The following is a 144,179-nucleotide window of genomic DNA, read 5'->3' as shown; positions in this document are numbered from 1 at the left end:
GTGAGAGGAAAGTGATTGGTTGTGTAAACTGCTTCTGATGGGTCATAAAAGGTGGACTGAGAATTGGCCTTGCCTTCAACATCATGAAGACCACTGGTGGTCTTGATGAGCGTAGTTTCAGTGAGCCAGTGGGACTAAAGCCTGATTTAAGTGATTTTAAGAGAGAATGGGTACAGAAGATTTAGAGTGTGTGTAAACAATTATTTCGAAGAGTTTTGTTAAAACACACACACACACACACACACACACACACACACACACACACACACACACACAAAGAAAGGGGCAGTTACCACAGGAGAGATGGTGTGAGGAGAAGGTTGTTATTATTTTAAATGGGAAAAATAGCAGCAAGTTTACATTGAGAATGATCTAGTGGAAAGTGAAAATTTAACGACATGAGAAAAGCAAAGAAGAATTGCTGGCTCAGTGTCTCTGAGCAGGCAAGATAGGATGGAATCTAGCACATAAGAAAGAGGAGCATATTGAAGAAATTTCTACTATACTTTGACACTGTATGATGACACAGTCATTGTAAGTAGTTCAAAGAGTCTGAGATTTAGGGTGGAAAAGGAAAACATATGGATAGGTATCATTGTCATTTCTTTCAAGGCTATGAATTCTTAACAAGGGCCATGAGGGTGGGACCATATTTGCCTTATTTACCCTGTGTGCCTTGTGCCTGGGATGGGTCCTGGACATTAAACAAATAGGTACTTAATACATGTTTGCTAACTGACTGATTAGGTGAAGGAGATATACTATTTTCTTCCCTTTTATCTGTCATTCTTAAACTTAGCATAATAAACAGCTATTACTTTTTAAATTAAAAAATAATATTGTTAATCTTAAAGAGATAAATAGATCCAGGAAGCTACAGTTGGTGATTTCAAGTCAAGTGCAATATTTGAAAAATAATTTACCTCAGGTGATTTGCTAAATACTCTATAATTCAGAATCAAAAATAAAAATAGACATTGGATGCCTATTATTGGTTAGGGCTTTACATTTGTGTAGTACAATATGTATTATTAACCGCATTTTGTAGATGAGGAAACTGAGCCTCAGAGATGGTGAGTATCTTGCCTCAAATCACAACATGAAGTAGAAAACCCGGACTCTACCTGGGTCTCACTCCATGCTCTTTCATCTCAATAACTCAGTTCACAAAAATCTCTGTCTTCTATAATGCTGATACCACTGATACCCTACATACAAATGTACCCAAAAACTCAATGCAGTGTTTTCTTTGAATCAAATTCATCTAAACAATTTTTTCACCCCATAAATTCAGAACTGTTTTCTGGGGAGTTTATCTTGGCTTAAAGAGTGTTTTTAATTACTAGTTTTTAAAGAGTTGTAGAGCACATTTGAATGAGTTCAGAGAATTTTCCTCAAATGACATAATATGTAACTAGAATTTTTTTATGATAGGTACCTATCTTTATTACCTAGCAGAAATATGGAATTTACAGTATTAAAACCTGTCTACCTAACTCTGTAATCTGGGATCCTGAAAACATTACAAAGCAGAAAGCAAATGACTTACGCTTTTTTCCAAAGTTGGAAATCCAACTAACTTAGAGGCACAGAGTTTAAGTCAGTTTTGGCTATGTTCTGACTTTTTAAAATTTGAAGTATTTTAGTAAAAATGTAAAAATATTTTCCAATAATATGAAACATGGTAAGCAAAAAGGGAAAGTTTCCTCTATATCCCCCTCCAACGTACTCCCCCACTCATTGATCACCACAATGTTTGTTGTGACTCTCTCTAAGCCTTTTCTGTGTACAGTAAAAAAGGCTTTCTTAGTGTTCTTTTTGCTTTGGAACATACTAATGAACCTCATCCATTTTTTTCTTTTTTTAATCTGCAGACCATCCCATATTATGGATGTGTCATTACTCACTTAACTATTTCCACTTAGAAGGACACTTGAAATTCTTTTCAGATTTTCACTATTACAAATAGTGCTACAATAAGCACCTGTGTATTTCTGGAAAGTATGTTCCTAGACACGAAATTATTGGTCAAAAGGTTTGTGCATTGGACAACATTAACAGACAATGCCAAATTACTGAACAAAATAGCTGTCTCACCAGTGATGTAGAAAAAGGCCTGCTTCCCAGGCCCTTGCCCACACTGAATATTGTCAGTCTTAATATCTGCAAATCTGGTGTGTGTTTGTTTTATTGGTATCTCTGGGTTCCAATTTGTATTGCCTTGATTATTAGAGACAATGAGCAACTTTTCATATGTATATTGGCAGTTTGTATTTTTTCTATTAAGTATTATGTACCTAATAACTCAAAATAAGCCCAATTTTTCAATGATTTCTTCTTTTAGGTTTTACTGAAATATTCCAGAGGGTACCCTAATTCCACCCAGGAATTATAGTTTATTTGCAGTTTGTTATTTTCAAAATGGAAAGTATTTCTTTTCATGGATATTTTTTCTTAACTGTAAAAGTAAATCATGCTAATGATAAGAAAAAGAATTCAGATGTGCAGAAAATTATAAAGAAAACTGTTAAGAACACAATTAAGAAAAATTTAAAGACCACTTGCAATAATAACCCCAAGGTACACACTGTTAACATTTGGGTACTTGTACATCTATACTTTACATGATTCTTTAGTATACCATTTTACAAAATAATAAGATGATATGTATTGTTTTGAAACCTCAAATATTACGTTAAATTTTGATTTATTTTGCTTTTATTGTGAAAATAATGCATGCTCATGGTAAAGCATGTAAATACTAAATATGTGTGATATGAAATGCAGAAGTCTCTTCTCTACCCTACCTCTGTAGTAGCTAATTTGGGGTTTGCTAAATTACTTCCTCAAAAATGGTCTGCTATTTTGGCATTCAGAACCATTTAGAAGGACTATTCAAGAAATAGTGAGATGGAAATTCTCTCAAAATATGTGCTGGGAATAATTAATCTGAATTTTGCTTTTTCTAAAGTATCTTGCTAAAACACAGGATGGGGGGTCTTAACATGATTAGATTCTCATTTCTGCCACTTACTAAAGTCGGATCTTAACCATCATTTCACTCCTCAATCTCCTCAGGTGTAAATGGGATTAGTAACACATATCTCTCCAAGGTACTCTGAGGATTAAATGGCAATACTATTACCTGACACATGGGAAGTTGTCCAATAAATATGATTTGAATTTGAATTGTTCAAACCACCCCATAGAACTATATTTATTTTATAGCTAGATTAATATAGGAAATACTGTTGTAGTGATCTAATTTATTTCTATCCAGAAGTCTTTGTCTTATTACAAAGATGGCAAATAAGATTTCTTTTTAAGCTTTCTGACATAAAACAAGAACCTCACTACGTCATAACATTTATTATTTTTAAGCAAAGACAGTCTAAATTGTTTGGAAATTATGATGTCCTAAAAATTAAGAGAAACAACCATAAGTGAATAAGTACACAAAATCTATCAGGAATCAGTTTGCTCTTTTTTAAGTGACTTAAGAGTGGCATATTTAATCCTGGGTATCTCATTATTTCTGCTGTGAATCTGTTGTGGACAGAATAGTCTTAAAGTAGACGATTTAGCCAGAATTGTGTCAAAAATTAAAAGAATGCATGGCATTTTCAGAACTACTCCTTTAGGAATTTCTATTTCACTCTGCATAAAAAAGGAATTAGCAATTAAAAATATTTCCCACTGCTTACCTTCCTTTTAACTTTTTTTTTTAAGATTGTTTTTCTGAGGTAATATCTTCTTTTTTTTTTAAGTAGTAAAAGCTATCATGCCTTACTTGAGGGAAACTACTTTTGAATTCTTGAATGCCTTAAACCTGGCTACCTAATCTACTCTTAGCTATATTAAGATTGCCCTGAAAAGCCTTCAAGGAATAATTTTGAGCTGGTGATTCATATTATGAAGATGATTTTATTTATAATCTGTGCTAAAGGACACTGCATTGTTAGAAAGTCTGCACCTCAGAACACTATGAAATCCGGTAAGGACCAGAAATCATTGCATTTTTTCTGGTACAAAAATAATAGCTTTTGCAAAATTCACCACTAAAATCTAGTGATTTAATTGGGAGTGTTGAAAGTCAGGGTAATAAATGGAAATTTAAATTTGAGACCAATTTGAAAGTTTACACCTGTAGTCAATTAATACACGCTAATAGCAACTGTCTGCTTACAAAACCAGGCTGATAAAGAACTTGGCTTCTTCAGTATAAAAAGGCCAGGGGTTCAGTCAATTTTCTGGCTGGCTTAAGAAACATACCCCTAAATTACTTACCCAACCCTAACTTAAGTCTAAATGGGGTAGCTCTCAATTACATATGATATTATTGTTCTCAATGAGTTGTCATACATTTTTTAAAAATGTTATTCCATCTAAATCTTCACAAAATTGCTGAAAGACACATCTCTTCACTAGCACTCAAACTGGGAAGAATTGAAGGGGTGGGAAATATGACACAATCTAGCATGACAAGGAGATAAAGTCTATTTTTTTTTCTACCCATTAAAATCCCCTACAAGGCCACAGAGGCCCTAGAGTAAAATGAAGATTCATTGTAGTGCAGCCTAAAGGAGCTTTCAGTCTTGTTGTAGTCCATATGGTACAGACGAAGTGTCCTTTCACATTTGTATTGATGTCTAGAGATAATCATCAAAATAACCTTGAGAAGGTGGAGATGAAAAAAAAAATCAGCCCAGCCCACGGTTTTTCTATAGTCTGTCACACCTCACTGAAGAATCATAACATTTTAGAGTGGGAAGTATTTCAAAAACCTTTAGCAATTAAATTGCCATTATATGTGTAGGACCTTGAATATTCTAAGATCCGGCTAAATAACCCTAGCCTTAGCAAATGATTTAAGATGTAGTAAAAAGCTCAGCATTCTTTCCAGAACCATGCTGATCATTGTCAATGAGTTGAGGGCAAAAACGAGGACGTGAATAAAAACCCAACACATTTTAAAATGGCAATGGTAATGCATGAACAAAAAGATTAAAAAAAGAAAGAAAGAAATGGGTGCCAAATGAAAGGAGGCAAAACATTACTTTGAATAGGATATTATTATAAATAAGACCCTATTTTAGAGAGCAATTCAGTATATGAGTGAGCCTGGGGATAAATTATGATGTGGTCCTGGGGGAAAAAGAAAAATCAAGGGGAACGGAGTGGACAATTTATTTTGAATAGAGAATGGTATTAACAGCTCAATTAAGTGCCAACAGCTTAGAATTAGCTAAGAGTCATTGTCTTCCCAGGACAAATAAATTCTAGCTGTTCTAACTTGCTTTATGTTTCACATAAATGTGAACTAAAATGTGCTTATATTGTTCCTGTTGACAACAGAACAAACCAAAAAACGCTTCATTTTGTGGAGTAGAAATAAAGATTCATTAATCCTTGTTTTCTAGAACACTGTCAAGGCACACATATATTTTTAAGTTTTTATATTTAGACTAATGTACATATATTTTCACTGGATGAATTTGGCCCAATCCATCCTGAGTCGTGCCCATTCCTTGCTGTCCTGCTTTCTCCCTCTGTCTCTTGCACATGTTCACCGGCTAGTCCTTAGGAGGCCACCATCACTCCTCAGGCAAGGAATGCTTTCTGAAGCAGTTGCTTTGCACCAGCTTCGGGGCTTTAATGAGAACAACCATTTGGTAAGATGATATCAGAAGGTGAGCTTTTCTTCAAACGCAGTCTCCCTGAATTTTTAGCTTTGTCACATAACCTCCCTTTCTTCACCTCACTTCCTGAAGAAGACTTATTTTCTTGAACCTCTGAAGTCAAATCTCTAAGATCCACCTTCTCTTATCTTCTTCTATCATGCACTTCCAGAACTGGACAGCTTTTAAGGCCCCTTCCTATGCTATCAGTCTTTGAATCCAAATCTGCCTGAGCTTTCAATTTAATTCCAGGGTACATCACACATGGAGTGTTGAAGTTCCTATTTCACACCTGCTAAATCACATTAATACCCCCAGTCATTTCATCTCCACTCAGAGCCCTAGGCCAGGCATGCTCTTACATCTTCTCCTCACCCCAGTATGAATTTTATAAGAGAGTGTTGAAACAGACATTTCAAAATTTCCCACACCTTATTTCCATGGTGCCTTATCTATTTCCCCCCAAATCTTTTAGTCTCTCCTGAGACCCAAGAGAACAGTGGGAACTCCTGCTGTCCATCTCTCTGCCACTTAGCTTTCCCTGTCTCTGTTGTCCCTCAGCGCCAAATCACAAGTGGAGATGGAGAAATTTCAAAAAATGCTCACGTGTGTCCTACCTGTATCTAGTAATGGCAGAAGTCAGTTTCAAAAGCCCATGCATATCTTGTAATAACTATTCCTTTCTAATTCTAACTGTTCATTGCTAAAATAGAAAGCTAGGAGAAGAACAAAATCATATTCCCAGAGCAATTTAAACTGTGGCACTTCAGAACAAAGTAAAAATTATGTTCACTAAAGTGCTGATTTGCAAACTGTATGGCTATACTATGAAATGCTGGTTTACCACCCTGCTTCTGGTAGCAAATAGGAATCTGTAGATTATTCCGAGAAGAATATCTTAGAACTCCATACAAGTTTAAGCTGCGATGTCAACCTGTTCTCAAATAAACCAAACAAATAGAAGGAAATCTTCAGGGAGAATTTTAATAGTTGCTAAAGAAATGCAGAAATTCAGTAAATATGAAAAGTGTGAAAATCATTCACATTTTTTTGATGAAGAATCTAACTTAATAATTTTCATGACATGATGGTAGACCAACAAGAGGCCTACATCTTTGGTCTAAGAAGACTTTATGATGAATATTGTCTGCCAAAGCATGGAGAACTCACAATGCTGAGCAGGCTGGTGTTCTAACATAACATCCCTTTCCCCACATCTTTCATTTATAAACATGTTGGTCAGGGTGGCTCAAGTGGAAATTTAATTAAAAGAGAAGACAGCTATTAATTTTTCTGCAAACATTTAAATAATGATCTTATGGAATTCCTAATTACTATAAATGTGCTATACACTAAAATAGCCTCAACACAGGAATCCTACTTCCTGATGCTCTTAAGCTACCCACTTCTGACCTCTGCAACCATCTCAATTTAGTAATCTGGATAGAAAACCAACCATCCATTCCAGCACAAAGCCCGTCCTCAGTCAATCAGTATAAAGTGATATATACTTTGGCATTGGTAACAGAAGTTAGGTGATGTCAACTGTGGATACAGTAGGACAATAAAAGTTAAAATTTATTGAGTTACCCAATGGACTGGGTACTCTGATAAATCACTATCTCCTTAACCCTCACCAACCTAAAAGGTACAAACTATCATCTTCTTAAATAGTCATCTATAGACACCATATCACCCCTCCTTCCCTGAAGATTTTAGCTCCTGTCTCACTGTGTCTCCACCTAACACCACACTTTCATAATTCTTGGTAATATAAATGTCCGTGTAGATGATTCTCTCAGTGGTAGTTCTGTGAATACCTTTTTCAATGGTGTTATCTTTCCCTTTCTTCCTTTGTATGTACCATACAAATTTTCATGACTAGTAACTACAGCCCTTCCATGAACTCAGTGTCAAGCAGCCCATTATCTAACCTCCTATCTTTCTAGTTCTCTCCTCTAATAATCTGATTTCTGTAACTCAAACCCACTGAGACCTACCATGCATTGATCCCATTACCTTTCCATTCATGTCCATCCTTCCTTCCTAAAATAACCTAAATTCCATGGTACATCATTTTAATCACTTCCTTAAATGAACCCTCAATTCCCTTTGCCTCTCTTTCTCTCCCTCTCTCTCTCTCTCTGGCTCACTTTATAGTACATGCCTGGCATGACCCCAGCCCATGTTCTGCGAAACACTCTGATTATTCCATTACCTATTTCCACACAGCTAAACATGGTTGGAGGAAATGCACAACTGTGCTGATGTATTTACATTTAAATTCATAACCACTAATTTCAACTAAGCCTAGTGGTAGCCACTAATCCTATCTTATTTCTCACATCCACTTAGTTCCTCCCTCTCCAGATGATGTCTTTCTTTCCTTATCACAAAACTCCAGTACTGCCCATCCTCATGATCAGCTTATTATCTTGTTTCCTACTGCACTGAGAAAATAGAAGTAGGATAGGCTCTCCTCCCAAATCTCTACTTTCCTTTTGTCATTATGGATGTTCCTACCCAGAGCCAGCTGCTCAACTTGTGCAGTAGATCTGGTCTCTTGCTGCCTACTCAAAGATATCACTCCAGCAGATATCTTTCTCTCCTACATCATCTATATCTCCTTCTACTATATCATTTTAATCAGCAAATATAAGTATACTTTTTCTAAAATCTAAAAATGAAAAGTCTCTTTTCCCCCACATCACCTTCCATCAACTGCCCCACTTCTACTCACCAGCTTTGTGAAACTCCTTGAAAAGCTATTTAAATTCTCTGGTCAGGCATTGCCTCTACGACTTCATCAAAACAGATTGTCACAGTGCCCTTTATGTTTCTAAACCTAATGATAAATTTTCAGTCTTTCACTTACTTGACCCATCGGTGGCTTTAACTGTTGATCATTTCCTCATGCACGCTGCACAATGCACCCCCTCACCCACCCCTTTGAACTTTACTGCCAGGAAGCACACTCTCCTGGTCCTCCTCCTATCACATTTGCTGCTTCCTTTTGGTTTCCTGTGCTGGTTCTCCTCATTTCTCCAATCACTAAACAATGGAGTGCACAGGACTCAGCCCTCAGACTGCTTCACTTCTCCACCTAGGCTTTAAATATTATCTATTTACTGGAAAATTTTTATCTTTAGCTTTAACTCCTTCTGTGACTTTCAACTTATATAGAGAGAGATAGAGATAACTGCCTATTTGACATCTCCACTTGAATATATAACAGTCATCTCCAAGTTAATTTGAACTAAACTGAACTCCTTTTCTTACCCATCACTCAGAAAACCTTTGCAGACTTTCCCAGGATGAACTACTAACACCATTATTGTAATTGCACAGGTGAGAATACTTGGACCCAAGATTGTCTCCTCTTTTTTCCCTCACCTAACATTCAGGAAATCGTTCTGACTCTACTCCAAAATATATTCAAAATAAACCACCATTTTTTTTTTTTTACCACCAAGTGATCCAAGCTATCATAATCTATTATCTGGAAGACTGTAAAAGCCTCCTAACAAGGCTGTTGATTCCAGCTTGTTCTCCTATGGTGTATTTTCAACACAGTGGCCACAGTCATCTTAAACTTTATTACTCCTCTGCTCAAGACCCTCCAGTGTCTCTGTATGTCACTCAGAGTAAATGTCAGAGTTCTTATAAAGGGCTACAAGTTAGGGCACTGTCTGTTGCCATTCTCACTTCCTCTGCCACATCACCCACATCTCTGACCTCATTTCCTTACTACCCTCTTCTTCCACATTGTGGCATTCTTGTTATTTCTTGAACATCCTAGATCCTAGAAATAGAACATTTTCTATTTCTTCTTTCTGGAATTCTCTTCACCCCATATATTCTCATGAATCACTTCCTCACCTCCTTCAGGTCTTTGCTCAAATATCCTTTCTCATTAAGGCCTTCCTTAATCAGGAAAATTTGCCTACCACCTCCTGCAACCCAAGACTCTATTCCCTGTCCCTCGTACACTTACCACTGTATGATATATACTGTATATTTCATTTGTCCCCTCTTTCTTCTACTTCTACTGGAAGGAAAACTCCTTGAAGGTGAGATTTTTATGTGTGTGCCTAGAATAATTCCAGAAATATAGTGCTCGCTAGATTTTTTTTTTTTTTTCATTTACAAATGAAGAAACAGCCTAAAACCATAGAACAAGTAGGCTGTGCTACTGGGAATGGAATGTGGGCAGTCTGATGCCTGGAGGATTTTTCTCAGATCTTCTCTCCCAGAGTCCTCTCCATGGCTTGCCAACTACTCTTCCCTTAGGCCTGTTTGCCGGAGACTGGACTAGGAGCTGGAAAGTCAGTGACTAACCATACTTTGCCTACTCACTAATGGTGACGCCAAGATGGTTGCAGAAGAGGGAAGGAGTACTTTCAGTACAATTTGGTAAATAAAATGGAAGCAATGAGGAAAGGCCCTTAACCCAATTATATAAATTCATAAGCTGAATCTTAATAGATGAGTAGGCATTAGTCAGACGAAGTAGAGAGGAGACATTTTAGGTGAGCATGTGCAATGTCACAGTTGCATTTATGTTCAATTCCCTATTATTGGGAATTAAAAACAACATAGAATTTGATAAAAGATAAGACCAAGGCGAGAAGTAGAGTCCAGATGCAGGGCCTTGGTGCCATGTAAAGTACGTTGATAATGAGTCACTCAGGAATTCAGCAGGGGAGTTCCTTGGTTTGGATTTGTGTTTTAGATTGCCCATCTGGTAGCACTGTGAAGGAGGCCAGTGACTAGATCAGTGCCATGGCCCAGTTACGTGAAGAAGTCCTAGACTAACACAGAAGTAGTAGGGATGCCACTGAAAATGCAGAACTGGGAAGCATTTGGAAGAAAAGTCAGTGACTATTAATAACTAAATAAGTAGAATTAGGTGTAGGGCAGGAAAGCATTGAGGGTGATTCCAAGTTTCTTGAATTTAGAAAACCAGGTAGTGAGGCTGGACTAGGATGTGAGAGGAGAGAGATGTCTGATGGGGATGACTTCGGGTTTACCGTTTGACACACTAAATTTGAGATGCCCGTGGGAAATCTAAGTGGTGAAACAAGTCTGAAAGTCTAAAGAGATGTCAAGGCTAGAGATGTAGACATGGAGGTCATCTGTAAAAAAATGGAAGTCAGACCCCGAGAATGAATCATTCTGCCAAGGCACAAAGAACAGGGAGCAGGAAGCAGTGGGCTAAGAACTCTGGGGAAGCCCAAGCGGAAATGGTTTGCAGGAGGGAGTGTTGCATAAAGAGGGACCTGCCATGGCAACCAAGAATCAAAGGTCAGAGAGGTGAAGAAAAGTAGTGGGATCAGTCTGAGTGACAAAAATAGAGCATTTCTAAAGGTCTGAAAAAGTAAGAAAGTTTTTTCTGGCAAGGTCAGATTTAACAGAATGGTGAAAGTGCATTCATTGAAGAATGAATGAAAGATGAAAAATTAGAATAATTCTCAAAAATATTAGATATAAAACATAGAAATAGAGTAATATCAACACAAGAAGAGCTTTCTTTGTTTCGTCTTTCAGATGAGATGGGAGGATGTGATCTGGCCTGATAATTGGCCGAACACACAGAGATTAACCACAAAGTGTTTACAGCAGGTACCAGTTCTGATTGGCTAGCATATCTATTCTGATTGGTTAGAAACCAGAGTCATTGTTCAGTGTCCAGAGTCATTGCCAAATATTTTTAGTATTCTCCTGAGTGTGATTATAGACTAAGGCAGCAGTCCCCAAACTTTTTGGTGCCAGGGACTGTTTTCACAGAAGACAATTTTCCCACGGACTGGAGAAGGGACACGGTTTCAGGATGATCCAAGCACATTACATTTATTGTGTACTTTATTTCTATTATTATTATATTGTAATATATAATGAAATAATTATACAACTCACCATAGGTTGGGAACCCCTGGTAAGGGAAAGTAGGAAAGGAAGGATTGATGATATGGAAAAGTGGCAATTGTATACAGCAAGGGTCAGCAAACTATGGCCTGTGGGACAAACTTGGCCCACGATCTGTTTTCTAATGGCCCTCACACAGAGTATTTTTACATTTTTAAGTGATTGAGAAAAATAAAAGAAAAAGAACTTCTTATGACACATGATTTTGTTAAGTTCAAATTTCAATGTCTATATAACATTTTATTAGAACACAGACACATCCATTTATTTATATATAATACATTTGTGTATTTGTACATTTGTTTATCTACAGCTGCTTTCACATTGTAACAGAGTTGAGTAGCTGTGACAGCAACCCATATGTCTTGCAAAAGCCTTAAATATGTACTATCTGGCTTATTACAGAAAAAACTTGTTGACCCTTTATTTATAGGACAATTTCTGAGAAGAGAGAGGGAGAGGAAGTCAAAGAAGAAAAATGGAATCAAGGGCATACATGGGAAGATTGGTCTTGAACAGTAAAAAGACTACATCCTATAAAACTGGGGGAAAGGTGGCAGAATTGTGCAAACATAGACCAGTTTATAGGTGCTGGGAGAGAAAGGAGAGGGAGTTCCTCCCACCAGCATACACACTCCACACTCTAAGTTAAATGTACTGGTTGCCACTGATCATGACATTCTAAAGGACAAAAACTGTGTCGTATTCATCTCTGTTCTCCCACCCACAGCTTTCAGTACATTGCCTTCCTTTCAGCCACTCTCACTAAATATTTAATTGAATCCCAGGTGAAACTCTATTATAAGCACATTCCTAGAAACCTCTGGCCTTAGGGCTTTGCATTTAATTCTCTTACTATCTAGGCCCACATTTATTAAAGTTTGATGTTATGTTTAGAGGTGTGAAGAAAATGGAAGCCGGTTTCTTATTTAGTTAATTTTCAGTTCGCTAAATGGAGTCAATATGGTCAGAGAGAGTAAATATTGCTATTAAAATTGGCCATTTTTTCCTCTTTTTTCAGCCTAAATAGTTCTATAAATCACTAAGGGGTTTTGAAAATAAATACTGTACAAAGATAAGGTATTAATGTAGATTCTTAAAAAGCCACTAACATTGTAAAAAGAAAATAAGGACCACATGGAGAGTTGAAAAGTTAAGGGCAAAAAAACTATTGTAGAGTAGAAGATATGGAAAAGAGTTAGTTATTTTATCTGGCCAGCATGGTGGATTTTAAGAGTATGAATTTTAATGTCCTTGGGTACACTGCTCATTCACTGCTGTTGCCATAGTTTCTAGTGTCTTAATAAAACTGCCCATACAAATATATTGCCAACCTGGACCTTAAGAGTGTTTGAATTTGTAATTGATGATAAAGAAATTATCTGAAAGCACAGGAACAGTCCACATGACAAGCTTGAGGTTTACTTTTTATCATGGCATATATATTTTCAAAAAGACTTTATAGAAGTCACTGAGCAATTTCCTCTGCTTCTAGGAGTACTATATTTATACTATTTAAATTGGTATTCCCATTTAAAAAACATTTTTAGAAAAGAAGGCCACCATTCCACCATTTTACAATGGGGAATTTTCTAGGTTAAATAATAAAAGAGTTTGTGAGATACAAACACACATGTGTATTTACATGAATATACATTTATTCACACCAATTAGCCAAATCATCAGATCTCTCTTGTTTACTTAAACAAGTAAGCAGCATGTATGTGAAAGTGTCAATGATTTTACTTATTAATCTATTGTGAAAAGAAAAAGTAATTTTGGTAGCTCTCAGTTAGCTAATGTTCTTTAGTCCCCCCAATAAATCTTTGCCTCTCCAAAGGGAGCTATACATGTGACCTATAATGATATTCATCTTGGCATGATCATCCTCATCATTAATCTTCTAGTAGCCACAGATTGCCGAAAGGGATACTCTGAAATGACTGATGATAGTGATATGGCTCCCAATGACAGAGAACATATCTATGCATGCAACATATTAGTATACAGTTACATAATAGTAACTAGGCACATGTTCATACTCTCATTCCTTAGCTGCAAATCTACAAACTCATCTACGGTACAGAATAGATTTATAGTAAAGTGATGTGTCAGAGGCTGCTGAAAGAGAGAGAGAGAAATGTGCAGAGGCAAAAAGCAAACTATTTTGCCTGTTAATTCATATGGAAATTAGAATATGGGTGTTTTAATTTCTTCATTCCATTTTCAGTATATTTCAACATACACAAAATTTTGGTTCCTGGGTGCTTCGCCACTTTAGTCAATAAATCACTCTGGAACTAGAAAAAAACAGAGCTTGATCTGTGAAGGTGAGAGAAACAGCAATAAAAATACAATCTGTCAACTGTTGATCTCTACTGATGGAAGTGTACCTTTAAGATCACTTGTTCTAAATGGTATTACACTCATAGATAAAGGCTAGGAGAAATATGATCTGATCTTCAGTTGAACATGCTTTTCACTAAGTATCTTTTTTTTTTTTTGGCTTTTTAACTGGAAAACATTTAAATACATTAGACCAAGATAAATGTTGGGAAACTGACATTTTTTAAAAAATGAACAAAACATAATTTATTAGTAGATTTTATGGAAAAAGTCCCGTCATTTGTCTACGAGTAAAGAAAAGGTATGTGTGATAAAACTAATGGTTTTATTAATGAGGAAAATTGGGTTCTATTGTCACCATCTACCTTTGACACATAAGAATTTAAAGGAATATAAATAAAGAGATTTATAAGAATAAATATAAAAGATATTAAATGTGCATTTTAAGTCGTCTTTCTAGTCTCCTATTTGTCCCATATTATGGAGTTACTCTGTATATAATACTTTTTTTAAACTAACAGACCATTTTTTATTCATCCTAATCCAAGGATGAAAGATTACAATTAGGTCCTATTACTCTCTTTAGGGCACTCAAGATGCTTTCATTATTTTCCCTGGAAATTTCTCCCTTGTTAGATGGTGGAATGAGGGACTTCTTTCCTAAGAATGTTTTTTAAATGGGAATATCAATTTAAATGGTTTAGATACAGTCCTCCCTAGAGGCAGAGGAAATTGCTCAGTGACTTCTGTAAAGCCATTTGAAAATGACCCATGGCACTTGCCTGTGTAGTGAGAGAATTGTGTCATTACTACCTCTTGCTAGCACTCACCTCAACCACAACTTTTATAATCATTGGGAATAATCCTTAACTATCCATCTCTTTTCCTGCATCCTCTTTTAGCATGTTACTCTATAGCTAACCCGAGCTTTACACTATCTTTTCTCTCTGCCTTTAAGCCACCTGGTTCCCACAGAGTGAGTCTATCTGCCCCACAGCCTTTCCATCCCCTCTGATGGCATCCACCCAAACCACAGGAAGCATGATTACAGTTTTACAGCATTTGCTATCAAATTTGAGCTTGAGTTATTCAAATCATTCTGGTTTTTTTTTTTTTTTTTGGTTGAGGTAGGGTTTTGCTCTGTTGCCTGGGCTAAGTACAGAGGTGTGATCGTAGCTCACTGTAACCTCAAACTTCTGGGCTCAAGCCATTCTCCTGCCTCAGCCTCCCTAGTAGCTAGGACTACAGACATACACCACCACACCCAGCTAATTTTTTTATTTTTGTGGAGATGGTGTTTCTCACTTTTTTCCAGGCTGGTTTCCAACTCCTGACCTCAAGCGATCCTCCCACCTCAGCCTCCTAGAGTGCTAGGATTACAGGAATGAGCCACTGCCCCCGGCCCAAATTATTCTGTTTTTGATGGGAAGGAAAGTAACACAGTGATCAGGTGACAAAGTAGTATCTAAAAGCAAAGCTCAAAATATCTATGTATAATTTCGTTAACGACTCGATCAGATATGAAATGCAGGTCCGTATGGTAAACCAGACTTTTTCCGTTTATGTACTTGGCTTGCAGACCCACTCCTTTAGTGCTATGTCTTTAATCGCTTTAAACTGTTTGTTTCACTAGTCTTCATGATGTGATTTGGCTCACTGGAGCTTACATTTGGAAAGCAAAAAATGCTATTATTTTCATATTTAGTTATAGCTGTCCACTTTCACACAGTGCATTTAGGGCCAGAAAACATGCCTTTAAATACTACCTATTTGTCTCACATATAAAATGAAACACTTTAATTTGTCATATTAGTTAGGAAGGGCTAGCACTTATCAAATTCTGCCTTTGAATAAAATTTTAATTTTTGTGCAGTTAAATAATAAAAAGCCAGAATACTTGAGTGAAAAGAGCATTGGTCCAAACTAAGAAAGTGGCCACTTGAAATCTTTATGCCTTACTTTTCCCATCAGTAAAGCTGGATAAAGTTATAATACAAGGAGTGCTTCCACCTTGCATGACTACTTAAAGATGAAAGCAAATGTTTAAAACTTCTCAGGAGAAAATTCAAGTCCATCAAAAGGTGGAATAAATTCAAATTAGGAAACACAAACCTCCTAAAAGGCTGTATGAAATCGGGTCATAAAGGGAGAATGGTTGAGATATTTTTTTCTCTTCTCCAAGAGTGATTTCTTACTTTTACAATTCAGTGATGATTCTTCTGTTTGTTCTGTGTTCTTGATATCCTACAAAAAGTCATTTCAATTTTGGTAGTTTATTCACTGAGTTCAAAATGGACTGTTCATTTGGATTTTATTCTCTCTGCAAATATTACAAAATTACATTTACTCTCTCTTCTATGAATTTAATGCCAATGTTTATAAGATTGTTGCAATACAGGCCACATTATAATTTCTTTTGCCCTAGGAAATACTCGACAACATGAAATTTTAATATTTTCCATAGTACAGTATGCCCTTTGCCTTAAGAGGAAAGAATAGACAGTTGTAATAGACAAAAAGCCCGTAAGGAATTTTTACTTTATAAAACCTTTTCTTTCTGGTCCATCTGTTGTAGGTTTGATTGGGGTGGGGTGGAAGGGATTCTCATTATTAATCAATGTCTCAATAAGTATTTCTTATGTTAAAGACTATTAAAGTTCAGTGAAATTAATTCTGAGTGAATATATATAAAAAGCTCTTCTATATATAATATCAATTAACACATGAACATTTTAGTATAACTTAAGTAGGTTTAACACATGCCATGAATTGACAGAAAGTTCCTATTGACGGAAATAGGATTCCTAAAATGGCTGACATATTGGCACATGTGTTGATCCAAAATGTGAAACTGTTTGCAAAAGCCCATTAGCAAAGCCTGAATACCCCTTGATGTGCACGTGTCTTTGCTCTAAATCTACTTGTAACTCCACAGTCATGTTAGATAACTAAGTGTGTGCAAAATCACAGGGACTGCTCTTGAACGTGGGAGCACATTGAAGCACATCTCTGCATTTGAAAGAAAAGGGGGAAAAGGAGAAAAATTGTTGACAATAGGGATGGGAATGATGATTGGTGCTTGAGAAAAAGACCTAAGAAGTTTTATCAGTAGGAGAAATTTTTAACAAGGCTGAAAATGTGTTACCAGCTGTGGAACAGCTGCAAGTGGGGAAAAATGACAAGATACTTTGTCTGATCCAATTCTCATAACCTGTGGTTGGGGGAGGAAAGTCTATGCAATATCTCCTGCTTTTCACCTGTTTTATTCAGACAAGCTCATAAAACACAAACTGAAAGTCAATGTTAAATGATAATTCTGTCCTCTGAGCAACCTGAATTTTACCAGCACTATCAAGCATTCTAAAGATAGCTATCTCAAAGCTTGTGCACACTTTATTCAACGTTCTAAAAACACTTTCACAAAAACTTGTTCAATAGTGTGGAGGATCTCTCATGGGAAAGGCTTGTGGTGGGCTCCAAGAATATGAGTATGACTAAGGCAGGGCCTTTGTCCTTGAGATCCCAGTTTATTAGTATCTGTCTAGAAGTGCAAACACATTAGTAGAGAATAGTGTTATAAAACTTATAGCAGAGTAATAAACAAAAAGACATGGAAAAGAGAGAAGGGGTAAGTTTTTTCACCTCATGTAAAGGGATATGGAAATAGGCTCTAAAGAGAGGGCGCTTGTCTTGAAGAAGGAGCAGTTAATTTGATGAAGGAGAGAAGAAAGTGTGAGAAATCAGATCACTGTCTTACAGTTTCTACCGTGCTATGGACTGAAAATACGGGCTTCTATACCAGAGTCTCCTATTTATAGCCAAAGATTTATTGGACAATCCATATTGAAAGCTGCCCCTCAAAGTGTTGCCTGGGAAACACACTCCAATTATGTAATGATTGGTTCTTTTTTAGTATGCTGTTAAAAACCATAACAAAACTCACTGCTAGTATCCTGAGGTTCAGAAATCTTCAGCACCAGGTCTCTCTAGGATAGCAAGAGAGTAAGAGTTCAAGTGCCAGACTTTTGCCTTCCAGGTACCCTCCAAACATAAAGGAGACTCAGTATGAAGACACTAATATTTTCCCAACTACATGCTTTCACCACAGGCCTTCTCTGATTTTTCTGCAGTAAAATTTCATCTGGAACTGCATAATGCCCAGCTACAAATTTTCTGATTTCTCAAGATCTTCCTCCAATTTAAACAAGTACTACATCCCACTAGTGCCCTTGCCATTTTGAGTGAAATCTCTATCCCCCAGGCAAGTAAACTAATTTATCATCCTGTAGGGTTCGGCAGCTGGGTCAGTAGTGTCACTCACTGACACCTTAATGTGCCACCTCCAATCATTCCTTTTGGTCCATGGCCACCTAGGGAAGAAATGGGAGCAGATATATGAACCTCTTTGCAGTACCTGGGAAGCAAATTTAGAAATGCAGCGTAGTGTGTGTTTTCTTGAAGAAAATGTTAAAGAGGAATCTGTCCATCAATCAAAAGTAATCAGGTCTTTAGGGTTTGGAATCAAGCTTCAGATCCAGCCTAAAAGTAGAGTGTGGAAGCACAGATAAATTTCCTTGATATCTAAAAGCTTAAACTTGCAGCAGTTGAAATCGTTTAAACAACACTCTTATTTTTAAATGCTTTTCTTATTATTAACTTAATAGTAATATAATTAATATTATATTGTTATATTATTTAATATAATGTAATAGTAAAGCTAATGCCAATACAATAATTCTAATATTAAATTTTGCATTGTGTTAGTAACAGAAAACAGGAAATATAGAAAAAGCCAAAGTAGAAAATCAAAATTATCTATTACTTAATTCCAAAAGATAACAATTTTTATAAATTTGATTATATTTAAGTTCGATTATATTTTTTCCAATTATTTTATACTTACCTATATTTTAAACACTGAGATTGCAGTGTGTATATTGTTTTATACTCACACATAATCCCTTAATTCCTTTATATTCCTGCTTAGTCGTCTTCTATACATATTAGTTATAACCATGTTTATAGTTCTGGTAAATTTTTCACAAATCATTACTTTGTAAACATTTTTATTGTTTTTACATAATCATGATGATTCTGATTTTAATGGCTATCTGATATCCCACTACACTAATAAATATATATTAAGTGTATGTAGGGGATTTAAAGCTTCAATTATTACATATGTGGTTTTTAAAAATATCTTTATATTTAAAAGCTGCATTCTTGTTGCCACCTGGTTTCACAGTGGCCATAGAACATAGTAAATTGGAGTGATGTGGCCATAGGCTTCCTAGAGCAAAGAAATACTGTGCAAATATAACAAATATATATTATATATAGATAACTTTAAAGCATATCACTGTGAGTGGCTGGGAAACAGTAGCAGTATAGTGCCCAATTTTTTCTCAGCCATCATAATTGCACATCCATAGATAATCATCAGTAATTAAAGAGGCAAAGATCCAAATCATACTATGGCCTACAAAGAGTAGCAGTTGCTGTAGTATCCATGGTTGTCAGCTCAAGTTATCTGGGGTCATAATATTCCAAAAAAATATATTTGTACTTCTCTCTATTCTTAATCCCACATGGTTGGCTATTCACATAAGAGATATTTAGAATATCTAGGTAGAGTTTATTGAGACTGTGATGAAAATAACTTGTTTTTACTAGTTTGTTTACAAGGCTAATTGCTTTTCTTCAATGGCATGTTGATGTTCTAAACTAATACAGTTGTGAAAAGAATATCTGTCCTTTAGCAAGACCACTCGAATTAAATACCACCAACTGCTAATATGAAGGAACACATATGTACTATTATAACATGTGTATGTGTACATAATCATATGCCAGTATAATAAGGCTGTATAATTTCCTTCCTTCCATAAATAAAAACCAGAGCCAAATATGTTTGGATCATAGTTTCATGTAATAGTGCTCTTTGATAAAAATAGACATGAATAATGAATACTAAATAGGAAGCTGACTATATGAACAAGAAGGAAAATGCATGCCTCATATCAAAGAAGCCAGCCACTAGCATTAATAGCAAGCCACGAAATTAAGCTCATTAAAACATTTGCCTAAAGGAGAAATCTAATTTATTTCTTGTATTTATTCATGTTGTATGATTAATAGAAAGCATGGAGGTGGATTTCCTGATCAGGAGCATGATTTTAATCTGCATAGAACCCTTTTATATAGTTCTCTTACATGAGAATTATAATTAAGTTCCATTGATAATATTCGAGATTTGAAGTTTTTTTGTGAAAAAGGTAAACACTCTTTGCTTTTTCTTAACCTGTAATCAGGCCACTAAGAATACAGAAAAAAATTCTATATTCTTAAAAGTTAGCTGCCATGGACAGATTTGTCTATGTGAGTTCATAGATGAAATCTATGAATATCTCTTCTTCCAGGCCCTCTTTGCAATTCATTCTTCAAGAATCTCTAATTACTTAATAAAACAGAGTTGTAATCAAGCCACTTAAATATCCTGTATGACTCTAAGATGAGTGTCAAACATTCTAGCATTACAAATGCACAAGTCTACTAAGATCAAACAATCTTAGCACTTTCAGAGTGAATTTTTTAGTTTCTTTCACACATACATGAGTCATGCCTCAGAATCTGTATATATTCTAGCTTTTCTGCCTAGAATATTCTCCTTTTCCACAAAACAACTCCTGCTCGTTGCTTTAACAGCTATTTCCCACATCACCTCTTCTGCAAAGCCCACCATGACTATCTTAGATCACATGCTCACAGTAGAGCCACACTAGGTTAAAGCCACGCTGCCTGGGTTTGAATATTGACTCTGTTGCTTGTTGCCTCAATTGTCTCATCTATAAAATGAGGATGGTAAAGGTAGCTACCTCAAAGGCTTGTTGGGATGGTTACATGAGTTAATCAATGCATGCAAAGCACTTTGGACTTAGCGCTTACTAAGTGCTTGAAAACTATTAGCCAATTTTAGATAGTATTGTTCAGTCTGTCTTTATGTTCTAATATATTCTTCGATTATAGAACCCATTTCATTATGCCATAACTATCTCTTTATATCAGTCCCTGCCACTAGATGGAGAGCCATTTAGCTTGAGCACTATGACTGATTCATCTCGCTAACATGTCAGAACACTGAACCTGATTCCAAGCACACAGTACTTGGTGAACGTAAAATGAATAAGTGTGTGAATGAATGAATGAATGAACCCAGGTAAATAATCTGCCAAAGCTGTTTCTCTATGTTTCTGTGATACTAATTAAAGTATATTCATTTGGTTAGCCAAGTATTTGTGGATTTATGTTGGCAAAATAAAATATCAAAAACTTTTTTTATGCCTTGACCCCAAAAGCAGTGCTGTAGCCCTTTTAGTTATAATGCGTCCTTCCCATTGATGTGGAAGAGCCACCAGTCCTGTTAAATTATTCTTTTTGTTTTAATCTACTCAGTGCATGTTTGATTTTAGCATGTGCTATTTTATTCCGTATTTTATTGTGTCACAGGTTAGACATCTAATTCAGCATAAGAAGAAATCATTATAATCAACTTTTATGGTCATTAAGAAATAAAATGTATTCTTTGTATTCTCAGAGAGGAGGTTTGCTTCATTGACTCTTTTCTCTTGATAAATGCTGTTTTCTAATGCCTTTGCAGTGACAGAGACTGAACGGTAGGGAAAAAAATCTGGGTACTTTCTTCTCTGGGTCACTTTGCATAAAGTCTTCTTTACAGCCATGTTCGAATGATTTATGTACACATTGTAGATACAGTAGCAGCAATTATAGAGCTATTCCTAGCACTTAACCTGCTGCATTCTGAGTGGCCATTCACTGGCTGCTTAAGTTAACATCTGCTGCTCTGGTAGTCTAATACCCAAATAGAATGAAAAATCAAAAAGATAAAACTCCAGTAGGCTTTGATAAGTAATGGTGAGTGTGTGTATATGTGTGTGTGTGTATGCGTGGTTTAAGTCTTAGCTTGCATTATCCAAAATTATGTTTTTTATCTTTACATAACTAGGACATTTTTAACTTTTTTTCTACATTTCCCCCCTAACTTAGGAATCAGATACAAAAATATACAAACACTTTCTTCTGTGTATCTTATTTAAAGAACGTCCCACAGTTTTACTGTCAGTCTTGCAAACACAACATTAACAATATTTGATATTAACAATTTTTCACAATATTGGAAAGTTCACAAACTAAAGCCAATGAAAAATCAAAATACCTGTGAAATTAGTGAATCTGTCTAACAAAACTAGTTTAATCAATGCTTTCTACTTCTAGATCTAATTGGTAGCTGAACCATTGAACTATTGAATTTTTTTGTTGTTGCGTTGCTATCTCTAGGTAGATAGTAGAACCATTGACTGTTAAGGCTATAAATGAGAGCAGAGACCATTTTATTCAACTGATTTTAAATTTTCCATCTTTCTTTATGGATTCCTCTCTCCTCCTTCTTCAATTACTGCCTTTGGTTCACGCCCTGATCATCTCTTCCCGTCTCCTCTTTATCAGACCCCACTGCAGCCCCAGTGCTCCACCCGGCTAGTCCTCCTCAACTGCCAAAATTCTTTTCTTTGCTCATTACTCTACCCATACCTCTTATCTCATCTCTTAGTGATGTCACAACGTCCTGCATGTTACAAAAATCTCCTCACCTCCCCACTGGTGATCCAAGAGGGAGCACCAGTCTTCCTCATTCTCTTTCAATGTCCCAACACATGCCTAAATCTCCTGTCACCCAAGTCTCCTCAAAGTTCCTCTCATTATAATTAATAAAGCTCTTTTGCCTTTTTTTCTGAGCTTTTCCCAAGGTACCATTTTACAACTTGGAATTCCCTTTTCTCCCAGAGTGCCTGTATGTGGCTTCTCCAGCATGGCAGCATCAGGCAAGTCAGTCCTCTTCCATGGCAGCCCAGAGTTCCTGCAGAGTGTTTCAAGAGGCTCAAGTGCAAGCCACAAGGTTTCTTAGGGCCTAGCCTTGAAATTTCCAGAACATCACTTCTGTAGCTTCTATTGGTTAAGTAAATCATTAAGGCCAGCTACGAATAAAAGCAAAGGAAATTACACTCTACCTCTTGCAGGAAGAAAGCAAATAATTTCCAGTCATTATATATTTTTATATATATTATATATAAATATATAAAATATTTCCTTATGAGAAAAGTCTTGTCTCTTCTAGATTATAACATCCAAAAGAAACTTTTGATAATTTACAACTTGACATTTGATGAATAATTTTTAATTACAACAATGATTTTTCTGATTTTAGGAGACATTGACAATAAAGAAATTATATTAACTATATATAAAATGCATATTCAGTCAATAAAATATTATTAATAAATTTTTTTAAAAGTACCTATTTAACCACTTTCTTGTAACATGCTCAGCACTTTTCTTTCTTTTTTTTTTTTTCCCAAGCCAGAGAGACTATAATCTTCTTGGGAAAACTGTATATTTCATTTTTATATCCCTAGCAACTGTCTCAGAGCTTAGTATGTGGTAACTTCTCAATAAATGTTTGTTGAATTGAATTGAATTACTCCTGGATTTTGAGCTGATATAGCCAACTTATTGACTTCTCTGAATGTGTTGTGAAGGAGGATGAAATGTAGCAAGAAAATCTAGTCTGATTAAGGGACAACCCAACAGGAGTAAATACTATATATACCAATTAATATGGTTCTAGAAAACACAGATAATGGTGTCAGTAAATTTTCCTTCACGCAGTAGAATGTTCAAGGGATCATCTATTTAGTAAAAGTCTATGCTTAAATTCCTAAATTACTACAAGAGCTAGATAGCAAACATTTTGGATAACTTCTGATAAGCTCTGGTTATTTTGTAGGAATTTTGAATAAATAAAAATGATTCTATGAGGCCTTTTTGTCTTTAGAGAAAAACCAAGCTAATAAGAGTGAATAGTAAGACTTGACCCTTTTTTTTTTCAATTTACAGCTTTTAATATGGTAAAGTAAATTAAAACATCTTCTTAATCTTATATGGAATTTGCTTCTTAATTCTGTGATCTTGTGTTTCTCTGTTAATTTCAAATTTAAAGAACTCTTGGCTGATGAAACTATTATATAAGCAGAGACACCATTGTGCATTGTGTAATTTGAGAATCTCTGGTACTATTCTCTTGCCATGTCACTGACAGAGAATTCCAGAATTTTGATTAGAAGGATTGACATATTTTGCAATTTGTTTTAATCTTGACACAATTTTATGAGACTTCAAATTATAGTACTCCCTAAATTTATTTCTATTTTTTCTATTTATTTCTATTTATACATGTATTAGAAAAAAAATCAACTTTTGTTTCCAAAAGTCCTGTCTACTTATTATATTTGTTTGTGCTATTAGGATAATTCATTCAAAAATTCTTTTAAACAATCATTAGAATTTTATATCATATCTTTCTATTTTATCGATATTAGTTGACAATTCTCAGTTAGAGCCAATTTAGGGAATTGAAGTATAAAGTATCGCTATATGTTTCCATGGTATGCTTTCTAAAGATTCTTCTGTTTCTTGTTTACAAACTTGAAAACTAAAGTATAAGATGTTGTAATAACTCACCAAGGTCATTTAAGACAATAGCAGACCTGGAGAGATTATTACTACGTTTATGATTCATTCCATCTCTTTCTAGATCTTTCTAGTTCTGGTATCCACATTTAAATATCTTTTACAACAATAATGACTTTAACATATATTTAATATATTAAGTTTATAGATCATAGTCTTCCCATTGGAAACTCACCATTTTACTGGTAATTTGTTTTAATTGCTAGCTATTTTTATATTCCTTATATTTATTTATAGTTTTTTCTTATTGTTGAATTGTTTCTTTGCATACATACATACAAACTTCACATATATATGTATTTTTCCCCAATTTCATACCCCTTCCTCCCCACCACCCCCACCTCCTAAAAACTTGGAAGTAACTTAGTTTTCTGCTGATTCTTTCCTTCCATTCAGCAACCATTTTATTTCACTGTTTTTGAAGTGATGCAGTAAGAGAAAAAATGGCTGCCTTTTGTTTATTTCCTTGTACATTAGCATGATGTCATCATCAAAGATATTAACTGGAATGTACATATCTTTAAGAACCCAGAGGTATATTATAAGCCAGAAACACTTTATTTTCCCTCTTCTTTTAATGCCCCAAGGTTTTGTTGCTTTAGTGTAGCTCTTGTGTGCAGAAGGAAAAATGAACAAGAGCATTTTGGAACAAATGCATTAAGATGATGGCATTTAAAACATATCTGAATATTTCTTTCAGTGTTAAGAAAAAAACCACCCAAAGGTATTTATTTAAGCCATGAAACATGTAGATCAATGCTATCCCTACAAATATTGTAAAGAAAGATATTAAATCATTGTATTTAAAGACTCAGCTATTTAACCACACTTGCCTATTCTGGCTTAAAATTATTTTTAAAAATTTCAGTTGACACAAAAATTTGTGTTACATTATTTCTGAAAAAATACTGTCTTACTAATGGAAGGCCTAAGCAGATATGTATATACACACACACATACATTCACTTTTTAAGATTAATTACTGAATTATTTACAAGCACTATTAAATGTACTATATATCTAACTATTCAGAAAATTTATTTTCTGATCTTCATTTATGGTGCTTTTGATTTTTCCTTCTGTGCTTTTTGTTGCACTTTGCATGTATTTGTCATAAGATTTTCACTGAGATTTACAAGCCACAAGCTTTCAGTATCAATTCAATTTAGACAGTTATTAAAGAGATAATAAATTGATATTTTTTATTAAATTCCAATAACTAAATAGTTTTTTAATTTAGAAATCCACAATCCATTTTCAATTTTTGAGGAATAATTTCAGGGATTTTTTTTGTATTTTGGAAAGATAATCCAACTACACACATACATTGTATATATATTAATGCTATATCTGTGCAGCAGAAAATTCCTATAAATGTTGAGTAGTCAACTCTGAAACTACTTGTTAACACTGAAATCAGACAACATAAATCATATGCTTTATTGAGGTAAGCTGTCTAAAATAAGTTACTACAATTTTAAAAATTAATTTGAACCATATGTTCTTTAGATCTTTAAATTGAAATCTGCATTGTTCTTTGAAGTCAGCTGTTCTAGGAATGTGTCGTGTTTTGAGAAGATAAATTAATCATCTACCTCATTTATGTTCGTCAATAAAAAAGATTCACCCTCTCATCTACTTTATCAAAAGTAATTAGGATATATATTTTTACTCATATATAGTATCTTTGACTGAGATTTTCATTGAGATTTTGAAGGAAACAGCAATTATCCTTTTAGAAAAAAATACAAGAAAAAGAAACACCAGCAATCTAAAGGTTAACACATATTGTCAAATCACTCAGTAGCACAAGGCTCTTTGATAACATTTGTACAAAAGTACTTTTAGAAAGCATAAGCTAGGAAATGGCTTTTTGCAAGTTCTTTTTCCTTAAATTATTATTCTGCCTCTTATTAAAATAAAATCTAGCTAACTGCTTTTAAATGCTTGCTCAAACATTTTCTGTAATAAGAAAAAAAAAATCCTGTGAAGGGATTTCCATAAGTTGTGCTGCATTAATGACTTAGAGCAGCTTCCTAATCTGTTATTCCTTCCTCCTAGTAGACCTCAGCTGATAAAAATATCCATAGACACAGTGAAGTCAGTGGCACGCCTGGCTTTCTCAGACAAAACTCCATGTGATCACATATAGGCAGCCTCAGTGAGGCTGATGCCGTGCAGCAAGCAGTAGGTAATGAGTCTTTGTGCAGAGTGAAGCTCTTGTCGCTGAACAATAAAGCATATGGTACCAGCAATAAAACACAGGGCTGGGAAATTTAAGAAGATTCCGCTGAACCAAGAAGAACTGTGTCTTCGGTGATGCTAACACATATTATAAAATGATAATCAACTTATTTTGGATTCTAATGAATAAAGAGTGCAAGGACTAAGACTACAGCTATTTGAACAGGTTGGTGATTTTATAAATTACTCCAACACTTGCTTGTGTTTGATTGGATTTAAATTAGAATGAGCTGGTATGTGTTTTGCCTTAAACAAAAACTTTGCAAGATATTTGTAGTGGGTAATATGAAGGATGCACTTGAATTGACCCAACGTGATTAAATTGTTGATGTAGTCAGATGTGACAGAGAAATATTGATATCATTACATTAAACTGAAAAGTTATTTATTCTATTTAAAAATTTATGGGTAAGAAAAAAATTCATCCAATAATTTCTAATCTTCTATATGCAGATATAGTAGAAAGGAGACTACTACTAAAAAATAGCTCAAATAAAAAGCTTCAAATTTATTTTTCCAGTATTAAAAAATTCTATGTTGTAATAGTTTACATGTCTTATCAATTGGATGATATGTCATTCAGAATTTGTTGATGTGTTTCAGTATACTGCAAAAGGAAGATTTGGATTATTTAATTATTTAAATAAAAAAATTTAAAAACCAGGAAATTTTGAAATATTAATAATGTTATTAGGACAATGTATTTTAAACTTTAATAATATACATCTGTGTGCATTTGTTGTGTGCTTTTTACTTTTCATGTTACATTTCTTTTGGCAAATGGAAAAGATTATTGTATAAAACATTTTACTTTATAGATATTCATTTACATATGGAGAAATACAAATTAGCTTAATTTTAAAAAGAGGAATGGATTAATCATTTGATGATGCATATTTCCATTGGTTTACCAATTTAATAAAGAATATATGCCTTTATGAATATTTATAAAAACATATAAACACACATGACCTTCTTTATCTAGAAAATAACCACTTGTGTTTATGAGCAATAGAGAAGTTTATGTTTCAGACAGAGAGATTGCTGTGTATAGGAAGACAAGAGAAGAAATAACTCTAGCAAATAATAGCACAACACTGAACATCTTTGCCAAAGACAGACAACCGTTACTGCTATATGAATCTTTAGATTTAAACACATAGTTTAACTTTGCTCTACATTTTTACTGCTGTATTGTTTTAAAGGCATCCTGGGACCTAAATTCTTTACAATTAATTTTTGGACACCATTTAGGATGACGGTCTCCAAGGCACTTAGGCACATTTAACATTTTACAGAATTACTATAGTGACCTCATGTATTTGTATAGTGGCTAATATAAATTTATGCCTGTAAGATGCTGTTTAAACCACAGCAACAAAAAGAAATACCCCATGTGCCAGATTATACGTGCAATATGTGTTTGAATTTTTTTTAAAAGCTATGTTTCAAAAACAAGAGAAGTTAATGAAAATTTAAAATTGGCCTTCCACACGTATTTAAATGAAGTATTTGACTATTTGGGTTTCCTTGGTTACCATAGTCGCTGGTGACAGCTTCTTTTGGTAGGGAGGGGGTAAGCAGCGAGAACAGCACTCTAAAACAAAGCGTTAAAATCATTTATCCATTAACAGACATGGGGGAACGTGATGCTGACAGCCCAGCAAAACCCGTGCCCACTCCCCATCGCGTATTCCTGCTCTCCCGTGATTCAGGTACCCTGGCAGAACTGCAGTTCCACAATTCCTTACCCAGCATTCCGTTTCAGCTGCTGGAGGACTGCCTGAGCCTTATGCAAATGAGACCAGCTCTGAGGCTTTGACTGCAGAAGGGAGAGGAGGGGGGCAGCAGGGAGTTCAAAGGTCACAGGGCTGGTGGAAAGCTGGATCAGTTGCCTGAAAAAAATGCACTGGGCTCCTCTGCAGCAGTGTTTTGCAGCAGTTAAATGAAGTGTGCTTTATTTCTGAGAGTGAAGATTTTACAGCGTGTGTGTCGTACTCATTTAAAGTGCATGCAGGTATGGTGACATTTCATGATGCGCCTGATTTTATTTCTATTATAGATAGACACTGATGAGGATTGGCTATTTTAATTCATTGTGGCAATTGGCAGGGTGTTCCTGGTTTTCAGTCTTCCCTTATCTAGTTTATTTTTCAATTTTCTTTTTCGTGTTTTCTCTGTGTGAAACATGGATGTTTTGTTCCAATGGAATAATTTCATATGAGAAAAAAATTGTGTTTGGGCTTCTAAATAATTCCATTGGGGGGGGGAAGTCTTTATTGCAGAGAGATATCTGAGTTCAAACATCTAGATAAATATCAAGACTTACAACTTTTAGAGGATTTTCACATTTTTAAAGAAATATATTTTAAATAAGATCTGAGTTCCTATCCTAAGATTCTTATGAGATATCTGGAATTAAATAATGGAGTTCTTTTGTTCCTATCCTACACAACATCATAAGGACAGTTTTAATAAGTTATGTTTTCACTTCAAGAGGGGGTTTTGGTTTTGAGAGTTTTCTTTCATTATCTTACTGCTAAACGTCTTGTCAGAGAAACAATTTCTTATTTTGGGTCTAGATCCTTTAAATCCTTCTTTGATTTTTCTAATTGTTATTAATTTTCTTTGGGACTTTTTAGACAATGCTATTTGAACTCAACATGTTCAACTTCCTATGACTTTTCCTTTCAGTTAAGTCTGGATTGTAAAATGATCCTCGTAAATGTCACAGGCAGGACAAAAGTCTTCTTTTCTCCATGCACTAAATATCACACTTCTGTAAAATGTGTGATTACATCATAGTAAAGTCTGTCCTGCACCAAACAAATGTGTACTCACTTTTATTGTTCGTATTGCTTTTTTATTTCCAAAACATATTTTCAAATAAACTTAATTAAAACAGCACGATCAAACTGTTTATCCGTAGCATTAAAAAATTTAAATATATCAATTCAGTACTTACAATGTTGATGGAAAAAATGTTATTTTCATTTGCATCAACTGTGCATCTGTCTATATTACAGGTTGCATGTGTACGAAAATATGTTGGAAAAGATGAAGAGGCAAAAATAGCATTTAGTCATGAAATTACTGCTTTATGCTTTTATATTTGCATAAGATATGTAAAAATAAATTTTATGAAGCTTACATGTGAAGAGGTAGTACATATTTAGATAAACTTAATTACTTTTTTGCACTGAAAAGGGAGAGTTAATTTTATTATAATGATTAAGATGTCGTAGTTTGGCAATAACATCTTTTATTTTATTATGGAAAGGGGCTCAAGGGGACCCCAAAAGAAGAGGATGGGCATTTAAAACAGTGAAGGACAATTATTTCAAATATTTATGAAATGCACTTTGTAGTGGTTATTCAGGGCCAGATTTTCACCCTTTATCACTCTATGGGGACATTATGACATTTATCCAGGATCCAGAGGTTAATTTAGGAAAAGAAATTCATGTTTTGTATGAGCTTTTTAAAAATGCAAAAACTGACATTTTCTTCTAAACTCTTTCTCTTTTGAAACTTTCAATAATGACTTTAGCTAAAGGGAGTATATTTTAAATTGTTTCCTTTTTTATGTTGATCAAAACATACTGTCCCCTGGTCCAAATAATATTAGTAGACCTTTGCCCTTTTTAATACACACACACACACACACACACACACACACACACACAGATATATACACACACATATACACATATATATATGTATATATAGCAATATATGTACATTATATTTTGTATACATAACATTGTATTATTTTTATATATATATATATATATATATATAAAACATATTTTAAGCAGCCAAATAAAATATTCTTTACTGGTAAATCATATTTAAACCAACAATTTTTAAGAAAAATTTTTATTTTACCTTTAACTCAGGTAGTGCCTATAGTTTGTGTTTATTAACCTCTGCAGATGTTCTAGGCAGAAAGGGAGGAAAGAACCGAGTTTAATATTAATGTAGGCTGTCCAGTACTTCTAACTTTGTAAATGCAACTGCTACCAGTAAACACATTCTGAATATGGAAATAAAAACATAGTGCAGGCAAAGGAGAGCCCATGAAGATTCTTGGAGAAAACGTGATAATAGACAAATGTGAAATAAAGAGAATTGTTGTGCTTCCGTGAACCACAAGAGAGCTATATGTGTCCTGTAGCTAATTTATGGCTTTGAATATCCTGAATAATTTATGTCTCTATGCAGATTCACTCAAAACTATGAAGTCTTTTTTGCATTAGCTTGGGCCATATTACTTCCACACAAATCTCAGCAGCATGTACATAGCAAGTTTATGGTCTAGATATCTAAATGTATATAGAAAAATGTATTTGTGTAAATATGATTCAAATCAAATTTGAGAAGTAAAAGAATAATCTAAAAACAAATCCTTGGGGATATGCACTTAGTGTACTCAAACAGTGTTCTATCAGACGTCAAAGGAATCTTTAAGGATTTTTCAAAAATGAATTTCCTGCTCTCTGATTACCAGTCTGTCTTTGTCATCACTTGAAACTAGAGACCATATTGTAGGCTTGGAAAAGATTTTAGGGCAAACATGTTGTACTCAGTCTAGCAGCATGGAACAAGGTCTAAAAATCTACAAATAACTGTTGTCATCTCAAAATCACGTGTGTAGGTTTTAAGTTTTATTATTGCTATATTTTTGCTTCTCCTGAACTTCTGGAGCCTATGAAATAGAAAGGAGAATTAAATTACTTGTGACACATAGAAGGAAAATGCTCAAAATAATTGAGTATTCAAAACAATCATATTTCTTTATTTTAACATGATATTTTAAAAGAAACAATCAACAATTGCCTTTATTATTCCATATTCTAGAATTTAGACAAAATTAAATCAATCTTATTGAAAAGTATCAAAATTATAAAATGATTTTAAAGATCTTATTAGACCTATAGTAATGCTATAGTAATACCTTGTCTAGTAGAGTTGAAAATAATCTGTACAACAGAAACCAATTTTCCAAAGAGCTAGAGTTTATAAATATAAAGGCCAGTTTTTTAAAATGCTAATAGCTTTCATGAAAGCAAAATATAGTACACATCATTCTGCCTTGTTGAGCAAAGTGGAAATCAGTATAGGCTTCTCTTCATGGCTTAAGAATAATAATTCCCACCATTATATTCACTTCTTGCAAAAGACAAAACTGTTCCCAACTGTTCTCCCTTACCAAATAGCCTTTTACTGTTATATGCTTTTCATATGTAATTTTATATGCTTTTTTATAATTTTACTATCTTATTTTTCATGTTAAAATATATTCTTTTTAACATAGTAATTGTTTCTTGTCTTAGAGCAATCCAAAAATCAATTTTGTGAACCTGGCTTTAATTAAATTCTAACTCATTTAGACTTTGCTGGGCAAAGGGAGAGAGATAAACATTCTTCCATACTTCTCTCTTATGTACTGTACTTCTGGCACACACTCATACATAGTATAAGAACACAGAAAATAAATAAAATTTATTTCTAGTTTTTCTTATACTCATGATATTGAAAATCATATGAATTCCAAATAAATGAAAAATTGTTCTTGTTGCTACAATGAGAATTTATCACATTAAAGAATCAACAGTAATCTGAAATTACTTAATGTCTAATAGGGAAATGAGGAATTGCATATATAAAAGAACACACAGAGACCAATTTTTTGGTGGCATTAGACTAATCACTGGTGCCACATGCCTCTTCTTGCCAATTTCAGGAGTGTGATCCATCCCATTTTCAAGCATGGCATCAAATTCACCACCTTCTACTTCCACACTAGATGGGAAGGGTTGTTGCTTGGGCAATCCTTTATCTCCATGCAAGCTTATGAATCCATATATTCATTTAGAAATGCATTTAGCATTATGTGTGCATGCTCATGCCATAAGACAACTGAGCCATCAAAGACAACCCCCATGTCTTTGAAAATTCACTAATAGAATGTATGTGTTAAGATACACAAGGCACACCATTTTAGTAGGTGTTCTTCCACACTCTGAAGAACGTTGAAGATCTGAAGGAGTATTAGTTCCATGAATCCAGTGTTCAAAGAGTCTGTAAGAATGAGAACTAGTCCAAAATATTTGGGGAATAGCTTCATATTCTGGTCCTCTTTTATACATTAGCATTTCAAAAGGCCTGAGTACTCCTTCTTTAACAAACCTGAGTCACTTTGTTTAGCACGATAAAACTTTATAAATTTAGGTCAATTTATGATCAACTAAAAAACCAGAAAGATATTGTATTTTGTTTTCTTGTTAGGTAAATGCTTTTATTGTGCAGTTTATTGTGTGTATGACTTCAAGCTGTATCATGAAATATGAAGAGGCTGAATAGGGGAATAGTTAAGAGCTTAGGTTCAAGTCCAAACCTCGGTCACTTCCATGATATGCTCTGCCACTTACAAGCCATGTGGCTTTGACACGGTCCTAGAAATCTGTAAGCCTCATCTTCTTCATCTGAAAAGTGGTACTACTAGTCTCCATATCAAGGATTTTTTATGAAAATGCAATGGCATGACATAACAGCATTCTAAATGATATTTTTCAACTCATAGTAGTTGATTCCCTGATATTAATAAGGTAAAGTCAGCTTAAACCTATAGTTATAGAGAATCCTGATGGAACACTTTAGGTTTTAATGGATGAGGAAGAGATTTGTTTTCCAAAAATAGGAAACTACCGGGATTTTATTGGAGGTTATACCTAGGTAATACTGAACAGCTAATGCTGATTTCAGATGGGGCAAGTAGAGAAGGCAGTCAGCATGTTCATCAAGGTTCAAACTATATGTGGCTTTACAGAGATGTATCTGAAATCTTTTTAACTAAAAGTATAATCTCCACAAAATCCTCAGATATGATGTGGTAATATGTACTTTTCTGACCTCTCATTTTATATCCTTTATTGCTTTTCAAATTTCTATCTTTGTGCCTTTGCTCTACTATTTACTAGGCTTAAGCGATCCTACTATTTTTCCATTCTGACTTTGTACAATTAAGGCAGTAGTTGTTCATCTCTGATGAATTTCTATCCCAAATTTCTATCTCGTCCACAGACTATGAGTTTTTCAATTACGAGGGAGGTTGTCACATATTAGATGTCCAAGAAATGTTTGTTGAGCTAATGCTATCATGGGGCATAAAGAGCCTAATTTTATCTAATTACACAGAAGTGATGATTTGTTTAAATCATGAAATGATCTCTATGTCACAGATTAATTGCTATTTTAAACGTACTGTATATCACAATGATGTTTAGAAATATTGCATGATTTAGTCACAAGATTTTTCAAAAGAAATTTAGAAAATATATATACATTTTTTACTTAAAAATTCTTTTAATAGCGGTATACTTAGAAGTACTTTTTTTTTTTTTTTTTTTTGACAAAGTCTCACTTTGTTGCCTGGGCTAGAGTGAGTGCCGTGGCGTCAGCCTAGCTCACAGCAACCTCAAACTCCTGGGCTTAAGCGATCCTACTGCCTCAGCCTCCCGAGTAGCTGGGACTACAGGCATGCGCCACCATGCCTGGCTCATTTTTTCTATATTTACTTTTAGTTGTCCAGATAATTTATTTCTATTCTTAGTAGAGACGGGGGTCTCGCTCAGGCTGGTCTCGAACTCCTGACCTCGAGCGATCCACCCGCCTCGGCCTCCCAGAGGGCTAGGATTACAGGCGTGAGCCACCGTGCCCGGCCTTAGAAGTACTTTTTGATAAATATATATTGATAACAAGTTTTGTGTAAACTGAGGAATATCGTGATTCTTTGATTTTGTGAAGCTTCTTCGAATGGTGACTCTTCTTTAAACAGTGTATTTCCAACTTTTTAAAGATTGTATGACTTTGTTGTGACTTAGTTCTACTGTGAACAAGTCTTAATTTGTGACAGTAGGACATTCACTAAGACTTGAAAATCCACGTAGTTAATTTTACACTATGTATTATTTTTACTAATTACTTCTTAATGCAATGCCGGCTGCAGGTTGAATAACTATTGTTCTCTACCTTAAATAGTAAAAAAATCTATATTGTGCCTAAGGTGGTGGCTCATTTTAAAGAATGTCCAAAGTAGTTTTTTCTACTTGTCCAAATTTTTAAATTTCTTTTATTTTCTGTGCAGTATCTTGGGCAGAATCCCAGTGATTGGATGGGTATGCTTCTAAAGCTTGGCCATATTTTATTCTGATGTCTATTTTAGATTAATTTATGAGGGAAATGTTTTTTTTAACATTCCTTTTCCTTCACACTATTCAGATGATTCCTCTGAAGGAAAAGGATACCATGTCTCTTAAATATCCTTTGATTTACATTGGATAGTCTATTTTATTATTCAATCAGAAACTTTCTTAAAGACTGAAGGAAAACTTCTTAAATGCTAAGGTGAAAAAAATGTTGTCTTCGAGTGCTGCAATAATAATAATTCAAAATTTTTCCACATCTGTGTGGTTGTTTTTTCTTTAATGTGCTAAGTCTTGCCAATCATCCAAGGAGTCAGGCTAGGTACTGCCTTTAGTCTTAATAGCAAGCATGTAAAATAAATTTTTAATTGACTTCATATGGTACTTTTGTTGTTAGAGTGGGAAAAATAGGCTTACAATAGGCACTTGATCAATTTTCAACAGTTTTAAAAGCCTTATCTTGTTCCTTATGGCTTTCGCTATTCTTGCTAACCGAAAGAGCATCTTAATGGTTAATTTTTGAAAAGGACTTTTGACTACCAGACTAATATGTACTCCATTATATCACTTTGCTAAATACCAAGTGATGATCAATGTTTAGGACCAAGAGGCATTAAAACCCAAGTTCTGGCTTTCTTCTGTGAATAATAATCCCAACGGCACACAAGCGTAGGCAACATGGAAAGCTTCCTGGGGATCCCTCAGCCAGACAGTTGTAGAGAACCTGTTTACCATCAATAAGTGGAGTAGCTGTCTATCCCTTTATCAGCAGGACTTAAGTCAATTTAGCCGATGTGGTTTGCACACAGTGAGGGAAGAGGGTATGAACAATTAAAGACACCAGCCTTTGCGTAGAGGTCATAGACTTTTGTCATTTATTCCCAGGGAGTGGAGACTACTTTGTATCAGAGCCTATTTTTACTAGTTATGCCCTGCCTCCTTTTTTGGTAGTTGTGAAAACTGAGACCCAGAGAAGTAATCTTCTTACTTAAAATTATGCCACTTGTTAGTAGCTGATCCAGGATTAGGACTCCAAGTTGATGACCACTTATTTACTGAGCAGGCTCTGGAATACATACTCAGTCCACAAAGAACTTTTTAGTCAAGCATGAGAAAACATAAGGTAAACCAGAGATTGTAATACGGTGTCATAAGTACTGAGAAATTCATGGACCATGCTGTGCTGTGAATGCAAAGAGATCACTAAACCCTAGTGTGGTGCTGGTCAGGGCATATTGCTCATTGAAGGACTGAGTTAGCCGTAAACCTTGAGCAAGTGATCGAAACATCTGAAACCTCAGTTTCCTTTGTTAAAATTACCTTGTAGGATTTAGGGGGAGGTTACAGAGAATGGTTACGAAGGATCTGGTCCATAATAGGTGCTCACTAAATGCTAACTTCAATTATTATAAATGGAATGAGACTATCTAACCACCTTTTGGGAAAGACAGATACTGTCTGGGAAAGTGTATCTCAACTTAGAACCATTCCTGTTAAATATTTATCAAGTCACAAAGTTTACAGATGAGGCCAATTTGGGGTAGCTGTTTAAGAGTTGTATGTGGCGGCCAAGAGAGCAGTGAGGAAATCCATAGCGAATGCCCCCGGAGATGCAATATGTCCTTTGGCACACATGCCAGAAGGAAACTGAAGGGGCTGGAAAGAGCCCTTTCCTAGGAAGTGGGTAACTCTGGTGGTAAAGGGAATGGAGTGGGTAGATTCTCAAACTTTTTTCATACTTTGAACTAATGTGCTCACATTGAATCATTTCTCCAAGTTCTGGATATCCACTAAAGCTGGGGAAATGGAATGATCACCAGAGCAGAGGTTCTTACCCTGGGAATCTATGAATAGATGGTCTTTTCTGCTATGTGCACATTTTATTCTGGGGAAAGCATTCATTTCTTTCATTAAATCCTTAAGCCACAAATCATCAAACTGCAAAAAATGTTATGATCCACTGCACATAAAGTAACTTAGACCTTATGAAGGTCACAAGCAACTCTGGCAGAAGGAATTCATACATAATTGGGGAACCCCACAATCATTATTTCTCCAACAAAAATATTTATTAGCCAGGAGTGCTCTCAGGGTTCTTGGCTTAAACAGACACCTGGACAAGAGAAGTACATTTGGCCGACTTGCACTTCTCACATTGGCAAGCCACCAGCAGCATTTTTCACATTGGTGGTGCCCCATGGAAACACCTTGTGGGATTTTTACCTTGTGAAATCATTGCCAAATCCCTCTCCTCTTGGCGGCAGATATGCTAATTCCCTGCCAAATGGGTTTAGGCAGAAATGGCCCTAGTATCTTGGAAGGAGAAGAAATCTTTTTTTTTTTTTTTTTTTTAGGGAGAGAGAAATGCATAAGCATTCTCAGAATGTATGGAGTGGTAAATGTTCAAGGCATTCTGCTTATTCAATGGTAATTGTTTGAGTGATCTAAGAGTGATGGATTACCTTCTAATAAAAATTACATTAAATATTGCTTTTGAAGGAGCATTGCCCCCACATACATGTGCACTTTTTTTAATAAAAATATTTTAAATAGTATGCATTGTAGTTGCCTCTGTGATTTGCTGGAAAAGACTCTAGTGGGAGGGAGCATAGTGTGGATGTACAGAGTTCTAATCCTGGCTTTCTAAGAAACTGATAAAATTTTGTAGCAATCTTCCATCTCTGAAACTTGGTTTCTTTAACTGCAAGATGAGGGCCACATCACCAAGATTGTTGTAAAGTTTCAATAAGATAAAGATTATAAATAAATGGCACATAGTAGATCTCAAGATATTTAAATCCTCTTCGTCTTTCCCTGTCCCTTTATGTAATATAATAGTCTTCAGCCTTGTACTTCTGGTCTACAGGTTTTATACTAGTAAAAGAAACACACAAAAAATATTATAAATGACATTAAAGTAAACAAAGTGTGAACATTAGGAACAAATGTGTATACAACTTCTCTGCTGTGTTTGAATGACCATTTATTGCACATTTTAGAAGCACCCTTAGGGAAAGGAGCTGAGGCCAGGATCACCATGGCTGAAACAAAGAGCCAGGTAGTAGCAAAGAGACGGCCTTCTAAATGGCACTTGGAATTAATTTCCAATATGGAAATAAATCAGAGAAATATGCTGCCGCATAACGCTCAGCGTTAGAGAGATGGTCTTTACCTTGTCCAAGCCCCAGCTTTGCCGGCTACTATGCAAAGAATATGAGTGCAATGAATAAGAAACAGAAAGAAAAGAGGGAAATGGATTTGTTTAAAGATTCAACAACAACAACAGCTAATAGAACTGAGTCAAAGGCCTTGGAAAAAAATTAAGACTTGTTCAGATTAATTAAGATTGTTCAAAGAAGTCATTTCTTTTAGAAGGCCAACTGCCTAAAATAATGATTACTTTATTTAGCAGAGACTTTAGACTATAGCCAGTGTTTGATTAACAAAATAGCGTAAGGGCAGAACATCACGGATTACTCAAAATTAGGGTTTGAAAAAATCGGAGAGGAAAAGGATTTAATATAAACTAACTTAGTTAAAAATTTATCCAGATACTTAGGAATATTTGGTTAACTAAAGATATTTTTCCAAAGGGATAAAAATAACATAGCATGGTTTTTTAAAACTGAGTTCTATTTTAAATATTGAAATAAAATCTACACACCATCAATTGAACTACTGTCCTCTTCATCCTCTCTCTAGACCAGTAGACAATCTGGTTGATGATTCGACATTGTGAATAATCTTACTTTTGCCAGCTAAGCTTTGCCCACCTGCTATCACAGATGGGCCAATCCCCAGTATTTTCATCAACTTGTTTACAGTATCTCTCACCTCATCATTTGAATTTGGTGAAGCAACCAGAAGAAACATCAAAATTGCTTTTCGTTCTGAGTAAAACTAAAGAAGAAAAGCTTTTCCTGTGCAACTCAGTCCAGACACTGGTGTTTCCTACACCCTGTGTCCATTGCTTATTGAAGTGAGTACTCTTACCTTATCAATTTCACTGGAATAGAACTTTATTTAGTTTCTTAGCATTTTGTGCTTACTGGAAGAATTTATTGGAAATACACAGAATAGATTATTTTGTTGACAAATCATGAAAAATCCCCGCCTCCCCCCCCCACCCTGCCACATTATAATATATAGTTAGTTGGTTTATGTGCTCCTAGATCTATGCCGAATCACAATGGTGGAACAATTTCTGTTAATGACCATTGCAACTAAAGGTTGCTTTCACTTTGCTTAACTACAAAATTAGCAATGCAAAGGATAAAGCCAGTCTCCCAGGTGTAAGTGAATGGAAAGGCTCTAGATGCCTCTCCTTGTTCCTAATAGAATACCCCCTAAGGCTCATGCACTAAAGAACACCTTGGAATAAGGACCTACCAGTTCAAAGGAACCCAGAACTCAGAGCTCCCGTCCCTTTTATTCCTCAGGGCAAGGAAGAGCCAACATCTTACTAAAGGGACCTCCCCATTACCATATGAAGAAAATCTTGGCATGCCAGAGTTACTTCCTTTCAATTTCATTTCTCTATGCATCTTCGATAAGTAGGCCTATACTTAACCTATTAACCACTACCTACCCCCTCACTTTTTCCAACTGTTTGGTAAATTAATGATTCACCCTAATGATCTTACATGTTTTATTTACAGGGTTTCAAGAACAGGAATATTCCAGTCTAGATGGTTTTCTTATACAGATGTTTCTGTTGATTGCACAGTCATTTTATCTTCTCACCAAGAGCACCAGTTAGTGTTGTCAGATAAAATGTAGAATGCTCAGCTGAGTTTGAATTTCAGATAAACAAATAATAATTTTAGTATAAATGTCACAAATGTTTCTTTTTAAATCTGAAATTCAAATTTAATTGAATGTCCTATATTTTTATTTGCTAAATGTGGCAACCCCAAAGTGGTTCTCCTGCAAATCACATAACCTGCTCATCAGAACTGAGGGATTGATTGACTATGTTCTTAAGGCATATTTTATGTGGTCATTGTCTTATAACGGATAACAAAATATTAAGATTTAGGGACAAAATGTAAGAATAAAAAAGGATTAAACATTAGATAAATATAAGTGGTATAGTAAGAACTCAATGAGTTACCTATGAAGGTTGTGAAATTTTTAGATCATCAGAAGAGAATGAAATGAAAGAGTCCATCCAACACATACCCAAAGTTTAGCTTCAGCCATTCTTCCAAAGGCTTTTAAAATGTATGTTTTTATCCATCTTATTGATCTAGCATTTTAAGCCAAACTCTTCCCTTTATCATCACTGTACATCTTTCTGATACTTTTCCGTTTGAGCCCACTATTCTCTTTGCCTTCCCAATATGCCAGAAATATACTAAATGAAATAATTGTACTGATAACCATAGAAGATCTACTGTTGTTTCATCATCAGTATGTTTTTGAGGAGAGAGATGGAAACATTTATGCTTTTCTGCAACTTGTTCACAAATGTGCTCAGAAGCTTTTGAGCAATGGTTACATCTAATGCAAATATGAAATAAACAGTGTAGGTTAATCAAGAATAACAAATTTCCAAAATCACAACATGTTTATTAATGTTTTCAAATGAAGTAATTCTTAATTAAATTTTGCAATAGGCAAAGGGATGTTGGTGCAGGGAAAGGGGAATCCCAAACTAAGAACCTGGCCAAAAGGTAAATACATGGGCTATATTGGTAAATGAAAAAAAAAATGCAATAAATCAGTGTTATACAAGGAGAAGGTACTGGCTTTGAAAGCCTCTAAGTGAGAGTCTGTGGAGTGGTATCTAATCGAGTGGCTCTCTGTTCATGATACTTCCCTCTCTGCCTAATGGCCATATAGCTGAATGATCAAGGGGCAGACACCTGACCCAAGATAGTTCAAAACATTGCTCAGCCCTTGGAACATTACCCTTGAACTGTGAGACAGAGAGAGAAGTTACTGGAGCTTAAACTTGGTAATAGCAGAGCTCTAGAGAAAAGATCAAGGAATTTCTACGGCCCTAATCCCAGAAGCTGTCCTGGTTCCTGTGTTTCCTGAGTTTTGGTTTTTAGCTCTATCTTAGATTACATGTACTAGTCCAATATTTTTCCAACAGAAGTCTTTCTGCTCAAGTTAGTCCAGAGTTGATTTTTGTGTTGCTTATGAGCACAATATTGTATGACATTTTCAGGTCAATCTCACCTCTCATTTCAATCCTCTTTCAATCAAATATTTTGTTAATCAATGGAAAGCAGCAAATGAGATGAACATGATTTCTTCCTTCATAGAGCTTCTAGTCTGACAAAGAAAACAGACATGATAAAGTCATTAAAATATGGAACTTAAAGGATTTTATTCATTCCTTGGACAAATATTTACTGAGCTACTGGCCTTGTCATTGATATTTCACATCAAATAATCTTTCAGTTTCTTCCACTTGCCATTTCTGTCTGGCCTCTGGGCCAGTAGCTCAAAAGTGACGATGAAGAAGTTAGCAAGCTAGATTGCTAAGAACTTTGTAAGCCATTTTGAGGATTCTGAACTTTATCCTAAGGCAACCTGAAGCCACTTAAGAGTTTTAAGATACAGACTGACATAATCAAATTTGAATTTTAAATTTGTCATTTTGGCTGGGTGAGGTGGCTCACACCTGTAATCCCAGCAATCTGGGAGGCCAAGGTGGGAGGATTGCTTGAGGCCAGGAGTTAGAGACCAGCATGGGCAACATAGTGAGATCCTGTCTTCACAAAAATAGAGAAATTAGCTGGGTGGGCATGGTGGTGTGTGCCTGTAGTCTCAGCTACTAAGGAGGATAAGGCAGGAGGATCGCTAGAGCCCAGGAGTTTGAGGTTGCAGTGAGCTATGATGCACTGTAGCCCAGGCAACAGAGCAAGACCCTGTCTCTAAATAAATGAATAAATGAACAAATAAATAAATAAAAATTAAAAAAATTATCATTGTACTCGCAACCTGGAAAACACACTGAAATCTAGCAGCAGTGAATGGAAGAGAACAATTAGGAGGCTCTTGTCCTAGTCTAAATGGTACCCTTGACTAGCATGTCTTTCATGAATTGGATAATGGTAGCTATGATAAAATGGCTGTTACCTAGGCTTAGATATTCAGCTCCTTATATTTATAATAAATTAATGCCTCTCCAATTTTATCATCTGATCTTTGGGCCTTTATGCTATCTAAAGTCAATTTGAAATGTTTGCCACTTTTTCAATTGCTTCATGCTACCAAGTTTGATTGTGCCTCATCCTTAGGAACAAAAATATAGCATGTGGGTATTTAAGGAGTGGCTATAGGGTAGGCATTCATTCTCCTGACTTGGATCTGTATCTAGCCAGCCATATATTGCCATCCTCAAATTCTGAGGTGACCAACACAGTTCAAGCAAACCAGGGTACACACCACTTTATTGACAGGGTCTTCTCCCTAAATCCTTGTATTCTTTTCTTTCCTAGTAAGATGATGTAGATGATGAAGGAGAAAACTACATCTCTCTTTTAAGGTTCCACTATTGAGTCAAGATTACAGGTTACATATTGGTAAACAATGGGCCATTTGGCCCTCCTGTTTTGTTATAACATTTTGTTATGCTCACATAGTATTTTCAAAAGGCAGTGAACTAGACAGATGTTATGCTCCGTTGCTTCATGAGCAATTTAGCACTTACCCAGTTTCATGGGTATAGATATAAGTTAAGGTTATGACCCACTGTAATTAGTTTAATTTCTTCCTTAGATACTGACCCCACCCTAAACAAACAGTTCCTTACTTCCCTGCACCTGGTTCTAGCTCAGACTCTCTGTTATAAATATCTAGACAGAAACTACATCCAATCTTCAACTCTATTACTGCAGGTCTTGACAGTCCCAAATGTAATAACAAAAGGAAAAAAGAGGCTTTTTAATTCTCTTATAGTCTCTCCAAAAATTTCCCCTCTTGTTCCAGAGGAAGTGAGAAAGGAAAAAAAGAAAACCAAGCACCACCTTTTGTAATGCTGGGACATGGTTCCCTGTAGCCCAGTTAGGTGTCCTTGATTCTTGAAGAATCTGTCTTTCCTAAGGAGTCTGGAGGGGGGGTGGGGAATTAAGTAGAGCTCGAGAACATGGTTTTTAACTGTTCCCATTGCAATATCTTATTATAAAAATGTGCTTTTAAACATAGGTTTCCATCTTGTATTACTTTGTGTCTTGGAGTCTCTCCCTCATGAATTACTTTGCATCTTGTTTGAAGTGAACCATTTTAAAATTTATATCCTGTCCTACTTTTATTTCAAGACTTTACTTAAAATATCTTTTTTTCTCTTCACCCTACTCAGATATGCATGAACATTTTATGCATTTCACACTCTCTAAGATGGAGAAAATAATATGCTAATCTGAATAGTGGTAAAATCACAATCAGAAGAGAGATTATAGTCTCAAAATAATGGACAATGATATATCTTCCTATTGCTGTCAGTTATCTCCATTGTTAATACAACGATCATGCAGAAGATATGAATCAATAAAATGAGGGAGGTAGAACAGGAATTTGGGGTATTCTCAATTTGATGGAACCGGCATAGTGAATGTTTGCTCCTTGAGGGCAGGTAACTTATGCTAACTCCCTTTTGTATACCCACTCTACTCAAGGAGTCAAGCACATGCATATTTCTTAACACATGTTTAGATGAATGAAATAGATTGAAATTATAATAAATATATATGAGAGATCAGTACTGTATGTAATTTTGCTAGAAATCATGCCAAAGTTAGCCAAAGAAGAGATTTTGACTAGAAATTGAGAGCTGGGTTAGGTGTCTGTCTAGGGCTGGTGTGTGGACACACCCAAAGAAGGTTGAAGTCCAGGGAGGGAGACACTGGAGCATCTGAAAATAGACAAGTAGTTCTTAAATTTGAGTATGCATCAAAATCACCTGATTTGGGAGCTTCATAAAGTACAGAATGCTGGGCCCTACTTTCTGGAAATTTCTGATTCAGCAGATCTGAGATGGAAACTGAGAATTTACATTTCTAATCATCTCACTCCAGGTCATACTCTGCTGATGATCTAGGTAGCACACTTTGAAAACTACTGAATGAGACTTTGGAGATCTGGCCCCGCTCAGGGGATCTGAGCAGGCTGTTTGCTCTGTAGTTTGCACAGATAAGGGGTGATTTCAGAGATTTCTCAGAGCAGTACCCAGATAATGTAACTAAGTTGACCTCAGAATATCTTTAAGGGTCTTGCTTCTCCCTGCTCAACAGGACTATCTATACTTTGGCAGGAAAAAAGCAGAATGGTTTCAAGAACTCAGATGAGTGTTAAAATAGACAGACATAAAAGGTAGAACATAGAATGCATGGAATTAAATTAGTAATAAAGGTTGAATATTCCTAATTTGAAAATCTAAGTCCAAAATGCTCAAAAATTCAAAATTTTTGACTGCCTAGGTGATGCTACAAATGGAAAATTCCACACCTGACCAAATGTGATGGGTCACAGTCAAAACACAGTCAAAACTGTGCTTCATGCACAAAATTAATAAAAATATTATATAAAATTACCTTTAGGCCATATGTACAAGGTATGTATAAAACACAAATTAATTTTGTGTTTAGACATGGGTCTCATCCCTAAAATATCTCCTTATATAGATGCAAATACTTCAAAATCCAAAAAAACTCAAAATCCAAAACACTTCTGGTCCGAAGCATTTTGAATAATGGATATTCAACCTGTACTTTCAGCTAACTTAACCTAATTTAGCAATGTAAGATCACAGACATATATCTAAGCTAATTTATATATAGCTTATTCCCTAAAACATCCTTATTCTGCAAAGAACGTTTATGCCCCTTAGCTGACTATGCCCATGTCAACATAAAATGGGGAAGGTAGAGAAGGGGGAGCCCAGGGAGAGTGGGAAGCCCCTTCATACAAGAAAAAGGATTTTGAAGAAACCACATCCACTCCTCACCCCCCAGCCCTCCGTACTCAATTAGTGCTGTCTCCCAGGTAAATAGCCTTAGGAAGTTTCAGAAAAAGTGGCAATGGTTTCAGCAACCAGGTAGCATGGGGGCCACATACCACCTTACTACAACATTGAAATGGAAACTACCTAAAATTCAGAACTGATTGCATTTGCTTCGTTGTGCTCAGCTATTTAGGGTTCTTGAATTTTAAAACTTAGGTATAAAGTTTTGGCATACTTTTTTGTGTTCTTTCCAGATGAATTTTATATAACGCAGTAATCATTTAGGATTTCAGGAGACACTGACCGTTATTTTCTATACAGAATTTTATGGACTCAGGTAGATTTTCTCCATTTGCCAACGAAAAGAGTAATGGCATTACATTAAAATGAACTATGTCTAAAAATATCAAAACGTTTTGGTAACAAAATGGTCAAATATTCATATTTAATTTAATCTGATTTTTGTTAATTTAAAAATAGACAAAAAACTGCTTGGTGATCCTTTCGAGGGAAAGCTATACTTCAGCTCGTGTATAAAAAGCCACATAGAAATGACTCTGGAGACCTTGACTACACGTTCAGCGGTCAAATATTTCAATGCTCTGCTGCTCCCGTTCCTGTTACAGGTACATGTGACAGCGCTGCAGCTATGAGTGGAATTTTAAAGAGGAAGTTTGAAGAAGTTGACGGCTCCTCGCCCTGCTCCTCTGTGCGGGAATCAGATGATGAAGTTTCCAGCAGTGAAAGTGCTGACAGCGGGGACAGTGTCAATCCGTCCACTTCTAATCATTTTACCCGTGAGTACTGAAATCAGACCTGAGCCAACTGCCTGGTTCTACAGTGAAAATAATTGTGTGCTTTTGGTCTTTGTTTATACCTTTATTGCTAGTTTTGTTTTTTTTTTAATTTTCCAGTTGGTCAACTACAAAGAACAATTACCCCAAAATGAAATATTTTTGAGGCAACTCAGTAGCTTCTGTTATTGAGATTACTTTTGGCGGTGGACTATTTGATCATGTTAACCAATTGATTGAATGAAAAATGACATTTCATTATTATTATTTTTCCAAGGAAATGCCCAGTGTTCTGGGAAAAGAGGAGGAATGACAAAGAGTAAATCTAGGTTTAATAAAATGTATCCTGCCATAACTGAAATGATGTTCTGAGTGGGGGAAAAGGCTGTATTTAGGAGTGGAAGGTCTAGGTTATGATGAGAATGCACTTCGGCAGCCATGCAGTGCCAGGCGCACTGTCTGGAGAATGAGAACGGACTAGCTTGGGACTCTGACTCGGGGGGATGGGCAGGACATGGACAATGTATATGACCTAAACTTATGTACCCCCATGATGAGCTGAAATAAAAAAAAAAAAAAAAAAAAGAAAAGATGTGAAGGCAGCAAAATTCTCCTAAATGTGTAAGTGTTTGTAGTCTAATGCCCCTTCCCTACTCATTCCTTTATTCTCTCTTCCCCAAGGATAGTATTTAAAGTCCATCAAGAAAAAATAAGTGTATGTATATGCTTTTTTTTTTAATTCCTTTTTCTCCCTCCCTATAACATCAGCCCTTCTTGTCAGGCAAGATATTGTGAGGATTGAAGGACTGATATGAAAAATTCTTAAGATAACACAATCTATAAGCTAAAGGAAACTGACAAGTAATAGATAATCTTTGAATTTATGTTTCTTAAGATATTTATGTAATCTTAAGATTTTAATATGTCTCAAAATCATGATAGATAACTGGCTTGGTTTTTGATTTTTCGATTAGCTAATTTTATTAATATACGATTCTATAGCATAGAATTTATTTTGAAAATGTGGCAACCCAAAAAAACCAAAGGATTCAAACATATTTTTAAGAGATAGTACAGAACTCAATCACTGTTGAACATGAGAGAAATACACTGAAATTAACAGCATTCCTTTAAGTAAGCACAATTAATTATAAAATATGATAAAAGGGAAATTGCAATTATTATAGTAGAAAAATTCATAAAATATTCAGGACAATGTCATTGTGTGATGTAGGTAATCTATAAATATATAATATTTACATATATCATGATAATATGAAATGAGCTTGTGCTTTTGATTCAAAGATGTGTATTTACTTTTTTGGTCTTAATAGTAGTAATGATAATAACAACATCATCTTATGGGGTTTTGCAAAGTTCAGACAAAATAAGATAATACACATGAGAGAACTTTGAAAAATGTCAAGTACTAGCCATATGCTGTGTTGAAAACTATGATCAGAGCTAACATTTATTGGATACATGCTATGCTCCAGTAGCTTTAGATACATCATCCTTACTCCCTACAGCAATCCTGAAAGTAAGTAGTACTAACTCCAATTTATGGAGCAAACGACTGAGGCTCAGATAGCATAAGAATTTTGCCCAAGATCACACAGGATTTGAGCCTCAGTATATATACATTTCATTTCATAGTCTCTATCTTTTCCATTATCTTATTCTGCTCCTTAATTATATTATATACTATTGGACATATCTTTAGAATTTTACTTCTTGTGGATTATAAAAGAAGACTTTAATTAGTGAATAGGCAGATTATGCTTCCAGATGTAAAGATAAATAAAATTATTAATGCTTTCAACATTAATTTATAAATATGAGTATAATCTCAATAAAATCCTCAACTGAAATTTCTTAGAAGGTGAGAGAATGATAATCTATTTGGAGAAATGAGCCAATAAGAACAAAGGAATAGTTTTAAAAAGAAACCATAAATGTTGAAAAGCCATTCCAGATATCAAATTATAGTAGAAAACAATATAATTGAAGTTTTTTCATAATGTGCTTTATCTAGGAAAACATGGAAAATCTCACATGTTATATCTAAATTTTGTATCTATAAGAAAATGAGCATTATAGAACAATGGCCAAGGGAAAGATTGTTTGATAAATGGCTGTAGTATTAAAAAATTTGAAAAAGAAGTAATTTATATTCACAACATATGCCAAAATACTGGATGGATTAAATAGATAAATATATTTTTAAAGAATTAAATCATGGGGAAAGTTGCTTATTTGCCAGAATTTGAGTAAAATTATTATATCAGCTTTATTGCAATAGGAAAAAAATTACATTGGAAAATACTTAATATACTTAATGGTATAAAAATATTAAACTTATTTTCTACATAAAAAAAACCCAAAGAAAAAGAAAAAAACATTTATACTGGAAAACAATATTTGCAGTTAATATGGTATAGGCTGGGTTATTTTCCAGATAGAGTATAAAAAAACACATGTAAATTTTTGAGATAAACACTAAGACACACATGCCCAAAGATAATCTACATAGTAGGAAATATGATTAGCAAATATTTTAAAGCATTTAACAACAATAGTAATAAAAATACAGATTAAAACAATACTAATGACATTTCATTACTATGAAATCATAGTGATTTCATCTCTGTGAAATTAGTATTCTCTCCTCCAATAAAAAATACTATTACCTAAGTGTTGGTGAGGGTTGCAGTACAAATTATTGTAGGTATACGTGTTGCTATTATTGGCAGTGAAATTTAGAAGCACTTTGACAATATGAGAGCCATAAAAATATTCATAAGTCTATACTTCAGAGAATTTATCTGAAGGGAGAAACATCAAAATCAAGGGGAAAACTGTATAAATGAAAATGTGGGTGGTTAATGGTAGTTCAAAAAACCAGGGGGTGGGAGGAGAAGGAGGCAGAAGAAGGTAACATGTATAAGAATGGAGAAATGATCCATTAAGTTATGGTAATTCATTCAATTAATTTATTTTCATGATAGTTATGAAGGCTTTGTGGCACTATGTACAATGCTTATAAAATAATGTTAAGAAAAGCAGAACACAAAATTTTATCTATACTGTTAGGCAGAGTCTATGCCTGCAGAAAATCAAAGAATGGTAGGATGTCCTAAAACTTGGAAACAATTTGATTTGTTGCAGAATTAAAATGATGCATGAATTTTTATTTCTGTTCATTTACATATGTTCTTACAACAAATGTGTCAAATGTAAACATCAAAAAATGATAACTGTAGATCATATTGTGTTTATGTATGCAAAGCAGGAGATTGAAATGGCATGATGAGCTAAGCTGTACCCTAGCCAACTAATACAGACTTTTTAATGAGTTGTGTCCAGTAGAGATTATTTTTCCCATCGAAGAAAATAGACTTATTTCATGATATACAAGAAGTCATTGAAGGGTTTCAGCTCATCATTTAATATCAGTGATAGTGGCAGTGGTTAGTTGATTAAAATGCTGATTTAACTTTGCATTAAATAGAATCTGACAGATTTTTCATGATCTTTAAAAATAATTAAGTAAATGTTGTAATAAAAATTTCCCTTTTCATTTAATAGTCTTCTTTGTTCACAATATTCATGTCATGCAGAGGGAGATAAAGGAGGAGGAATAACAAAGAATCAAGATACAAATTCTATGTGGAATATTTGCTGTATAAAAGAGCTGAGCATTTTAACCAGTATGAGAGGAGTATTTAAAAGTGTTTCTTGTCTCTAGAAATGTATTTCTGATTATTTGCTAGTTTAAAAATTGATATACAAATTTTTAGAAAACGTTTTATTTATTATTTCATCTAGATTAAGACTTATCTGCAGTGGTCTTATCAGATGTGAATCTATGGTTATAAACCTTCAGATAAATCCTGTTTCTTTAATCTATCTTCTACTTTCAAAAATAAAAATCATTACCTGTTTTAGAGTAAAGGATTTTTGAAGGCGATCAGATTTGTGTAGCATTAAGAAATTATTTAGTTTTACATTGGGATTCTTTTAAATGTGGTTGCCCTTATTTAAATCTCACTCATCATGGGTTCATCTTTCATATTTAAAAATCCCATGTATACCCAGCGTTTTATAAGCACTAACATATTGTGTAACATAACATTTTGTTGTCATTGCAAATATAGAAATTGATAAGATTGTTGGTACATGTCAGCAGCTGTGGTAGTAAAAAAATTCCATGCTATTCTAAGCTTTCTGTTAAAATACTCAATTTGCAGCATACCACACTATGATAATAAAAGCTTCAAAATAGAAATCAATAAGGGCATTATGGCTTTTTCCTTGGACTTTTGAATTTTGCTAGGCAACTAGCGTGCTTACCAGTGATCAACCAAGGTCATATCTTGTACTTCCTTTGAGACAGAAGCAGCAGAGTCTGAAGTCCTGTGGAACGCTTTGTTTCATCAAATCCCTATGGCTCTATAGCCAAACAGCCTTACTTGAGCTCTGTCAAAGGGAGAGCTACAGAGAAACTAGAGAGGGATGATTTTTTTCTGCCCTCTCAAGGTTCTTGGCACTTCACACAAGTAATGAGCAGCTGTGTGATGAAACATGGTCCCAAAAGGAACACATTATTTTTCCTGAAACAGAGTGTTTCTACAGATAAATGTACAGTATTTAGGAAGTGAAAATATCAAGAGGTAAAAGGATAGACAATCTAAATTGCACATGAAAGCGGGTAGTGGATGCCTTACATAGAGATAAGATTTTCTCATTTACAAAACACTTTCACGTTCTGGAGCTCTTTTATATTCCAAAAATCGTTGTGTGATTAGTAGCCAATTATTATACCCATTTTATAAAAGTAGAGATCAACATTCAGAGATATAGTAATACTTTACCCAAAAGCTTAGATTAGAATCTGTGCTCCCTCCTTCCCTCCTTTGCTTCCTTCCTTCTTTCCTTCCTTCCTTTCTTCCTCCCTTCCTGCATTCCTTTCCTCCCTCCCTCTTCTGAATACACAAAGCATAAATGTGCCACCAGGCACACCCAAGTCAGAGTCCTTCTCCAATATTATTTCGCTACAATTGACTCCACATTTCATGATAGGATAAAGAATCAATAGAAAACAGATTTTGACATTAAACTTTACTAGAAGTATGACTGGAACATGTCTATTCTCTTACCAAGTGGTTAAATTATATTAAAAGTTTAGATTCAGTTTCAACAAAGATAGTGTCTTAGGTTACAGCTGTGTGCTAGGACCCTTCAGACATGTCACAGTGACAGGAAATACAACTTGGAGATACAGTGACAAATCATGTCTCCCCAGCATTGTGGTATTAGTTTGAGAACTTACTGTAGCACTCTACCCCCAACTCAATGGTTTTTTAAACAATGAAGGAATTGTTTAGGCCAAACAGAACACAGGCATTTTAGAAGTTCTTGAGCAGGAGGTAGGACATCATGACCCTCAGAACTCCTTCCTACTCTGTAATAATATGATTCTAACAAAAAGGATCCAAAATAGCATCCTGTTAGTAAGTTGGAGCCAAGACCAAGCAGGAGAGGATAAGCAGCGTAGGTAAAGACATCTATGAAAAGCTATCATTAAATTAACAGATCCCCAGCTTCTTTGCACCCACTTATGTTGGAAAGGAACCAGTTGGCTTGGGCTTGTGCGATCAGGCCTGAAACCAGCTACAGGTCATGTCTAGGATCATGCAGATCATGACTAGGTCACGTCCATATCTCAACACCAGACATACAGCACTTGAATCATTGGGTGTTTAGTTTATGAGAGATAGGAGAGTTAAGTATTTAATAGTTGGGCCAGTTATGAGTGGAGGAAGATAGATATGAGCTAGTGGTCCTTTTAGAAATTATATTCACTTGAATGTGCTATAAGACCTACTGTCTGATACAACAGAATTGTTACCAGATCATTTGATCTGCAAGATCATGGACTCCCATAATGATAAATGAGAAAGAGTTAACCACTGCTACTTCCTCTGATCTTACTTAGACCATCCTTCAGGCTGAAATGTCTTTTCCTCTCCTCCCATTCTCTGACTACATAAATTCTACTCCTGTTACAAGGTTCATATCAAACATTTCTTTTTCCATGAAGACTTCACCATGTCTCTCATGCTATGCATTCTCTTCCCCATCTCCTCAGAATCCCCTCGTACTTCACCAACATTCACAAACTTTGGCAGTGGTTTTCCTTCTTCTTCCCACCCCAGTATTTTCCACCAAACTTAGTCATGTCAGTAGCCATGTGCTGGCTCATTGAGCCCATGAGCCTCGTGCTTCCCTGAACACCTGTGTCCTGGAGTCTTTGCTTCTGTTCCATTCATGTCCTTTACCACCATGCTAGTTAGTGGCTTAGCCTCACCCACGAGATTTTCACACATGAGCATGGCTCTACGTCTGAAATACCCAATTCAGTATTCCAAACTGAGACCACAAGCCCTTTTCCTTCCACTTCTTTCTTCCCTCATCTACATTTTCACTTCCTCCTCGTTTTCCCCTATATCCACCCACGCTTGTCTCTACCTAGCTTTCCACCCCTTACCATTTGCTCCATTCTTTCAATCTCTTATTTTATTTATAGGCTAGGACTTTTAGTCACTCCCCCCTCACCTTATATCCTTCTCCCCTTATCCAGTTTCCATTCAAAGAACACCTGAAAATTTTTAAGAAGTTTTGGAGAACATGACAAAACTGTGTGTTTCCAAATTCACACAACTGCCTCCTACTAAGTGGCAGAGTCAATTTTCTCTGCCGTCTCAAGGCACTAAGTGCTCCTCAGTCTCCTTAGGTCACTTTCTCCTCCACCTCCTACTTCAAACACATCAGATCTTGCTTTCTTGTAAACTTTTACCCTGCATTCATAATTGTCATTATCTGTGTGTTCTTACCCTAATAAGCAGGGCACTCAAAATGAGTTTTGAAGGCATGAGTGTGAGCTCATTAAAGGCAAGAACAAGGTCTTTGTATGCCTATCATCTAGTCATTAATAAGGGCTTAATAAATATTTGTATAAATGGATGAATGAATGGACACTTATTAGACATTTACTATTTGCCATTCATTGTACTACAACTAGGAGCTGGATATATAAAAATAAATGAGACAGAATTCCGTTTCTGTAGAAACTCACAGTCTAACAGCACTTTAGCACTTCTTGAATACTTACTATATTCTGTTTTACATTGTAGTTATTTGTAGACACATTTTATCTTTTCTGGAGATTTATTGTACTTAATTGTGTTTTCTTCTCACTACCTGGTGCTGGTTCAATTACTGTTAAATACTTGGAAACATTTAGCTTTGTAAAGACTTGTCTTTTTTAGTACAACTAAACCTTATAAGGTGAAAAAAAAGAGATGCATTTATTGTAGGACTTCATAATAGCACAAACATTAGGGGAAATAAATACCAATTCACTAGCTAACTGTAATTTATGATTTTGATGAGTGTCATTGTGATGTAGCAGGATCCTGATTTATTAGTTATCATATCTGAATACATGTAATGGTGTACCGTATTTTAAATAGAGTTCTACTGTAATTATGCATTCCTAACATGTACCTTTCTGGTTTCATTTGCCTATATATAGCTTTCCCAGGCAGAAACATCACTGTTTAATTGGATGCTGTGCAGCTATTTATGCAGTAGCTATATAACACACTTGAGGGAATCCAAGTTGCTTTCACCTTCACCATCCTTTGAATCAGCCAGGAAAAAAGGCATTGCTAAGTCAGATCACTGACACCATATAAATATGGTTCATTTAGTTTTTATTTGATTTGCTTTAAATTTAGGATCAGGACCTCACATTTAGCCTTAATAAATGGTAACATTAAATTTAGCTCTTTATTTCAGCCTGCTGAGATGTTTTTAAATTGTGTTTTGTCTTCTTATACATTTGGTTATTCTCCCACAGTCATGTCTTATATAAATACATCTCAGATCCATCCACTTATCTCCATTTGTGCTGTACCAGCCAGGTCCCATATAGCTGTCATCTCTCCCCTGGACTGCTGTAGGAGCCTTCCAGCTGCTCTCTCTGCTCCCTCTCTTGTTCAAGCCTCCACCTCTTCTCTACGTAGCAATCTTTCAGTCACTTTCAATCCTTCAATCATTTTCAATCGAACTCATTACTGTGTCCTCCAAAGCCCTGTACAACCCTCATATGAGTGAAGCTTCATTCCTGCCTCTCTCCATCTCCAAACTCCAGCCACACTGATCTTTACTCAGTTCTTTGAACATAATAAACTTTCTTGCCTAGAACAGCAGGCAATATAACTGACACCTTATATTTCAGATTTCAGCTTAAATATCAGTTCTTTAGTGTAGACATCCCTGGTCACCCCATCTAAAGTATGCAGGTCCAAAGTCCTCATCTCTTAGAGGTATGTATGAAAGTTTTGACAGGAAAAATGATGGGTACCTTGAGTTGCTTTCAAATAACCCAGTAAAACAGAGAGAGATTAAGCGAGATTAAAGAAATATTAAAGCTGGGGGTTTACCGTACTCCTGTCTACATTCTTATATAATTAAAATTTTCCATAATACATTTTAAAAATGTAAGTCTAATTTATACTAAAATTCCCATGGAAGAGTCAGGGCTAAAAGTACAGCCAAGTACAATTTTGAAAAAGAATAAGGAAGAGGTAAGGGGAGTGTGATTGATTACTCTAAGTGATCTCAATACTTAAAATACTTAAATAATTAAAACCCATGGAATTAGCTTGAGTCTGCACATGAAACAAATAGAGAGCTTAGAAACAGACACATTTAAATAGTCACTTGGTATGTGACAGAGAAGACATTGCAAATGAATTGAAAAAGGAGAGTCTGTTTCAATAAATGGTTTTTTAACAAAAAAATAAAAATAAAATAAAATTAGATCCCTACCACAAACCATGTGTTAAAATATATTCCCAATGAACTAAAGATCTAAATGTAAAAGAAATTAAAACTGTAAAATTTACAGAAAAAATATAGGAAAATAATTCTTGACAGGGTAACATGCAAAAAAGCATGAACTGCAAAACACTAGTATGTATTTGCCTACATTAAAATAAGACTGAATATATAATGAAATACCCCATCATGAAAGTGAAAATATGAGCTATAGACTAGAAAGAGATATTTGAAAATCATTAACTGATAAAGAATTACATTGTTACACTGTATATATAATAAATTCCACATAACATTTTTTCCCCCTAAGGCGTTAAAACAGAATATTGTTTCTTTCTTTCTTTTTTTTTTTTTTGACACAGAGTCTCCCTTTGTTGCCCAGGCTAGAGTGAGTGCTGTGGCATCAGCCTAGCTCACAGCAACCTCAAACTCCTGGGCTTAAGCAATCCTCCTGCCTCAGCCTCCCAGGTAGCTGGGACTACAGGCATGCGCCACCATGCCCAGCTAATTTTGTCTATATATATTTTAGTTGGCCAGATAATTTCTTTCTATTTTTAGTAGGGATGAGGTCTCGCTCTTGCTCAGGCTGGTCTCGAACTCCTGACCTTGAGCGATCCACCCGCCTCGGCCTCCCAGAGTGCTAGGATTACAGGCGTGAGCCACCACACCCAGCTGGAATATTGTTTCTTTAGTTGATCATCAATGAAGTAGTTGTATTGTGCTTGGGAGCCATTGTAGAAGAAAAATATTTAGGTTTGCTACAATTTTTCTTTCTATAGTGCATCAGTTAAAATTGTGAGAATGGACTTCACTGCAAATTCATTCAATTTGTTGTAACTGAAAAAGTCACAACCAAGGAGCCAAAAAATTCTCACTCTAGTTTTAGTTCTGATACAATTAACTCTGACTTTGGTTAATGCATTTAATCTATTTCTTCATTTGTAAAATGTGAGAATAGATTGATTTTTAAGGTATCATAATTTGTATAAGATTCAGGTAATCCCTCTTCTCTCTAAATACAATATGCCTCCAATAGTCCCTTTTGCTTAAGTTATTTATAGTGCCATATTTTATTTGAGGACATCTTTGTGTTTTCGATGTTTATGCTTGTGTACTACTAGTGTAACTATATATAAATATAATAGAATAGTTTATCTTGTGCTTTTAGCTTTTAGATCACACAAAGATGAAAATCATATGAATTATTTTAATGGGTTTTATTTTGGGCTGTCTTAATTAAACAGATAAAACACTCAAAATATAGTACATTAGAACTGTGAAAAGGAAAGTTTAATAATATAGGGCTGAGTAAAAGTAAGGGCTGATGGTTGGAATAAGGAATTGTGTGTGCATGTTGATCCACTGGCAATGAAAAATTTGAGAGATAAGTAAAATATTCATGTACAGAATGATTTTTAAACCATCTTCAAAGCTATCTTTAGCTGAAATATATAAATGTTCACTCTGCGAAATCTCATGACCACAAAGGAATATTCTAACTGACAGCCTCTAAAGAAAGTCACAAAAGAATGAGGGACTAGAAGGAATGATTTACCCTGGAACATTTCCTAAAACACATAGTCATCTGATTTCATGCAATGTTATTTATAAAACTAAATATCTACATTTTTCTCATCTATGTGCTAACAGTGTTTTAGTATTGGCTAGCTTAACCCTACTTGTCAACAGAATATGGAGGCATTTAGGCAGTATATTTTAGGAGGCTTTATTTGTCTTTAACTATCTTCTACCACATGACTGAAATTCCCACCATTAATGTGATTCCCTTGGGGTAACTATTAAAATCCTCATATAGATAGCAGTCTATCTAGTAGTTAAAAATGTAGTGTCTGGAGTCAGATTACCTAAATTCTCAAGAAAGATCATCGGCTTAGAGGCAAGTAATGTAATATCTCTTTGATTTCCTCATCTACAATCACTGATAAAAATAGTACCGTATCTACATTATAAGTGAAGATGAGTGAATACAGGCAAAATGCTTTACATTGTACTTGACATCTACAGAGTACCCAATAAGTAGCTATGATAATGATATTTCCAAGGATGGACAACACAAATTTTACTAATGGTTATTCTGAAAAGCAAACTAAACAAAGAGTAGGTCTCCAGACAAAAGAGATTTGAGACAGTTTTGCTTTTGGTAGAGTGGGAGAGAAGCCTGGAAAAGGTCTGAATTAGGGATGCAAATTCAAATATCTTCAGATGCAGGCAGATCATGTAACTGTAAGAAGCAGCCAGGTGTATGACAAGAGGGGATGAATCATAGCAGCTTTGAAAGGAAGAATTTCCAGAGTTTGCTTTTTCCATTCTTACTGGCATCAGTCCTAAAAAATCATGAGTTCAGAATAATAATCACAGCAGTAATAACTGGCACTTATCGAATTTTCATTAAACATTCAATGGGAGGGACTGCAATGACATTTTACATGCATTTTCTTACCTAATTAGCACAACCTATGAGGCATCTGGTGCTTGGAAAGATTTTAAGTAGCTGTCCAGAATTACAAAGCTTCTAAGGAGTGACCAGCTTTACATCCTACATCAGTCTGATTCAGGATCCTGTTCTTTAATATCATTACATTGTTTCCCACAATGATTGTTGCAAACAGCATTATCAATCTTTCTCATTCTTTTCAAATTTCTGAAAACATCTTATAACATTTTGCATCCAATTCAGAAAATGTGGTAAAGTGCACTGCTAATTAATGAAAACAGCACACAGATTTATTCCATTTTCAGTGAGAGAAGTTAAACAAATATTACACGGGTTGGGTTCAAATGGAATACTCTGTATTTGCTTACTAGTTCTTTCATGCATAAAACTTTTTGCATTGGTATCATAAACCTTTGTATTCCAGTGCCATGGTTCATAGTCAGAACTTTGACCTCAACTTTGCCACCATGGATGGCCTCCCGGTCCTTCTTCTTTTTTTTTTTTTTTCTTTTTCTTTTTTCTTTTTTTGAGTGGTAGTTTCTTTTCATTTCGTCTAAGTAAAAGAAGAAAGGAAGAAGAGTTGCTGACAGTGTTATGACCAGCGGGTCAGACTGGGCACTGTGGCACCTCTCCGCCAGGCCTGCTTCCTTGCAGGAAGTGCTTCAGTGGAGATGGGGGTGATTTGGCAGCTGTTTCCCTTGTGATTGACCACATCAGGCTTTAAAAATATCTATGGGTTCATTAGCGCCAGCCATTTGCAGAGCTCTCTCAAAGACCGTCTTAATGGAAACATGTGAGAGCTTTTATGAGTGCACTCCAAGATATGATTTATGGGAAATCGTCACAGCAAGTGTTTGCTTGAATGTCTTTTGGACTCATTCCCCTGAACTCTAGGCACTATCAGAACATCAATAAAGCGTGACTTTTGTGTAAATACCAAGACAGAGAAATAAGTATTGGCGCAGGTATTTCTGGGCATTTTTCTATAACATCTATCAAGGGCAGTTTGTCAGAAGAAATAGATAGTAACTTGATGCTAAAAAGTCAGAGAGAGAGGAAGGGAGGGAGGGAGGGAGAGAAAGAGAAAGAGGGAGGAGGAAGAAGATAATGCCGTTGGTTAGGTTGAGAATGTATATTTATATACTCAGAATATGGGCTAAGGAAAGGAAAAGAGGTAGGAAGGAAGCAGGGGAAATGCTGCAGAATAGAGGCCTTTGTGTGCTCAGGCACACGGCACAGACAGCGAGTGGGTGCTAAATAATAATACCAAAAATGATAATTATATGAGGCAATACAATTACTGTTAATAATTAGCTAGATTTAACCATTCATATTTCAGAACATCATGTTGTACATAATAAATACATGCAGTGTTATCTGTCAAATTAAAAAAAAAAAGAATACAAATTATAAAACCAATTGCTACTGCTCCAGTAAGCCTCTCTTAAAAGTTTCTACCTAAGAGACTGAATCTACTCATTCCAATCTCATGATAAGGGTAGGTTTTATTTCCAACAGTGGAAGAAATGTGGGATTTAAAAAAATGATGTTTACTCTTACACTTTACATGCATTAATACATTTAATTCTCATGGCAATCCAATGAAATAGGTACTAATTTTAATCCTAGTTTTACAGACGATGAAAGGGGAGTTTTGAGAAGTTTAGTAACTTTCCAAGGAGCTTGCAGTTATAGACCCAGGTTCAAACCTAGGCGAGTCTCACTTCAGTCTTGAACTATTAATACAATGCCGTTCTGTGGAAGCCTCAAAATTCCTCCTCCCTGTGGCCTTCTTTTTCTTCCCTGATGTGGAATTCTTAACCTAGGCTTGATTTTTTAACATTTTCAGATCTATGTGGGTGTAACTAAATTTTCTAAGCATAAAATAAAATCATTGTCAAATTATTTACTTAAAGAAAGTCTTCATTGTACAACTTTTATTTATGTTGCCAAAATGGAAAAACATTTATAATTTAACACATTTGCTCTTGCCTTTAAGTTTTTTTCTGTACTACACTTGATCTTAGCCAAGAGGCTGACAAGTGATGAAGTTTTTTCTATAAAAATTACCTTTATGTTGACTAGGCAATATTTATAAAACTACAACAAGATGCTTGCCAAAGTAATAAGTGCTTTTCGCTGTATGTAAAGATTTTCTTTGAAATATTATTTTGTGATTATTCTTGGTAACTCATTAGTTCCCTAATTTTCAAAATTGTATTATGTGTACAGTAACAAAATCAATTACCTTAGAATTTGTGAATAATAGAACTATGAATGTGTAAAACAGTGTGTGAAAGAGTATTATCTGACCTTAATTGATTTTACCAAAGGCTTATAGGTATTTGGGCAAAAATATCAGTTATAACCATCAAAACTCTAACAAATATTATTTTACATATGTCTAATAGCTCTTCTTATCTTGCCTATATGTTTATTTTTCTTATTTTGTACTTTGAGTCATTCCCCTAAAAAATTAAATGAACATAATTTATCAGTTGTGCCAAAAGTGTGCTGGATGGAGAGGGCTTGTACTCTCTTAAAAGAACCAATTGTTTTTTGTTTTTTGTTTGTTTTTTGTTTTTTTGTTTCAGCATATTATAGGCGTAAAAGAGCCAATTGTTAAATGATCAAGAATATTGTGAGCTAGTTGTTAAACATGGAAATATTAAAATTAAAAAACTTACAATTAAATCAATTTATAAACAAAGGCAAAAAACATTCAAAACATAATATCCTAGTTATTTGATGACACTTGCTATTACATATACTCAAGATTATTTATATTGATTATATCTAAATGGTGGGAATACTAAATAGTAGTATATTATGGTACACCTCTTTCCAGCTCCACCTTCAGTAATGTAAGGCCAATAGTTTGAAATCTTCCATGGTGGGAGTATTTACACCATGGAAACTGGCAAATGCTACAAATCAGGGTTTGATTTATTGCTTTTTAGATTGTGTGGCCTTAAGAAAACAATGGAAAATGTTAATAATGCAAATTAAGCTTAAAATTTTGACATTTCTTAGCTTTACATTGTGAATAGCATAAAAATCTGAATAAATATTCTTCTAGTATTCAAAAACTATTATTCTATTCAGCAAAGAAGTCATTTGTGCCATTGATAAGTAAAGTTTCAATATATTAATATGTTCATTGCTTCATTTTCCATTTGCTTACTTAAATGAAAATGTCAACCAATATTCATGTCCAAACTATACTCATCTGTCATTAGCAACTAGAGGTTGGCTATGGATATAAAAATTAGGCAAAATTCTATTAATTGATTATTATTTTTTTATTTCAGAATGTTACAGGGGCACAAATGTTTTGGTTACATGGGTTGCTTTTGCATTGCTTGAGTCAAAGTTAAAAGTGTGTCCATCACCCAGATAGTGTACATAATACCTGTTAGGTATGCTTTTGCCCATCCCCTTTGCCTCCCTCCCACCTGCTTGATTTCCATTGAGTTTTACTTCCATCTGTGCACGAGTGTTGATCGGTTAGTTCCAATTTAATAGAGAGTGAATGTGGTGTTTGTTTATCCATTCTTGAGATACTTCACTTAGGAGAATGGTCTCCAGTTCCATCCAGATTGTTGCAAAAGGTATGAATTCATTTTTTTTTATGGCTGAGTAGTACTTCATGGTATATATATACCACATTTTATGAAGCCACTCATGAATTGATGGGAAATTGGTTTGATTCCACATCTTTGTGATTGTGAATTAGGCTGCAATAAACATTCTAGTGCAAGTGTCTTTTTGATAAAATGACTTTTTTTTTGCTTTGGGTAAATACCCAGTAGTGAAATTGCTGGATCAAATGGTAGGTCTACTTTTAGTTCTTTGAGGAATCTCCATGCTATTTGCCATAGAGGTTGTACTAGTCTGCAGTCCCACCAACAGTGTATAAGTAGTCTTTCTTCCTGGATCCATGCCAGCATTTGTTGTTTTGGGACTTTTTGATAAAAGCCATTCTCACTGGGGTTAGGTGATATCTCGTTGTGGTTTTGATTTGCATTTCTCTGATGATTAGTGACACTGAACATTTTTTCATATGTTTATTGGCCATTAGTCTATCTTCTTTTGAAAAGTTCAAAAGTTCATGTCTTTTGCCCACTTTTTAATGGGGTTGTTTGATGTTTTCTTGCTGATTTATTTCAGTTCTTTGTAGAGTCTAGTTATCAGCCCTTTATCAGATGTATAGCATGTGAATATTTTTTTCCATTCTGTAAGTTGTCTATTTACTCTGTTGATTGTTTCCTTGGCTGTGCAGAAGCTTTTTAATTTAATCAGTTTATTTTGTTTATTTATTTTTGTTGTTGCTGTGATTGCCCTTGGGGTCTTCTTCATAAATTCTTTGCATAGGCCAATATCTAGAAGACTTTTTTTTCAACATTTTCTTCTATAATTCTTATGGTTTCATGTCTTAGATTTAAATGTGTTATCCATCTTGAATTAATTTCAGTTAAGTGTTGAGAGATATGGATCTTGTTTCAATCTTCTACATGGGCTATCCAATTTTCCCAGCACCATTTATTGAATAGATATTTTTTCCCCTAATGTGTATTGCTGTCTTACTTTGTCAAAGATTCAGATGGCAATATGTGGATGGTTTTGTATCTGGGTTCTCTGTTCTGTTCCCTTGGTCTATATCTCTACTTTTGTGCCAGTACGCTGTTGTTTGGTTGCTATAGCCTTGTAGTATAGCTTAAATCTGGTAAAGTGATGCCTCCAGATTTGTTCCTTTTGCTTAAGGTTGTTTTGGCTATTCGGGCTCTTTTCTGGTTCCAAACGAAGCGTAGAATTGTTTTCTGAGGATCAATTGATCACATGGAATTATAATAAAAAGTATTTATATTTTATTATTACTTGTAAATTATATGATATACATTCTTTACATAAATAAAATTTGTAATAAATGTATGCATTTTGATGGGGGGAGCCAGTTGTTAAACATTGACCAGAATACCATCGGGTTAGCTTTATGATATTTATTTTAAACCAGTTTTTTGTGTACACTTTAACATTTTTCTTCATCTTTATTTTTTGAATACCCTGGGTTCAACATTTTAGTGATTCTTAAATAAAATGTTATTTTATTAATTTCTGTAAATATTGGCTCATGACAAATTCTTTAAACTGTAAGAATTTGGGTGATGTCTTACAGATATTTTCCATTTAAAAAAATAATCCAGCATTTTCTTGTATTTTTTAACTGCTTCCAATCTTCTTTTGCTATAAACTTTTGTCTAATTTGTGGTCAATTAGCTCAGTTAGTTACAATTTGAGTTTCAAGTTAGAATTTTAGTGCCAAAGTCAAGCTCAATCCCAGACTGACTGCTGGATCAGCTCCATTGTCTTCCATTGACACAGCCACCCCTGATTCTCAGGTAGCTACAATGTCTATTCCTCAATACTATAAAACTGGCTACAGGTTAGTTAAATATGTACAAACATATCATGCACAGTAACTGAAAAACTCAATTCAAAGTGTGTGGTGCTCAATGATCTTTTTACACAGACCAAAGTCACATATGCTATACTAATAAAACTATTCCATCTGTTACTTTTCAGTATCTGGTGGCAGATATTTTGCTGTGCTATTCAAAAGGAAGCTTGAAAAACTATGAGTGTCTTTTCTCCCCCTCTTGGAAATTGAAGTATATTATTTAAAAAAAAATTTTATTATGGTAAAATATATAACAAAATTTAACATTTTAACCATTGTTTTGTTATATTTTTAGTTGACATATAATAATTGTATATATTTATGGGATACAGAGTGATTTTTGATACATGTGTAACAATGTGTTATGATCAAATTAGGGTGATTAGTACATTTATCACTTTGAACATTTATCATTTCTTTGTGTTGTAAACATTCAAAATCCTCTCTTCTAACTTTTGAAAATATGCACTAAATTATTGTTAATCATATTCACCCTATAGTACTACAGAACATTGAAACTTATCTTCCTGTCTAGTTGTAACTTTGTATCCACTTACCAACCTCTCCCTATGCTCCCCTCCCCTCTTCCCATCCCAGCCTTTAATAACTACAGTTCTACTCTCTACTCCTATGAGCTCAATTTCATTTTAGTTCCCACATATCAGTGAGAACATGCAATATTTATCTTTCTATGCCTGACTTATTTCACCTAATATTGTCCTCCAGCTCATCTATGTTGCTGTAAATGGCAGGATTTCTTTATTTTATGGCTGAATACTATGCCATTGTGTGTGTATATATATATATATACATACTACATTTTCCCTATCCATTTATCTGTTGATGGACTATTAAGTTGATTCCATATCTTGGCTATTGTGAATAAAGCTGCAATAAACATAGGGTGCAGGTATCTTTTCAATAAACTGATTTCCTTTCCTTTGAATAAATACCCAGTAGTGGGATTTCTGGCTTGTATGGTAGTACTATTTTTAGTTTTTTTGAGAAACCACCATATTATTTTCCATAATAGCTGTACAAATTTACATTCCCATCAATAGTGTATAAGAGTTCCCTTTTCTCTTTGTCCTCATCAGCATATGTTATATTCTGTCTTTTGGATAATAGCCGTTCTGAGGTAAGGTGATACCTCATTATGATTTTGATTTGCATTTCCCTGATGATTAGTGATGCTGGGTATTTTTTCATTTACTTGTTGGCTGTTTGTATGTCTTCTTTTGAAAAATACCTATTCAGATACTTCAATCATTTTTAAAATGGATTATTTGTTTATTTTCGGTTGAGTTCCTCTTATATTCTGGATAGTAGTCCCTTGCCAGATGAATAGATTGCAAATATTTTTTTCCATTCTGCAGATTGTTTCTTCACTATGCTGATTTGTTTCCTTTGCTGTGCAGAAGATTTGTAGTTTGACATAGTCCCATTTGTCTACTTTTGCTTTTGCTGCCTGTGCTTTTGAAGTCCTACTTATAAAATCTTTGCCTAGACCAATGTTCAGAAGCATTTCCCCTGTCTTTTTTTTAGTAGTTTTATAGTTTGGGGCCTTAAGTTTAAGACTTTGATTCATTTTGAGTTGATTTTTGTATATGGTAAGAGATAGGGATCTAGTTTTCTTTTTCTATATATGAATATAGGACTATTTCTTGAAGAGGGTATCCTTTTCCCAATGTATATTCTTGGTGCCTTTGTTGACAATATGTGGATTTATTTCTGGGTTCCCTATTCTCTTTCATTGGTCTATGTATCTGTTTTTATGTCAATACTATGCTGTTTGATTACTACAGCTTTATAGTATATTTTGAAATCAGGTAGTGTAATGCCTCTAGCACTGTTCTTTTTGCTCAGTATTGTTTTGGCTAGCTATTTGGGGTCTTTTGTAGTTCCATATGAATTGTAGGGCTTGTTTTCTATTTCTGTGAAGAATGTCATTGGTATTCTGGTGGTGACTGTATTGAATCTGTAGATTGCTTTGGGCAGGATGTTCATTTTAACAATATTAATTCTTCCAGTCCATGAGCATGGGATGTCTTCCCATTTTTTTGTGTCTTCTTTAATTTTTTTCATCAGTGTTTGTAGTTTTTATTGTAGAAATCTTTTACTTCCTTGGTTAAATTTATTCCTAGGCATTTTATTTTATTTTTGTAAAAGGGATTGCTTTCTTGATTTCTTTTTCAGATAGCTCATTATTGATATATAGAAATGTTATTGATTTTTGTATGTTGACCGTGTATCCTTTATTTTTACTGAATTCATTTATTGGTTCTAACAGTTTTTTTGTGGACTCTTTAGGGTTTTCTAGATATAAGATCGTGTCATCTGCAAAAAAGGACAATTTGACTTCGTCTTTTCCAATATGGATGCCATTTCTTTCTTTCTCTTGCACAATCGCTCTGGCTAGGACTTTCAGTACTATATTGAATAGGAGTGTGAAAGTAGTCATTCTTGTCTTGTCTCAGTTCACAGAGGGGAGGTATTTGGCTTTTCTCCATTCAGTATGATGTTAGTTTTGAGTTTATCATATATGGCCTTCATTGTATTGAGGTATGTTCCTTCTAGACATAATTTGTTGAAGGTTTTTATCATGAAGGGATGTTGAATTTTATCAAATGCTTTGCTTTTCTGAATCTATTGAGATGAACATATGGTTTTTGTCCTTCAGTTTGTTGGTGTAATGTATCACATTTATTGATTTACCTATGTTGAACCATTCTTGCAACCCTGGAATAAATCTCATTTGATCATCGTGTACTATTTCTTTGACATGTTGTTAAATTTGGTTTGCTAGTACTTCGTTGGGGATTTTTGCATCTATGTTCATCAGAGATGTTGTCCTGTAGTTTTCTTTATTTCCTTGTGTCCTTGTGTGGTTTTGATATCAGGGTAATTCTGGCCATACAGAATGAAGTAGGAAGAATTCCCTCCTATTCAATTTTTTTGATAGTTTGGGAAGAATTGGTGTTAGTTCTTTGAAAGTTTGATAGAATTCAGCAGCAAAGCCATCTGGTCCTGGGCTTTTTAAAATTGTTGCTGGGAGACTTTTTGTTACTGATTCAATCTCATTACTTGTTATGGTCTGTTCAGGCTTTCTGTTTCTTCCTGGTCCAATATTGGTAGGTTACATGTGTCTAGAAATGTATCCATTTTCTCTGGTTTTCTAAATTATTGGTGTATAGTATAGTTCTTTATAATAATTTCTAATAATCTTTAGTATTTCTATGGTATCAGTTGTAATGTCTCCATTTTTGGTTAGGATTTTATTTATTAGGGTTTTTTCTCTTTGTTTTCTTAGTTTAGCTAATGCTTTGTCTATTTTGTTTATCTTTTCAAAAACAACCAAATGTTTCTATAAGTGGGTATGGAAGTCCCCAACTCTTATCCATCTCTCTCTTTAGCACTAATATTGTTTGCTTTATATATGTCTGGGTGCTTCATTGATGGGTGTATGTATATTTACAATTATTATATCCTCTTGCTGAATTAATCCCTTTAACATTATATAGTGACTGATTGTGTCTCTTTTTGTTTTTTTGACTGAAAGTTTATTTTGTCTGATATAAATATTGCTGCTCCCAGATACTTTTGTTTTCTGTTTGTGTGGAATATCTTTCTCTATCCCATCACTTTCAGTCTATGTATTTCTTTATAAATGAAATGAGTTTCTTGTACACAGCATATAGTTAGGTCTTGTTTTTTTTATCCAGTTAATCAGTCTATGTCATTTAATTGGGGAATTTAAGCTATTTACATTTAAGGTTGTTATTGATAGGTGAGTACTTACTCCTGTCATTTTGTCAATTGGTTTCCGATTTTTTGTTTATCTTTTGTCCTTTCTTCCTCTGTTATTGCTTATCCTTGCAATTTGGTGGTTTTCTGTAGTAATAACACTTGATTTCTTTCTATTTCTCATTTATGTATCTGCTCTACCAGTGAGTTTTATATTTTTGTGCGTTTTCATCATGGTAGATATCATTGTTTCACTTCTAGATGTAGGACTCTCTTAAGCATTTCCTGGGGGGCCAGTCTAGTGGTGATTAGTTCTCTCAGTTCTTGATTGTCTGGGAAAGACTTTATTTCTCTTTCATTTCTAAAGGATATATTTTCTGGGTATAGTATTCTTAGTTGGCAGTATTTTTCTTTCAGCACTTTGAAATGAATGATCCCATTCTCTCCTGGCCTGTAGATTTCTGCCAAGCAGTCTTCTGTTAGGCTGAAGGGGATTTTCTGATATGTGACTTGATGCTTTTCTCTTACTGTTTTTAGACTTCTCTCTTTATCTTTGACATTAGATAGTTTGAATGTCCCTGAAGGGAATCTCTTTGGGTTGAACTATTTAAAGATATTTGAGCTTCCTATATCTGGATATCTATATCTCTTCCAAGACTTAGGAAGTTTTCAGCTATTATTTTATCAAATTTGTTTTCTATGCCTTTCTCATCTCTTTTTCTTCAAAAACTCCAAAACTTTGAATAATTGTTCACTTGATGGTATCTCATATATCACATAGAATTTCTTAATTCTTTTTTCTTTTTGTCTGACTGGGTTATTTCAAAAGACCTATCTTCATGTTCAGAAATTCTTTCTTCTGCTTGATCCAGTTTATTGTTGATGCTCTCAATTGTATGTTTTATATCATTCATTGAGTTTTTCAGTTTCAGAATTTGTTTGGTTCTCTTTTATGATATCTATCTCTTTGTTAAGTTTCTCATTCATATTATGAATTTTTTTTATTTCTTTGTATTGTCTATCTGTGTTCTCGAGTTTCTCATTCAGTTTTCCTAAGATCATTATTTTTAATACCTTTTTAGGTGGGGTCTATTAGTGGAGAATTGTTGTGTTCTTTTATAAGTATCATCTTGCTTTTTCATGTTTCTTGTGTCCTTACATTGATATCTGTGCATCTAGTGTAACATTCACTTCTTGTAATTTTATGGAGTAGCTATTGTAGGAAAGACTTTTCCTTGTAGCTATATCTATAATATTGATTGGGTAGGATACTTTGAGTTTGATTCTGGGGGAGTGTTGTAGTATATAGTCTCTATATTATTTCTTTGACCTTAATCAACATCAGCAGTGTCTGCAAGGTTCTCAGTGGTTTAGCATGCAATTTTTTCTGGAGGCTGTGGTGAGGTTTTCTGAGGACTAGAATGCTAGGCAAGCTGATCCTCAGGCCCCTGGGTGGCATGTATAGGCATGGCAGTGGCAGCAGCAGGCTCTGGGAGGATTGGTTCTCAGCCCTGTGAGTGGTGCATGTGAGTGCTGGTTGGGGTGGTGTTGGGCCAGGCCTGAGGGCCACCTTCCTGATGCCACTGCTAACACTGCTGTCCCCTCTAGTGGTAGCCCCACCCACTTTAGTGACAGAACCACTACATATCCAGGTGTGCCACTCAAAGACCCAAAATATGGCCCCCCTGGGCCACTGCAACCACTGCTGGCCCCCACATGTGCCACACAGAGCCCCAAAGACTAACTTGCCCAACCCACCACTACCACTGTAGTTATCTGTAGGATATTACACTACAATTCCTTTTCTATAAGCAAAATATAAATGTTGCTTATGGATTAGGTGGCCTCTGGCTTTGTTTTCTATTGCTGAATTATATTTTTATCTTTATGTATTTTAATATTATAATTTTATTTGATTCTTTATATATAACTAATTATTTAGCTGATATCTTTCTAATATGCTTTTCTTCAAAATTATACCTTACAAGAGAAATAACCACCATATAGGTAACCTGGCTTCTCTTACCTTATTTTAATTTCTTTCCCCATTATAAAAAAATATAAGGAAATTGTCACATTATGATATATCTTAAGCTGGAAGTCAGAATTCAAACTAAACAAATAACAGCTCTTGGTAAGTAGTCCTGGATCATTGTTGTGTTGAGTCTTGTCTGACCACAGCTGTTCTTGGCAGCTTTTATTGCAGGCATCCTACCAAAATATTATTATTTGTGTTCTGCTTGCCTCATTCAGTCCTTTTTTTTGAAACACCATGGATGCCAACTCTGGCTTTCTTTTCTGGCTTTTCATCTCACTTTCCTCCCAGCAGGAACAATTTTCCTCAAGTATTCTTTCCATTTGCTATGCTAAGAATGGAAGACACAGTACAAAGAAAGAAAACATGGCCTGGCCCTCAAGGAACTCCTAGTTTTACTGATGGGGAAAAGAGACACAAAAAATTTCCAGTGGGGCATAGAATGATTCAGTAGGAATAAAGAGAAATAATGTGTGAAGCAACACGAGGTAGAATATTACCATATCAAAGGAATATAGACCAGGAAAGTCTTACAGAGAAGGAAATGTTTGAGCTGTTTTGTTTTTATCTAATTGTAACAAAAAAAATTCTTTATTAAAGAGAATTCAAGTTCTCATTATTGCCCCTCTCTATTTTTTTATTTTTGTTCTTTATAAGTTTGTACCATTGGAAAAAAATAGTCTATTTTAAATAGTCTTACCACATTTTAGTCTTCATACTGACTTGCACATGTGTGTGTGTGTACACACACCATTCACACACATGCTTTATCTTCCTTCCTCTATTGCTTTGGTCTTATTTACTTCTTGTCTCTTGTTGTTTTGATTTTCTACTTGATATTTCTACCTATGTATGCTACTAAATGTTTCTGCAGATGAGAATGTTTATTTTGCTCTTTAGAGCATTCAGCTTTACCACTTAGAGAATTTTCTTCAGATCATTTAACACCATTCCCCACTCTCACAAATCTTGAAAGGCAGGCAGAGCTTTCCTCTTTGTGCAGGTCTCTTTATTCTATTTCGAAAGATCTCCTTTCTGAAAGGCATCTTACTGTATTTCTCCCATATTTTCCACATCAAAAAATAATTTCCAAAGTTACTATGGTGATCAGAAAAGAGTGTCTCTCAATTTCAATTTTGAAAGTTCGTCTTCCTTGCAAATAAATATTTTTAATTCTAGCAGGCCATTTTCCTTCTTTCATAAGTATATTTTCCATCCTATTGTTATGAAATTGAATCTCTCTAATTCTCATTTGGCTTTATAGATCTTTCGATAGGTTACTTCTTGGTGTACACATTTTTATAAAAGTTAAAATATCCACGTCTTTAAAAATAACATACTAAAGAGAAGTATAGATTTAAATACCTTTTTTGGTATCTATGTGTTAGTCCAGCTGCTGTAACAAAATAATAGCTTTAGCTACATTATAGAATATGGTTTATATTTAAACATATTATGTAGCTTGAACAAAGTAGAAGTTTATTTCACTTAAGAGATGGGTCTAATCATAAGCAGTCTACCACTGATCTGAAGGCTCACTGGCTTTGGGAACTCATTTTACTTCTATCTTGTTGATCTACCATTTTTAACATACAATTTCTGTCTATGTTTGAGGTTGGCTAATTGAGCGCCTGCCACCATGTTCACATTTCTCCAGTGGGTAGGGAATAAGAAAGAAATAGAGAAAAAAGATACATTTTTTAAAAACAAAACCCAGAGGTGCCATATACTATTTTTATTCATATCCATTAAACAGAAGCAAGTCACAGGATCTCACTTAACTGCAAGGAAGACAGGTGACTAGCTTAAAACTATTACTAGAGAAGAAGTGGAGATATTGGAGAAACAGCTGCTAGTTTCTATTACAATCTACATTTGTGTATATCGCTTCCTTTTCCTCCAACCCAGATATCGTGTTAGGAATTTGTACCTTTCTGAAGAGTCTCCACAGCCAGGCTCTTTGATGTACACTCATATCAGCAGGTTCCACATTCACAGATTCAACCAACCTTGGGTCAAAAATATTAAAAATAATCATAATAAAATATAGCAATACAATAATAAAAATAATACTGATATAAACATTATAGTATAACAACTATTTACATAGTATTTACATTGTATTAGGCATTATAAGTTGTTGAGAGATGATTTAAAATATAGGAGAGGATGTACATTAGTAGGTTATATGCAAGTACTATGCCATTTTATATCAGAGACTTGAGCATCTGTGGATTTTGATATCGGCAGGGGTCCTAAAACTAACCCCCTCTCCCCGCCCTGAATATTGAGGGACAACTGTAGTCAGACTTTTGTGCTACATTTACATATTGATATTTTATACCCCAAGGCAACAAAGTCTTCAGCTGCAAGATATTTTGATGGTGTGCAGTCACTGATTGTCCGTTTCTTTCCTTCCTGAATTTCTACTCCTGAAATTTGGATTCTATTACAGGTGGCTGTTATCTAGGTTTTTTGTCTCCCATCATTACTTTTTCCAACTCTCTTCCCTTCCTTTGTAGAGCAACCACAAGTGAGGTTGCCGGCTTTCTTCTCTCCACAAAAACTAATATCTCCTTGGCTGGCTTTTCTTGTCACAACCACACATGAAGTCAGTCAGCTTCATTTCTCCATCCTTCTCTGGAGCTTTCTTGTATTGCTTCCCACCCCTATAACCAATAAAAAAGGGTCCTGGCCACTTCAAACTCTTCCTCTAGCTTAATTACCTTGTTTCTTCTTTCATCCCCATTCCTAAAGAAGGTTCAGGAAAAGCATTCTAGAATTTTGGGGAGAAGGAAGGAAAATAGTCTTCATTTTATATAGTTTGGGCTTTTTTATAAAGGAATATTATTTAATATTTTTATTTAAGCTTTTTTACATATATTCTGAAGCTATGGGTAAAATAATCTTTATCAAAACACAGGCTCGGATTTTAGATTCTGAATATATGCACCCCACCTTGCTTCCATGTGACCCCCTGAAGGGAATGGACAAAGGCTTCGTGCCTGCTCTGTAGAAGTACCAAAGAGAGCTTCCACTAGGCCAGTATTTTTTCTTCCTGAAACATTCTCTTAAGTCAATCTTTTCTTTTCTTTGATGTAAGCTCACAGTTTTCTCACTTTCAGGAATTTAAATTACTACAAATGTCCTGTGGGCTTGTCCATTTTGAGGTCTCCTGGTACCTACACAGTCCCTTGCTGGCCAGCTCCTCTCATCCATTGTTAACTGGCACCTCATAAATTCCCCCTGAGAGGTCCTCCTCCTGCACAAAGCTGCATGCGTTTTCTTCTCTTAACTGAGAGGCCTTCGTTTCATCCTACAGCCCTCAAGGAAAGCCAAAAGCACACTGAGGTTCTCACCCTTCCTTCCCCTGCCTCTCCCTATTTCCTCCTCCTTCCTATCACCTCATTTCTTTATTTATTCTTCTGCTCCAGTAGGCTCAGCTGCCAGTCACTAGGGTTCTCTTAGGTGCCAGATGTCATACTCGTTAATCTCTACAACCCAGCGAGGTAGACATTCTCATTTTACAAAGAGGAAGCAAGCATAGAGAAGTTACAAAGCCCAAAGAAGGTGGGAAACAAAATAGTAATAGCAGCTGAGCCAGGATTGAAATCCCAGTCTGACTCTGAAGCCAGTGCTGTGTCACACTGCCCTTCAGACATACTTGTCACATTATGTTTTCTAGAGAAGTCATGCAGAACGATGGAAACAGCGTGACAGTCCAGAAGATCCGATTTCAAATCCTGAGACTCCATCATGTTGATTGTGTCCTAGGCAAGTCATTAGATTTCTAGGTTCATTTTCTCATCTGCAAAATGGGGCTAGTGATCCATTTTTTCATTCAATAAATATTTACTGAGCACTTCCTGTGTGCCAGGCATAGTTCTAGGCATTGGGGATAGGGCAGAGAATAAGTCAGACACTACCCTGTTCTCAAGGAATCAGCATTTTAATGGAGAGATGGGTAACAAATATATATATTTGTTTTAAGTGCTCTAAAGAAAAATGAAATCGTGAAGAGGCAAGAGTAAAAGAAAGGAGGGTGAGAAAAGGCTTTCCAACAAGATGAAACTTAAGCAGAGACCTGAGTGAAGTAAAAGAGGGAGCCACATAGATGTCTGGGATAAGAATATTCCAGACAAGAAGAGAAGTACAAAGGTCCAAAGGCTGGATTTAGTAGTAACTAACTCAAAAGCTTGTAACAAATTAACCCTTACAGGATTGCTGTGTTGCAGGTACACGACATGTTTCCCCCTTCAAAGTATTGCTAACACTCAGCATTTCCTTGTTCTAAGCATGGGATAAGTGTTTGAGAGCTGAGCACATCCAAAAGCTTACTGTTTAGCCTCATTGCCATGACATGCAGTTTCTTTTGCCACCCTCCTTAGCAGGTCAGTCTGGGCTGCCTGTGGCCAGTGGTGTGTGTTCTATACCACCTTTCACAGCTGCTGCTCCCTCCTCTTGGCACCCGGAGGAGAGAAGTGCCCTCACCTCGGTGTGGACCAACCTTTCTCATAGTGAAAGCTCTTGATCCTTGCATGCTTTTTAATGTAAGGATCAAATTACTTATATTCTTCCCAAAGCAGGGAAAATGCACACGCCTCTGGTTTTCCATACCCTCAGTTACATCCCTTTTCCCCAAGAACACAACGGACAGATTCTTTTCTCTTCTCTCTAATTGTACTTCTTCACCATCAGGCAGGCTGCGTCACTGGCCACCTTCTTTCTCATGGGATACAGGTTGTTTATTTTGGCTTTGTGCTTTTATTTACTTAGAAGAAGTTTAGTTCTTCATGGCCGTCTTTGAACTTCTTCACTTCCCATTTGACTATTTTCTTTTGTCTAAAAAATAATCTTAGACTTTCTATTAATGAGTCCTCTTCTTCCTGTTCAGTATTTGACTACAGAGACTTTGTAGGGGGCTGCATAACTGGGTTTATTAACCCCACATAATATTCCCATTCTCTTTCTGGACTGGGACATCCTTCACCTGTGAAGCATGCCCACCCCATCTCCTCTCTATAGCATCTACAACAATTTTCCTGCCATTTTCTTTATTTCTCTATTGTCTAGGCTGGGTAGTTTGTTTTCTTTTCCTTGCTTTTCTTTCCATTACCTGAAATACTTTGCCATTTCCCTTGGAAGGTCTTTTGCACTGGCTACTCTTTCTATTGTATTGCAGCTATAGGCAGCTTTCCTGAGTTCTCTTCTCGTTCATTCTGGACCTTTGAAGTAGGCATAGCTTACCTTTCCTGAGAAATGATTTGTGGTAATCTGCTAGAAATAGCTTTTTCTGCCTCTTTTAAAAGAATGCACTGATACTCCCTTCTCTTTGCAACCCCTCTTCTCCCTTCACATTGCACTAATTGCTTGAGTCACATGCAAACCACGTTTTTGTATTAGATATAACCCCTTTCTACCTAAAAGAATACTCTGTTCCACAAATATCACTTCATCCTCTTGCCACATGACCTTATTTTACCTAAGTGACTCCTCCACCCATTGTGGTTGAACAGATGTCCTTAATTTGCTCCTTGCCACCCAAAGATGTGGTCCGGGCATACCTTTCTCTCATTCATGGATGAAGAACTATACTCAGAGAACTCCCTCCCACAGTACACAGTCAATAAATGGAAAGCTGCTGCTTGAACCCATTCTTCAATAGACCTGTTCTCTCTCCAGTCCCCTACTCTCCATATCCCAGCAAATTGTACTGGAGCTGTTAATGCTTCAAAATGTTTTCTCAAGCAAACAAAAAATTGTCTTGGAGCCATTGTTGAATTTCTGAAGAAAATGGGCAGTTTTGATCCCCAGCCTGCTCAGTGGCATTGCCACAAAATTGTTCTAGCAACCCTACTCTGGTATCATTTTATACCAGATCAAATCCAAGCCCTCTACTTGATTGTTTATTCTTGTCTAGTATATTCTCATTAGAAATGAGCCCTGAGAGATAGGCTACAGAGACCTCCCACCGTCAACGACAAACACATTCTTCTTTCAGATCTACTCTGTTCTTTATACACCATTTTATGCTTCACCCTCCCCCCACCTTTTTCTGCTTCTCTTATCCTCTTTTGCAGACCAATGCACCATAGTTTTTCAATTTATTTCTGTACTTATTATCTCCAAAGCTTCACTTCATAGACTAGTGGTCCTCAAAGTGTGGGCCCTAAAACAGAAGCATCGGCATCATGTGTGAACTACTAAATCAGAATCACTAGGGATGGGGCCCCAAAACAAGCCCTTCAGGAGGTAAATATTGGAACCAGCTGGTACAGGCTCTTTATCTCTTCCTCAAATCCATGTTTAATGATTCTATGTTGGTTGCTTGAAATGGGTCAGGGCGGGAATATTTAGACTACAGAAATGGGCAAACACTACAAATCAGGGGAAGAGCCATTTGTCAGACATTTCCTAGCACATGACTGCTGCCAGGTGATTCTGATATAAAGTTTGAAAATCTATGATTTTCATAGATCATCTCTGACACTCTGCTCAGGGGAAACAGCCTGTGTGTGCTCTTCTTCTTCAGGCTCTCACCATGCTGTTCTGACACTCCTCCTCCCTTCATGCTTCAGGTTCTGGGGACAGAGAGAAGACGACAGTGCACACTCACTGTTTGCCTCTTCCTGCCTCATTAAATATTGTACTACAACAGCAGGTTCCATAGCCCTGGAACTCTCCTACATTCGTTTCACTTGAAGTAGCTGTGCTTTCTCATGCCCTCGTTCATGCATCTCATTCACACAGGCAAAGCTCCCATGATTTTTCTCAAAAATGCTATGAATTCGGGAGTGCACTTACGATTCTCCCTTTTCTGTGAAACAGCTGGAGCATCCCTAGTATGTGACTTGTCCAAGGGCATTTGGTTACTTGTCATGTCAGGAGAGAGGTCAAAATCAGAGGGAGAGTGAAATCTTCTCCCTTTGGGGTCATTCATGAAATATTCTAACAATTGAAAAATGAAGATATCGTGACATATTTGATTCAGAAATCCTATTAATAAATATTAAACCCCAGAACCTTCAAATTACTGTTCGTGAAAATCTAAAGCAGTAGCCTAGCAGTAATCCTATTCAATCCCCCTCTCCCTTTTCGTTTTAAAAGTTTTCATTTTTATTTATCTTCATTTCGCACTCTACCTTTCATTGATCTCCTCTTTTATTTCCGGCTGCCCTGCCTGTGCATTCAGCAAGCCATTCTTCCTTTCAGATCTAGAGAACCCCAAGCCGATTTCCTGTGGCTCAGTTCTAACCATTTAAAAGAAAGGTTGCAGTGTTTTCTTTTGTACTCAGGTGAATTTGATTGTTTAAAACAAGCTTTCTTTCAAAGACTCTCAACAGACTATACAAAAGCTTAATCATCCTATCTGTATGTAGACTAAAATAAGACCTAGGGTGCATCATCCAAGGCTGCCTGTTCTTTGATTTTGGCAGAAATAAAAAAAGCTCCTTTTTGTCTCCTTTCTTGCCTGAAAAACTAAATTCTAGTGTTCTTAGTGAACAATGAATTAATCCTAAAAGCATGTATATGTATTTTGAATTGGTCTTTTTGTTTTCTACCAAGACAGCATTTAGAATTGCCATTTTTATTTCTTCTACACCTAAGTCTGACTCCCTTTCCTTCAACTTTTTATTTATTTCCCCTGCTTTATTGCCTTTCCCTTTTTCCTTGTGCTGGTAGCCATTTGAAACGCCTTCTCTTTGATAGCTCTTTGAAATCCACCATATTTTTTCCTGTTTGTTATCCCCCAACCTCCCCATGGCACTAACTGCAGTGCGTCGTGGACACATATTGGGTGCCCATGAGAGCCTGCCTGGATCTTTGTTCCTTCAGCGGGACAGTCACAACCTCTGCAGCCTGGGTCTCCAGGATCCTCTCCAAACCTGCTCTGACACATCCTGTGTCTCTTTCTTTCCCAGCTTTCAGATGAAAAACAAAGTAGTCATTTTACACTTACTTTGTGCACGGATATATCTCTCATTCATGGTGAATTTCAACACCATTTTAGGAAACGCCGACCTTGTACAGCCACCCTCTAGTGGGAATTTTGTCAGAATTCTTTTTATTTCTCATGTCATAAAATTGATGATATTCAACATGCTCAAAGCCAGCTCTTTGATTCTTCAGAGGTGGTGGAGCAAAGGCCTATCACCTTCATTCATTCAAAAAAACATTTATTAAAAGCCTACCAAGAGACATACGGAGACACGCGAATACCCCAGGGAAGCTAATTATTTGTCTAACATTTTCTTATTAGGGACAGGGTTTTCAATTATTTGTGTACCTTTTTCATTATGTTCAAAATAAGAGATTTATTACCTGCACTAAACATTATATAACATCATAACTTAATCATAATTGCCTTGCTATTGCAATTTTCTGAGCCCGATAACTTCTGAGGAAGCATATTAGAGGGTTTTAAATTTAAATGATAAAATAAATCACTTGTTTCTGGTAAACAGCAGTTATGCCATGTGTTACACACTTTCAGAATTTCAGCTCCCAGTGGCTGCCACTTCAGGCAACTAGCTAGGGGCTGGGGCCAGTGTGTGTGTGCAGGAAATTGGCTCTGCTTGTAAATTACCAGGGGCAGCTTGATGTGCCTGCCATGAGTATCCTTAGCAGAGATGAGTGGTCCCAGTGAAGGCTTTTTTATATTCTCACTCAAAGGAGTTGTTTACTTTGGTAGGAACAAGACGAATTTACAAATTGCCCATCTTCTGTAGAAATCCAACTTTACTAACAAATATATTTTATTTATTCCATTGGTATTCTGTAACCCCTTATGGATGCCCTTATAGCAGCCCTTGGCAACTGCCCGGGTGTCTTGCATTAGGGATATAAAGAAAAAGGAAGATACACTCCATGCCCCAAAAAACTGCCTCAATCTAGTAGAAGAAGCAAAATTGAAAACAGATAAGTTGCAAAAATTAGTAATTAAACAATCAGAATATGTCACTATGTTTAAATTATATTTTTGTAGCCATATCTATTCTATAAATCAGGGGTCTGCAAACTACAACCATTACAGGCTAAACCCATCCTGTTACTAGTTGTTATAAACAAAGTTTTATTAGAACACAGCCAGTCTCATTTATCTACCTATTGTCTGTCAGTGCCCGCTTTTGCACTATAAAGGCAGAGTTCAATAGTTGCAAGGGATTCAATGGCTCAGAAAGCCAAAATGGTTAATATCTGGCCCTTTAAAGAAAAGCTTTGTTGGCATTTCCAATAAAATATGTGTGAACCTGTTTCAAAGGGATAGAATCAAATACTTTTGTCATTTAAAGCATCAACTGATTCAAGACTTGCTTGCAGTGTGTCCATAATTTCTGTGCTGCATGACCAGGCCTAAAAATGATAATGAAATATGACCATGATTATACTAAAGATAATAGAACACCATTAAGCATTTTATGAGTGCTTAGAAGATCACCTAGGTATTAATTCTGAATTGAATGAAAAAATATTCTTTCTGTTTTCTTACCAATGTCACAAGTCTGTCATTCTACTAAGAAAAATAAAAGTGAAATCATAAGAGAAACCACATGTTGTTTTCTCTTCCCATTAACAGTCTATCCCTGCAATGAGACTTCACAGCCTTACAGTTAACATTTTAAAAATCTAAACCTAGAAATCAACAAATCTAACCATTCATATTTAAATGGATTCTCCATAAGAATATTTTATTTTGCTTCAATAAAAAGAACTTAAATAAATGTTTTTTCATGGGATATTTTCAATAATTATGGCATACCTCATGATTCACTCATGTCTTTTTACAGAACTTTGCACTATCAAGTTTAGTTGAAACAACCTGGGCTAAGTGACTTACTAGCTATCAATTTTTGTTTCCTATCTCCAAAATAGAAAAACCCTTTATCGCATTTATAGGGCTGTGTCAAAATTATAAAATCTGAAAAACATTTAGCACTATGGTAGACACGTGAAAAATATTATCTTCCGTTTTTTGATACATTCTGTATTATTTGAACATTTTCTCATGTGACACTTAATGCAAATACAATATTCCTGACACCTTAAACTTAGCAAAAGAACCACCTGAGTTAACCAGACACTGATTGTGCAGTTAAGTTTATTTAACATCTCTTAAAACATTAGTCCAAGTTGTTACTTGATAATACCAATTCAAGTGATTTAAATCTAGTGACACTCTATTCCAAAGGACTTGATAATGCAATAATATTGTTAAAAGGAAGGCAGCCAAGACTGTCTTTTATTGTGTCTGTCACTTAAATCACCTGTAACTATGTTGAAATATGCGTCACTAACCTCCTGGAGTAAACAGATTTTTGAGTCGGTATCCCTAAGAAGGAAAATAATGGCCTATCATGAAGCCTCAAAGCCCATCTGGCATTGATAATAGTTTGATTTTGTTATTTTTCTAGGATTTCTTATGAACCTGCATGGAGAATATTTAGGTACTTTTTAATTACAAAAGGAAAGCAATCTCCTCTGAAAATTGCAGCTTCTTTAGTCTTGCTTTGTTCAACATTCTAATGCCTTTCTTTGTTTGCCACATAATAACCTCAATCCCCAAGCTCACAAGCTTTCTAAGACTCCCCACTGAGTACTGAAAAAAATCCAGTCTCCTCATCCCGTGATTCAAGCTTGAAACCAAGCAAGCCTATTCGTGTCTTACATATTGAATACTAGGGCTGTGTCTTACCTCTTTGTTTATTTTCTCAGTGCTGAGAATAGTGCCTGGCACATAGTAGGTGCTCTATAAATATCTATTAAAAATAACTAGTAGCTGAAGTATAAATAGCACCTACTCTGCGAACACCCACTATCTGTGGCTCCCTGAATATGTTCTGCTTCTTACAACCTCTAGGTACTTGCCAGAACTGTTGAAATCCTATCCACACTTCCAAGGCCCTACCCCACAAAGCCTCTCCTTATTAATTTCTTCACTGGGTTTTCATAGCACTCCCTACATACATTATTAACCCAATTCATTCTTTCTACAAGTATTTATTCATAGAATATTATTATAAAACATTATTTGAAAAACATATTGAGCATCTATTCTATCAGGCAGTGTTCTAGGCACTAAGTATACAGTGGTGAACAAGACTGACAAGGGCCCTGCTCTTACAAAACTTATATGCTAATGGTCAAAATGGATAATAGGCAGACAAACGCATGACATCTAGTAGTGATCTGGACTCTGAAGGAATATAAAGGAGAGAAAGAAAATAGAGAGTGATGGATCAGTGACTATTCTTGACAGGGAAGGTAGAGACAGCCTCTGAGAGAAAAAGACATGATTAGAGAGTTGCATGACAGGAAGGTAGCCCAGGCCATGTGCTAGGTGCTGAGAACATAGAGACCAGTGAAACACATTCCTTGCTCACGACCAAGTGAAGAAACCTACCTGTAGGTGACAGAAATCACACTCCAGTGTCTAGAAAGCTCTCTGATACATGCTGTGCGGGAAAGCCTTTCTAACACCGTATGGTTGCCTTGCTATTTGATGTGCATCTATGTTTTGTACTTTATTGGCAATCTCGGCCAAGTAGGAGCATGTGTTATTCACATCCGTACTCCCAAAGTGCTTAACAGCCCCTGATGCATTCTAGGCCCAGCGGGCTATTGAATCAGCCAGCGCTGTCCTGAGGATAGTACCCCCCCCCCCCTCAGACTCACGCTGGAGCTGGGGGAGGAGCCAGCCTGGAGCTCCTGTCCTGGTGTTTTCAGCCAAGGGAGCTGATTGCTCTCCCCCTGTGAATTGCTGTACACACTGAGAGGCCCGCAGCGGCAGATCTGATAAGTGGGAGAGCTGCCAAAGCTGCAGCCAGGCTGCGCCCCTGGGGTGCCTGTGAGGCCATCTCTTCCTCTCTGTTCGAAAGGCAGACTGTGATCATAGTGAAGATTAGTGAGCAAAATCTGGACAAAATTCATTCTTTTCACTCCATATCGATCAGAAATGTACCCTAACACTACACAGGACAATTGTATTTATCTTGCTGACAAAAGCCTGTCTCCATTTTTTTTCCCCAGGAAAAGAAGGAATTTTAAATGAAACCTTTAAATTGCAAAGTTGTGGGAAACCCTTACTCTCATTCTCAGAAGCACATCTGAGACTATATTCTCTGGAATAATCAGGTGCTTTAATAAAGAGGTTAGCATTTGGAGAAAGTAAATGAGAAAGAAACAGGACAATCTGTGTTCAGTAAGAACATGGCATCATAGAATGGACATGCACAGAGTCAAATACAATTTTGGTTCCCCAATCTTACTTCTTATGTTTACGTATGATACAATATTGCCTTGTCTAGAGACAGTGTCTTATCTGATGGTAAAACTAGTGCAGACTGGTTTATTCTTTGTGTTAAGGGGGCAGTAGGTGTGTGGACAGTTTAGTCAGGGTCCAGCGCAGCTCACAAGGTCCACAGGCCAGAATTACATGATTCTATAGAATTAAACATCTACTTTAGAGTCATAGGTAACTACTGCATGACAAAACGTGCAACCTTCCTCCATCTCCTTGACTCTACTCTTCCTCACTCCATACCTATTCTTTCTTTTACTCCTAAATTGCTCCCACCCTCCCCAGAGTTGTAAAGTCATCTCCTGCTATGATGCAGAGCTCTTCAGGCCCTGCCAGCTTCTCCTTCCAAGCTCACATATCTAAACCCAGCATGGCAAGTGGTAAACCCAAGGGTAAAAAAACACGTTTATTGTTGTAATCCAGTTTCCTCAACTTACATAAACACATGATACTGTTCTCATAGTATTCCTATTAACACTAAGAGAAACAGTGTCTTCCATTGGCACAAGTGAACTTCCTTGTTCTTATTATTATAGCTGTGGCCAGTGACAAACTCATCTGTAAGCAGATCGACAACTTAAGTAGAAGCTACTTAGACATTGCCTAGGTTCTAGGTATTTAATGTATATTTATTCATTGAATGAATAAATGAGAATTCATGCATGCATAATTGGTTACATGAATGAATGGATAAATTAAAAGTGTATAGATAAGGAACTCTAGGAGTGAATAACATAGGAAGATGATCTGTGTGTTTTTAGAGATCTATACTTGGGATAACAGTTCTAACTCCATATAAGGCATGTGTCTAAAGATGTTTTCCAGTAATATCTATGTATTTGTGTTATTCTAATCCATCCTCTCTCATTTAGTTTTCATAACCAATAGCATCAATATACAAGACAGGAGAAATGATCACTATTACCATGTATAACCTTGGTTTTGCTAGAACCAAATTAGCAAATCAACTCATATGCTTAGCATAAGCAAGCATTATAATTGTAAAAACATATATATGTGATATTTGTATAGAGGTCATATTTTAATTCTAGGAAAACTTAATTCTAGCAAAAATATGGATTTCTTTCTACCCATTACAAAATTCCATCATGCTAATGCAGCTATACGTTTATTATTTTTTAAATTGAGTATTAGAGTATTAAGCATTAATTCTCATTCTCATTTTTACCAATGTTGGAGCAAAGCACATAGATCTGATTTATGACTGAAGGCTTGAGACTGAGGACAGTCACTGGGCAGTAGGGTTGACCACTCCGGAAGACAATGAGCAGACCCATTCACAATACCACAGGTATCATGGCATGCTCAGTTCTGATGCAGGCCAGGTTTTGTTTGTTTTGTTTTTAGCTAAACCTTCTATGTGTTGGCACAAAGCAGGGCAGAAGGTATTGCTGGACCACAGCAACAGGCAAGTCACAGAACTATGATCCTATTAATAGGTTGATTCAACAGGGCTGAATCTTCAACAAGAACCAAGGAAGAGCTTAAAGTTTAAAAAAACAAGCCTAAGTCCTGAATAGGAGGAAAGAACTAAACAAGATTAGAGCTGCCACTGGGAAAATTCAAGTTCTAACAAGGAAATGGAATGTGAATCTAGAAGCAAGAATGCGACTACATCAAACTAGGTTGTTATGTAGAGATTTGGTGGAAACCCAGCAGGGGTGAGTATGCCCTGAGATGGAGAAACAGACTAATTGTATACCTGGAATCTCTAATGGAGGTGGAGCTATTAATGTATTTTCAGGCTCATCATCATTGGCTCACAATTAGGTGAGATTAGTACTCACAGCTGGTCATGAATGGGACGGGAAGGAAATGTCACAGTCATAACTATTATTTCTGCTCTTGAACATACTTTATGGATTTCTAGGAATAAGTACTAATGCTTATGCTTAATGGAATTTTGAAAATGTAAAACACATGGTCATAATTGCTAGGGTATAAGATGACTCATTTATAGTAATGCCATTTCATGAATGCATTAAACAATTTTATTGTCTTAAAACCAGAAAGCTATAGTAGAAGTGTTTCTTAGAGTACAAAATGGAGAATTTATAGTCTCTATAAATCTACTTTTTGTGATGTTCATTGTATACAAGTTGTAAAGTTCAAAACAGTGTAAAGAAACAAATTTATCACCCCAAGACAACCAATCTCAGCATTGTGGTGTATTGTCCTAGTATTTTTAAAATGTATTATTATAATATATAGTTGCTACATATTGTTAAATATTTTTTCTAATATGCCCTTTTTTCCACTGAACACTATTATCAGGCATTTTCTAATATTGTTAAAACATCTGCAAAATCATATTAATTTTATTGGCTATAAAAATTTCCCATATATATAATAGAGGGAGAGAAAGCCATTTTACCCAACTATTTCTATGATGTCAAGCATTTAGATGGTTTTTCAATTTTTCATTATTATGTATAACTGAATGATGAACATGTTTTGACATAAATCATCTTGTAAATTTCTAATTAGATCCTAATACTGATTGCAAAATTCAGAGTTATTTATTCAAAAAAGATGAAGATTTTCTAAGGTTCTTGGTATACATTGAGAAATAGCTTTCTGAAAATGTTGTAATAATTCATATACCAACCAGTAATGTAGCAAACTACCTATTTCTTTGCACTCTTGCCACAGCTGAAGATTATTATAATTTTGCATTATTTACTAATTAGATGGGAAAAATTATACTTTGTTTTTATTTTGATTTTTATTTCTTTGATTACTAGTGAAATTGAACTCTTTCTAATATATTTTAAATATTTGAATACCATTTTTGTCAGCTTTCTATTCATGAACTTTACTCATCGATCATTAGAAAAATGTCCCATGACGGAGAAAAAGTACAGTCGATTCTCATTACTCATGGTTGTTATGTTCTGTGAGGTTGCAGGGAACACTGAATTAGTGAACACTGAGCCACTGCTCCTGCGGAAAATATAGGGTTAGGTATCTGCGAGCCTCCATTCACAACATTTTCATCCTCCAATCAGTACATAATCTTGTTTGTCTCTGTATAAAGACACCTTACCTAACATATATTACTGATTGATTAACATTAAACTGTGACCACCAGCTTTGTAACTTATGCCTGAGCAAAGCGTATCTTATCACATATTTTCTTCATAAGGCACATCACAGCCTGCTTATACTTACGAATACTAGATAGCACTTCAGCGCTGTACTTGGGGGCCTTTGTAAACAGTGAAATCACCAAAAAAAGGCACAAAAAATACAAATAACATGGCACTTCACATACACATAGAGGACACTCGTTTATCTAAAACAGGAAGGCAAAGTCACTTTGTTTAGCCTCAGATGAGAACAAGCACATGAGGCAACTCAATTTTTTTTACTGGTCTGCATCATCTATGAATGAGTATTGATTTGGGCTTACAAATAAATTTAAAGTCCATGAATAATGAACATTGACTATGTCTTCATCTCTTGGTGATCTGGCCACAGGGTGAACAGCAATATATACGAACGAGTAAAGAAAAGAATGAATGGGTGGATAAATATAAATCTGTTTAAAGGGAACATGTCGAAAGAGTCCTTTAAATCCTATAATTTTGAAATATAGGCAGGAGTTGCCATACCCAACAGCAGGGAAGGAACGAAACTGAGAGTGACAAAGCTAATATTCTGACACCTGAGGAGAAACAGACAAGGCAATGGAAAGGGCATCACCGTGAAGCGGGGCAGAGTGCAATGTGAGTCTCGTTTGCCAGGTTTGCGCCCTTGCAAGAGAAGCACTCTGAGCCTCATTTCCTCCTCCACAAAATCAAGATTAAAATATCCTTCTTAGACTAAGTGTCTCGTACAGGTACATTTTGTCTCCCATTCACAATTGTAACCCTAGGACGTAGCATAATTCCTGATACATATGCCAATTATCTGTCTGTTGTGTATGCCTTTAGATACTCAATGCCCATTACTTTTATGTACCAAAAATGAATGTGAGAACCAAAAAAAAAAATATTTAAACTCCAGAATACTATACGTTTGCAGAATAAAGCATTTTAATTGCAAACCCTTATCATATGGGGCTAGTCACTACCAATAAATAGTTAACATGTATTGATTGCTCTGTGTCAGGCACTCTCCTGCTTTATATAAATGATCTATGTGAATTCAATTTACATAAATGATTTGTTGATTTCTTTATTTTTATTTAACACATAGTAATTACCACATGCCAAGCACTTTTAATGTTTCACAAATATTAATTTATTTAATCCTCAGAGTAGCACTATGCAGTAAGTATTATTATTGAAACCATTTTATATATGAGGCAACTGAGGCATAGGAAGATTAAGTAATTTGTCCAAGGTCACACAGTAAGCAAATGACAGACCCAGGATATGAACTAAGTGCTTTGGCTCCAGAGTTCATGTTTATAACCGCTCCTTCACAAGGACCCTAGCAGATTCCAGATAAGGAGTGGGTTAAGTGGCTGACCTACAGTAGCAGTGAACCTACTGGTGTGTCTGACCCCAAAGCCTGTGTCATTAGGATGGATAGCTCCAGGCCACTAGCAGTCTGGTAAAACAACAGAGGCGTAAAGGGCTTACTTATGCTGCTTCTAACTGCTTCTAAGATTTAGGCAACTTGCTTTCTCTATTTTCTTAATAATGCAGCTAGATTATCATTGCCTAATTCTAGAGTTTGGGTCTGGGGAGCAGGTGTCCATGGGATACAACAAAGAAGAAAAAAAGAGTATCTGACCATTCCAGAATTAAGAAAAGGAGGCAGTAAGTGTAGATTAACAGCTTGAGCTATGGACTGACACTGTATTCGAATCAGGCTGCTCTCCTGTCAGCTATGAGGTTTGGGTAAATCACTTTACCTCTCTGGACCTCAGCTTCATTTATAAAATTGGTATAGTTCTACCTATTTAAACCATGATCCTGTAGGTATGAGGATTCAATGAATTAATGCCTGTAAAGCGCTTAGAATGGCGCTTGGCCATTGGTATGGTGAGCATGCCAATAAAACATTACCTATAGAAGCAACTTTTTAAAATTATCCGAGTTTGGCTTGTATATACAGTGTCACCTCTCGTGTACTAGTAGGTTTCCAAACTTCTGTGGTCACTCACTTCTATCATTAAAAGTCTTAAGCATGTATACCAATATCTTTATTTTATGTATAAATAATGGAAATGTATTGCTGTATTAATAGATTGCATGCAGTTTTAAACTAGACCATAACAGTGGCTCACCCTGGCCTAGTTTACCTTTCCCCAATACCCCTGAGGTGTCCTGGGACAGCCCTGGGTTGTCTACAGTCGCACCTCCCCTCCCCGAAGAGTTCTTTGCTCAAAGTTACCTACCACCTCTTCCAGTCTTTCTCAATTGATAAGTCTTACTAAACACAAAGCGGTAACTTCTGTGGAAGGACAGTAATTAAATTCATTGCCATCTGGGAATAATAATAGTTCCTTAACTCTCCTAAGATTGTTCATATACTCAAAAAATATCTTGTGTTATCCTTACTGAATCCTTAATCAAAGGCCAGGAATCTGGAAACCAGGGCAAGGTCTACCTTAAATTAATTCTGCTTTTCACTTTTTTTTTTTCCCTAACTCTAAAATTCAAGAGACCCTTTGGTGAGTGAATTGGTCTCTGGCAGGGGTCAGAGATGAAAATTTTGCTCATCTAAATCACTTAAACATTGTATTTAGAGTCGCTTAAGACTGTATGTATGAGAGGGAGGTCAGAGAAACTGGTTAGTAGAGAATAGTAAGAACTAAGCTTTGAAGGTTTGCTCCACATGATATAGGAAACATGGAAATTTTTTGAGAAGTAATGCTCTTTGAAGATAGAAAAGTTTGAATCTCCTTTTTATAAAATATAGTACAGTCATTATGCTGCTCATTTTTCCCCCTCTTCCCTGCAAAGGAACATAAATTTCTAAAATGTAGAAGAGAAACAAATCTCTTTATACCTTTCCATCTCCTTTTTATAGTCCAAGCCTGAGGTTACATTTGGCTTTGGGAAAAATATTTCTTGTAACAAATAGCCCATATGTCATGAGAGTAGCATAGATAAAAGGCAATCATAGATCCTTTGAGATTGTTTCTATGCATCTTGTAGTATCTGAGAATAACAGGTACATAGGGTAAAAAAGAGAGAGAGATCATGTATCTATACATACAGATACGCCTCATAGACATGTTAGCTGTAGCTAATACTGCTGTTTGGAGCTGCCAATAACATTCCGAAAATTTTGGACTGATTCTCTTCTTTTGCAAATATCTCTGAGCTATGAGGAGATCTAGAAGAAAAATACTACATACTTCACAGGAATAAAAACACTTCATTAGGCGTTCTTTATGAAATCCTTAAGTTTGTAGACTCTGCAGGGAAAGATTATTTCTTTAGGTGTTTGGAATATTGCTTTCACACACAATGTGACAGTTAAAATATATGTAGTGAAATTATCATTTTCAAAAATTATGGTGATTAATAAGAGAAGTAGCATTCATAAAAATTGAAGCCAAAATTTATATTGGAGTCATATATATTTAAAAGAGATGCTAGCTTTGGAAATTTAAACAAATATCATTAATTGGATTTAGAAAGAAAAATACACTTTAGGTAAAGTTTTATTTCTTAGTTTTCTGGGAAATCTAAAAATGATTATACTTTTTCTTTATTATATGAATAATGTATTAAGAGACCTTATTCTTCAAATTTGCTCTGTGCTATATTCTGTCATTTAGAAACCCTGATAAACATCGTTAGTTGCAGTTACATGTAGAAATGAGAGAGAGAAAGAGAAAGGATTATAGAGAGTGATTCTGTCCTTCCATGGGTATTTTTAGAATATTCTTTAATAATGTAAACTTTTAGATGATGCAGTATGAAGTAAATTATAAGATTTTAACCTATAAACCCCATTCATTCATTCATTCAACAAATGTGTATCGAATATCTACTGTATGCCAGATTCCATTCTGGGTGCTTAGAAACTACAAATCAACAAAGTAAATAAAAATCCTGCTGGGAGACACCCCTCTGTGGGTTTCTTGCACATGTCTTTCGGAGGATACCAAGACTGCCCTGATCTCTCTTAACTTAGGCTATTTCTCAGTGTTGTGATTGTAGCAAGCAACCTTGAGGATGAGATAGTATCTTCCCCTGGGACAAAGAACAGCCTTGCTTACTGCCTGCTGTAGAGCTCATTATGCCTGTGGTGCACTGCAAACCTACGGTGTGTGCAGCATCTATTTGGCCCCTCCACTTTGCCCCTGTAGGATTTGGGGGGCAGGGTGTACCCACAGAAAAATGATGTTCATGCTGCTTCCTGTGCTCTGAGTAGAAAGGTACTTTGTTTTTGACCCAGGAGTCTCGTGTTGTTTGTCACCATCTGTGACACAACAGGATAACTTTTAGCTTTAGGGTAAAATCAGTCCCAGACATGCTGTATCCCTGCCCTCGTCCAACTTATATTCCAGACCGTATTGTTTCAGTTCTATCATGCTTGCATATTTCAATAAAAATTGGAAATCCTCCTTGCCTATTTCTGTTCCTTGTCTCAGAATTTCATCAATTAGTCCTTTTATTTATATCACATCACCATTACCACTAAAAAAAAGAAAAATTATCTATCTTAGAACATGCCTTTTATATTACAAAATTTCATAGAAAATTAATAAATCTTAAGCAATATGATTTTTTTTTTTTTACAGGACAGTCACTGCTGTAAGACACAGATAACAATTTAAGTACTAAGAGGCAAAATCGTTTTGTAAATTCATCACTAATGGACTGCTAACGGCAGGAACTTCAGTCATGTTTTTGCTAGAGGTCAATACCAATTAGTGATACATTATCAGCAGGATTTCTCTTTCAAAATCATTTGTAATATTCAGGTAACTCTTCTCCCTAGCAGCTTCTTGCTTTTTAGAGATGGTTTTACAAGCTCATTATTGATGGATTGTTTAGAGGTTTATTATGGTGCCAGGGTTGGTTTGTTATGTTAGATCTTCTGATATGTAAAATATTACATATTTCAAATGGCTTCTAATGCAAAAGTTATGTGTGTCCTCAAGCCACAATAGTGATGTGTCCTTTCTTCAATACATAATTTTTGTCTTTGAAAAGCATACCAGGAAAATAGGTAGAGTGACTAAAAATTCATAAGGAAGAAAGATATGTTGACCATCAGACTTTATGGGAAAACTTTGGAATGTCACCTTATCATTTAAAATTAATAAAAATGTATTTAGGAGAGGTAAATGTTTACTTATCTAGCCCATTGTTCAATATTTGTTCATTTAGTTTAGTTAAACAAGCACTTATCAAGTGAGTCCTAGTGTTATGTGTGCTGTATCCACAGTAGTAAGATGTAGTCCTTTGTACCCTAAGTCCTGACTGAGTAGTGGAAGAGAGACACATGCACACTCATATTTTTATTATCAAAACCAAGGCAGAGATGCATTAGAAATATATAGGAAGAGCACGTACTTCATCCTAGGGGTTCTGTGGACGTCTCCTGGAGGTGACATTTCAGCTGAGTCTCAATTTTTTTTTGCTAGTAGATATTGAGTGATTATTCTATGCCAGACATTGTGCTAAAGCAATTCCTTTATTCACAGTTTTGAAAATTGCTAGAAACTGACTTACTGCATTGAGGCTGCTACAATGAAATACCATAAACTGGGTGGCTGATAAACAACAGAAATTTATTTCTTACAGTTCTAGAGGCTGGGAAGTCCAAGATCACTGGTAGATTCAGTGTCTTGTGAGGGTCCACTTCCTCATAGACAGCATCTTCTTCCTGTGTCCTGGCGTAGTTGGAGGTGTGAGGGTCTCTCTGAGGTCTCTTTTATAAGGGCACTAATCTCATTCATGAAGTACAAGCCCCATAACCTAATAATCTCCCAAAGGTCCCACCTCCTGATACTATCACCTTGGGGGTTACTATTTCAACATATGAATTTTGGAAGAATGCAAACATTCAGACCATAGCAGATATTGAGGGGATTATGAAAACTTAAAGCATATGCTCAATCAGAAATATGATAGTTTATATAAAAATCATAGTTAAAAGATTTTCTTTTTTTTTTTTTTTAATGTTTGAAACTCTCCAAAATCCATCACTGACAGCCAGGAAACAAAAGGTACTCTGATAATCCCTACTGCCCCTCTGCCAGCTGCCCTTATAACCTCTGCTTTAATCCCAATTCTGCAGCCCTGGATCTTTTTTTTTTAATTTAAGATTTCTGACATATGGGGCCAGAGAAACAGCACTGATTAATTATTTTCTCCCTTTATGTTTTTAAATTATTTAGATTGTTATTTGGGATAAATATAATAAAGACTTTTTTAAGTTTAATGATAATTTAAAAAAAAACATGTTTCAAGATTTCATTCTTCCTGGCAAAGATCAAAGTTCAAGTGCATGGTCCTTGGCCCAGTCCTGCTCTCCGGAGTAACTTCTAAGAGATCTTAGAAGCGGTTTGTTGCTCTGGTTGCTGTTGAGGCTTTGTTTTGGTTTTTTGTTGTTGTTTTTAAGTGATGTTCTGACCTGGATTATCATGATATATTAGGCTTGACAGGGCTGTATTGTTGGACCAGATGAAATACTGCTTGGGAAGTCATTGAGCAGGTGGAAAATGCTGTTTAATCCTTCTAACAGGAGAGGCCCGTGGAGGTATTGAGAAAATGTAAAAAGCAGCAAAACAGGTTAGTAGAGCTGAACAATGGCAAATGTCTCCTTCTGTCATTGTGCCTTATGCGGCTTTATTTTGCATTGAGATATTCCACGTCCTCAAAATATTTCTCCGGTGGTGGTAATGAATTGCATTGCCCTCTTGGTTGTAAGAGCACGGGTATTCTGCTGAGGAGCCATATGGTTCCCATTTATTTTAATGTGTCTTTGACATCAGGAGAATCGCTGAGACAGCAGAGGAAAGTGCTTACACCTTGGACTGCAGCCAGAGAACTGCGATTATTTATGTTTAGTAACAACTACCTTTTTCCCAGTAAGAAACGATATGGTCTTAAGATGTTATTCATGTTGAGGTTTTAATAAAACTAGAGTATGGGTTTATATATTTAAAAAATAACTGTTACTTTAGTAGGAGTGAAATTTGTTTCTTAAGCGTGAAGTTTTAGTGTTTAATTGCACGTATGAGAGATTAAGGAAACAAGCTGGGAAGTGGTGGTACTTATTTTCTCACTGATAATAAAGGAACATGCTTTTTATTTGGTTCATTAGCATCACCAAGATAATATTCTGCATACGTAATGCCTTCCGTCAGGGATTCATAGGTTTTTTACATAGGTAATTATTTCTTATAATATTCCTGTGAGGTAGATCAACATAATTCTAGAAATATTAATGGAGAAACTGAGAAATACAGATGCTCATTAATACCATTTGTGTAATGGATCTTAGCAAGTATTAAAATTCAGATTTTTAGTTGATTACATCATTTGACTATTTACTATTTTCCAGACATCAGGACAGTAAAATATTTTCTCTAATTCATTAGCAATATGACATGCATACCATAAAAAAGCATCTTTTAAAAATGGGAAAATAAATACCTCAATACTATAAGTTCCATATGTTAACAGGCTTTGTGGAATTCTTAAAGATTCTCTGGAAAATTTTAATGTAATAGTGTGGAAAGACAAAAGAGCTGGTAACATTGATCAAAACTCTGTCAAATGGTTCTCAACAGTAACAATATCAGGTGGCTGAGTACAGGCAGTCCTTGACTTACAATAGTTCAACTTACTATTTTTTGACCTTACAATGGTGGGAAATCAAGATGCATTCAGTAGAAATCGTACTTTGAGTACTCATGCAGCCATTCTGTTTTTCACTTTCGGTATAGTATTTAATAAGTTACATAAGATATTCAGCACTTTATTATAAACTAGGCATTATGTTAGATGATTTTGCCCACTGTGGGCTAATGTAAATGTTTTGAGTATGTTTAAGGTAGGCTAGGCTAAACTATGATGTTCAGTAGGTTTAGGTATATTAAATGCATTTTCGACTTACAATATTTTCAACTTATGATGGGTTCATTAGAACGTTACCCAATCTGTATATGGAATGGGGGGGGGAATCCCACCTTTTGTTGTGCTTTGGGCCGAGCTGAGCAGAATGCAGTGCCTAGATTGAGCAAAACACTTTAATATTACATTGTGCTTCAAATATTCTGCTTTAGGATTTTAATGTATAAACTTTATTTAAATGATACATCATATAAGGACAAAACCAGAAGGAAGACTGCCTGTCAAACATAGAATTAGAATGCCAAAATTCATGATGCCTAGTACTTTAAATTTGATGGATAAATTGATGTAAAAGGGAAATCACATATCTGAATTAGATGAAAACCAATAGATCACTCAGTTAGTGGTACAATTTTAATCTGCAGTTCAACCTATATGTCTTTTAGTTTAACAATTCTCCATCCCCAATATTAATTGCATTTAATGTTGATGGGTAGGGCATTCTGAAGTTATATCACATTTTTACTAGGATATTAATTCTACGTAAGGGGGAGGGTCAGTGCTAAGTCAATTACATATAAAGATTAGATATAAAAGGGAACATAATTTCTTTTAAAAATTTTTGCTCTCAATTGAAATTTTATAACTTGAAAATGTATTTTGTGTGTGTTTGTGTGTGTGTGGGTGTGTGTGTGATATAGTCTCTCTGTGTTGCACAGGCTGGAGTGCAGTGGCTATTCACAGGCGTGATCAAATCTCACTGCAGCCTTGAACTCCTGGGTTCAAGTGCTCTTCCCACTTCAGCTTTCCAAGCAGCTGGGACTACAGGTGCATGCCACTGCACCTGGCTAAAATATAGTATTTATGGCTTTTTTCCTAACAACAAACAAAATGACTTCCTCTCTCTCTTTTTTTATTTTTATTTTTTATAGATTACTGAAGAATTAGGGAGAAAGCAGAGATGGCATCTTTAATAAATAGAAATGTGTGGATGAAATGTAGCTAGTGCAGCAAAGTGTGATCACCTTTTGTGAGTTAACTATCTTATTTATGCATCAAAGCTACAAGGCCAGAGTTTACATTTTAATTTTTATATATGCAGCTTTCAGAATTTTCATCAAAATCTTGGGCAATAAAGCTTATATTTTTTCCAAGCTGAGAATTTCAAATAAATAATTAGTCTACTGAGCCACTCCTAATAAAGTCAAATTCAGCTTGCAGAGTGTCGAGCAGCCTGGGCTGTGCCTGTCAGGAGAGACCTGGAAGAGAGCTGGTTTCCTCCATGCGGAGCTCTCCCTTGCCTGTGTGGATGTGGCCGACAGGCTGAATAGATGACAACGTGACATGCATGTTCATGATCCAAAACAAAGCTCATCCAGCCTCAAGGGTCATCCTTTTATGTTATTTCTGTTCTTGCTATTTTCTTATTGTTGTTTAAGTACGTATGTGGTATTTGTACATATCTTGATAGAATACTTAGTATTTCATAGTCTTGTATGAGAGGGTTTTTTTTTCCTTTGTAAACCAGCAATTTAAACAAAAGAGTCTCATCTTGAATCATTTTACTCAGAAGCTGCAATGTGCAAAAGACTATTAGTTTTGAGTGTAATCTATTGCAATTATTTTCAACTTAATGTTAAAATGGAAAATACTTACGGCTAAATGATTCGCTACCTAATCCTGTCTATGCATTATAAACCTAGTCCTCCCCTACCGAAGTACTGAAATTAGGTCCTTCTGTGTGTTTATCATATTTGTTGTATATGGTCTAGGTTACTTGCTGCTTTAGTACGTAAATTGGAGGCTTGGTTGGTTTGAAACAGGGAAAAGTGGCATTTAGGGGCTCAAGAGAGAGAGAGGTACTACAATTTTAAAGGCATTTTGAGCTATGCTTCATAATATAGGGAGCCAAATATATCTGTAAGAAATAGACTTAGACTTAAAGCCACGAGCATCACTTAAGTGGGTGTTACTTTTCCTTGATTTTTATTTTTGAATGCTACTTTCCTAATAATAAGGGTAATAGTTTAAGAAAGAAAGAAAGAAAGAAAAGGCCCCTGACTTGCTGTCCATTTGGTAGATTCTGACACTTTTTTGCCTTTACTGCCAATGTCTCAGTTCTGATTATTTTTTTTGGAAAGGCAAAGCAGTTTAATTCCCAAACATTGGATAGGTAATAAACACTTGCCTATTTCATGCCCAATATTTGGGGTGGTCTCTTATTTTTTTGTTTGTGATTGTTACTATATGTTTTATACTCTTCATAACTGAGTATAAAATAACATTAACATAGATCAATTTACATTATAAATGTCATTTGGATTTGTTTATGATAGGAAAGGAAATATTCCCAAGTAGTCTTTATTTTCATTTTGTCTCTCATTTACCCATGTCCCAAGATACTACCTTACTATTGGTCTCTTGGTGTTTCTTCCACTTAAATGCTGTACTATTGTTCTACATACCTTACTTGAGCAAAATAAATTGAAAGACATGACTGGGGCAAGCATATTCAGGAAACGTGAGAATGTGACTCAAAGGAATAAAAGGGGACATTTAAAACAAGGAAAGATTGCTTTTGATACCAAACTAGACTTCACTTCTAAAAGAATTACTCCTGTATTTCTTGGTTGCTAGACTCATTTTCATTCCTTTTGGTTAAGACTTGAGATTGTGTACTTCACACCCGGATCAAGACAGGCTGACCTTGACAATCATGTCAAGTTGGAGAAGACAAAAGCATATGATCACAGAAAATTTGTAGAAGTCATTTGTAAAGGTTAAGTTAATGTTAACAACTTTAACCATTGGAAATTGATTTAATGTTCAATCTGCTATGCTAATTTCTACGCAAAAGAGTTTCTGATGAAAATGGATCTACTGTTTGTAAGCTAAGGTTTCTGGCTTGATAACTGATTTACTCTTAACTTGTGCTTCAAAAGGTAATAAACAGCATGCACACTTTCAGAACCTCTGATTAATTTGGTCTGTATGACTTTAAAACACAAATTTTTACTGCCCAGGGTTTACCAAGAAAAACAAGTCGATTTCAGCAAATCTCACTTTGCTTCTACCAAATTTCTTCCAAATGAATAAAAAAATAATACATTCAAAATATAGACCTACAAATCATCTGGCATTTTTTTCTTTTGAGCATAGTGCATAGCAGAGAGAAGTGTATTATTGACTTTAGACCAAAATGGTAGGATTAATATTTTCCATAATTCTCTTCTTGTTTAACATGAAACTGGACCATGTGCCAAATTTAGTGCCAAAATACATAACTCTGTCCACTGTTTTCTGCCTTTCCATCTATAGCAGGGCTTTGCTGATATTTGTTGACACAAAAAAGAACAAGTATACCTAAAGAGGATAACCAGCTCACTGCCCCAGAGTGGCTGCCCTAGGGTAGAATTTGTGGTCCAGAACCTGGCCTTTAATTTCACAGGCCCAGATATGTGATTGTCTCTGTGCATGCAGAGACAGCCAAGCTCAGGTGGAATGACACACATTGGCAGCATTCACAAATGACTGAAGCATAAATCAGAAAGCAAATTCGATTATTTTCAACAAGAAACAAAATTGACAAGTCAGGCAGATAATCTTTTAGACTTGAAGATGTATTCCAACTTATATAAACAGGATGGTTTATGAGTGTGGAAATGGAGCAAAGTCAGTTGAATTTTCCTAGAACTTCACATTATTCAACTTGGATACCTTAATATACTCCTCCTCTGTATGGGATCAGAATATTCAGAATATTTATCCTATCAGAGCACTTGCTCCCCTAAATGATGCTACTGGAAACATACTGTGCAATTTTTAGTTTTTGGTTTCTATTTTAATCCACTCTGTTCATGAGCTCTTTCTTTAAATAATTTACAGTACAAATTATTTTATTTACCTATGTACTTACTGTGGCATTATGAATTGGTCAATTTTCCAATTCTCTTCTCCATCCATTTTTAAAGCATTTTTTTAGGGTGGATAGCTTCTGCAGAAAGTGAATGTCAGTCACTTTGAGTTGTTTATTCTTTTAATTTACAAAGATCAATATTATCTCTATAATATGTGATCGTTTTACAGTAACACCAGGGTGGCCTGAAGTGCTGGCCATAATGGTGCTCCTAAGAGCTGTTTTCTGGGGAGTACATATAGTACTATTGCGTTTAGACACTTTTGCTTCAGAGTGATACTGTGATTGAGATAAAAGAAAAGGATCTGAAAGTCACAAAAAATTGCTATCAAGTATGAAAACAGACTAATTATTTTTCAAAGCAGTCATGAAAGCCACATTCTCCGCCTTTTTTTCTTGCTCTTGACCTTGCAGTAGTAAAGCCAACATTGAACTCTGCAGAGATACAAAGTGGAGTTCCATCCTATTGCAAAGGCACAGATTACTAGGTAGGTATATCAGGAAGGTTTCACATTCCCTAAGGCCGATGTGCTGAGTGAATTTAGTCTGCTTTTTCCAGGCTCAAAGAACACAGATTCTTTTCTTATAACTTCATTTTGTGACGTTAGTCAAATTTGGGCCTGGAGGCAGGAGATAGCACATAAAGTCCCATTCTAGTTCCATGATTCAATCATCAGAAGAGAGGCTTGGATGGCTCCTAAGTTCAGGAAAGGCACACCTAAAATATCCCCCATATGGCTGATCTTACAGTATTCCAAAGACTTCCCTTTAAATATTTTCCATAGGCTTTTGAATCATTTTTCTTACAATGCTACTTATAACTTGCAAAATAAACAATAAGCACATATTTCGATCATAAACCCTAATAGGACGATGACCACCGTTCCTAACACCTGTTGACAATGTTAGAGCTCCCAAGAGTCCTGACAAAGGCCTCCTCCTCTATGACACCATTGTCATTCTCCAAAGCCATAGAAAATCATCTCTAAACTCTGGCATTTAAAGAAAAGGCTTTTGGGGAAAGGGTTGTGCAATAGATTCATCCATAAGGGTGAAGAATTCATCTAAGGGCCACAAATTGTCTAAAACATAAGTTATAAAGTTACCAGAGGTATTTATAATAATCGTTTTAAATGAGTACATTAAAACCTTTTTTCTTGTCTAGAGTGCCACAAATTGTCTAAAAACAAGTAATAAAACTATCGGAAGTGTTTATCATAATTATTTTAAATGAATACATTATACATTAAAACCTTTTTCCTTATTGGCAAATTCATGGCCTTGAAAGATAATGTCTTAAGGGCATCACTCTTATAATATCAAGGGTGAAAAAGATTGAAGGTTAGCACCTCAAAACCGGAGGCTCTGGCCTGCAGTAAACTGGTGATGGACGAGGTTGTCAGATTTGGTAGCAGATTACTGGGCAGATTGTTGAATTTTGCTTTCTATGGTGATCTTTTACATTTTGACAAATCCTTCTCTGTTTTGAGATGATTTAAACACACAGTGATGAAGCAGATCAAAACTTTTAAATCAAAGTTGAAAATTGTCTTTACTGCCAGGACTACAAGTGGGTTGCAGCGAATGTATACATAAATAAATGGAGAACTCATGTACACTTTGAAAGCATTTGCTTTCTGGCAATCTCTTCTGGAGAAGTAAAACAGTAGAGGAGAGGGAAAGTTGGGAAAGCTGAATTTTTGCCCTAATGTCATAATTCTCTTACTCTCTAATCTTCAAAGTGTCTTAATTCGGAGTTTTTTGTAACTGGAATGGAAACTCCACACGGGCAGGGGTCACTACGTGTTTTTTAAACTGATGTATCCCAATTGCCTAGAAAGTGCCTGGCACGTAATAGGCTCTCAATTTATATTTATTGAATAAATAAATCCATGAAACGATATTCATCATAGCACCCTCTCTATATTTGGCTTGAATGTTTTATGGAGGAAATAATGAGACATGGGAACTTGAACCTCCTTGGGAAAAGATTCTTACATAAATCCAGGTTGATATTGTAGCTGCTTTTCTTTCACTGCTTATGCAGACTTCCAAATCGAAATCATCTTTGAAGCCAATGGTAGCTGACATCTACCAGAGGTAGTAGGATAGCCGTTCTCAGCCTTGTTCACCTCACTTGGCATGGCCTCAGCTTTCTGCGGTGCCACGGTGTTGAGAAGCTAGGGCTCTGAATAACGAATCCCAGTGTCACCACTAGCTCTATGACCGTGGCCATGTTATTTAGTGTTTTGTAATTTGGTTTCCTAAAAATGAGGACAAGGGTTATATCAACTCAGAAAGTTCTAACGATAAAATGAGATAATTTATGTTAAGTTCTTTGCATAGTATAGCACATGGAAAGCACTGTGTAAATGTTAGCTTATATTCTTCTCAGTTCGTTGTTTATTTTCTGTCTGATTTTCTACTTGAGCATGTGTATTAATTTCTTAGGGCTGCCTTTAAAAAAAATGGGTGGTTTAGAACAGCAGAAATTTCTCTTCTCACATTTCTGGAGGCTAGAAGACAAAATCCAAGCGTTGGCATGCTCCCTTTGAAACCTCTAGGAAAGGGTTTTTTCTTGTATATTCTAGCTTGTGTTAGCCCTAGACATTCCTTGGTTTGTGGCACCATAATCCCTGTCTCTGTGTTTGTCTTCACACAGTGTTCTCCTTGTGTCTCTTCATGCATTCCCTCTGTGCGTATGTGTCCAAATTTTACCCTTTTATATACCTTTAATCCAGTCATCTTGGATTAGGCCCACCCTAATGACCTCATTTTAACTTGATTATCTCTATAAAGATCCTGTTTCCTAATAAGATTTCATTCTGAGGTACTGAGGGCTAGGACTTTAACATATTTTGGAGGGCAAGACACAATTCAACCCACAATAGCATAATTCTATTTCTTTCCCCTCAACTGTATGTTTCCTTCCTCAAAGGGGAAGTATCATATAATACGGCACCAGATTGGGAGCTTTTAGGTTTAAATTTAACTGTGCCACTATCTACATCAAAAGAAGTCACTCAGATTCCCCAAGCCTGGGTTACTTCACTATAAAATAGAAGGGCTAGACAAGATGATTCTACCATGTCTTCCGCCTCTAAAAGGTCATGTTTATAATATGTAGTTGGCCCTCTTTTTCCCAACTACAGTGTCTACTTCAACTGTCTTTGATGCTCTGTCCATCTTGATGTCCCTGTAACTAATAATAAAGGTTCTGATCATCACAAAAAAATAGGTATGTGAGGGAATAACAATGTTAATTACCCTGAGTTAGCAATTTCACAATATATACATATATCAAAGTATCATGCTGTACACCATAAATTTATACAATTTACATTTGTCATTTTAAAAATAATAATAATAATAAAAAGGACAAAAGGTTCTGATATATCTTGTGGCATTTTCACTTGTCTCATTGTATATACTTGGATTAAAATCCTACTGTCTGTAATGCTATTTAATGGGGAAACTGATTTTTTTTCAAGTGAAAACTTTGTTAGATTTAGATTGTTAAAATATCTAAGTAATGCCAGTGAGCCTTTTTTGTGTGTATTTTTATTGCTTTTTGGACTTTTCTAAAATATATAAATAGACATTCTTTTTATGCCAAGCACCCTCCATATAAAAATTAGATCCAAGGTATGAGAGTTTGTGTTATGTGTCTTTTCTGATTATAGTATAAGACAACTCCTGTGAAAATCATAAAACCAAAAGTCAAAGGATTAGGGGGAAATGAAAAATGACAGTAGTCCCCCCATATCTGCAGTTTTGTTTTTTTGTTTTTTTTTTGAGACAGAGTCTCACTTTGTTGCCCAGGCTAGAGTGAGTGCCGTGGCGTCAGCCTAGCTCACAGCAACCTCAAACTCTTGGGCTTAAGTGATCCTTCTGCCTCAGCCTCCCGAGTAGCTGGGACTACAGGCATGCGCCACCATGCCCGGCTAATTTTTTCTCTATATATTTTTAGTTGTCCAGATAATTTATTTCTATTTTTAGTAGAGACGGGGTCTTGCTCTTGCTCAGCTGATCTCGAACTCCTGACCTCGAGTGATCCACCCACCTCGGCCTCCCAGAGTGCTAGGATTACAGGCGTGAGCCACCACGCCCGGCCTAATATCTGCAGTTTTGATTCTTGCCGTTTCAATTACCTGTGGTCAGCCACAATCTGAAATTATTAAATGGAAAATTCTAGAAATAAATAATTCAAAACATTTGAATTGTGTGCCGTTCTGAGTAGCATGGTGAAATCTGGTGCTGTCCTACTCTATCCCCTTTGGGACTTGAATCATCCCTTTGTCTGGGATATCAGTGCTGTCTATGCTACCTACCCATGAGCGACTCAGTAGCTGTCTTGGGTATCAGATCCATTGTTGCAGTATCACAGTGCTTGTGCTCCAGGAACCCTTATTTTATTTAATAATGGCCCCAAAGCACAGAAGCAATGATGCTTGTATATTATTAAAATTATTCTATTTTATTATTAATTATTGTTGTTCTCATATTGTGCCTAATTTATAAATTATTTTGTCATAGGAATGCATGTGTGGGAAAAAACATAGTGTATATAGAGTTTGGTAATTCTATGGTTTCAGGCATTTACTGGGGACCTTGAAATGTATCCCCCCCAAATAAGGGGGGGCTATGGTAAATTCTGCCACTGAGTCACAGACTATTGCCAACTTCCCTGAAAGTTTGCTTAGACTACCACTATAGAAGTACTTAAAAGTCTGCTCTGCCACAGCTAAAAGAAAATTTAAGAAATAAAATAAAAAGAACTTGGTGTCAACTATGGGCTACAACATTTTTAGAGTTCCTGGCCGAAAAGGGTTGACTACGGATAGATTCAAGATTATCACGTGGTATTTTCTTGGTCTCATCTGAACACTGCTGCCCTAGGTGTTTACAGAATTGTTTCCTTCTCTTTCAGCTTCCTCCATTCTCAAGAGGGAGAAGCGGCTGAGGACAAAGAATGTGCATTTTAGTTGTGTCACCGTGTACTACTTCACCAGGCGGCAAGGCTTCACCAGCGTGCCCAGTCAAGGGGGCAGCACCCTGGGCATGTCCAGCCGCCACAACAGCGTGCGCCAGTACACTCTCGGCGAGTTTGCCAGGGAGCAGGAGAGGCTCCACCGGGAGATGTTGAGAGAACACCTCAGGGAGGAAAAACTGAACTCCTTAAAACTAAAGGTAAAAACTCACTTTGGCAAAACCCCATATCTTTACCACAATTTGATTGCATTAACCATTTTCATATTTATACGCACAAACCAAACTGAGCATTTTACGTAACAGACTGCCTGCTGAGGCTTTTTTTTAAAAAAAGCAAAGCAGTAGAGTCTCTTCACTGAAAACAACGTGAGACTCACCTGACATTACTTATTCATTCATTCCACAAATATTTACTATTGAGTATTGCTAGATCATATACCCCGTGCATGGGCTGGGGCTCATGAGTGACCAAAAATGGTTGTGGTCCCCTCTCTATAGGACTTATAGATTAATAGGAAAGAAAAGTATATATTAATTAGAGTGTCAAACAAAATAAAGTCACACCTTCATTAAGTGCTATGAAGGAGTATTGCAAGGTGGTATGAAAGTGTGTAACAGGGAACTGATGTGGTCCAGGAGGTCAAGGAAAGCTTCCTCATGGAAGTGAAATGAAAATCTGAAGAGGTCACTAGGCAAAGAGGATTGGCAAGAGTGTTTCTGACATCAGGAAAAGCCGGAGCTGCCTTGTGCCAGGAGGGAACACAGAGGTTTGTGTGGCTGTGGCAGAGGCAAAAAGAGTAAAGTAAGATACAGGAGGCAGGGGTGGGGCTTTGTACAGCACGTTAAGGTGTTTTTTCTTCTTCATCCTAAAGCCATCAAAAGTCATCAAGAGTTTTAAGCTCAGAGTTGGAGTAGCAGGAAAATATGGATCCTGCAATGGTGTGAGGATAGTTTGGGGGTAGTATAAACTGCATTGGGAGGGGAGGGGACATATGGAGTGAGACTAGTTAGGAGGCTATGACAATAGTCCAGGAGAGAGGTGGTAACAGGTTAGATTAGGCAGACGACAGGGGAGATAAAAAGAGAGAGAGATAGGAGAAATTTAGGAAGTAAAATCCACAGTGCTTGATGACGGGATGGATTTAGGAGGAAGAAAGGGGAATTGTCAGGAATGACACTTAAAGTTTCTGGCTTGCAAAACTGAATGAGTTGTAGGTGATAGTACTGTTTGCTATGACAAGGATATAACAAGGAACACAGAAAGAGGAGCAGGTTGTGGCTGGGGAGTGGATAATGAGATCATTTTTGGACATACAGAGTTTGAGGGGCTTTTGAGTTATCAAGAGATGTCAGGAAAATATCCAGGTGGAGAAACCTATTGTTATGCCACTTCAGAGACTAAGTGGAGGGAAATACAATACAGAATGTCTTCCTTTGACTAAAGATACTCTTTATATTTTATTGGTCCATCATCCTATTAATATATGGGAAATATTCTCCCATCATAATCTAATGATAAAGAAAAATCTTCCTTAGGTAATCCAGGGTACATAAGGGTCATTCATTAACTACCTGAAGTGCCACAAGCACACCTGTGTTACTTTTACCTTCAGTTTCCAGTTTAAAGTCAGTCGACAGAGGTGTGATGTGTATTTTAAAACACCTTGTTTTATGTATTTTGCAATTTATGTATGTGCCTTTTTCCCAACTGCACGACAAGGCAGTCACTTAAATTGAGCTAGACATAACCTAACCTAGAGCATGTCTCATATTTCCTTTAGCAGTATTTTTCACAGGTTTCATTGAAAGTTTCTTCAGTAGCAATCCACTGTTGTTGTTTTTCATGCTTGCTTTGCATGTAGCTTAATTTAGTAATAATTCTCAGATTTGTTTCTGAAATCTGCCCCCTGCCTTTGTAACCCACTTTAAACCAACACTGCCCCGTGTGTACCCAAGGAGTGAAATCATTCTCCAAATTCAAATATTGATAGAACAATAGTAATGGCTGCCAATCATTAAGTGATTTTTATTTGCCAGGCATTTTATAAACATTATTTAATTTAATCCTCACAAAGACCCAGTGGGATGGGTAAATTATTAGAACATGTTTACAACTGAGAAAAAAGAAGCACAAAGATGTTAAATGTCTGGCCCACTCACATAGAAAACTGATGGTATTATCCTGCTACTTCTGATTCTTAAATTAATTGATTATCCCCTATAGGTATTGAGAAAGACAACCTTTGTACCTATGGGGAGTCATCCTTTTCTGAGGTTTGGTACTGTGTGTAATGGTTTTTAACAGCTGGGAGACTGTAATACTATCTGAGAACCAAAAGATTTATGGTGGTGAACTTTGAGACACATTGTACATGTGATGAATGTTAGGGGAAGCCACAAACCCACAGCAACCTTTTCTTATGTACTATATATTAATATTATAATCTGTACCCAGCCACTTCCATATTTTTTTAAACAAGCTGAACAAGAAAAGTAGAAGCAGAAAGAACATTATATTATTGATTTGTTTTTTAAATTATGTTTAGTGTTGGATGCTGGAGAGGCTATCATCTGAGCGGATGTCACGTCTTGATTTATTATTAATAAGTGAAAACATGCAGTTTTCCGCTTTGGTGAAGATGTAAACAAAAAGCATTAGGTTATCATTGCCACCTCCAAATGAATGCCAAGCTAAAAGATATTGGGAAATAATGGGATTCTGGGTGACCTGATCTTCACCTCATTGTACTTAAAAGTGTTAAGAAACACATATCACATGGAGTTAAAAGATCGCAGCAATGGCGACCAGTTTTCTAAAAAATCTGAGGGGAACTAATGCAGAAAATCTTACATATTTCAATTGTAATTCCTCTAAAATATTAACTTTTCTGATTTTTAAAATATCATTGGCTACACCTATCTAAGATTTAGCTATCCAAAAACAATAACTATCCAAAAATTTCACTCTGATACTTGAAATTACACTTTTAATATGACACTTATTTTGAAATATAAATATCTCTGTGCTAAGTAACAAAATACAGACACTCCTTGACTTATGATGAGGTTCCATTCCAATAAATCCATCATAACTGAAAATATCCTAATTCAAAAATGCATTCAATACACCTAATTTACCAAACATCATAGCTTAGGCTAGTACCTCAAATGTGCTCAGAACACTTAGATTGTCTTACAGTGGTGCAAAAATCATCTGGCAACACAATCCACTATACAGTATTGGTTGTTTACCCTCGTGATTGTGTGTCTGACAGAGCTGTGCCACTGTCCTGCATTACGAGAGAGTATTGCTAGCCCAGGAAAAGATCAAAATTCAGACCATTGTTTTTACTGACTGTATGTTGCTTTTGCACCATGATAGAGTAAAAAAAAAAAAAAATCAAGTCAAATCATCATAAGCCAAGGAGTCTTTGTAAATGTGGCTAAGCTGATTCCATTATTTTGACTGGGGTGGCAGAAGGGTCACTGGTATAGAAGAATGGTCAAAAGAGGAGAGCAAGGATTGTTAAAGACAAGCTTACCCACTGTGATTTTGCCTGAGCTGGTCCTCTGAGTGACAGTGAACTGCCTGTTGAGTAAGGAGTGAGAGGAGACAGCATCTGCAAGACATCTTCCAAAGCCCACATCACGGAGCCCAGGAAAACTCATTCAATTTGGAACTGGATAGTTTGCCTTCTACTTATTTGACAACCAACAGGCCCAGAACAGCAAGGAGAAGTTTCTGTTTCCATAGTGCCTCTGTGTGTATCTGGAGTGTCTCTGCCGAGTTCCAAAGAACCCATTTATGCAATGGCACCTCTCCCAGTGGAGCTTTCATAGGGAAATATGAATAAAGAAACACATACATATATGCTACTAGATGTTGCCTTATAATATTTTGAAAACAAAATAAAAAATAGAAATTTAGGTTTTTGTTATAAAATTGCCCCTGATTTAGTAATTCATCTTTCAATTAAGTTTTGAATTAGCTATATTGAGAAATAATATATACTATTACATTTGTGGAACAAATCCAATTCTATTTGGGAGGTTGAAATGTGTCTTTTTTGTTGGTGGTGTTGGTATTTCAAACATTGTCTATAAACAACTAATAGAGAAAGCTGATTAAATAAAATGCATGTTCCTAGAAGAAATAACTAGCTTTAGATTTCTAAATTACAGAGCACAGTTATTTTTCTCAGTCAAGCCCATTCAAACATGTCATACTCTTCACAGTAATCAATGCAGTCATCTTAATACTATACTCTTTTCCAAATTAAATGCTTAGATTTCATCATCTGCACCACATTGTCGAACAATTACATTAGCCTTTATTCCCATTTCACATATATCTGTAAAATACATTAGGCAGCCATTTGTATGTTTTAGAAGAACCTTGGCATTCCAATTGCATCTGGGTTCTATCATGCTGGATTCTACTACCTTGTTCTAGGAAATTTAATTTAGATTTCACAGCTTTGGCTTGCTCTCTTTCTTAATGTTTTTTCAACCCAAGTTGTTCTTCTCCTTTCTGAGACCAAGGATCTATCTCCACACTTGTTACCATTTTCAATAGCTTTCCAGAATTATACACTTTCTCAATTTCTCAGTCATAATGTTCCTTGAGTAATGCTTGGTTGTTTGTTCTTCTTTCCTCGTTGGGGGGAAAAGAGAGTCGCCAGATGATAACTCTTCCTTTAACGATTAACCTTGTAAAAATCTCTTTGGAAAATTTCTTCATCCCAAACATTAGGTTTATCATGGTGCTTTATTCATTTAGCGACCTACCCATCCAATCAGTATTATAATTCTCCACTTCACCTCCAGCCCTGCTTTTTGTATCTCTTCAAAAGTCTTATGATTAATTCTTTAGATAAAGGTCTTAAGTGCTCTGGGAGATACAAGGGATTAGGGGTTTGTGAGATATGGTTGAACTATATCAATCATCAACATTTTGGGATGTATTTTTAACTATTTTCCCATAGTTATAGCCTGCTTTCATGTTATTTTTGAACTCCACTTATCCCTACAGAATTTCTGTGTTAGACTCTGTAAAGATTACTCCAGAGTATACTTAGTGTCACAGCTTCTGGAATGCATCCCTAAATGGAAGCCCACTCAACATCAAATGGAGAACTTTGATGTGCCAAATACCTGCCCTGTCATATGCACAGCCTATTTTGACAAGTACTATACGAGTAAATATACCAAGCAAAGTGATCGAGACCAAAAGAGTGAGCTTTGGGGAAATGTATTACATTTCATGTAAGAGTATGTTCTTTCAAAATATTTCTGATATTTTAGTTTAAATGGAACAACTGAGTATATGTAATCAAATCTTTACTTTCTGTGCAACACTCATTGATCTATTAATTCAGAGAATTCCATTACACTGACTCTCTGGATTCAAATCGGGGTACATGGAGTGGTGGGCTAGAGCCAGCTTGTTAAAGTTTCTTGTGAAAGTGAATTATGTACATCTCTTCCCAGTGGTAGCTTGAAATCACCTATGAGGGGAATATTGAAACCATGGGGCTTGACAAACATAACAAATTAGAATTTTTTTTTAAGAGTGCCATTTGTTGAATATTTACCAGCATGCTGCTGGATTCATCTGGCTAATTAGCTGCCACTGAAAGAGTCAAGGCTGGTCTAAACCAGAAGGGAAGATAAAGGAATTTAAGAAAATTATGTATGTCTTACATGTTGATATTATCATCTCTGGTGATTTTCATGGTGACATGTATGCCCAAGACTCATTGTGATTTCAGGTTGTTGAAATTCTTATAGGATAACAAAATAACTGAACCTTCTTGGTTCTGCAAGAGCATTATTAACTTGGTTTCAATTTGCCATCTGCAATTTTCAGTTAATGAGCTGAAGAACTATACTATAAGATTTGACTGGATATCAAAATGATATGAATGTTTTCTTTTAGTGTTCCATAGACTTTAGAAACTAGGTTATCTGTCCAACTCATACTGCAAAACCGGGAATTTCTTTTATTAAATACATATTGTATACTTTCCAACCTCTTATTGCACATCTCTGGTGTCCCAGAGCATACTGCTTTTTTGAAGTAGCTCGTTCTGTTTATGCAGCTTTAATTGTTAGAAAGCTATCCATTACACTGAGCAACCTGCTGCCATCTGATCATACCTTTTGACCCCAATTCTGCCCCATAGGCACACAGAATAAATCTTTCCTATTTTCCAAATTCTCAGGGTTTGAAAGCAATGGTGATAGACATGCACATATTTGAAGATAGTTTATGGGTTCTATGTGTTTCTGTTATGTAGGATTAAACATCCCTATTTTTTTCCACTAATCTTCCTAGGGCCTGGTTTTCAGGTACTTTGTTGCCTTGGTTTCTCTCCTCTAGAACTAGTGCTAATTATGTACACCTCATAATATGGTACCTGACTTGGACATGGTACTCCAGATAGGATCTATGAAGCATACTGGAATGTGTCACACTATCCTCTCCCAAGTTGTGGATGCTCTTTCCATGGGTTTACACTAAGGTTGCAGTGTTTTTTTTGAACTGTGATCAATTTGTTTATTCATCTTAAGTTGGTAGCAAGTAAAAAAATAAACAAAATAGAAATAAAACAAAACAAAAACCAAGCAAACAAAAGCAGCAAACAGACAAAACTCGGGTCTTTTAAGCCAAGTCTGCATTACGACACAAATAAAATTTTGTAACATCTCTGCAAAAACTCCTTCTAGTGCTAGATGTGGCCTATAGACAGTGATCAATAAAATTTTGTTTTATTTAATTTTAATAAGCTTGATCTTGTCACCTGCAGATGTGGTAAGCTTGCCTTTTGGGTCCTCATTCAAGTTATGGATTTAAAATTAGATTTAACAAGACAGGGCCAAGTTCAGGATATGCTCTCAGAGTAGTGATCCTCCAGAGGAAAGGGGAAAGCTTCCCTTGCATTCCCCAACCATGACCTCCACTGAAAAACACTGCCTGGGTGGGCTGTTGCTAGTCATGGGTGTAGAGATGTCACGTGCCTCATTCTTGGCCTCATTGGTGGTACATGGAAGGCTGAGCATCACTGGTCTTAGAGACATTTTTATCGACCAGTTAAATAAAAATTGGTGTATCCAACTATACTCTTATTAATCCAGTAACATTTAATTTTTTCATGTGAAGAACATAAGAAATTTAGTCAGACCCTAAGAATGGGAAATTCTCAGAACTAGATTCATATCTCAGAGACAAGAATAAGAAATTCTCAGGACTAGAGCACTGGTTTTCCGACTATGATCCATGGAGTCTGGGAGTAGGGACCAGGGCAGAAGACTCAGGAGGCAGAACTCTGTGCAACTCATTCCTACTTTTATCTTTTATATGTTGAGGCTCTGAACTGAGTATTATTTGAAAAATGGACATTTTCTCTCTCGTAAACTGAGGCAACAGTCTTGTAATCACTGCACTTCTTTTTCACATGTACTGAGACTGTTTAAACAATTCTTTCAAAAATATTGTTATCGAGAATTAGCTTTTTTTTTTTTAACAATCTGCCTCCATTTTGATCATCTTTTAATTCCTTTCCCCATAATTCTTCACAGATGTTAGATGGAGCAACCATAACTTCAAGCTTTTCATTGCTCTGCAGCGTAAATTATCTGTGTTTGAGTGTTCTTACAGAAAACGGCTCAGTCCTCTTTCACTGACTCCCCACCTCCTTTTTGCTTTAAATTCTTCCTACATGACTGTCCTCCCATTTCTGTTTTGAAGGTTTTTCTTTTCGAAAGGGACTATGGAATCAGACTGGGAAGTAAATAAATCTGCTTTGTGTCTTTGTACCCAGCCTTCCTTTTTATCTGTCTATCCTCTCTTCCTCCCAGCCACTTCTATAACTTGCACATGTATTTTGTTGCACTTACTACACTATATCAGGACTGCTATTTCCTATCTTGTCCCACAGCACTGACATTAGCTCTTGAAGTGCAGCTGCAGCCTGATCCCTTTTTTTTTTTCCTTTCATACAATTTTTCTACCATTACTCGTAAAAATTTTTACTCCAAACTGGTCTTGCAAGCAGGGCTCAAGCATTGGAATCAAATAAACCTGAGTTTGATTCTCAGTAACCATCACTAATTAGCTACTTAGCTAGACTTGGCAAATTCCCTTCTCCTAAGCTTCATTTTTCTCAACTATAAAGTAATACTTACTTTATAAGATTCTTGTGAAAATTAGGTAAGATAATTTATGCAAAGTATGGAGCTCAGTGCCTGGTATTCAATATATGGCAGCTTGGGTCATTTTCAACATCATCTATAATAGGCAGTTATCAGTGTTTGTGAGATTGAATTAGTTTTTCCCATTATTATTTCCACTCACATTTTGCATATGTTAATAATTTTGTAAGGACTAGGAAATTTTATTGCTAAGCGTACCTTTTAGCTGCTAAGAGGAAGTCTTTTTATTTTTAGTTTTTATTTTATTTTGTCAATGTGTTAGCATTGACTTTAGTCAATCTACATTTTTAGTATTGTTTCCCTCTTTATAATCATTTTGCATTGAATTCATGTTTGTCAAGCACTTAATGACACACAAAAAATTCGTCTCATAGAAATTTATAGTGGAATTAATCCACAACATGATATGGCAAAAAAGCAATCTGAGAGTCACTCCACTGATTCTGACAATAATGTGTGCTACCCACCAGGTATCTTTAGATGGGCAAAATGTTGTAGTCTATAGGGCTTTGGAAATCATTTACTCATACTCACAAGTAGGTACAATTTTCTAAATGAAGATATTTGGATTTCATCTTTCTAAAAAAAGTTGTAGTGCTTTTATTTGTAGACTGCATCTGGACAAGTTTACACAGTGGCTCAAGAACTAAGTCTCATCTTAAGCATTGTTAATAGAACAAAGCTAGCATACATACAGTATGTACACATCTATGTACACATACACAGAAGCCTTGACCTTGTGATCCTGACAGTACAATACAGATAAGTGCAGAAAAATAGAGGATAAATATAAGATAAATATTATTAAATCAAATCATGAGATAAGTCATTACTCATCACCTGTAAGATGGCTAAGGCAGGTGGTCTCTCTGAAGGACTGATGTTTATTTACTTTTAGCTCTTTGCTTGTGGATCAAGACAGAAAATGATCCCATACAAGGCCAACCATCTGGATAATTTGTAGGTCAGTGACTGTATCATGCTTTGTCGATCCCAGGCCTTTGAAACTTGTTGCTCAGCACGGAATGCCTTCTGCCTCCACTGTTCGTGTAACCGCTACTCCATCTTCAGATTTAAGCTCCCATCTGGAAGTCTTCCCTCCTCACCCACTCCCAGCCCCACCTGTAGGTGCCCCTCCCCCCATTCTCAAACACCCTGCATTCACCCTAAGCTAGGAAATTCTTATGAACTGGGTTTGAATCACTGGACTCCTTGTCTCTTTACTTCAGTCCATTGAGAGCAAGACCTGTGTCTTGTGCACAAATGTACCTAATGCCTAGTACAAAATAAGCATAAAAGACTATCCAATAAATATTAAACATATAAAAACAGTATCTATGTGCAATTATCATGACTTTTAAGAGCACAGGCTATAGGGTCAAATGTCTCAGGTTGTAACGTGGTGCACACCCCCAAGTGTACAATCATGGGCAAGTTATTTAGCCCAGGTGCATCAGTTTCCTCATCAGTTAAATGGACACAATGCGGGTATCTACCTCATGGGAATTTTGTGATGCTAAATGAGCTAATGCAGGTAAAGTGCTTAGAACAGTGCCTGGTACACAGATTCAAAAACCATTATTAATATTGTTATTATCAGGTCATAATCTGTTTCTACCACCTCTCTTTCATCCCTACCTCCAATTTCTCTTTTTTTCACACACAAACATACACAAAAACAAAAGGAATTTTGAAGGCCAGGATTATTTGGTAGTCTCCTTTAACCACGTTTTTTGCAAACTTTCTTTGAGCTCTCGGGTAGGCAACATTATTTTGGGAGAAAGAACATTACATGAGAAGTGGACCAGGTCCTAGATTAAAAGTGTCTACCTCAAAAGAGAGCCTTCATTTGAAAGTACTGGCTACTATGTATGTTATTTTATAAATGTAATATCTTTTAAAACACATCGTGGTTCAGTTCCACGGTAGAGTCCCAGTGTCGTATTGAGTACCATGGAAAACTTGTCATCTCTCTGTGAGATATCGGGAAAGCATATGGAAGTAACAGCCAAGGGATTTGGTTCTATAAATATGTCTTGGAGAGGTCACAATTAACTCCAGCCTTATTAATGCATAAAATAAGGAGGCTGCATTTGGTGAACTATAGTCTGAAAATTCAACAGTTCTAATTTGAGATAAGAAAATGACATTTAAAGGTACCACTCATTTCAAGAGGAACAAATGGACAAAATAAATATTCTTGTGAATGAAGATGGGTCAAGGGATAGAAGAAGTCAGCAAGAGCAGATAACACAATCCTGGTGGGCTGCCTGGATTTCTTTGCACTAGATCTTGAGAGTGTAATGGTAGAAGTTGGTGGGAAAAAACAGGGAGCTCATTGACTTTTTCTCCTATTGTTCTAATATGGGAAAAGGCATTTGGGAATAATCTATATAGAGCTCTGATTCTAAAGAGCATTTAAACTCAGTACTTTTAACCTGGGTTTTAAAAAAGCAAATGGACATAGACTAGCGGCCAAGGCTGGAAAAGGACTTCCAAGAAGATGGCAGAGAATAAGTTTGTCTCAAAGGCTACATAGCACACCGCAAACATGAAGAGGGAAGATACGCCAATTAACCAGCTGAACTAGAATATTCACCGTCTTCATTAGAAATGATAGAGATGATATTGGAGAAGAAAAGAGAAAACTTTGCCAAATCACTTCTCACAATGTCAATGTGAGATTTTGAAAATCTAGATTAGAACCTTAGAACCCAAATAGGTTCTTGAGAAAGAATGAAGCAGTCTGTGTTTCTTTGTAAAAAAAAAAAAAAACTTTTTAGATTCTTGGTTGAATATTTATTTTAAAATAAAATTGTTTATTATAATTTTAGTATAAGGGAGTAAAAGATGCAGATTTTATTTCTAAGGGAACTTGTATTTGGAGTAAACCGAATCTGTATTTCATTTGAGATACAGTTGTTTGTTTTTTAATTCTTAGGTGCCAATTGATTGTTCATATTGCCCTAAAAATTTTGATATGTTTTTAAATGTTTGCTAAAATCTTACTTACTTCATGTTGACTTTTAGATTTCATGTATTGTCGGATAACAACCATTATTTAAAAAAAAATAGCCCTGTTGATTCAAAATTGAGACTTTGTTGTTGTGATGTTGCCCATTGCACAAGGCAGCATAAACGTTATAGAACAGAGATATTAAGTAGGAAGTATTAAAGTGAATCACACTAACCCAGTTCTGAGTGTACAACATGTGTTGTGGAGTCAGAAGCCTGCTAAGGCTCACACAGGCAAGAATTAATGAAAACAAATCTAAATGCCACAGAGTGACAAGATAGGAAAGTGAACACTTCCTATTTGTTAATGTCGCTTTACCTATCACGGAAGATTAAGTATACATTAGGCAAGTATACACTTGAATTCCTTAAAAAAATCAGAACTTTCCAAATAGAAATATGTAACTTGTTACTAAATAAGAATTAACAAAAATGATGACTACCGCAAAAGTAATATCCTACGAGTGGACATCACAGTTTAACCAATAAATATACAAAGAAATAAAAAAATAAAATAAAATAAAATAAAAAAAACAAAGAAATGCCAAAGAAGGAAATAAATTCCAGATCGCACCAAGAAACAAAACCCAATAAAGGGGAATGTCCATCTTTGTAAAATCATAGATTTAAGTTCTGAAATATTCAAAATTGTAATTAAGTTGTTTTTAAAACTGCATTTCAGGGACCCTTTGTAATATAATATGCAATTGTTACTGTGTTGTTTCCTCTATGAAAGATTCTCTGCTTGAGGGCAAAGTCCAGTCTTCTGTTTGTTCTTTAATACATTCAGAATTGTCCAATTTGAGAGTTTTTTCCAGTAATAAATCTGCTTATCTAAATGTTAGACTTTTTCCTATGAAGATGAGACAATGATGTTGGGTGTCGTCAGACTATTTTAACTGTGTAATGGATAAAAAGTTAAGATCACCAAGCATAGTAATAATTACAATTAATTAAGGTTAGGAAGTAATAAGTTTAAAAATTAAAGAATTAAAATAGCTTCCATATTTAGAACTTCCACAATTTTTCTCATAGAGTTTCTGCATTTAGTCCTCTGTCGCCCCTCAGAATAGATTTCTTGCTCATAATCAGAGAAAACTTGTTTCTCTAAATGCTTTTTGTACAAAGGAAACATAGCATGTGAGGATTTAATAGGAAGAAATGAAATACTGATTCAGGGCCTACTGATGAATGTGATTAATTTACAAAGGAAATGTAAATAGAAGCAGAATAGTCAGGGCTATGTGAGACATGGTTGTCTATGTGAGCTATTATGCAGAAGGTATCGCTTTGGGCGAAGGTTGTCATGAACTCCTTTGAGGGCCAAGTTTATTGTTTCAGTTGTCGGTTGCTGAGAGCTTGCTGGTCCTGCTCTCTGCTCCTCGTCTTAGAGAGCATGCCGACCTGACTGATTACTTCATATCAAGACCTCATTCTTGGAATGTTCTGTAGGATAATCATGTTCATAATCCCAACAGCACAGTGCAGCACAAGTTTTTTTCCTGGAGCCCAAAAGACAGGGTTGTTATTTCAAGGACAACATGTTTGCTGAGTTAGGTGGTGATGGCTTCCGCTAAGAGCTATCACCTCTGAACAAGGACACATTTATTCCAACATCAGAGCTGCCCGTTATGAACTTAGTCTAAAGATAGCTTTCACTGATGGGCATCTGTAACCTTTGGTCTCTTAGACGTGACACTGGCTAAAAGCTCTAACTGTAGCTCCTAACGTTCGGAGGTTAAAAGTTCCAATTAACAGTGTTCTGTTACCACATTTAAAAGCCTGTCATTTTGATGCCTTTGTTTGCCTTTCTGTGATTTCTCCTGCAGAGAAAGATAAAAGGAAATGATCTAACTCATACTTATTGGTTATGGCGACACGATGATATATAACAGTTCATTCTCGCCAAGTGTTAAAGCAGAGATTTTGTGCCCTGCCCATGCTAAGTCTCTTATTTGGTGCTTTGTGTTTGTAGATGACTAAGAATGGCACAGTGGAATCGGAGGAAGCCAGCACTCTTACAGTGGATGATATTTCTGATGATGACATTGATTTAGACAACACAGAGGTAGACGAGTACTTCTTCCTACAACCCTTGCCAACAAAAAAACGAAGAGCCCTGCTGCGCGCCTCTGGAGTGAAAAAGATTGATGTGGAAGAAAAGCATGAGCTGCGAGCCATCCGCCTCTCAAGAGAGGACTGCGGCTGTGACTGCCGAGTGTTTTGTGATCCAGACACGTGTACCTGCAGCCTGGCAGGCATTAAGTGCCAGGTGAGGATTGGATTTCAGAGCAGCCAAAGGCAGACATTATTCACCAGCCCTTAAAGAAGTAGTCCTGTTACCTGTAATAAAGCTTCCCACACATAAAAGAAAATTTTGTGGCAAGGCAAGATGTGTAATTCAGGAAAAGAGAAATACTAATTCAAGGACATATGTGGGAATGCAAAAAAAAAATGCTTATATGTATAAGATAGAATATGAAAGACAGCCCATGCTGCAGCTGAGTTAATTAAAATTATTTTGTCTTGTATTCATTTATTAATCAGCTTATTTTGACTATTTACAAATATTCAGGGAGAGCATGATGTCCCTAACATTTGAGCTTGTACTTTCTGATCCATTCATGGGGTGTAAAATGAAAATTGATTAGAGGTGGTTGGACTATGGTTAAGTTACTAGACTAGGACTTCAGAAAACTAAGTTGTACTTCTGTCTTTGCTGTATTCCAACTGTGTGAAATTGGCAAGTCAGGTAAACTCTCTGGGCTCACTTTCTTCATCTCTAAAATGTAGGGACTTGATTAGGTCAGGGGTTGGCAAACTGTAAGTTCACAGGCCAATCTGACCTGCCACATGTTTTTCTGAATGAAGTTTTATTGGATCACAGCCATGTTTTTTTTCTTTATGTATTATCTATGACTGCTTTCGTGCTCCTACAGCAGAGTTCAGTGCTGTGGTTGCTGCAAAACCTCTATGGCACACAGAGCCTCAAATATTTACTCTCTTGCCCTTTGGAAAAAAAAAAAAATTCCCCACCCCTGATGATTGGTAAGCAGATAATTCTCTGGTCCACATCCATCCATAATATCACTGGTGCTGGGTCATTAGTTAGGTGTCACTATTTTGTGCAGAAACTTGGCTTTTTCAATAAGGAGGGCCACTTAGGCAGGCAAAACAAGACAGTTCCTATCAGCTGAACAGTTGCTTAAGATGGATTCAAAGAAAAGAGATTCATGAGTAAAACAACAGCTACCTATTCTAACTCTGAATCTGCTGTTGCTTGGGACCAGGATAACTGCATGGAGTCTGCCTTCCGTGCGGTAGAATAGGAAACGCCTTGTGTTTGACAAGGGGGCAAGCAGAGCAAGTGTTGTCTGTGGCATGTACTCTGGTCTGCATACAGGTTAATTTGTAGATCTCAGTCAGTTGGCAAATATGTTAATGAGTACCCTCGGATTGCCTAGAACTCCACCTCCCGCCCGAATGAAGAGGTCAGTTCAACAGCACTGGTTGAACCCAATGACTCTATCTCCAAGTATCAATCACTCCAATAGTTTGGGGATATTGATGAAGGGTACATCCCCTTCCTTTGAGAAGCTTGTGTCTAGCAGAGTGTGGAGAAGAGGGAAGAGCTAGGACCTAAATGTGAGTTCACCAGTCAGTCATGCATGTGCATACCCCTCACAGCAGTGCACACATGTGCACCTATGTACCAAGGACCCAGAAGAAGAAGAAGGTTGACAAATGAGAGCAAATGAAGAGGGTGCATGATACTAACTGGTGTCAATCTGGACACCTCAGGCAGGGAAATTCATTTTGTAATAAACAAAGAAAAAAGGATGTAGCTAACATGAAGAAAGTAATTTAAGTTATATTAAAAATGGCATGTGGGAAGGAGTAAAGTAAGTTTGCTTATTTAAAAGTGGGCATGTGGAGCCAGACACAGTGGCCAGTGCCTGTGGTCCCAGCAACTCAGCAGGCTGAGGTGAGAGGATGGCTTGAGGCCAGGAGTTGGAAACCAGCCTGGGCAACATAGCAAACCCCCATCTTTTTAAAAATTAGCCAGGTGTGTACCTGTAGTCCCAGCTACTCAGGAGGCTGAGGTGGGAGGTTCCTTGAACCTAGGAGTTGGAGGCTGCAGTGAGCTATGTTTGTGCCACTGCACTCACCCAGGGCGACAGAGCAAGACTCCATCTCAAAAAAAAAAAAAAAACATGACAAAGTGGGCATGTGAGCTAGGATGCAGCAGAAGGAAAAGGAGCTTGGGGAAAGGATAGAAGCACTGAAGAAATGGAAGCAAAATTAATGGGATAGGGAGAAGGGAAGGGGGTAAATGGAGGAAGAAAAAAAAACACTCCTGTAGCGGGTGAATGAGCTAAAAATACACATTTATGCTGATAGCCCATTTTTATTTTGAAGATAGTTTTAAAAACTAGTTAAGTCTTATGTTTTAATCCTTAACTTCCTCTTTTCTTTTGTATTTGCAGTTTGACTGTCATTTGCTCTGGCATAAGTGAATTGAGTAGATTACTTAATTCAAAGGGTTACTGAAAGGTACTGGATTTTTATTTGGTTTATAATAGTTCCAATGGTGCTAATCTGTGTTCTTCTTTCCAAGGTGGACCGTATGTCTTTCCCGTGTGGCTGCACTAAAGAAGGATGTAGTAACACAGCAGGTAGAATTGAATTTAATCCTATCCGTGTTCGGACTCACTTTTTGCACACAATAATGAAACTTGAACTGGAGAAAAACCGAGAGCAGCAAATCCCCACGCTGAATGGCTGCCACGGGGAGATAAGTGCTCACAGTAGTTCCATGGGCCCTGTCGCTCACTCCGTAGAATATTCTATCGCAGACAATTTTGAGATTGAAACTGAACCCCAGGCTGCGGTGCTGCACCTGCAGTCTGCTGAGGAATTAGATTGCCAAGGAGAAGAGGAGGAAGAGGAGGAGGATGGGAGCAGCTTTTGCAGCGGAGTCACCGATTCTAGCACGCAAAGCTTGGCACCTAGTGAGTCAGACGAGGAGGAGGAGGAGGAAGAAGAGGAAGAAGAGGAGGAAGATGACGATGATGACAAAGGAGACAGCTTCGTGGAAGGTTTGGGGACCCATGCCGAAGTTGTCCCTCTTCCTTCGGTCCTTTGTTATTCTGATGGCACCGCCGTTCACGAAAGCCACGCAAAAAATGCTTCTTTTTATGCCAACTCTTCAACTCTGTATTACCAAATAGATAGTCACATTCCAGGAACTCCTAACCAGATCTCTGAGAACTATTCTGAAAGAGATACTGTCAAAAACGGTACCCTCTCGCTGGTGCCTTACACAATGACCCCAGAGCAATTCGTTGACTACGCCCGACAAGCAGAAGAGGCCTATGGTGCCTCCCACTACCCAGCTGCCAACCCCTCTGTGATCGTCTGCTGCTCCTCTTCGGAAAATGACAGCGGTGTGCCCTGCAATAGCTTATACCCTGAACACAGGTCCAATCATCCTCAAGTGGAATTTCACTCATACTTGAAGGGCCCCTCCCAGGAAGGGTTTGTCTCTACATTGAATGGTGACAGTCACATTTCAGAGCATCCTGCTGAAAATTCTTTGAGCCTTGCAGAAAAGAGCAGATTGCACGAAGAGTGCATCAAATCACCCGTGGTGGAGACAGTCCCTGTTTAGTCACTTAAATTATTCTAGGACCAACTCTTCTCCTATTTAAGGCACTGTATTTAATTGGATTTCCTGGGCTCATCGTTGTTTAAACTGAAGACTAAGAAAACTTGGACTGTGGTTCATCTTCCAGACTGTATTTTGTTTTCTCCTTTCTAGCCACATGACTGTGGCATTGCACAAATACAGTCTCTAGGGATTTTAAAAGATTTCAGACTGTTTTGATAGAAAATGCTAAATTTTTAAAATGCATATCTCACAGTTGCCTACCTGTCAAACTGTGTGAAACCTGCCAAGCTGTGTAGATCAGAGCTCCAAGTTTTGGATTATCGGGCCTGTGCAAGATTGTTAACTAAGACTGGGAAATGATATGATTTAGAGTCCTAATTTTCGATATATCTGAAGAGGATGGTGACTTTTTAATGTAAAAGTAATTACTGTAAGAAACAGATTTAATTGTTCCATGTGTATTTTATTTATGGTAGTTTAGAAGTCATGTTTTGATGAAAATGAACAGCAGCATGTTCATTCAAACTGAAGATGCATAGCTATTACCACAGAGCATGCCCACATGGATTGCATCTGGAATCCATTCACATTTTTATGATCATGACTCATCAAATTTGCAAATACTTTCTTAAGGGTGAAATAGGCCTATTTTTTTGCTATTTTGGACAAATAAATGAGTCTATACGTGCAGGTCCTTACACAGTTTTCTCTAAAGTTAAGAGTTAGGACAATCCTCCAGGGAGGGTCTAGTTCACTGCCCTCCCTCCGTTGACTCCAGAGATGGAGGTAGAAGGAATTGCCTTTCTTTTTAAACAGCATCATCTTGGTTCTTAGCTTGGGCAGCACCTTTAAACTCTACCCCCTACATCAAAATGCACTTTAGTGCCCCTTCACGGTACCTCGTGTGGGGTGGGGACTGAGAACTCTTTGAGATGAAAAATTTAAAAAGAAAAAATTTTTTTAAATAACTTTAACTATTATAAGGTTCATATAACTAATATAGAGGAATCATCCAATGATACTTACGAAGGAAAATGACCTATTTTCCTTCACCACGCTGAGGACCTAACTCAGCAAACGCAGAGGAGGCTGAGGAAACACGGAAGAGACACCACCTCGGCCACCAGCCTTCTCTACAGCGTGATCAACCCATCTCTACAAAATAAGTGTATAATGAGATTTCCACTTAGTGACTAGCTGATTGAAGGGGGGGCCTCTACCCAAATACTCAACTAGGCCTTACTTTTCTGAAGCATTTTGATTTGTCTTGCCTGGGACAACTAGCAGAACAGTCCAGAATGCGTTGCATACCTTCTAATTACCTCATGTTCTCTTATTAAAGGGAACAGATAGAAATAAAACATGCACTCCCCACCTTTAGATTGCCTGCACTTGGTTCGTCGGAGGACTTCTAGGATCCCATTTTCCTGTAAATTAATTTAGGTAACTAAATAGTGTATTCTACCTTTTTTTTTTTTCAATGCAATATAACTACGCTAACTCTTTCACATTTTTGACCTTCTATTGTTATATCATTTCACGTGTTTTATAGCTATTTGAAACGTGGACATGCCTTGCTATTCAGTGACTGCATCGCTACTTATTTTTTTATGTCTTTTAGACTTGGGTATTTAGAATTATGAATATAAATATACTGTAGATCTCAATTCCTTAAAAAAAAAAAACCTTTTATTTAATTGAACTTAAAAATGTTTGATCTAGGGAAAGTCCTCCAATGGAAAAGTTTCTACTAAAACTTGATTTGGGGAAAATGTGTTTACTTGGCAGCTCTTTCACTGTGCAGTTGGTTCCTGCTGCTTCTCTACCCCACCACTGGGCCAAATGTGTAACTATTAAGATTGACATTAAAAGAGCTTTGGGTTTGTCTCTACGTAGGTAGCAGTAATGAGGGCAGGGATGTTCCTTTCAAATGATTAGCCCTTTGGGTTGATCAGATTAGGGTTTGGCTCAAATCTCAATAGTGTATCCTACGTTATCTGCAAAGTTACAGTTTTTAGTGATTAATCTCCAATTTTTTTTTTCACCTACTAATACAATCTAAAGAGCAGAGGCCCAAAGAGAAAATGTCAAGAAGCTATTGTTCCTTCATTCAAGCACATGAAAGAATCATGTGTGCTCTATTTGCTGGACCATGACAAGGTCTTGAAGGATCCATGTGTGAAGCTCTCTAAGGTTATTCTTGGACGACAGAGAGTGGGAGAGTGAGGAAGAGCTGACTCTGGCTAGAGCAGGGATGAAGGGTAGAATGACAGTTCAGTTTCTGAAAAGATAGATATGTTAATTGTCATTCGGCTTTATTTTCACAAGAAGGTCTGAAGCCTACTTTTTAATGTTTGGCTGGGTCTTTGTTTCATACCTTTGTTTCCAAAAGAATGCTTTAAAAAGCAGAGCTTTTTCCCCTATCTGTCCAATTAGGGTAGAAGGTCACTCACTGCCTTCCTAAGAAGAATTAACCCTCCAACAATGACAGCTTCCATTCCAAATCTTCATATACCTAACTAACCCCTAAACGTCTCCCACAAACTGCATACACAGGCTATTAAAATACTTGCATATATCTAACACACACACACGCGCACACACACACACACACACAAAGTACATGCATACCATACACTAGAGAATGACAGATTTTAGGCAATGGCCAGTAATGAGTACTGAGTTTTTCCCACCCCAGAATCTTACTGCATTTTATGATCTAAAAATGTTGTCTAGAAAAGAGGATAATCTGTAAAGGTATAGTTTGAAAATATTGGATCAAAATTGCAAGTAATACTAATGATGAAATCATTTCATTGTTACTTCCTCTCCCAGAAAAGCTGAGAGAGCATAGTGTTCCATCTGACTTTTTTTTTCCCCATTAATAGTCCTTCTATTCAACAAAAACGGCCCACATGCCAGGAAAGTGCTACAGTCATTCTGAGCTTTTAAAAATGGGGATCAAGCTAGATGCAGCCAGTTGGGATACTTAAGATCTTTATACCAAGACACAATAACCTGTCTTGCAGCTGTTGTATTGCCCCTCTAACCAAATTGTCATCTATTTTGACACACAGCTTTTTAGTCATTCACTGTCAATTACAAAGCTTCAAGCTCCAGTCCCTGTTGTTTTAGCACCAGCCCTGTACCTTTAAATGGGGCTTAATTCCCAGTTATAATCCTGGCCAAATTGATTTGCAAGTCAAGTGGCTGGGGCAGCTTTCATCTCCTTTGTCATTCTCGATTTCCTTGGGAGAAAGAAGTCAATAAAAAAGATTTACGTTAAGTTTTTCTCCCCATCTCTTGATCATCAATTATTAAGACATAGGCAAAATCCATTTGTCTCATATCTTTTGGTTGGTTGAATAACATAGTTACTTTTTGAAGGCCAGTTTTTTTCTTAGTGATAAAACTGTATTTTTCCCCATGTACCGGCCACATATACAATGTGAAACTAATGTCTCTTAGCATGATAAAATCTTCATTATTATGTATGTTCCAGTAATGCCCACCCACCAACCCCCAAATCCCTAAAAAAAACTATGAGTTACAGAAACATTGGTCACAAATTAATTAAAATGCAAAGAGATTATGTTAAGTGATGATGTTCTTTAAATTTTTATACTCTTAACAGATAAATTCTTGGCAAAATCCTGATTTGGTTGCCATTATTATTATTTATTTCCTATAAATTAATATATCACTGGTTCTTTGATTTAAATTTTTGACATTGTTGTACAAGTTTATAAACCTTTGGTCTTGATATTCCAAATCTATTAAGTATCAATTCTTTCTTTCAACAAATATGTATTGAACATTTGCTATGTTAGAACAACTTGTCGTGGGTAGGAAAAAGAGAGGAAACACTACAAATTCTAAAGGATGTTAATGAAGGGTGACATAAAATAATCAAGCCTATTTAGACTCTCTTAATATGTGATTTTATAAAGTGATATTAGAAAAACTGATATCAATTCTTGTCTAATTAAATGTAAGCTGCAAATAGAAAGATACGTCTTTTTCCTAAATTAATGGAACTCACTAGATCCTCCTTCATCCTCTCTCCTCATCTGAAATTTATGAGTTAAATTTGGACTCAGGACTAAATCAAATGAAAAAGAAATCGTCAACTGATTGCTTCTTCAATGTTAGCCCTATGTAAGTGATGCTAAATTTATGCCAGCAAACTCCTACCTGACACTTTTAAAGTGGGTTTGACTCATGCATAACCCAGGAAATATTTCAGAAAACTTTTAAAACAACAATGTGGAACACAATCACTCTTCCATTTATAAACAGCCCATCAAAATAGCAAAACCCTGTCCCAAGTTCCAAAGACATCACCTTGCAGCAGGTGGAAAACAGAGAGGTCACTAGATCCCTCTTATTAGCTGCCATTACAAACCATCAAATTAATACGTAGAAAATTGACACCCTCAGAAGCCAACAAGAGACTGCCTTTTTCAAAGGTGCCACGGAGCCATCTGTTTCTCCAAATACAACTTAATGTCTCTTTTTAAAATGACATCTGCTCCTTATTCTCTTGAAGACAGTTTACAGTATTATTATAGTCAGTGTATTAAATACCAAGCTTAAATAGGATGCATCTTGGTGCTTTCAAAGCAAGACTTGACTGTAATTTGAAATTGGAATTATTTGTTATACCCTTACCATGACCAACACCAATAGCTTAAAGCCTTGATACCCCTCTTAGTTATATGACAAATTTGCAACTTCGGATTGCATTGCTTTTTCTGAGATCTGCTAACTTGTGCCAGAATAACATAAATACCTAAGCCAAAATGCCGCAGCTTTGCACAAATAGCACAGCTCATCAGATGTTTTCTGCAGCATTAAGGAATTTAATTGACTGAATACCAGCAATTTGAAAATTCACTAGAATTTTGGAAGTATCAGGGTGGGAGTGAGGATGGAGTATAGCTTAATAAGTGGTGGTGTCTTCTAGGAACTATAAAAAAAAAGTTTCAGCAGAGATGGGCTAGGTTTATTACACTAGAAAGGCTATAATCACAAACCACAGCCCCAAACCTAGAACGGGTGGTTACAATGTGGACACCCTCACCACCCAGTTGGCACTCACATTTGCTGACCAACGTCCACATCAATTACATTTTTGCTGTCTATAAGTCATCTGATGCTTTAGAAAATATAAACACAGACCTACAGCATTCTAAAAAAACCATTTTTAAAGAAATTTAAATGCATCTTATATTAATTGATAATCACTTGCATTATTGTCAAAAGTAAGGAATGGGGAAATAAAAGAGCTCTTCTTTAATATTTTACTTGCCAAATCTGTAGGTTGAATGTGACTTTTTAAAACAGTCACTTCTATGCTTTACTTTGACTCCTCTCATGGCTTTCAAGCTAGACCATGAGACCCTCTTTCCAAACAATGTGGGTGCTCCATTTTGTTTTTTCTTTCTTAACAGAAATTCAAACTCGAAAGATTGATATGACCTGAGTTTTACCTGGTGATCAGTCCCGGGGCTAGTCTAAGTACGTGCTGTCTGGCCTGCCTTGGGTTTCCTGAGAGCAGTGATTCAGATACAATGGTGGGAAGCAGGAGAGTGTATGCAAGCAGATTCAAAGCGCAAACCAGTATGTCTTTTCAGTTCATTTTTTATATGTAAATTTTCAAAAATCAAATTAATATCTAGCCTGGAATTTTAGTAAATATAGATAGCTACTTGTTGCATCCATGAAAAATGAAGTAATTTCAAAGATTTAAGTCACAGTGACTACTTTCTTTCACTTGTAATAAATATATCACTATACAGAGTGATTGCTTTTTTATTTGATCCTTTACACTTGCTTATAATTGAAGAAAAGTCAATTCCACTGTGTCATCTTATTTCATCTCTCACGGAAGTTCTGGCAGGACTAAAGTTTCAAAGGAATATGATAGAATTTATTTTGGACAATATTTGTATTCAACATGCTAATGATGCAATTCCTCTCTTTGCATTACACATTGCCATGGTGATAGTCAAGTGAGTTCAATAACTCATTTTAGTGACATGTGTGAGGCCATTTAAATATTTTTAAGATAATGTATATTGATTAGAAAGAGTTAGGAAAAGATATATTTATGGTAGAAATTAGCCTTGCCTTTGTCTAAGGTAATTTATGTGACCTGATTGAATGGTTTTAGTTGTAATTTTGGAATAGCTTCTTTGTTGGGTATTCCTTTCTTTTCTCTTTTGGCTTTCTATCAATATTTTTATCTCTCTTGGGGTTATCTTAAAAGTTATTTGTTAATGAGTATTTGGAAGAAAATTAACTTAGAAAATATCTCTTTAAAAATTATGTAGGTGCTTCTATCACCATAGATCTTCACCAAGTCCTAGTGCCACACTGGGTAAGACCACCCACCCTCTTTTCAGGGACATGGTCTCCTAACAGTGGTTTTGCTGTTGTCTCTGCATAAGGGACCTATGAAAACAGCATTCAAAATTTCTAACTTTTTAGCACATTTTACCCAATTTTGTTTTGCTCCTCCTTTTCATGTCAGCCACCAAGCTTTTTTCCTTAGCCATTAAGAAAGCCACTCATCTTTAAAACAAATTTAAAGCACTATATACATTTTGCAGCTTTATTTAAATATAAAAGAGAAGGAAAGAATAAAATTCAAATCCGAATTCTCCTAAAAAGGAAAAAACCTAAAACATCTAAACTTAGGAAATACATTGTTGCCCGGGTTTTGTTTTGTTTTTGTATTGTTTTGTTTTAATGCTGATCCTTGAGTTATTTAATGATACCCAAGTGATATCTGAACATGAGAAATTTTAAAATTTAATAGTTGGCAAAGTCATTTTGTTTGTACCACAATCAAATAGAGTCCACTGCCAAAGGTTACCATTTGAACTCTGATTTCATTAGGCACTAGTCATGCCAAATGGGTATCTCGGAATAGTTTAATCTTTTCAAAGATACTCACAATGGCCAACTGTGTGTGAATAATGGAAAGTTTGAGATTCTTCTGTATTCTTCAAATTTTATAGTCCGGAGAGTAGGAGAGATCTCCAGAGGTCATGTGGCTCATCCATCTACCTCCAGGGAGGACTGTCACTCAGGCATGCCCAACAGGGTAGATAGCCATCTATTCGTAACATCTCTAGGGAAGACAGTTTCCTTGGCAACAGAATTCAGCTTTCTTAGGTTTTCTCACAATAAGAAAATATCTTGGCCAGTCTTTGTGATTCAGGCACCTGGCAACAGTTGTGGTGATTTTAGCCTTTGCACTAGGAGATTCAAGGGAAGTTGGGTTGCCCCCTACATTTGATGATTATCACATTAGATGATTCTATAAGTCTCCTAAGAAGTCAGATTTTTAAAGAAAGATGTGGATACAGAGACAAGGCTCAGTAACATGACCTGCTTTTGACAGACATGACTGTAGTTGTTTTTATTTTTCTGTCATTTGTCATTTTTATGTCAAATGTCAGGAAAGGTAACGTCAGGAAAAGTGACCGTTTCAGATCCCTAGTGACAAACATCAGAACTAGGATGAAGTGACTTGACTTTTAAACTGTTCAGTGTCCTGAGAAGTTATAATTGCAGAAGTAAGCATCTTCTACATTCTTGCTTTTAAACAAGTACCTTCTCATTGATCTTTCTTTAGACTAAAATGACAAATAAGAATCCAAAGTTTTCCATTCCTTCTGGGGAAAGACATGACTAGTTGTGAAGTGGACTCCAGAAAGTTACTCAGCCACCATTTGGTCCCAGCCTTTGTGCTCATGTTATCTAAACAATGGCTGCTTGCTTTCTCAGGGATCAGGAAAATGATTTAAAAATTTGTCATCTTGACAAGGCCTGAAAACAAAAGGAGGAGTCCTGCCTGGAAAATGGTGATTTTTTTTTTTTTTCTCATTACATCATCTAACTCAAGGATCCTGAAGCTTTTAGAGCTTTTTCTGTTTGCTCAGAGTTGACTCTAACTCAGAGCCAGAACTTACCAGAAGATGAGGAGCACCCCCAAAATCAATGTTTTCTGTCTCCCTGGGATTTTTGTAGAATCTAGGTACAACTGCTTATGTCCCCAACTCGGATGCTCTTGTAAAATGACAGTCACATCAGAGTGGTTTCTCCCCACAAATAACACTAGGGGAAAATGACCCTTTTTGTTAGAAAACAAATGCTGTAGAACGCTCATGTAAAGAATGTTGAATAAAATTGGGCCCATGTTTTGATTGACTCTAGGCACCTCTATGGAAATAAGTCTGAGGCGTAGTTTGTGAAACATGTTTCAAAAGTGTTTGATGTATAATAAATGCTAGACATTTACAGTACAGAAATAGTTAAAAAAAAAAAAAAACTTTAAACCTGTAGATTACAAATCTGTTCCTAAGAACCTCAGCCTTTATTGTGTCTTAGTAAAGCTGATCTGCTCTTATTTTTAGTTTATTGCATTTCTGGTGTAATAGCCTCTTAAGATAGAACTATTAATACATATGTACTGGTTAATGCCTGTTAATGCAGAAAATGGCACTTTGTTATTTCAATGTGTTTCCCTCAGTGTCACAGGGTATATCGATTTGATAAAAAGATCATTTGACATTGGTCAAAAATACATTTTCCCCATTTAAAAATATATATATGTATAATTGGTTGCATAGACAAATGTCACTTTTTGCAGTGTCTCTATCTTGCTCATAGTTTTAGACATCAACTAAGTCTTCACTTTCCAGCTGCCATAGAAATTTGGTACATTTGCAAATTCCGGTGGAATCTAGTGAGCTGAATGTATTCATAGATCAAATGATCCAAAGCACTTGGGTGTTATCCTTCAGTCTATGTTGAACCATTCAGACATTGGGAATGGTCCTTACACAAGGGAAGTCTTTTGAGAATATTCGTTTTCTTATTTTGTTTTTTGTTGGTTTGTTTGTTGGTGGCAAAAAAAAAAAAAAGGTAACTTAAAAACTCAGAAAAGCCACTGCACTGTAAAGTATATTTTGACATTATGATTGGTTTTATCTTTTGACTGATTTTTATTACTTTTACTCAATATCAACAGTACTGCAATAGATATTTATTGCTGTTATTTTCAATCTAGTGACTTAAAAAAGTTGAAAGGGATGAAAATCAAACTACAATCTATACCTACAGTCATATTACACTAAGATGCCATGTTGTATGTCACCCAGTTTCTAGATTGATTTCTCTTGTGTGTAAGTTATAACATCAAAGATGCCAAAGGGTATATAAAATAAGCTACAATAATATTCAACAGAACTTAACCTGGACCTTATGTTGTAATAATTTATTCATATTAGCTGTAGTCTTCTGTATTTATATTTTCAGTATTTATTATGAATGACATGGAAATTTGTGTATTTATTGTGGCTTTTTATTGCAGTGTGTATATATATATATATTACAAATAAGCATTTTTAATTCTTATCCTTAAGTTTCTTTTATTAGTGGCACTTGTATTATGCTGTACTTTTTATTCTATATTGTACAATATCTTGTCCATTTGTTTGCAGCAGAGTAAAACCAGTTTCTAAGTTGTATCAACTGTTGCATTTTGTGTAAATCCTTTGTTCTTAACACCCTGAGCCGCAATCCCTTATGTTGTCACGGCACACACAAGAATCTCTCCCTCCCTCTGTGTAACACATAACATTCTTGAAGAGTTAAGTGAAGCCAGTTCCTGTGAAATGCTTCATTACATTATCATTTCAAAGAGGTGTTAACATTGTTATGATTGATCCCCAAGTGAGGATGCTTACAACACTACTTTCTCAGCTATTCAACCCCTTCCTTCATCAAGTAATGTCCTATAAACAAACGTGAAGGCCAGAGAGGAACTCTCTATGTAAATGAAATTTAGGAGGATATTTTTAAACAGACAAACCCAATTTCTTGTAAGTGGTATCCTTTAATTCAACTGCTTTGTAGTATTCTTGTTTTACTTTGCTTAAAGCAGAATCTGTGTGATTTGATGTTTAAAATATATGAGTACACATAGGTACTTATATCTGCCTATCTGTTTAAAGATGCTGGCTTAAGGTAAACAAAACTTTTATTGGCAGTGGAAAGAAGAGAAAAGAAACTACATTCTTCTTAATCTCCTCTCATATGCAAGACACTGTCTTTAAACGACTCGTTTTATATCTGGAGACTGGATCTATATTTTTGAAAGTAAAACAATAATAGGTGATTGTGTAATCAACCTAGAATTCAGATTTGATCATGATTACTCACTTACTGAAAGATCTTCCGTGGTGTTCCTTCCTCATGGCCAAAATAAAACCCAAACTCTTTAGAAAGCCACACAGGGTCACCTAAGATCTGGGTACAACCAACTTCTCCAGCCTTTTTGCTGATCAAGCAGTCTCTCTTTACCTCCCATATCTTCCCTTGTCCACAAAATATGTTACTTACATTTTATCTGCTACTCCATTTTCCCAACTTCTCTTCAGCTTGCCCCTTCTGCCCAGCATATATACCCCCAAACGCACCCTGACAGTACAGTCATAATGGCCATTTACTTACTTTACAAGAGAAAACTCAACCATCCCTTCCTTTATGTCACCTTTCCCATTCTCCCCCAAATCGATTACCCACTCTTTTATGCCCAATGCAGACATTTATTAGAGCCCACTCAGGTCTCACTGAACTCATTTATGCATCTACTCCCTCCCCAGGACTCCCTGAGAACAGAAAACTCATTACTCTCCATGTTCTTAACATCCAGTTTAGTGCCTGAAACATGGTAGCTGCTTAAAATACATTTACTGATGTATGTGAAGTGCAAAAATGAGTGGTACTAAGTCCACTCCTGTATAGGAGTTCAGACAACTGGCAGAAACAGTGGAAAAGGTGTCAGATTCGGGGAGAGGGAGAATTTCTGCTGGCAGGTGCGCTCCATAGTCCACATTATGGAACAGTTTGAGGAAAGGCAAATCGGGATCAAGTTACCCTCTTCTGTACAGGGCAAAAGGACCTTGTTAAGAACAGAATATTTACCTTCAGGAATAGATGACAAATCAGGGGAGGAAAACGAATTCAGATATTGCAAAGTTTTAACGACTAGTCCAGAGAGTCTGACTGGTATCCTTAGTGAAATAGAGACAACCTGAAGATTTTAGAAGAGGAAGTTCATTCAAATAGAAGTTACGTTTGCAGTGTGGACTCTCAGTGTGACTGTAATGCATAGACAGTTTGAAAGGATGAAAATACCAGAGTAAAAATCTTCCTTATAGCCACTGAAGTAACTATTTATTCAAAAGTAGTAATAATAGCTGAGAACCGACTGTGATTAGGACACTGGGCAAGAGTGTGCTAGAATGCACAGGCAGCAGGGAAAAGACAGGCAGCGTCCCGATAAGCAAGTGAAGGGGTCTATTTGAAAGCCTAGTCAGATGTGGGATGTTAAAGGTAACAACAAGATCATGAGCTCAAAATACCATAGGTGTATGGGGAAGAAATTAAGAAGATAGACATCATTAACAGAAATTAGGATATTATAAGAAAGAAGAGATGTTTTCATTTTAAGCAGCTTGAATTGATGCTGGGATACGCAGTGAAAATAACAAATGAGCAGAAGGAAATACTAGTCTAGAGCTTAGATAAAAATGTAAGATTTGGAGTGAATGAGGGCTTAAGAGGAGGACATACGGACGGAGAAATGTATAAAAGAGAGGACTGAACTTTTAGAAAGGGTAGCGTTTCAGGTTGTGTTCTCCAGAAGCGCACAACTCTGAGATGGAGTTGAGTTTAGCATGCAGGATTTTTGTGAGGAATCCGTACTTGTTCAGGCTCAGGGAATGAAGCAGATTAGGAAAACGGAGAAATCAAGTGGTGTCGCTGGGGGTCAACCCCACTGGAGTGCCCTGGGCCATAAAGGCTCCTCTGAGTTATCACTTGGTGGGCTGAAAGGTCTGGGCCTTTATAGCCACCCCACAGCCAGTCACTGGATATAGTCCCAGCCAGAGAGACAGTGCTCTTGGATGAAGTGGCATGCTGCAGTGGGGGAAAAACCTAAAAAGAACTGAAAGCTGGAAGATGTGTTGCTGACAGCACTCTCGGAAGCTGGGACAAGTCCTTGAAGGGGACTCCTTGAAGGTGGAACAGCTCTATGTCTTCCACATCCATCCCTCAGATCCACTTCTTCAATTAAATTTCAGGGACTAGCTCCTCCAGGATTCTGGGGAAAACTTAGAAAAAGCAAGGTTAATAGAACAAATGAAGAACAGCTCCTGCCACCCCGGCTGGTCCTACATCCACAACCGATATTGCTCTTCTCCCTCTTTCACTATTAATTCTATATTCTCTTCAGCTTCAGCAACCACTTTTGCTAGTCTCAGTGGCTTACTTTGTGTCAGGAGCTCAGATCCAGAAGGCACCTAAGTGAGTATTTCTTCCTGCTCCTATTATATAACAGCAGACCTGCATCTTCCTGATGATCAAGATGAAGTAGTTCTGCCAAGATGGTGACTCTTCTCGCCTGTTATAAAATGTCAGGGTCCAGCAGCAACAGCAATCCTATGGGACTCTTCAGTGGCCCGATAAAAGTGCATCCCTTTGGAAACCAGGTCTTTTACCCTGCAGAGTTATAGAGTTGTGGGGTAGAAAGTGTAATTTTTTCCAGTGGGTCATGTTAAGTGGGGCCTCTCCTGCTTCCACCCTGTAGTTTTTGGACCCATGTGTTCTTCCTCCTGGGGATATATTACTTATATAAAGGTTTTTGATCCAATGTTTATACTGGATCCTGGAGGATGGTACCCCATCTTTGCAGAGTATCACCTCCAAATTTGCATTTCAAGTGCACCTTCAGCAGGATGGTCAGCACTCTGCCAGGCCAGGAGCTTTGGAGTCTGTGAAATGACCAGTGGATCTCATGGTCATATGCCCACTCCCACGCTCTCTTCTCTGTGAATTAGTTCACTTGCTCTGATTTGATGTTAGATGAAGTTGCATATAAATACACTGTAAGCCCTTGAATAATGCTGTTAGCTGATGCCCCGCAGGTAAGAACTCATACTTGGAATATGTGTCTATTTCTATTTAAAACAAACAATGAGGCCGGGCGAGGTGGCTCATGCCTATAATCCTAGCACTCTGGGAGGCCGAGGCGGGAGGCCAGGTCAGGAGTTTGAGACCAGCCTGAGCAGGAGCGAGACCCCGTCTCTACTAAAAAATAGAAAGAAATGATCTGGACTGCTAAAATTATATATATAGAAAAAAAATTAGCCGGGCATGGTAGCACATGCCTGTAGTCCCAGCTACTTGGGAGGCTGAGGCAGTAGGATTGTTTAAGCCCAGGAGTTTGAGGTTGCTGTGAGCTTGACACCACGGCACTCTAGCCCGGGCAACAGAGCGAGACTCTGTCTCAAAAAAATAAATAAATAAAAATAAAAAATAAAATAAAACAGACAATGCAAAAAAAAAATTCTGGTCCTTCTAGGAAGGAAGAGGCTCAATAATCAATCTGCTAACAAGTGTCTGGTTAGATTCCAGAAGAATAGTGTCATATTGAGGGCCCAGCATCAGTCTCTGTTGCTGGCAGTCTGTACCTTTGGCAGCAGCAGGAGTCAATCAACCTTGGGAAGTTGTAGGCCATGTTCATGGGCCCAGGCAGAGCCACTGCCACCCAATTCGTGTACTTATCATGGCAGCACTGAAGTAACCAATGACTGAGGCTGGCTGCTGGCAACTGGCCAAGCTATTTTGTGTATGTCAATATTACCTGAAATAAATGTACTATGAGCCACAAATGTGAGCTACATGTGTAATTTTAAATTTTCTCACAGCCACTTTAAAAAGAGTAAAAAAAAAAAGGTAAAATTAATTTTCATAATATATTTTATTTAACCAAATATATAAAAATTTCAATGAGCAACCAATATAAAAATCATTAGTAGTATTTTACTTTTTTTTTTTTTGGCAATACTGAGTCTCTTAAATCCAGTGTGTTTTTTACAATGATGGCATATTTCAATTTGGAGTAGTCACATGTGACTAGTGGGTACAATATTGGACAGCACAGGTCTGCGCTGTTGTTTAGTGCAATACTCTGTGGTGCGTGCTCTTTGGTAGGTGTTGACACATGATGTAAAGATCTTCACACTTTGTGCCCACTCTCACATGTCCATCAACGTGCTTCTACCCCACACCTCCTTTTCCCCCATTTTCTAATCTCTGTTCTTTCAGCTCCCTGAACCAGGCCATTCGCTTCTGCCCGGAGTCCATATATCTGTTCTGACATAGCTACTCCTCCTTCTATACAAAGAGAACAATCGGGTGTACCACCAAAATTCTGTCCATTTTAAGGATTTTTCCCTAGCCACTGTCTGTCAAAGCTATTCCCGAACAAGGCTGCAGTGTAGCTGCCATACCTTCTTAGCTTGCATTGCATCCACTTACTAAACCAGCCCATGCATAAACAATAATCGAGGTTTTTTTTCCCTCCTCCATCATTTGGCCATAAGGGATCCTCCATGTGGAGTAAGGGACATGGTGAGGGAGGGGTGCTGCTACAATGGTGGGAAATGACATGGAAGGCAGGGCTACTTGGCACATAGCTTTTTTGTGCCTTCCAGTCCTATTTATGCTGATCTAAGTTTTCTGCTTCTAGAATCCATCTTACAATTGCCTTCTGCTAACCCTGCCTTATTTTTTGACTTACTGGTTTTGTTAGAACCCAGTCTAAGGTATTTGGTTCCTGAAGCATGGTCACTTGGTGTCCCATAGTCAGGCACTTAGTCTCTAGGAGGCCTCAGTAATATATCAGGAGCTGTTTTTCAAAAGGCATATAAATTGCCACTACAAATGGCAATGATTTTATCCTAGGGTCTGTGCTGGGATTCTACCACTGGGGCTTGCCATGACCTCTGCACAGCATCTGTTCCTACCACTGGTAGCTCTAATACCATGGTGTCTACCAGGTCACATGGCCCAAGCAGCAGGGTTTGGTGCACTGCAACCAATACCTCCTACACAGACTTTTTCTGCTTTGTGTCCCACTCAAAGCTGGCAGCCTTTCACATTGCCCAGTATATGGGTCAAAGCAGTCTTTCTGAGTATGAAACACGCTGCATCCAGAACCCAAAGAGGCTTACCAGGTGTTATGCTCCTCTTTTCTTAGTGGGAGTTGCAATATGCAATAATTTATCTTCACTGTGAGGGAGATGTCCTGAAACTCCCCATACTATAGGATCCCTAAAGATTATGTTGGTGTGGCAGGCTCCTGAATCTTCAGAGGGTTTATCTCCAGTCCTCCATAGTACATGTGTTTTACCAGGGCCACCAGCATGCTGGTAACTTATTGCCCATCTTCCCTAATTAGCATAATGTTATAAAGAAGTGGTATTCTGTGCAATATCCAGAGATATTGAGAGTTGAGATCTCTTCCTGCTATTACAAAGAACAAAACAAAATATATATTGTTGCCCATTCCACGTGCACACAAAAAATTTCTGATCCTGTTTTTCTAATTGGAATAGGAGGGAACACATTTGCCAAACCAATAGCCTTATCCATGTACCTGAGGTTGGTTAACCTGCTCTAGCAAAAATACTATTGATATATCTGGCACAGCAACTTCAATTGAGGCTACCACTGGATTGAATCCACAATAATCTACTCACATTATCTGGGGTCCATCTGTGTTTTGCAAGGCCAAGTCGCTGCATTAAGATGACTTAAGTAGGAATAAATAATAATAGGAACCACCACCCCTACATTGTTTAGGTCCCTAAGGCTACCACTAATTTCTGCTATCCCTTATGGGATGTAAACTTATTTTTTATTTACTACCTTGATTGGGTGGGGGACAAGAACAGTTTCAGAGATTTCTGCTTGGGTTTCCCCACTATTATAGCCTTTGTCCCACAAGCCAAAGCTTTAATGTGGTGATTGCATATATACTAAATATGCCATCGTTTTCAATCATGTACTTGGAAACCAAAGGAAATGACCCTAGGTGGGTCCACAGATCCAGCGGACTTACTGGAAGATCATCACCAGGACTCTGTTCATTACCTGGTTCATGTATGCTCCCACTTTAACAGGGGTGGCCCATGGTGAGGCTCCAGTTCTCCGGGTATCAATGCCAACTCAGACCCAGTGTTGAGCAGTCCTAAAACATTTAGATATTCTTCTTTCCCTGTGCATAGTCACCAAGTAAATGGTTGTAGGACCACTTAAGAAAGACTAGGGGTTCATGACCAGCCTGAGCAAGAGTGAGACCCCATCTCCACTAAAAATAGAAAGAAATTCGCCAGACAACTAAAAATAGATAGAAAAAAATTAGCCGGGCATGGTGGTGCATGCCTGTAGTTCCAGAAACTCCAGAGGCTGAGGCAGAAGGATCACTTGAGCCCAGGAGTTTGAGGTTGCTGTGAGCTAGGTTAATGCCATGGCACTCTAGCCCAGGCAACAGAGCAAGACTCTGTCTCAACAACAAAAAAAGAAAGACTGGGGGTATCATTACCATATCTAGTTGCCTGATGTAGCTGGGTCTTTCCTCCTGGGGACTTGATCCTCTCTTTGGTCCATGGGTCTTGGGTCTGAACACTAACTCAGGTCTGGAAAGTAGGCAAAAAATTACAACATCTTGTTGGGGTGACTACCTTCAGTATCCTGATTATTTATCCTAATTTCATGTGATAGTATAAACGGAAGTATGCTTATTGGCTGCCCATCTCTTTTGTGCCTAGGAGTGTGAGGTTCCATTAACCATCTCCATAAATCTCTGTGGGTCAGGAACCCTTCCTTGGCTGCAGTTCTGACTCTGCTGCTCATTTTGATAATTGCATTCACCTGCCTTTTAGCAGTTAAGTGGCGCCACCTGTCTTGTATTGTTTTAGGGTCCTTTGATTTCACCTGGATTGTCTGTGCTCCACTACCATCAGTGATGGGTTCCACATGACCAACCAAGTAACAAATGATACAGCTTCAAATTCCATCTTATCAATTGCTTTTTTGGATCGTTCCTAGTACCAAATGTTAGATTGGGCTTTCTAGAGACTCTGAAATGGAGCTTGACTTGCAAGGTATTTATTAGGTTTCAACAGCTTTGGAAGTGCACAGGAGGAAGCAATTGAATAGAGAGATAAATTGAACTATGTGCAGGCTTGACAGAGCCTCAGCCCAACCCTCAGCGAGCTCCGGAGCTATATGACCCACTGGAGTTGTCTTTATAGCCCTGCCATAATCAGGTATTAGATGTGGGTAGCTAAGAAAGGTTGTACATTTGGATAAGGCCTCTCTGCAGCTGAGGCCATCCCTGAAAAGCAGATAACAAGCCCTGAAAAAAATCTGAGTGGTGCCTCTGCCTGCCCATCACAGCCAGATTTAAGACTCCAAAGAAGGAAGTAAAGGCAGGATTTTATATCCAAGAGAATCCAATGTAAGAGTTAAAGGGATAAATGGAAATTCTCTAACTTAGCTTTAAAAATTAACATGTATATTTATCAGCACAAGATTTGTCCTTAATGATAATCAGACCACATATGGAATACTGAGTTCAATTCTGGTTACTTCAGTTTAAGACAAACACCCATTTACTGGAATGTGTTCAGAGGAAAATAATCAGAACAGTAAAGGGGCTAAAAACCACAACAAAAAAGAATTAGTTAAAAGAACTGATGTTGGCCAGGCGCGGTGGCTCACGCCTGTAATCCTAGCACTCTGGGAGGCCGAGGTGGGTGGATCGCTCGAGGTCAGGAGTTCGAGACCAGCCTGAACAAGAGTGAGACCCCGTCTCTACTAAAAAATAGAAAGAAATTATCTGGCCAACTAAAAATATATATAGAAAAAATTAGCTGGGCATGGTGGCACATGCCTGTAGTCCCAGCTACTCGGGAGGCTGAGGCAGTAGGATCGCTTGAGCCCAGGAGTTTGAGGTTGCTGTGAGCTAGGCTGATGCCTCGGCACTCACTCTAGCCCAGGTAACAGAGCGAGACTCTGTCTCAAAAAAAAAAAAAAAAAAAGAACTGATGTTTATACTGAATAGAAATTTTCTTTAGATACCTAAAAGGGCTTGAAATTATTCCCTTTAGAATCAAGAGATGAAAGTCTAGGAAGACAGATGTTACCAAAATATAGGGAGGATACTATAAACAATTAAAACCAAGTGAAGAAGTACTACAGGTATAACTTAGCCAGATGAAGGAGGAAAGAAGCTTTTCTGATCACAACAACTAGCACAGGCAACTGCAGAAAGTTCAGATCAGTCCAATATAAAACCACAAGAGAGTGGCAAGAAGGAAGAATGACTAGAAAGTCAATGTCAGATCATCAAGATGCTTGTATTTCATCCTCAGGACTTTGGTTGTTATGCAGCTATGTGTTGACTGGCTTGGAATTTTAAAAGGGTAAGTCTGACAGCAAGGTCGAGAATGGATTAAGGGAGAGAGGTACAAGATAGAAAGCAGATAAACCAATTCCAAGTAGCCATGATCAATGGAACCAAGTCTGTCTTGCTCATCATTGTATTTGCATTACCTGGCATTGTACCTGCACATAGAAGACCCTCATTAAATATCAAATAGATGAATGTTCAAGGAAAGTACTACTGGTTGTATGAACTAAAACAAGGGCTATCATGTTCAAAAGATATGTAAAAGGATGAATGCAAATCAAGGGAGAGGAAAGAGTCAAGGGTAACAGATTTCTTGATTTGCAACTAGTAGTATACATCCTTTAGACTGGAAAAACCTAGGGAGGAGTGATTGGTGGACAGGTGAAGAGAAGAAAAGAAAGACTGAATTCTAAAGTCTCCCAACAATCTATGATTAGGAGCTATCTGTTGTTGAAATGTCTCAAAAAAGTCTCCACTAACATGCTTTCTCATAGATATTTTCTATGCACAAGTTTCCCATCGTTACCACCACCCCCGTCAGTATGGGACAGCCTGTTTCTTTGCTTTTCTCTGGTACAGCAAAGCAGCAAGCCAATTACTGAGATCATTCAGATGAAAATTTTACTTTTGCCTGAATTAGCCAGAGAATTGAAGCATAAATGGACCTTTTCACTTGACTGATTGAGATAATTGCCTCACTTTTCTAGGGGAGACCTATAGCTGGGAGGCCATGTTTGGTCACCAAAACATGTTTGTAATATGCATTATTGACTTTTCTTGAAACAACTCTGCTTGGCTAAGTGCCACATTCAAACGCTTGCCTTCATCTTTTTAGGTATCTGAAACAATGCAGAGAAATACCATGCCTGGGTAACTCAAATGCTCGAATTCTTTCATTTCGGGGCAGCCCTTAAGCACATGAGCTCAGGCCTCCAAAAGAGGTAAAATGGCATCTAGGGGAGTCTGGAAGAAGGCGGCAGGGCAGGAGGTTGGTTCAGTGGATAAGATGCAAGAAATGAGAATTAGCTCCAGGTGCCTGGGAACAAATGGCTTTTCCTGAAAGAACTGGGTAGGTGGACTTGAAAGAAACATGTAATTTACATTTATTATTGGAGGGATAAGAGGAGTTAATAAAGGGACCTGAGCAGGGGCAGACAATTAAAGCAGCAGCAGGGCTCAGATCAGAGCCTTTGGCCTGGATCCTATGTAATAGAAGCTTTTTCTAACAGCATGAGACACAGGGAAAGGATTCTAAAGAAACAGCACAGCATCTGAGCTTTTCTGCAAATTTTGTTATCTGGTGGCCTGCTATGACAGCCTGGGAGTGCATAGACAAAACATGGTTAGTACTGACCTAGAAAATTCACCAAAGAGCAAGACGTACGTTAGAAAAACCCTCACAAACTTGAAGTCTATGAGGAAATGGTGTGGTGTAAATGTGTCTGCAATTACTTTGTGATGGCTCCCCCTGCTGGTCAACACGCAGAACATCCTAGATCCTGAAGAGAAATTGGAGGAGGTGGCACTGAGACAGCCTACTTGATTTCTAAATTTCATGTATATATATATTGCCAAAATAGATTTTATTTTCTGAGCATCAAATAAAAGAAAGGAAATCTCAGCCGTGGCATTTATAAAAGCCATGAGAATTATTTTTTTATTTTTCTGTTGATTTATTTTCAGTGGATGTTTAGAGTCCATGTTAGGTTTTGTGAGTATAAAATTATATGAGTGCTTTAAACTTTTTAATTTTTAAATTTTTATGTCACATAGAATTTCAAAAACAATTTGAGGTGATGGATGAGACACACACATCAGGATTGATATATCTAAGAAGCTGCATTTTGGGGGCAAACTATGTGTTTACAATAAGGAGGCTGTCATTGTTTAAAGCAATCTCGAGTTTCTTTTTTCTTTGTTTTATTGTTTGAAATATTGCTTTAATTGTGGCAAATATGAATACTTTAAAAGTATATTTGACATTTATATATATATGCATGTATATATTTGACACAGGTCAACTCTACTTTTAAATCCATAGGTTATTTGGAATCAATCAACTATATTGAAACATGAATGAACTGGTTAAAGTTAAATCACTGAATCTAAACTAGTAAAAGTAAAGTACATATCTTCCAAATCATTTCCCAGAGTTCCCAGAAAATAGTCTTAAAAATGCCAAATAACATACTAAGTATATATTATCCACCTTTTCCACAGGCTATGTATGTTGCTATTTATTTAAACATAAGGACTAGAATATTTTATTTTAAAGATGTCTTATTAATATCTCTATATAAGTATCATAAAATATTTTATATGTATTTTGTCACTGAGAAGTCTGAGAAGATCAACTGAATTGCTAGTACCAGACTACTTTTTGTTTTAACATAAGCCAAGACTAATAAATCTTGTTTTCAAGAAAATAATACTGACATGGAAAAACATCATATCATGAGACAGAATTTTTATGTAGGCTGATCCTGCAATAGACAGAATACTCTTGAAATTAACAGTTTACACTGAAATAATTAATTTTCCTCAGATTTTCTATTCTTTCTGTTTTATTTTTATTTTTGTGTATGCACTGTGTTAGTTGGGAGATTCTAAATTATGCTATAGTAACAACCCTCAAAATCTCAGTGTCTTAAACCATGGTCTCACCGTAGTTTCATCTTAAATGGGCGAGGCACTCTGCTCTGTCATCCTCACTCAGGTGTGAATACTGACGAGCCTGTGAAACATCGCAGGCAGGGGGAGGAATACAGCTTCTCATGCATCGCTTCTTGAAAGTTTCTAATTGGAGATAACACATGTCATTTCCACTCACATTGCGTTGGCCAAAACAGGTTACATGGACAGAAATAAAACCAAATTTTACTTCCTGTTGTCTTAATTCCTTACAAAGACGCTTTAATTTTACAAAGAAAAAAATAAAAGGTTTGGGTCATGTTCTCCTGCAATATACTTGGAAGAACAGAAACATTGGTGTACAGCACCAATAACTCCCACACTCCCACTGAATGAGGAACTTTATCTTGATATAGGGAAAGGGGACAATTCTTTTATAGCTGAGAATCAAATACAGTGACAGGATATAGTAAAATTTATATTTTGATTTTTTTTTTAAGCTGGAAGAGGCCTAACATTATATTTGCTGGTTAGGTTTAATATCTGAACTTCTTTTCAAGTCTGACTTTTTACTGAAATAAATTGTGCTTAAATCGAGCTCTTGAGGGATTTCACAGTGATTGATCGATTAGCCTGGTTAAGGCTACTCACGGTGGACGTCAGGAGTGGGGCAACGGCGTGAGAGCAGCTGCTTTCAGGGCTCTGGCCTCAATCTTGAGCGTTGCCATAGTGACAGCTGCCAGCAGGACCCCACTGGGAGCCCAGTAGGAGCAAGCTGGCTGCCAGAGCTTTGTATCAACGTGTGCCACCCCCAGCCTTTCAGAAATAAGCATAATGAACTCTTTGGCCAGGGTGTTTCTGCTCACTAACCTGAGGGACAGTTTATTCTCACTTGAACTGTCAATTGCTAATGTTAGTTCAGACAGATTGACATTATTTTCTCTTTTCTCCTCTACTCTTCCTCTCATGGTAATTTTCATATCATACGTCACCCTTTCCCCAATTTTACAGATACGTATTTAACAGCTATGAATAGAACGATTTCAATGTATAAATGTAGATATAATGAAAAATCCAAAGATACAAATAAGTCCTCTAACAGTGCTACCTAAAAGAACTTTCTATGATGGAAATGTTCCAGATCTGTTCCATACAGGATGCTGTTCCATACAGGATGCTGTTCCATACAGTATGCTGTTCCATGCAGTACCCACTCGCCACCAGTGACTTCTCAGCACTTGAAATGTGGCCAGTGCAACTGAGTAACTAAATTATTTAATTGATTTAATTTTAGTTCATTTTAATTTTAAATAGCTACATGTGGCTAGGACTATTATATTGAACAGCACAGTTCGAGGATCATATTTAAGTCCAGGGAGTTGGACCAGCGATGGCTGGCCAGGGAGGAGCCATACTTAGCCGAATCCTCTCATTCAAAGTAGCATGTTTATTATCTGCTCTAAAGCATATTGTTATTATTGCTGCATAAGGTGTGCCTTGGCTTGCACTAACTGGCTCTTGTAAATTTAATTATGTAACTCAAGAGGAGGAGAGAGGGCATGACAATCTGGGCCATTACAGGTGATAACCCTCTAGAGGCGAGCCTTAAAAGGGAAAGATGTGACTGTTTCTGAATAGTATATTAGACACATTACTGTGATTCTGCAAAAGAAACAGATGCGGACTAGAAGTCATCAGTTCTAGTCCCACATTTCATGCTAGTTTACTGTATTGCTTAGCGAAGACACTCATCAGAAGGGGTTTTTTTTTCTTTTTTTTTTTTTGCCTAAATTCCTCCTCTATAAAAAAGGGCATAGTAATATTCACTCTGTGCTCACTAATATGACAGGGGCTCTAGGTAATTCTCATTTATTCCTTTTAACAAATCCATAAATTAGGGATTATTAGGCACATTATACAGATGAGGAAACTTAAGCTTAGAAGGGTTAAGTGCCTAAGATTTCCCAGCTAATAACTGGAAGAATCAAAATGTATTCAAACCCAAGTCTGCCTGTCTCCAAAGCCCAAGTCCTTCCTGCTAAATCCCATTAGAGTGTTTCTAAAATCCCTTCCTACTCTTTTTAATCATCACTAAAGTGAGTGTCATGTATTAAATATATTGAATGAGGCTTACATACAACCAAAAATAGAATGCATAACTGTACTCCATTTTTTAAAACATGATAACAACTGAAACTATTAGATATTTCCTGACCTGAACCCATCTAAAGTTTTCTAATTCAGTGGCTTTCAATCCTGGCTTCACATTATAATTATTTGGAGAATTTTTAGAAATACCGATGCCAGAGATTCTTTCAAATGACTTAAATCACAATCTAGGAATGGGGCCTAAGGACATTTTTAAGTTCCTTAGGTGATATCAATGTGCAGGTCATGCCGAGAACCACTGTCCTGATGCAAGCGGCAAAACCTGCTTCTGTTGAGCCACCTGCTAGAATTTCAGGAACCTGCCTCCAGGAGAAAGCAAGAAAAAATCAGACATCTTGGTTGATCTATTTCATTTTATGGATTCATGCTAGGAGAAACTGCCAGTTTGAGATAAGGAAGCCATCTCACGCAAACAAGCCTTTCCTCCTCAATACTGACTAATTGTGATGCAAGAGTAATTTTTCATTCCCTCTCAGGGCTCAGAAGCCTCTGCAATATGCACAGCTGGAAGGAAAGTAGTACAAAGAGGATAATTATCTGATAGGAGAAGGAAGGACTTAACAACTTTGCTCTGACTTTCTTTCCATGTGCACGGGTGCTATAGCAGTACCTGTTCATGCTCAGGTTGCAACAGGGTCTAAATGGCTTCCCTGCTGGTAGGCAATGCCATAGGAAAGCGGTTTTATAAAGCAGGGATTCCCCCAAGGAACAAAGATGTTGAATGGCTAGGGTGGTTCCTAGACTAGAAGAACAGGCTTGCCTACACTTTCATACCTAAACTAATTCCCTTTTGTTTTTCTTTTTTTTGATTCAAATTCTATGCAGAATCTTCTCTTAAAAAAGAAAAGGACAGGTGCCAGGGTACAGACCTGTGCTCCCAGCTACTCAGGAGGCTGAGGTGGGAGGATAGCTTGAGCCCAGGAGTTTGAGGCCACACAGCAAGACTTAGTCTTTAAAAACAAAAACATAAATGTAGACAAAAAGTCTCAGTAGCTCCTAACACTGCTTAGCTTTCATTTGATTTTTAAAGATGTTAATGTTTACCTTGAGACACTGTTTTATTAATTTCACTCCTATACTCATCCTCAATAATCTTTAGTAGCATGCTTTTCTCACAGCAGTGCACTTCAAACTCATAAAATCTTGTCTAAAGTGCATATCCCGGACCCCATTCCTGGATGTCTACAATGGGACACATTAAAAGGCTATGCTTTAATGATTCTAATAAATCTGTTACAGGTGGTTGAGGTAGGCTGTATAATAGCTCATCAAAGATGTCCACATTGTAATCCCCAGAACCTACGAACATGTTACCTTAAATGGCAAAAGGACTTTGTGGATGTGATTAAGTTAAGGATCTTGAGATGGAAGGCTATCTTGGTTAGCTCGTGGGCATGATGTAATCCTAAGGGGCCTTATAGGCGGGAAGCTAGAAGGTCAAAGTCAGAAAAAGGCAATGTGATGACGGAGCCAAAGTTTGGAGTGATGTACTTTGAGGATGGAGGAAAGAGCCATGAGTCAGAGAATGCAGATAGCCTCTAGAAGCCGGAAAAGGCAAGGAAACAGATTCTCAGATTGCCTTCTAAAGACATCAGAAGGAATGCTGCCCTGCCGACATCTTGGTTTTAGACTTCTGACCTCTAGAATTGTAAAATAATACACAGTGTTGTTTTAAGTCACTAAGTAGGTGGTAATTTGTTATAGCAGTAATAGGAAACTAATACAGTGATCCATGAAACAGAATATTACCCCAAATAAGACACTTTCTGTGGAAACCAACTTCAGTACCTCTCATGATTGTAGAGAATCCTGGAGTATGAGGAGCGAAAGGAAATTACCAACTTAACTCAGGGATTTAGAGAAAGTCCAGGAAAAAAGTGAAATCCTCTTAGCTTGGTTCTCTTTATCCTGGCATTCAAGGTATCCTCCCCCAATCTACACTGTCCTATTCCTACATCCTCACCCTTATGGGCAAGCCAAATAGCGGACACATTTTTTCCCCTGTGTAAGCCCCATCAATTCAGTTTCCCTACCTTGCTCCATATCCTTCCCTATTCCTGAAGTCCTTACATTCTTGAATGTTAAACTGCATTGAACATCAAGTCTTACTTCTCATCTCTCCAGCAGTACGTGAGCACTGACCTTGGAACTCTTGTGTCAGCACAGCTGCCCTTTAAAGATTATGGTGAAGAATTCTCAGTCTATTTATTCCTCAATATGATGATCCAATTAGCTCTGGAGCTTGTGGATACTCCCTAAAATAATATTGAGGAGAAAATGGGGACTAAAGCACTTAATCCAAGTCAAGTACTTGGATTTTCAAGTTCTTCCTCTTTATAAACTGTTTCACTTATTTCAACTTTTAAAAATAATTACCCAATAAGCTTTAATTGCTTGTTTCGTTAGTATCAATATCTGTCTTCCTAGAAAAACAGTTAAAATCTTCTGTTACTTGATTTGTAGATGACAACTCAACATTTACATCTCAATGGGGTAAAACAGCCTTTTAAAGCATTCGTTATTGACATGTAACTTCCATACCATAAAATTCACCATTTCAAAATGTACTTTCTACAAGTTTTTAGTATAGTCACAGAGTTATGCAACCATCACTATTATTTAATTCCAAACATTTTCATTATCCTAAAAAGTAACCTGTTAACCCTTAGTAGACATTTCCTATTCTTCCTCTCCCCTCCCCCAATCCACTGGCAACTGATAATTCACTTTCTCACAGTATAGATTTGCCTATTTTGGACAGCTCATGTAAGTTAAATCACCCAAAAAGTGGTCTTTTGTGGCTGGCTTCTTTCACTCTGCATAATAGTTTTAAGTTTCACCCGTTTCTGCATATATCACAATCTCACTTCCTTTTATGGCTAAATAATATTCCATTGTATAAATATACCACATTTTTAATCCATTCATCATTGATGGAAATTTGGGTTGTTTCCACTTTTTAGCTAATATGAACATTAGCAAATGTTACTATGAACATTTGTGCAAAAATTTTTGGTTTGTGTATGTGTGTATAAAAATATATTTTCAATACCATTAGACATATACCTAAGAGTTATTAGGTCATATGATAACATATGCATAACATTTTGAAGTTCTGCCAAACTGCTTTCCACATTTTCAGTGGCTGCACATTTTACATTACCACAAGCAATGCATAAGGATTCCAATTTTTCCACATCCTTGCTAACACTTGTTATTTTCCTTTTTTTTTTATTACAGTCATCCTTGTGACTTTGAAGTGGTATCTTATTGTGGTTTTAATTTGCATTCCCCTAATAGATAATGTGCTGAACATCTTTTCATGTGCTTTAGTGGCCATTTGTGTATGTTTTTGGAGAAATAGCTATTCAAATTCATTGCCCATTTTTTAAATCAAGGTCTTTTTTTTTCCCTTTTGTGTAGAGAACACACAGCCTTTTAAATTAAAGTAAGAGTCCAGAAATTGGGGCATACCTCCCAGGTTCTAGCTAGCATCTTGTCTTCTTTTCACAGATTTATTTGTGTATTTTAGGTCATGCTTAGTTTTTGCATAGTTTCCAGCTCA

General features: G+C 36.4%; 1 protein-coding gene across 1 annotated transcript; it reads left to right on the top strand.

The window, feature by feature from the left end:
* The first annotated feature begins 26,708 nt into the window (after positions 1-26,708).
* Positions 26,709-118,417, top strand: CSRNP3 (cysteine and serine rich nuclear protein 3). The gene is made up of 5 exons (XM_045559368.1): positions 26,709-26,961; positions 45,584-45,754; positions 100,513-100,772; positions 113,779-114,075; positions 116,422-118,417. Exons 2-5 carry the CDS (start codon positions 45,607-45,609, stop codon positions 117,472-117,474), a joined length of 1,758 nt encoding a protein of 585 aa, XP_045415324.1. The 5' UTR covers positions 26,709-26,961; positions 45,584-45,606; the 3' UTR covers positions 117,475-118,417.
* Positions 118,418-144,179: the final 25,762 nt, after the last annotated feature.

Source organism: Lemur catta, chromosome 8 (assembly GCF_020740605.2).
Source record: "Lemur catta isolate mLemCat1 chromosome 8, mLemCat1.pri, whole genome shotgun sequence".
Classification (NCBI taxonomy): domain Eukaryota; kingdom Metazoa; phylum Chordata; class Mammalia; order Primates; family Lemuridae; genus Lemur; species Lemur catta.
Note: the sequence above shows the minus strand (reverse complement) of the source record. Positions and strands in the feature narration are given on the sequence as shown.

What these genes read in the sequence shown, in the direction of transcription:
- CSRNP3 (XM_045559368.1), top strand. Translation starts at nt 45,607, where the DNA reads ATGAGTGGAATTTTAAAGAGGAAGTTTGAAGAAGTTGACGGCTCCTCG. An exon ending in CACTTCTAATCATTTTACCC is followed by an intron (nt 45,755 to 100,512) that starts GTGAGTACTGAA and finishes CTTCTCTTTCAG; the next exon opens with CTTCCTCCATTCTCAAGAGG. An exon ending in TGAACTCCTTAAAACTAAAG is followed by an intron (nt 100,773 to 113,778) that starts GTAAAAACTCAC and finishes TTGTGTTTGTAG; the next exon opens with ATGACTAAGAATGGCACAGT.